This window comes from Carassius auratus, chromosome 1, assembly GCF_003368295.1.
Source record: "Carassius auratus strain Wakin chromosome 1, ASM336829v1, whole genome shotgun sequence".
Lineage (NCBI taxonomy): Eukaryota > Metazoa > Chordata > Actinopteri > Cypriniformes > Cyprinidae > Carassius > Carassius auratus.
This window is the reverse complement of record NC_039243.1, coordinates 15,897,442-16,041,620: the sequence shown is the minus strand read 5'-3', so window position 1 is coordinate 16,041,620 and position 144,179 is coordinate 15,897,442. Positions and strand designations below refer to the sequence as shown.

Here is a 144,179-nt window from a genome sequence, read left to right as displayed (position 1 = left end):
CTGGAAAGGCACCATCAATGCTGAAAGGTTAATCCAAGTTCTAGAACAACATATGCTTCCATCCAGACGTCGTCTTTTTCAGGAAAGACCTTGCATTTTCCAACATGACAATGCCAGACTACATAATGCATCAGTTACAACGTCATGGCTGTGTAGAATAAGGATCCGGGTACTGAAATGGCCAGACTGCAGTCCAGATCTTTCACTCATAGAAAACATTTGGCGCATCATAAAGACCTAAGACAGCTGAGCAACTAGAAGCCTGTATTAGACAAGCATGGGACAACATTCATATTCCTAAACTTGAGCAACTTGTCTCTTCAGTCCCCAGACATTTGCAGACTGTTATAAATAGTAGAGGGGATGCCACACGGTGGTAAACATGGCCTTGTCCCAACTTTTTTGAGATGTGTTGATGCCATGAAATTTAATATCAACTTACTTTCTCCATAAAATTACACATTTTCTCAGTTGAAACATTTGATGTCATAAATGTTGTATTCTGAATAAAATATAGAAATTTGAAACTTCCACATCATTGCGTTCTCTTTTTTTTCCCAATTTGTACAGTGTCCCAACTTTTTTTGGAATCAGGTTTGTATATTAGTTAACGTTTTTACCCTATTCACCTGTAGCGTCTTTCCTTATGTTTTATAATTTGTACTTTTTAAATTGGGACAAATAGACTGACTCAAGAGTCAAAGCAGCTTCAGTCACAGTGAGTTTTGCAATCAGATTCCAGAATGAGGGTCACTGAATTGTGAGCTGACATCATCACTCGTCACTCAGACGCACTGTATATGCTGTAGGTTACAGGAAGTGTTTATCTGCACAAAAATAATAATGACGACTTACCAATATACTTGGGATAGAAATAATCCTGGAAGATTTAAAAAAGAAATTGTCATGGTGAGATTATTCACACACATCATAAAGCAGTTCAACGATGCATTTGCAGTTCACAAACCTCACTATCAACACAAACGATCTCATGACTGAACGCACGCACACGGCTGACGGGTCAATGTCAATGTCAACAGTATGACGGATCACAACACAAACATCGGAGCATTGATTGCCTGCAGAACTCACTGTTTCTAGATTGTTCTCAAATATCTCTCGTGCCTCCTCTTTATCACACAGCTCCTCGATGCATTCACGCTCCAGGTTTCCTTTCTTGCTCTCCTCAAAGAGGGTGTTTGCACGTCTGTGTCGCAGGAGGAACTGAGACGCTTTATTCTGTGAGAGAACTGGACATGAGAGCACATCTGATCAGTGTGTTTGACTGCCTTCACTTACCAAAGCATACCAACTGTGCAATTAAATTAAGGGGCAATGAGTGCATTCAAAAGGTTTGGATGTTATATACAATATTTATTCAAAAACACTGAAAACATTTAGTTATTCCTTAACAAAAAGTCTTTTAAACGGACTCATATAAGAGCTAAAGATTATCAGCCAATATTTCTGATTGATCAGGGTGACCTATATACACTACTGTTCAAAAGTTTGGGATTAGTAAGAATTTTTTAAAGAAGTTTCTTATACTTATCATGACTGCAATTATTTTATTTTATTTGATCAGAAAAAAAACCAGTAGAACTGTGAAATATTATTGCAATTTAAAATAACATTATATTTAACAATAATAACAATAACATTTTATTTGAATATACTTTAAAATATAATAAAAAATCGTACTGATCGCAAACTTTGGAACGGCAGTGTTTATCAATCTATCACAATTTTGAAACACCTCTGAGTGCCACGTACTGTAAATATAAATGTTTATATAAATGTGCATGACACGTCCATAGTTTATTAATGAGGCTCAGTATGAAAGATTCAAATATTAGACTGGAACATAAAGCTCAGTGAAGACCAAACAGATCTTCAGAAAATGAGTCCATCATGGATGTCAGCTTTAACTCGATCAGTTGAGTTACGCAGGGATCTATTCCCCCACGAGTCTCTTTCGAGAGAATATTTCTGGAATTCATCTTCAACACTGACAGAGTTTAAGATGAACCACAACATGGTGTATTTTAAGACTATTGATTTGAATTGTTTTCAGTCTGTAATGTAGGGCAGTTTCACTCACTCACTCACTCACTCACACACACGAATGAAACAGCCATACTACATATCTTCAGTCACATCACTAAAGGCACATCTTGTGAAGTGCTCTGCCTTTTTGGAAAATTGTTACAGTTCCTTTTGTAAAGACTTCTACATTACTACTTTGAAAATACCGTTTTTTTAGAAACATTATTACTTTGTGAATTTTGTAAACAGCAATTCTTTTTTTAAATACTGTTACTTTTTGTTAACACTTACTTTGTACATGTATTTTACCATTTTTTAAACATTGTTACTTTAGAAATACTGCTATTGTTTGAAGAATTTTTACTGTTTCATTTGGAAACACTGCTACAATGTTACTAAATACTGTTATTATTTGGAAAAACTAAGTTAATTTTCTAAACACCTTTACATTGAAACACTGTGTAATCATTTGAACTAAAAAAATTAATACTATAATATTCATGTCATATGCTACAGAAATGTACTGTGGTAAACACGTTACAGTTTCCTCCAAACTACCATATTAGTTACTGCTGATATAAAAACCCAAAGACCCTATTTGTCATTTTGATTAATTTCATTTTTGATAACAGCGACTAATACCAAGTTAGCAGTTTTACGGTAAACGAAAGTAAAATAACTATTATATTTTGGTGTAAACTGTGGTTAATGTAAAGGTAAACACTGCTCAACAAACGGCTGATTAAAGTAGAGATTTTTGCGCTGTGCTCTGGACGCTTTCAATCGCTCTGTGACAGTAAACGGTTAGTAAAGTGAATGTTTTTTATTGGTTGGTTTGTGCTCGAGGATCTGTTTTACTCACATCGCTGTGCCCCGCAGAGTTCCGCGCGCAGCAGCAGCAGCACGAGGCCGAGCAGAGAGCAGCTCCGCGCCGCCGTCAGTCTCATCATGCTCCCGCTGTTCGATGCAGTCAGTCACCACTAAAAACTTCCGGTTCGGGTCCAGAATCAAACACTGGATTCTTCTCGCTGAGGTCCTCTAGTTCGGCCAGAAACGCAGCGCGTTTGAACTCATGACTGGCCAGTATGGGCAAACCTTGGGTAAACTAGCTGGTGAATGCGCTCTGGCAGGCTTAAGTTAAAAGGAAATTATGTAACAGGAATTACAGCCGATTTTGTTCTTGATAAATAGTTTAACCTCTTAATTTATCCAGTTAAAAATGTTTGCGAGTTGGAAATAAATAAACAAACAGCTTTCAACACGGCTACATTGTTACTTTGTTAATGCTATTTTCAGAAAACATTGCTTCTTTGTTGCTCAGATCTCAATACAAATTCATTTCTAATTAAATGATCTGCATTGATTTTATAGCTCTAGTCATTGGCTGAACCAGTGACTCGTGGTCTGTTTTATTTCTCCAAACAGGTTTTAGAAGAGAAACTTCTGAGCTCATGAGCAACATCTGAACAATAAAACATTCCTCTGGATGGAACAAAAAAAAACATTAATTGATCAGTAAAATCCATTAACATTGAAAAAAAAAAAAACAACTTGTATTTGTGTTTTTGCTGTAGATTTTTTTCATCCTTTATGTTTAGTGCTTTGAGTAGCTGTTTTGAAAGCAAACAGTATTTGAGAATAAAGACTCGAGACTCTGATTTCTTTGTTATTGCCTTCATTTGGACAAAAGAAACACGCGTGTCTCATTCGGTTGGTTGGTCTGTACACACATCACACAAACACCACTCTCCCTTCTTAGGGATCTGAGATCAAAATTCCTTCAACAGATCAAATACAGGTGAATTACTTATAGGTGACATTATTGCATACTTCACACTGTGTGTGTGGATTGAGTTCCAAAAGCATTATTCTGTGATATAAAAATAAACAGCATGTCATTTGGGAAGGAAAATGGGGCCGTTTTAAAATATCTAAGCACTGAAACATGCATCACTGAGGGATGTACAGAAACAGAAGAACCGTGTTTTAACAAAATACAACACCAAACTAACAAAAGTGAAGTGACATGTGGCCAAGTATGGGGACCCATACTCAGAATGAAGTGCAGAAGAATCTGTCAATCTCCAGCTCATATTTCACGCTGAAATCCTACCAAAATGAGAATCAAGTTTCTCCAAAAAGAAAATAACGCATCAGTATTTTTCACTTTACTATGGTAGCTTGTTTCTCTCAAGGGATAAAGAAGAAAAAAAGTAATTGCAACTACTAAAAGAAAAAAAGTCAGAATTGAGCGATAAAAACTCGCCAATAAAAAAAGATGTAAAGGAAACAAAGATTATTGGAGTATGTTTTTCAAGATGTTTTTCTACATTAGAATTTCACTTTCAATTCAGTGTTACTTGGTATTTGTGAAATTTACTAGCAAAATTGTACAAAACATTTTTCAGTGCAATTACCTTACAATTTTTTCTATTTCCTTTCTATTGCCTTAATATATTTTTTTTACATTACTGTAAAATAATTTGCAATGCAAAAACTCTTAATGCTTGTAAAATGTATTTCAGTTTCTTTAAGCTTAAATGTATGTGTGTGTGTGTATGTATATATAGATAGATAGATAGATAGATAGATAGATAGATAGATAGATAGATAGATAGATAGATAGATAGATAGATAGATAGATTTGATTTTAGGGTGAAATATAAGCAAAGCATGATCTTGACAGATTTCATGAAATGCATCAAAATAATTACATTCATATGAAATGTCTCTATAAAGTGTGATGTGATAAAATGGAAGTTATTAATCATAATAACTGAAACACACTCATGCAAGCTTGCTTCAGATTTAAACAGACACACACACACACACACACACACACACACACACAAACAAAGCAAGCTGTGAGACACAACAGAAAGTATAAAAAGCGAAATGTGATGCTGAACACAACTGGACCCACTAACCATCAGAAAGTGGTTTAGTGTCACGCCACATGCTGGAAACGGCTGGCATAAGGACGTCTGCATGCTTTAACACACACGACATGACACATTTCCCACAATGCAGCACTGCTTCAGCTGGCGTGACGACAACACAAGGGTGAGTAAAGGGAAGTGCAGGCAGAAACAGAGCAGGATATTTCTATACGAGTTAAAAACATGGTTACAGTTCATCAGGTTCAGCCGCAGGTCTCATCCACTGACATCTCAAAACCCTTTCAAAGCAAAGGATTGTGGGATCTGTCCTTTGGCCCAATACTCTGTTTATAAAAACATGATCCACAGCTAGAGGACATCTGGTCGAATCCTAGCTTAAAAACATCATAAAATGTTATAACGTGCCGTGAGGCGGAGCTACATGGTCCACAGGTGCGTGTGACGTATAAAGTGCACGGCAGCCCACGCCATTCAAGGGAAGATGTTGATTGATTAAAATCATATAAAAGCACCAGAGGTTTAGCTTTCATCTGTGGCCACCTTCCGGTCAATCACAACTCAAGAGTTTCCTGTTTGAGATGCGACTGTTGCAGTGTCTGCAGTGGGCGTGGTCAGATGGAGTAGGTGGAGCTTTCTGATTGCTGGCGAATGTAACACTGGAAGCTCTGATCACCGATTGGATGTTCCCTGTAAACACAAAAACATGATGCATCAGAACAGAACTTTCTTCCTCTGGACACAAATAACTTTGACTTATAGTAAATCAATGAGTCAAAGTACTGTTTTTATTTTGGCATTTAGTTTTATACTATTATAGTATATATATTCATATTTTTAATTAGATTTTATGTTTATAGTTTCAGATTTTTTTTTTTTTTTTTAATTTTTGTATATTTATATTAACTTTAATTGACGCTAGTAATTTTATTTGCTTTATCATTTTATTTGTTTTGTATATTTCTGTTTATTTTTTATTAGTATTTTAGTTTTAGTAGTTTTGTTGTGCTTTTATCTTTTTATACATTTCTATTTATCTGTAAATTATTTGTATTTTAGTTTTAGTCATTTTGTTAGTTGTTATACATTTTTTATATTTCTATTTACCTTTATTTCAGTTTTAGTTTTAGTAATTTAACTTAAACTAAGGACAGCTCTATATTTAAAGTCAGATATAAAAAAACAACTTAATCAACATACATGCAATACAAATGTAAAAAGCAATATATAGTATATATCAATGGCCTGATTTTCTATTTTGTTGACAAATGCAAAGTATATTACTGTTCAGTTCTAATCTCCTAAATGCAACTATAAGACATGAAGATATTAAGATTAAACATGAACATCATGGTTTTCTGCTTTGAAACAATGTGTACTAACTGATCTGGTTACAGATGAGTGGTCCAGTGATACTTACTGGCTGCCGTACTTGGTTTTCCTGAACTTGTCTCGTTTGTATTGCATGTGCTGCTGCTCCAGTGTCTGTACGGCTGAGATGACGAGTCGCAGGGTTTTATATGTCTCCTGCGGGTCGTCGATCACAAACGTGGAGTATTCCTCCTGCTCTGGGCCATCGTACACCGACTTACTGCCACAGGCCTCTGGATTGAGAGATGAGACATGTTGACTGTCATAGAAATACCACACTATTCTTCACAAATAAAGATGATAAATGAGTCAAAGTACTATTCAAATATTTTAAACCAATGTTATTTTGGTATTTTTTATATAGTATTAAAGTATTTATTCAGATTTTTCAATTAGCTTTTTTTAATTTGAGTTTATTTTAGATTTAGTCATTTTGTTATATGCTTTTGGGGGGGGGGGGTACTGGCAGCTTGTTCCCTCGGCTCTCACTCACCCTGCATCTTCACTAGTTTGGACATGTACGTGCTGTAGAGCGAGTAGATCCTCTCCGTCTCTCTGTCTCCATCCACGTCCAGCTGGATGTTGGCAGGAAGTCCCCTGAACGACACAAACAGACACAGACTGTCTGAACAATCACAAACACAGAACCGTTTTAAACCGCAGGTGGACATGGTCATATGTTAACTAATAGATGTCACCATACTTCATTAATTGATAAATCACAGAACATTAAGATAATTTCTTAAAGGGGGGGTGAAATGCTATTTCATGCATACTGAGTTTTTTACACTGTTAAAGAGTTGGATTCCCATGCTAAACATGGACAAAGTTTCAAAAATTAAGTTGTACGTTTGAAGGAGTATTTTTGTTCCAAAAAAACCTCTTCCGGTTTGTCACAAGTTTCGGAAAGTTTTTTTGGAGTATGTGTCTGTGTGACGTTAGATGGAGCGGAATTTCCTTATATGGGTCCTGAGGACACTTCTCCCGGAAGAGCGCGCGCTCCCGTATAGCAGAGCACTGAGAGGCTGAGCACAGCCTGATCAGAGCGAGAGCGTTGCGAAAAGTCACAAAAGAAGTGTGTTTTTGGTTGCCAGGGCAAGACTACCCTGCACAGATTACCAAAAGAGAAACAGCATTAAGGGACCAGTGGATGGAGTTTATTTTTACAGAGCATCAACGGAGTTGTGCAAGTGTTTTTGTTTGTTCCCTGCATTTCGGATTGCACATCGTTTATTTCTTAAGGATAATGCAGTCCCAACTAAAAAGGGTCACGATCGTGTGTTGGAACCGCATGCGGTGAGTAAAACTGCTTCAAATATCTCTGTGTTGTTAACTTAGCTATCAGCGTGTAAGCACATCAAGTAAACAACATGCCATGTTGTCATCAAACTGCACTTTCCACATGTACAGCTTAAAAAAGCTGTGGCGCTCGTGATTCTTTAGCTCCGCCCACACGTCACGCCTCTAGGCGCTCGTGTTTTTCCAGGAAAAATCGGTACAGACTATCTTTCTCTTATAAATATAATAAAAATAAAGACTTTTTGGAGTTATGAAGGATGCAGTACTACTCTATAGGTACTCAAGATTAACAGGATATTGAGTGAAAACGAGCATTTCACCCCCCCTTTAAATGTTATGTTAAAATATGCAAATGAATTATTCTCTTATTGAATATGCAGTAATTCGCATACATTTCCAGCACATACATTTGAACATTGAATAAAGCCACTTTCAAAAATCTTGTTTATTTTTGTCGACATATTAACGTTTTTTTGCAGAGGGAGATTTGGATTTCTCTTTTTATCACTCCATGAATCAGAAATGTTGTATAAATAATAAAATAAAACAGAATGAAACTGTAAAGTTTGGTGTATGTAAAGTCTGATTTATACTTATACGCCGTAGCCTACGCAGAGACGGACATCCTAAACCATAAGTTCATAGTCTGTACACCTCTCCAAAAATCTAACAGCGTGTCAGTTCTGCGCAGACCGCAAGCGCTGTGATTGGTCTGCTAGAATCCCTTCCTCCATATGTACTTGAGTTTGATATGTGCACTTTAATATATTTTAATGTTACACATTCTTATATAAAATAAAACAAAGTAAAGAACAAGTGTCTTGTCTTATCATTTATTATACTACATAGCATTATACAGCAGTTTCAGTTTACATTATATACTTCAAACGAAGTTCATTTTCGTGCTTTGTTTTGGGGCAAAAAGAAGTTCGAAAAGACTGGGCGACGGTAACATTTCGACACCAGCATGATGTAGGAAAAAATATTGGAATCAGTTTGTTGCTTTATTTTTATTAGTGTTCATTTATTTTATTAAACTGGATAAATTGTTTTGAAAAAAACAAAGGTTTATTATTGTATGTTCATTTGGCATTTCATTTACCGTTTACCCCTTTAAATTTGCTTGTTGTAAGAACAACAGCAGCAGTAGCAGTGTGGTGTAATGTTTATTTGAAACATGTATTTGGTACTTGCTACCTTATATCTTTACTCTTTCCTTTCATTCTTTTCATGGCTTTGGAAAACTTGTCTCGAATGTTCCTCTGCTTCGCTTTTTACATAACTCATTTGGTGTCATCGACACCAAGCTTCGTTGCTATTTCTTTCTAGAAATGAAATACTGTCTCTACATCTTTAAAGTCTGTCAGCGAGCAATCTTACAGGTGCGGATTTCAAAACACACCCACCGATTGTGTAACCATCACAGACCAATGGAATCTGAAAGGTGTTTAGGAGCCAAACAAACTCAGAAAGTTCGCTTTGGTGAGCCGCTTCGAACTGGCGAATCAAACTCAAAACAAACTTTGTTTTGGCCTGATTTTGTTCGAAATTAGTACATTAAATTAGTAGAGAAAGTTCGTTCTTCGACTTCGTTTGAAGTATATCGGGGCCTGTACAAATCCTTGTGGGAATGTAAAGAATGCCATCTTCTCCTGTTCCGTTGTTGTCTCCTTTTTGTAATTTTAAATGATTTGATATTTATTTGCCGTTGTCAAGGCTACTGTATAATGCTTCTCTGACAAGCCGCTTCTTCAGCTTTTGCCATGGTCTGTGGGTTATACAAGCAATGCCCGTGGACACTGCAGTCTAGCGGTATGCATGTGTAGTGCATGTCAATGTGGACAACGACGCAGAAGTATAAAAAATACTGATGCATAGCCTACGGTGTAAAGGAAGGCGGAGTGTAGGCCCGACGCCGAAGTATAAATCAGCCTTAAAAGAAAAAACTCTTTAAAATATATGGATTTCAATTGAAATCTACAAACACAAATAGATTAAGTGCAATAAAAGAAACATTTAAATGTTTATTTTGGATGTTTTCCATCCACAAAACTGACCAGAGCATTAAAAACACAGGTTAAATGGAAAAATAACACTAGGTCTAGAAACAAATTGTTTTAGAGGTGATGCCTCTTTTAAATTCAAGAAAGCATCATCACGTGCAAAGACATGAGGCCTCAGTGCAACATTCAAGCACGTCCGACTAGCACATTTACACTAGAGTTGTTCCGATTCCGATACTAGTATCGGAAATATCACCGATACCACAACAAATTCTGGCATCAGCATCGGCGAGTACATGAACCCATATACCGATCCGATATAATTTTCAAGACCTAGTTATGACCGCTAGCTTTGCCTAACCGCTGCACAGTTCTTCTTCGCTGCTCAGAATGCAAAGACAGGAAGTTGTGCTGTGTTGCCACAAGCAACCCCTGTTAAGAGCAGCAAAGAAGAAATGAAAATGCGTTAGCAGCACTGATCTATATATGACTGGATCCCTCATCGTGTTCTAAACTGCCAAAAGACAGTGAAGCCGCTTTTATATTATAGATCAGTGGTTAGCAGTATGTCTGCTGTTTAGCAGTATTTCAGACTGGACCAACCAGACAGTAAAATGGCGACTACGGATGCCACAAGTACTGGCACTTCACTACCAAGACAGTGCTGAAAATTTAAAAATGTGATGATACCAGCTTCTCTGTAGTACCGGTAGTAAGTTCGAGTATATTCTGTCCCAGCAGCTGCGTTCATTCGCTTTCATGTTAGTTTAAGCGCAGGGCTCCATACTGTAGCCAAATAAATACTAGTGTCTGTGAATATTAAACTGCAAAATACTATTTAAATATTACTCCTGCAAATTCTACATCTCTGTGGAAGACGGCCGCAGATGCGCGGGAGCTCGCTGTTTTGTAGTCTCTGCCGTGTGTCACTATATGAGGACACGAACGCATCAACCGTCACTTCATGAGAATTTACCATTTCATTTGAGAAAACTATCATATCATAAACACAGACACTCAAAGATCTTCATGGCGAGTAAATTGACAATATATTAAGCTACTGTTGTAAATGCACTGTCTAAATCTATTATGTAGTTATAATACATCTCCATTAATAATAATAATTATGCCTAGACGGTTGCTTGTTTTTTTTACTTTTTTGTTGTAAAGAGATTATCTGATTAATATAAAAAAATTTATATTCCTAGACTTATTTGTTGCAATTTTTTATACAGTTATATTGTAAAACTAAAATACCTTTTTTAGTTTGCGGTGTTAGATTTTTGGCTGCATTTGAAGTCGCTTAAGAAAAGAAATAATATTACTGTCAAATTCATGTCAGATAATAAAAATACTGTAATAAATACAGTAGTACGTATTTGTTCATGTTTTATCAAGGGATAAGTCTGAAGCACACCATAAAATAATTCTAGCAATTTACCCAGGGCTAGTAGTATATACAGCTGTATATACAGATACACACCCAGGTATCGGATCAGTACTCGGTATCGGCCGATACCCTGAGCCCAGGTATCGGAATCGGTATCGGGAAGAGAAAAAGGGTATCGGAACATCTCTTATTTACAATGCAATGGAATACAAAAACTGATTCTGTGTGAATGGCCTCTGAGTCAAACAAAACATTTTTCCTAAAAACCTAAAAACAGAAACAGTGTGGTCCCGATGCGTGCAGACTCACCCTGTGCAGGGTGTGCAGCCGGGCGCAGTGTCTGCAGACAGCTTGCAGCAGAGCCAGTGTCCGTTGAGGAAGGCAGACGGGTGGTATGTGCTCAGACGCTTGCGGTTACACTGACTGACCTTGGTTAGGATGTCGATCCAGTCGCGGGCCTCCACGCAATTATTGGCCTGGATGTAGAGCGCCCTCTCTGGCTGGATGACCTGGAACATCTGCAGGAAGAACAACAGAACTGATGCAGATGTTCAAGCAATGATGCTGCTCATGCACTGCTGTAGTGACTGTGATAACATTATTGATGTCTATGAAATGCATCAAACTTGAATCTGAAGCAGTTTCCCTTACGTTTTTCATTTTGAAGGACTCTTCCTCTAGTCTCTCTACAGCCAGGATGTTCTCAATAGGGATGCTGCACAGAGCACCCTCTCCTGGACACAACGAGGGACACACATCAGTACTGATGACCACACCAGCCCACACAAACACATCAATGACCAACACAAAACAGACTGATCACTTAAAGTTAGATGTATAAATGGCTGTACTGGCAGGAAAATGTTTGATTTGTAAGTGTTTGTTCAGCGTTCTCCTCAACAGCAGAAACACCTTGACCTTTCTAATTTTATATATGACTATCCTCATATGTCTCTGTCTTTTGTAATAAAAAATACACACGCTGTTCAAAAGTTTGGAATAATTATGATTTGTTATGTTTTTGAAAGACGTCTTCTCTGCTCACCAAGGCTACATTTATTTGATCGGAAAAAAAAAACAACTACAATAAAAAGAGTAATATTGTGAAATATAATTTCAATTTAAAGTAAGTGTTTTCTGTTTGTATATATATTAACTTCCATCTATTCCTGTGATCAGGTCTCGGCTGCTCAGCCCAAATCTGAATCAAACCTGTATGTCTGGGGGAGTGGCTTGACATGCAAATTTCACTTCTCAATGTTCACTGGCCTTTCTTGTACGACTTAGAGGTGACTGAGGCTCTGAAGTGAGACCCTATATGTCAGTATTGACGTTAACAGCTGGGTTACACATGTAACCAAGATGTTTTTTACACTTCTTTACACTCTTTTTATGACTGCTATTCTGATATTCAGCAGTGTTGATGTTCTTCTCCTTCACAAACACACAATGGGATGTGCTTCAATACTCCACAGAGGAACAGCAGATGCCTCACACACCTGTAGTGAGAGTATGGGACAAACCTTTTGCGTTACTACCTTTGGTTTTATGGTAGGTGAACTCATGGTTGGTCAAGCGGAACCATCTCTTCTTGAAGTTCTTCAGACCGAAGCGGTTTCGCCCTTGAGCTCGTTTGATCATGAATCTGGAAGGTCAGAGGAGAACAAGACTTTAGTGAAGGTCTAAACTCAGACTCCCTCCAGCCTCAATCACAAACTAACTACAATCTGATTGAAATTAATAATCAACTCACAGTATTCATTAATCATATTAATGATTATTTTCACAATAAACATCCTATTTCTCTCTAAACTGGATTATTCTGACATCCTGTTGAACAACCGCTGACGTTTATTTCCAGTACTGTCTTCTCAATGAATAATGGACATTTGTACTTTAAAATCCTGTAAAATATTGTGTACATACAGTATAATTTCTGCATTACAGCTTATTATAGTTAATTAAAATGAACACGATCAGAAACATTTTCATTACTTGAAATAAAGTAAACCTTATATTTACATTTAGTCATTTAGCAGACGCTTTTATCCAAAGCGACTTACAAATGAGCACAATGGAAGCAAGTCTTAGTTAGCTTAAAGCAGTATATGTAGCAAGGTTTTTTTCTTGTCGTTTTAATTTTTCTATAATGAATAAAAAGAAAACATAATAGAAAATAGAACAGATAATATAAAAAAATAGAGCTAGTAAGTGCTGTTGTTTTTATTTTGAGAGAAAACAAGCAGTTGGTAAATGAATGAAATGCAACTCTAAAAGGGGCAAGTTTTTTTTTAAAGAATATAATAGAGAGTGATAGAGTTAGAGGGTCAAATAAAGAAGGAAGAGGTGTATTTTTAGCCGATCCTTGAAGACGGCTAAGGACTCAGCTGCTTGGATTTGTATTGATTACTTTATAAAAAAAAAAAAAAAAACTTTTAAAAATCTCTCTCTCTCTCTCTCTCTCTCTATATATATATATATATAATAAAAATATTATTATAATATAAAAAATTATCTCAGCTAGTTTGCAAGGCAACATTTCACATTTGTTTAATTTAAATTGTAGTACTAAAATAACAAAAACTAAATCAACTAAAATTAATAAAATAAAAATGAATAAAACTAGATAGACAGTTTTAAAAGGAAACTAATACAAATGTTTATAGTTTAACTTGAAGTTCTGAAATAACTAAAGTTAAATAAACTGAAATTTATAAAAAATTATACACACATATTTAAACAATAATAATGACACAATTTTATGCAACTAAAATTAAAATGAAAGAAAATATACATATACAAATATTTTAAATGCTAACAAAACTATAATAGTAAATCTATGAAACTAAAATAACTCTGATGAGATTTCTAACATCTCAACTGACGGGCAAATTCAAACTAAATGGAGAGCAAAATTCTGCGTCTCAGATGCATCTCCTGAGAAAAACCCCGGTAATCTCCTCTAGAGAGAACAGAGTCTCAAATTGTGCTCAAAAGACAAAGATCTCAATATGAGCTCAAACATCTCCTCAAATGATCTGCGCTGCTCCGGGTTTGTTTTATAGTAGTGATGGGAAGTCCGGTTCTTTTCCGCGAACCGGTTCTTCGATTCAATAGACCAGTTGAAAAAAAACAGTTCACCGGTTCTTTTCCGCGAACCGGTTCTTCGATTCAATAGACCAGTTGAAAAAAAACAGTTCACCGGTTCTTTTACGCTCGACGTAATGGCGTCAAGTCTATCAAACATTCAAATATATAAAGTCAATCATAACTTTAATCAGTTAAAAACCTCATAATCATGAAAAGTTTACAATTAAGTTTTGCAACAACGCACCCAAATACAGTAACAGCAATAATGTGCATACAAGGATTTAAGTCTTGAAGATATAAAGTAAATAAATTAGGTGTCATCAGCGCAGAAACCATGATCCACTTACTATACATAATCCATTGCGATATATTTGTTATTAAATGAATTTACGTTTCGCCAGATTGCCCTTGATGTAAGCCTTCGGTTTACCCGCGCTCATAACATTAGCACAGAATCAGTTCAGAATCAATCACCAAAAGAATCAGTTCGGTTCAGACGCGCTCAGTGTCAGTCTGCTTCACGCTGAATCACACATGCGCATAATCTACAATTTAATAAAATACACAGATTAGATACATTCATCTTTGAAAAAAAATAAAGTTAAGCTAAATAAAAGTAAAAAAAAAAAAGTTATTTTATCACACTTTCTGATGTTTAACAAAATACTTTGATATGCATTTTGAAAAATTACACGCCTGCGCAGTATCATCAGCTCCTCGTTTCTCGAATCGGACTCGTCCGACAGAAACGGTTCTTGGTTCAGTGTACTGGTGATCCGAAAACTGATGGAACCGGTTCTTGACTCGAGAACGAGAATCAGCTCATCGGTTCTCAATTCGGACGCGTCCGAAAGAAACTGTTCTTGACTCGAGAACGAGTCAGTCTGTTGTTCATTATCTGGCTCTTCAGTTCTCTCTTCACAGCAGTTCAGTCAATGTAGTGTTTGAGTACATTAATTAATCCGGGATATTGTTTTGTTTGAACTCCGAGGGAGTGTCAGACACATTAAAAAAGTCAAAAGCTTAAGTCATTTGTGGATTAATGCGTATTAGAGATGCGAACCGTTTAAAACGATTCAGTTCGATTTGGTGAAACAACAGAATGATTCATTCGCAAACCGGACATCACTATTTTATAGCAACTAGTGACTTCGCAGATGGTCTCATGTTCTCTGAAGGGTTTGCACACTAGAAAGGGTCTGTGTGTCTGTGCTCACTAACAGGGAAGGGAGAGTCCAGCAGGAACATCAGGAGAACAGCAAACACATGGATAGTGTTTCTCATCCTGTCTCAGATACTGAGGAGGCTATGATGGGGGTCACGGGGTCATGTATTAAGGGTCAAAGGTCACAACGGCATCTTACCTGCCAGAACCTTTGGCATCAAACCTTTTAATAACGAGTTTAACACTCCTGCGTCCAGCAGAGAAACACAAACACACATACACACACATGCTGATTTGTCCGCATGTCTCACACTGATACAGTGACACATGACGGCCGTTTGAGCGTCTCTCACCCTTCCTTCAGCATGATGGGCGTCTCAATGATCTTCTGATCCCAGTGGGCCGAGGACGAGATCAGATCCAGGAACTGCGACACAGACACACCCGTGTTGCTCACATCAGAACACATACTGAAGCAGAGATCTCTGAGATATATGATAGACACGAGCCACTCACGTTCTTTACTGCATCGGCGTACTTCTGCTCGTTGAAGTAGTCGTAGAAGGCAGCCATGTAGGACTCTTTGAAATTGGCCTGTCAGAGAGACAGGAGCGTTCATTATCACAGAGAGGAGGATTTCTGTTCCCAGGAGTTTTTCATCAGATATCAGTCTGCATGTCATCATCAATACATTTTAAAGAGCTATGGAGGTCAAAAAACATTGAATCTACATATTATTATGCTAAAATGTGTCTTTGTTCTGCACTTTCTGTTCAGCCTCGTTATGAGCTGACATTACCCACTTTTAAAAATAATGCTTTGTTTTTGGTAATGTAAATCAAGAAATAAAATATAAATATAAAAAAAAAAAAAAAGTGAAGAAAAAATACATAAAAATAATAAAAGAACATAATGAACTTACCAAAACTAAAACTCAGGTCATTGCAACACTGTCAGAGTCAAGTGATGAAAATATGGCACCATGTGCTTTTCATTTTCATAGGTTTAACGCTATATTATCAATAAAAATACGTTAATTTGACTAGAAACACCAGAGACTGGAAATGTAAAGCATTGTTCCAGTTGGGCGAGACTTTTATGCTCAGGAAAAAGGTGGATAAAGAAATTCATAAAAATGAATAAAATAAGAAAAGTACATAAAATGACTGAAACCTAAAACTGAATGAAAAATTAATTAAAGCTATGTAGAATATGTATAAAAACTAAAATGACAAAAACATGTTATACATGCAAATTAAAAAACGGAAATTATAAAAATAAAAGCTAATTCAAATATTAATAAATATTATGATAGTATATAAACAATACTAAAATAAGTGACTTCTTACAGTGTGTATTAACTATAGTTACAATGTTTTAATATTATATATAATAGTTGTAACAGTAAATAACTATTGATAATGTTCACTTACAGATTTGGACTTGGCCAGGCTTCCCAGTGTTTGGATGGTTTTGGAAATGAGGGTCAGTGTCCGAGACGTGCACGGATCCTTTACAGTGACAAAGTAGATCAAAATAAAACATTGGATCATGATAAAGAAGCAGAGCTGGACAGAGAGGAGGCTGTACACACCGGGTGATGTGGACGCAGATGGAAGAGGTTCGGTGACAAGATAGCAGGGGCGAAGAAACGGAGGAAGATGAAACTGCTGACAGCCGTGTAGCGCACATCCGGGTCGTCTGTGAAAACACATAATCATCATCATCACCACAGATCTCTGACTGAGACTTAACTAAAACAACAGTCCTGCTCTCTGCAGTGCTCATCTGTGATCTGAAGCATGGTGGCAGTATAACACTGACGGCTCAACACAGCAGCAAAAACAAACAGGAAGCTGGCTTGAACACAACAAGTATACAGAGAAACAAATGCTTGGTTACGGGACACTTATTACTGCTAACCTCATTCCGAGAAAATCAAGATAAAACTATAAAACTAAAATCATTTAAACAATCAGTTTTGCTTAATTGAAATCAAGCTATATATATGTGTGTGTGTGTGTGTTCGTGTGTGTGTGTGTGTATATTAGATAAAAAAAACTAAATGACAAATTATAAACGCAAACTGAAAAACAAGCTGAAGTACAAAATTATTAAAACAAAAACTGAAAGAAAGATTCATTAATCCTATTTAGAAATATTTAAAGATTTGCAGCAAACAAATAACAAAATGACTAAAACTTAAATAAAAAGTAATATTACAACTGAAAAGATAAAAATAAATGTTAATTAAAAATAATTGCTTGATCTTTAAGAATTGTTATTGTTAACAAAAACTATTAAAAATAATTTTTGGTAATTGAAATCAAGCTGAAATACAATAGATATTAGATGAAAAACATAGAAATTACAATATTTAGAAATTACAAAACTAAAATTAGAAACAAACTGAAATACAGTGAATTGAAATACTAAAATGACTAAAAGACTAAACGTGTTTTACTTTAGTTTAATCCGAAGTACTGAAATATATTCAGCTAAATGTAAAATGAAAATAGTAGGGCCGGGACTCGATTAAAAAAATTAATCTAATTAATTAGAGGCTTTGTAATTAATTAATCGAAATTAATCGCATTTTAATCGCATATAAATATTTGACCTGAGAACAGTGAGAAGTATTTTTTTTCACATGGATTTATAGTATACCATTGAATAAAGACTGAATACATGAGCTTAAGCAACAAAATATTGTTTATTTTGTTCAACCAAGTCTAGCAGACCAGTGCATTTTTGCCATGAAGTGTAGCAATAGCATATTTAGAAACAATTTAGAAATATTACATTTCAGAAATTCAGGAAGCTTATAGGTGCTGGAACCTTCTGTAAAGTGTTTTTTTAAGTAGAACACAATACTGTCAATTACATTCAGAACATTGGAAACACTGACTATTAGAAAACATCTCTCTGTTGCTTCAGAGGCCATAACATACTAAGTCCAACTCTCAATAACCTTGGCCAAAACAATAAAGAGTTCAACATAAACTGTTGCACCAACAACATAATACATAGTTCAACATAAAGTGTAAAGTCCACGCTAGCTGCTATATGTTTTGCGTTGAGGTGATACCTGAGGCTCAATGTGCTGCTGCGGTGATATGCGAACGCTAGTTGGTGCTCCAGTATAATCGGTCCGCCGAAACTCATTCAGTGAGAAACGTTCCGCGGTGCAAAAATAAGTTATTAAAAACGCGGGAATTTTTTTTTCTGTAATTAATTAATCTTAGTTAACGCGTTATTTTTTGTGTAATTAATTAATCTCAATTAACGCGTTAAAGTCCCGGCCCTAGAAAATAGACATATAAAAAATGAATAAAAACCATACAGACAAGACATAAAAAAACCTAGACACAAATGACTAAATTCCAAATTCTTAATTAATTAATTGAAATATTAGACAGAAAACTGAAATTAGAAATGCTTTCTTGGCAATAAACTGAAATATAATAAAACTAAAATTAATAAAACTGAAAGAACATTTTAATTAAAATAACAGAAAAATTACCAAAACTTAAACTAAAATATAATGACAAAATGAACCAAAAAGAGACCTGAATCCACTTGAATGCAAACGAGAAGTGAGTTTTTTTAAATGGCAGAGTACAGAGCTGTCAGATCTAACGGTGTGTGAGCATTTACCCTGAAAGCGTGAGGCGGCAGACTCCCGCAGTGAAAAGAAGATGTCACACATGACGGTGGGACAGCTCACACCCGAGCTGGTGATGACGTTAAAGATCCGGTCCACGTACTGCCGCAGGTTTTCCTGAGGACACAGACACACGTCAGCTGATATCAGACTGATGGCTTTAGTTATCAGGTTTGTGCCCAGATCCAAACAGACTCACCCTGTTTGTGTCTAAGTTCTCAGACTCCTTCAGCTTGACGGGGTCGATCTCACAAGGTTTGTGGTCCGTGCAGATCTACACGCAAACAACAGTGAACGCAGTGCTCACGATCAGACTCAGTTATAATAGAGAGGACACTGAGACCAGACTCACTTCATCAATGATGGGTTTGAGTGTGACCCGCAGGTAATGCATCCCCGCCAGCTTCATGGTCTCATCAATGCATTTGGAAGTCAGTGAGTTTCCCCGGAATATGGTGTTGGGATCCCTGGAGGGACGGGAGGAACATCGTGAGGAACGTGAGGTAGAGGCGTTTGAGCGCAGGTGACGTGTGTTTGTACTCACTGTGTGCGGTTGATCTCTGCGTGGGCAATGGCACTGAGGAAAGGCACGATTTTGCCATAGTGCAGGAAGAGTCGCACCAGCGGGACAGCGGCTTCCTGCTTCTCACGGCACACCTCGCCCAAGATGTGAGCCGCAGACGCAGAGACGGGCTGCACACAAACACAGTTGATCAATAATGACAAATTAGATATACTTTGGAATCAAATGGGAATATGATCACCTCATACCTTTTGTATCGCACTGTATCTTTCTATAACTATTATAATTAAACAATTTTTTTTATGCTTTTAGGATGTAAACTAAAACAATAGTTGATTGAACTATCCTTATATTACTTAAAAAAAAGAACTGAATCAAACTCATTCAGTGAAATCTACATCTTAGTGACTATAACTGCTTTTTTTAGCTGCATGAGAGACCGTGAAACTGACAATGAAAGTACAGCTATAAAACTAAAAATAATTTAATCAGGTGAGTGAAATCAAGCTGAAACAAAAAATATAGATACATATTAGTGTTGTCTTGACTGAAATGCAATAAGTTGAAGAATTAAAATGACTAGTTACAAATTAACTATATATTATTTTATGTTTGACTCATTTGAAGCCTGAATGAAAAATTACTGTTGTTTTTTTTTAACTAAAACTGAAACTATGAAAAATAACTGAAATTGAAGTAATTCAAATCAAATTGAAATAAAAAATAAAAAAATGTATTAAATTTGAAATGTTGCCTTGGCAATGAACTGAAATACAATACGTGTAAATACTAAACCTACTAAAACTGATTATTGAATTAATTAATGATATATATAAATAAAAATTATAATAAAAATGCCAGAAGCAGATGATAAAATTACTAAAATTAAAAAAACTAAATAAAGATTATAAATTTTTTATACATTTTATTTATTAAATTAGTTATTATAATATTTGTTTATATTATAATGTAGTACCTCAGAATTGGTAAGAGTAAATAGATACTCAACACACTTCAACAGAACTAACTCGATGAAGAGCAGCAGACACGCGTGAGCTCACTGACCTCGACATGTGTGGACTGCAGCAGCAGCAGGTCTCGGAGCGGGTTATAATGCTCTGTGGGGAACACATGGTCCTCCGTGTAAATGATGTTGAGTCGTAACGAGCCCAGCTCATCCGCCTTCACTGATTTATTGCCGTTATCTCTTGGCTGCAGGAAGTACCTGAAAGAGACGGTGGAGCGAATGATGAGCTTCAGAACACAAAACACGAGCTGCTTCAGGCAGAACATGCATGAAGAGAGCCGTACCATGCATCATGAACACCAGACTGTCCTAGGACCTTCAACGGCACCCGTACCTCTCCGAGAAACTCGTCTCCGAACTTCAGATTGCTGGCGGTCCACAGATCCACCCTGAGAACAGAGTTTACACTTATTCACTAGCATCCATGATGTAAATGTGAATTAAAATTATTATTTATATATTAGTGCTGGCCAACTATATATTTTTTTAAATCATGATAAATCGCATTGCTAGGCACAAAATTAAATAATGAATTCAAAAAGTAGTGTATTGTGCACTTTTTCATTTAAAAATACTGCTATATGAAAAAAAGTGCAATAAAATTTGTTTTGCAAACACTTTAAACAAATACGGTGCTTTTTTTTTTACAGCAGTATTCATTTTGCATAGCAGCAGTAAGATATTTTTTGTAAATCTCAACTTATAACATCAATGTAATCAAATTAAATATAAAACCAAACCTATACACACACACACACACACACACATATACACATACATACACACACAATTACAATGAAACCTGAAAATCAAAAAATAAAAGCTAATTCAAAATAAAAAATAGAATATAAATACGAAAATAACAATATTTCTGTCTTTCTTTTTGGTTTAGTTTTAATTTTGTGGATATTTAATGATCAGGATGTTATTAGCCCTATTCAAACAGTAATTGTTTCTCATGTGGACATCTGTAAAAATACATTTTCATGGCACCTGAGAGATGAAACTTATGGATTCAGATGGCGATCCATTCACAGTGGAGAAGTCAGTTCTGTGATCCTATGAACCCGGGAACGTGCTTATCACGTGACATATCATATATTCATATCATTTTCCTATTTAATAATATCCCATTTATTACTTGATTATTTAAATCTCCTATTATAATATGGAAAACAGATGCAGTATAGTTGAAATGGTTTTCTATCTTGCATTTTATCTCTCAAAATGATAGATGGCATTAAAAATGTGGAGATTAGCAGAAAAAAGCTAAGGCAACACATAAGGTAAACATAAAGCTGTTCGTTTACATTTTTATGTATGTAATTGTAGGCCTATATTATACATATTTTTAAATTGTATTGCATACCTTTTGTTGGTATAATAATAACCAATTACAAATGTTTATGTGCTTTTCAAGTTTTTTCTCTTATTGATTCTTAACAGTTGCCACTCTAGGTAATTCATCCAGGGATTTTTATGTGGGTGGTGGGTGAAAAACATCCACATATGGATTCAGACGCAATAAAATCAGACCGACCCCTGTAAATGTTGAAAATCGCTTATGTCCCCATGAGAAACAATTACTGTCTGAATCGGGCTATTGTTACAAAAACCTAAAACAAATACACACAAAAAGATTTTTACTTGAAAATAATAAAAAAATAAATAAAATAGATTTTTATGATGTTCTAAAATAACAGTAAAAAAAAAAATACAGTATGTAGACAAAAAAGAAATCAAAAACTTGACTTTAACTATAAACTATAACAGCCTCTCAATCAGACTAAAATAACACCGTTAATGAAACACATTCCCATTTCTATAAATGTACAGTGTGGGAATAACATCCTCACTGAGTAAAACAACAACAACTCAGTCATATCACAAAAGAAACTTAGATGAAGAACTAGGTCTCTGCCATTATCAGTAACGAATCGTTACATGCTGAGCATTCAGTTCCTATGATAATACTGCACAGCTGCTGCAGTCACTGCATGTTCTCATGAATCTGATGCGGTTTACAAACAGCATTCCTTATTAGACTGCTGTGAATATAAACTTCACATCAAAGCACATGATGCGCAAAGATGCTGAATTACAAATACAGACTGCATCTGAGAATCACACACCCACTCACACGTTTGTAAATGTGGTTTATGGGGACTCTCCATTTTTGATGGTTCTCATACAACTGTACAACTATATTTTGTATCCCATTTGGCCCCCACTTTATAGGGAACACCAGGTACACACACACTAACACACACACACTCACTTAAGCGCAAGTTTGTCCACGTCGTCCTCTTCCACGTCGAACTGTCGTTTGGTGTAGCTCAGCGGTTTTGTCACCTGTGAGATGAAACACTGATCACTACATAAGCAGATATTTATAACATGAGGGCGGGGGGGGGGGTTCAGATTTGAGCAATTCATTCAAATGTATATATTTTTTTAAACTGAGGAATTTGTGCTGAAAAACTAAAAAAGGCTAGGTTTTGAAAAAGCTGTTTCATGTGCAAGATGCTGCAAAAGATGTGAGACACAAGCGCAAAAAACAGTGAAGAACTACTACTGTATGTTTGATATTTCATGTTAATAATCGCCTGTTATACTGCAAGATTGAATCGCCTTGACTCTATGAGTTGACCTCTTAAACTGAATGTCTACATTTGAAACAGAACATCTGGACATATGTTTAAGACAAGTTTGTACAGTATTCACCTTCATATTTCATGCATATTTTCTTCAATGATATTTAACAAGTGAATCTGTTCTACATTTACACCGAATAGAACTTTCATTAACCAGATGTTTTGCAGGTTTTTAACAGAAAATGTTACTTGAACTATGTTGTAGTTACATCCAACTAATTGAAATGACATCGATTTTAAGTTCAATTACTAAAAACTAAATGGAAATTAAAAAACAATAAGAGAAAGTTGCTTAAATCATGTTGTAGTTGAGGTTAAGTTGATTAGTTATATGAAAAAGAAAAAAATCAGAACAGTTGTCTTGAATTGGTTAAACACATTTTTACAACAGACTGCTTGACTGACCAGGTTAGACATGGTTAAATGACAAGGAGGGTCAGTTAAACAGACACGTTTCTGTGAATACAGACGGATCCTCCAGAGACACACGTCCTGTTTGATCATGAGTGAACAATGCACGTCTGATGAGGATGTTTATCTCACACTGAGCTGATGATGATGATGATGAAGATGTGTGTCCAGTGTGGGTGGAAAGACTGTGGCTGCGAGGGCTGCATGATGAATGGAGCGGATTGTGTGTCTCACAATCAATCACACTCTTGTCTTGTTGTCCTAAGAGCTGCATTCATGTGTGTGTGTGTGTGTGTGTGTGTGTGTGTAACTTATGCAGTCCAGAAACAGAGGCCTCGTTTACACTGCAGGTCTTGATGTCCAATTCTGATGTTGCCTATATCCGATGTTTTTGGCTGTCCGCTTACACGTTCTTTCAATTGTGACCCATATCCGATTCATGTGTTTACACTTGCCATACCGCCTGAACATCGTGCATGCATTATTGTAATTTACCGCCTGCACATGTGCTTCCTCATGAAAATAATGTGACTTGTGCTGACAAAACGAGTCACAATGAGCAATTAAGAAAAAAAGAAAAAAGAAAAGAAAAAAAATTAGGGGGGAAAATGAAATTCTCCATTAAAAGACCTTCAAAATGATTTATGATTTATAATGATTTGTTGGAATCAGACAAAAAATTACTGAGTCACCCATTTGAAGTCGATAATGAAGAAATCAATTTTTTTTTATCTTTTGCTATTTGCATAAGAACAGATGCAAAAAAAAACAGTACAAGTAGCCTAGAAAGAAACAAAAAATGCATTACTTTTATAATTGTATGCATTACCTTTATCATTTTATATTAAGATATAAAATGATAAACGTAATGCATTTTTTGTTTCTTTCTAGGCTACGCGTCCTGTGTGAAAGCACAATGAGTCCGTGTTGTGGAGTATTTGTGAAACAAGCGTTGCAGCCAAAAAGAGGAGCAGGGTCTGTTGTTTGGAGGTTTTTTGGTTTCCAAAAATCCGACGTCGAAAAAACATCCATTTTATGATTGTGCTGTCGGGCTAAAATTGTCGCTAGAGGTGGCAACACAAGCAATTTGCTCCCTCATCTTAGCCGCAAGCACGTGTTGGAATATCAACCAGCAGAAAATGCATTGTAAACCTGATTATGCATGAAAAAAAAAAAAAAAAAAAAACGAAAAAAAAAAAAAAAACCTGTCATAAACCGGAAAACCGGTAAAACAAAAACCTTTTGGTCAAACCGCCCAGCACTACCCAACAATGTATACATCAGATTTTTTCCCCCAATAGCATTCACTGAAGAAAGAGCAGATTATGTTTGTGTGAATTCTGAAATACTGTAATTCTGTATACATGTATGTGTGTATTTATCGGGAAATAGAAGTGCCGTTATATGCATGCACTTCGGATGAAAGTCAGTGTGAGAACTATGGATTATAATACATTTAATTTTTTTTTTTTGTCTGTAGCTCAAAACAGCCCATGCCAATTTACACTAATTTAGCCAGCACCGGTCACATATAACATAAACCGCAGAGAATGCATGTGGTTTTTCCCTGTTTACAATGTCATAGAACAGATCTGTGTCACATAAGAGCAAAAAAATTGGAATTGGATCACATTTAGCAGGCAGTGTAAACGAGGCCAGAGAAACCGGCTGTCATGTCTAACAACACGAACACTAAACCCTCAGGAAACACACAGATCACTGTGCAGGGTGTGGACACTTTCACGCGGTAAACCACAGCAGTGTTTCCCACTGACTTACACTCTATGTGTGGGAGCACTTCCCCTGGGGGAAATATATATATATATAATAAGTATATTATAATAATATAATAATATATATGAGTTCACATTTACAACTCTGCTCTGGGTTTTTGCTGTGTAAAAAGTGGTAGAGCATTGCATTAGCAGCGCAAAAGGTCATGGGTTCAGTTCCCAGGGAACACACATACTGGTAAAAAAGTGTATAGCCTGAATGCACTGTAAGTGGCTTTGGATAAAAGTGTCTAAAAAACATAAACGTCAATATAAAAACACCCACAACACATTTAGATTTTGAAATGTGCAGTGCTCATGTTTATTCAACAAAGTCAAAATCTTGTGTAAAATCTGTTTGTGGTGGTCAATTTTGATATTGTGGCAGGCTACCACAAATAAATCAAGGTATGGGAAACACTGCACAGACTAATGCTGGCACCCCAAAACCTCAAAGCAGCAAAATATTAGAGAAGATCATCACTACTAGTACTGCTGCATTATTTAAAGCAGAGATCTGCATGGCTGCCTGTGAATGTTGTGTGTTGTAGGGTGTGGAAAGTGTTATAGTGAGAAACCACAAGTGTTTGTTTTAACTGTAAACACCTGAAAGCTCAGATATGATCTATTTTCATATTAAAGGCTTCCAACTGAACCAGCAGAACATAAACATCATGAACAGCCAATGATTCTTATGACGTCTCTCCTCGTGAACACCTCATCACTCTCAATACCTTATTTTGAGTTTACTGAAATTAAAATATCATGCTTTCAATGTGAAGCTTCTTCTCAAAGGCTTTGTGTGTTCATGTTTGATCTTACTGATGTCATATTTATTTGAAATACGTATCGGAGTCGTTTTAGTATCATTGAGATACTGTTATAGTTTTATTCATATTTTGAATCAGTTTTTATTTTTATATTTGTAAAAGTTAATTTTGTTTTGTGTTTTTTTTCTCATTATATATATATATATATATATATATATATATATATATATATATATATATATATATATATATATACATACACATACACACACACACACACACACACATTGCCCTCCACTACTATTGGCACCCTTGGTAAATATGAGCAAAGGCATCTGTGAAAATAAATCTGCATTATTTATCTTGTTGATCTTTCTTTAAAACAATTCACAAAATTAAAACATTTAATTGAAGTAAAACAATTGAAAGTGGGGGGAAACTCACATTGTGAAATAAATGTTTTTCTCTAATGCATGTTGGCCACAATTATTAGCACCCCTAGAAATTCTTATGCGGAAAACATCTCTGAAGTAAATTCCCATTCATGTTTACAGTTTTTAGCACACCAGGGTGACTAAGAGCATGAAATTATCCAGCCACAACTTCCTGTTCCACAGGATTATAAAAATGAGGTACACAAAGACCAAATTTCCTTCATCATCCATAATGTAGTAAACTAACTAACTGGTTCAGTTTGTACACACAGCTTCAATGGAGGGACTGAGATCTCTCGGACCAATCTAAAATATCTTAAACTGTGTTCCAAAGGTAAACGGAGGTCTTACTGGTTTGGAACGACATGAGGGTGAGTTATTAATGACATAATTTTCATTTTTGGGTGAACTATCCCTTTAACATACTGTGTCAGGCACTTTTATAAACCGAATAATTGTGTACTGGAGACGTGACCTGTTTCAAATGATTCAGGACGATTTGGTGAACTGATTCGACTGTTTCACTAAGAAGATCCAGTTAAATAGAACGATTCGTCCGTGATCCGGACATCTCTCGACAAAACCAATAAACGAGGAATTTGTTGCATCCAGTGGGGACATAATTACCGATTATAAAGACTTATACTGTCTTTTTACATGTTGTGTATCACGCTGCGTAAACATAAAACCATGTCTGCATTTGTGATTGGAGAAACAACACACAACAAGCGCTACTCTACACTACCTAAAACCCGCATTTGAATCATCTTTTACAAATTACAAACCCGATTCCAAAAAAGTTGGATTGTCCTTGTCCTCTTTAGTCCAGATGACATGGCGTCCCATTTTTCCAAAAAAAAAAACCTTCAAATTTTGATTCATCTGACCACAGTTTTCCATTTAGCCACAGTCCACTTTAAATGAGCCTTGGCCCAGAGAAAATGCCTGCGCTTCTGGATCATGTTTAGATATGGCTTCTTTTTAGACCTATAGAGTTTTAGCCAGCAACAGCAAATGGCACGGTGGATTGTGTTCACAGACAATGTTTTCTGGAAGTAAACTGTTTGAGTAAATGAATTACTCCGAGATATTGGTTTATTTTAACTCAGAGGGAGTGCCAGCCACATTAAAAAATTTAACAGCTTAAGTCATTTGTGAATTAATGCTTATTGGAGATGCGAACCGTTTAAAATGATTCAGTTCGATTTGGTGAACTGGTTCAAGAAGATCCGGTTAAATCGAATTATTCGTTCGTGAACCGGACAACCAGACGTGCTCACAACAGACACAGAAGAGAAGACAATAATAAAAGTCATAATTTTTGTTATTTTTTGACCAACATATATTTTTGATGCTTCAACAAATTCTAACGGATCCTCTGATGTCTCATGGACTACTTTGATGATGTTTTTATAACCTTTATGGAGGTAATGTTCGCCATTGATAAAGATATTAAAGTAGTTTTTCATTTTTTTTGTTGTTGTTAAAATTCAAAATAGTTTTTAAATATTATTGGATGTCACGGTTTCCACCAGTCGTTGCACAAGTTAAGGTTACGCACAATGACGAAAGCATGTTAGGGCGAGCCCTACCGGAACTCATTGAGATTGCATTGCAGTGCCTGCAGTTCGAAAAAAAAATTTTTTTAAATGGAAGTCTATGAGAGCACTCGGGGCGATTCTCAGTTTGACAGAAATCGCCCAAAAAGGGGCGCTACTACACAAAACACGACTCGACGCTGATTGGTCTATTTAAAGGCAGAACAAACAGTCTAGAATAGTGAAAGCTAGCGTAACACTGTGGTTGAATGTGAAAGAAAAAAAATCCTTCCCTTTCCTTTGGTGGTGCGTAATGGAGAAACCACCAATGGTTCTGAATATGGTTAAATGTAAAAGTTTGCTGTTAAGTAAGTGGAACTAAAATACATATTTATAGTCTCTGAGATGTTTCGTTTTATTTACAAGTATTTTACATTATTTCTGAATGAAATCTGATAATAAAATCTGACTGATAACGATGCAACTTTTTTTTTTTTAATGCAATTTAGATTTTTTCTTCTTCTGGAAAATACAGTAATACTGAAGTTTAAGAATAATATACATGTAAAAAACAAAAAAACAAACAAAACAATAATAATAAACACATTTGTTTAGCACTAATGTGAACATTGGATGGGATGCCCATTGATTACAAACAAAACTATAATATAAAAAAAAAAAAAAAATCAGGAGCAGACTTCATGCAAACTCTATTTAGCAGGAGTCACAGTGCCACTTCACTGAATCATAATGTGGTTTAATATGTCACATACTGTTAAAACACTGAGTTGTCACGTCCTTGGACAAGGAGTTCCTACCTCAAAAAAGAACACCTCATCAAACTGAGGATTGTTGGTTTTCCGTTTGACCTTCGTCTTCTTGGCTTCTGACCTGTGAGCGGTGAGAAAATGCATGTTACGCTACGATATGTTACACTGACAGTGATTTGCATGAATTTCAGCTGACGTGAGCAACAGCTTATTTGAATTTACAATACTATTCAAAAGTTAGGAGTCAATACGTATTTTTTTTATTTTTTATAAATTAGTATTTTTATTCAACAAGGATGCATTAAAGTGATCAAAAGTGACTGTAAATTAATGCAGCCTTGTTAAGCAGAGGAGATCTCTCTAAAATCAAATCTAAAGCAATGGATATAGTAATGAGGTATATTTATTTTTTTAAGGACACACACTAAGCCTTGAACTGCTGTCCTGATGGTGGTGGGAACTGTGCCATTGAACAGACTTAATCAGCACATTTAAACTGGATGAGCTTTCAGGTTTGATCTTACCTGGAGGGGCCAAGTAAAGACACAGCGGCGTACGGATCACACTGGCCATTCACTATGGGCAGATCCTGACACTCTAAAACCCTGCACAAGGAAAATCATTATGTGCTTCAAACACAAAAGCATGTTTTTTTTGTTTTTTTGTGATAATCAGTGATTATATATTCTTTAAAATAATTTTAGCATTCATGAAAAATATAAAAACATTTTCTGACATTAGTTATTTTTTAAAATTCTAATTTGATAAATGGCCTCAAAACAATCCACTGTTATTTTTTTGTACCATCTTCCAACATGATGTCACATCCGGCCAATCAGAACCAAGCCCTGTTATGTTTAAACACAAATGACATCATCTGCTAAATGACATCAGCAGGGAATTACACAGACAAACGCTTGTCTGATCACCTGGTGAATCAGCACACAGCAGTCAGACTCAAAGTAGATTCACATCACATCATAAACATACAGCGGTAGTTTATATTTAGATATGTATATGAAACAGTGCCTGGCTGAGAATGTGAATGTGGATCTAATGCTGATGAGTGAACGGGATTTACAGCATCTCTAATACCATCTGATCCTTCCAGGGCACTTCCTGTGTGTTAAGCCTGTTTATATAATGCTGCGTCTGGCCTGGTCATTCAGCCACCCATTAATAAACCAGCCATGACGTCCAGCACTGGGCTAAAACTGAACTGAGACCTACTGCATTTGTTCAATGTGATGCTTTCAGACACTCAAATCAACAAAGTCATGACGCAGTTAGTGCAAGATGCACTGAGCTGTGATGCTCATTTATCCTCAGGATTGAGCTCGGACTGCATCAGTTTCACAACTCACCATCATATACTGTCCTTATTTGGTTATCAGTATCAATAATAGTGGGAAAAAACGTTTTTCTGACCCCAAGACACAACTATTTTCTGCAGTTCTCCAGCTGTGATCCATGGAGAGTCTTTGGCCACTTAAACTATCCTCCTCGAGTTGCATTAAAAACATACAGATACATTCTCATTAAGGCAGATTTGTAACATTTCCTGTTGATTGGAAATTCTAGATTATTGTGCTGATGATGGAATTGAGAAGATACATTTTCTTACAGCCACTTTCTATTTTGTGAAGCTCAACAGTTCTTTGTTTTTTCTCATTGTGATGGAAGATTGAGGGAATTTGGTCTTTGTGTGCGCTCATATTTATATTAAAGTGAAACAGGAAATCATGCATGGACAATTATATCTTCCTAGTCACCCTGATGTGCTAAAAATTATAAATATGAATGGGAATGTACTTTTACTCATAATCATTTCTAGGGGTGCCAATAATTGTGGCCAGTGTCTATTAGAGAAACTCAACTCAAATGAATCCAATATTAATAATTTAAAACAAGCTTATAGTGAACATCATATATAAAGCCACCAGTACATTTTGCAATCAAAATAAAAACATGTGAAATTATGTAATGCATTCTATATTTCCTGCTTTTTCTAAATGCACTGTACTGTGCATGTACTGAATTAATGTGTGTGTGTGTGTGTGTGTGTGTGTAAACATCATCCTCGCTGTGTCTTAAAATTGAAGCTGCATAAATATCCTGTGAATGAGAGAACTGCTCATTGTGACACTAACTCATTACCCAGAGTGCTCCATTGTGGGAAACTGTCCAGACATGGACCTACTAATGCTGTGAAAGTATATGACACCTACATGAGCATACACACATACACACACACATACTGCATGTTCTCATACATGAAGAAAATGTTCATTTAGGTAACTGACTGTACAGCACAGACGCATTTATGCAGTTACAGATATGTAAAGTCCACACACACAACGCGGAGAAAGATAAATGAACAGATCAGGAGGATACATAAAGGATTCTATTTTCAAAAGGGTTGTTAATAAGGTGATATTGTCAGAATGAAGGTGCAGCAGTCAACCACAGAGCAGTGCAGCACCCGGACAGTTTAGACTAGCGCACAGGCTCATAGCCGAGGAACCAATTGTCTAACCCTGCGTTCTATTCAGAAGTGCTCATCCCTACATCATAATCCCTTCAAATGGTTTATCCGTCTGAGTGAGAGATTCAAAGGCATGAAGAAAAACTCTTATTTTTTAACACACTTCTGAAAACGCCCTTAACGGACACTAATTCTTGAATATTTGAGGCTTAGTGTATCCCATCATGCATCATGACCTGGAAATAAATTGTGAGACATTTTGCAGAGATCTCGCGAGAGGTCACGGAAACCTTTCCATTGTATGTTAAATATTAATAATAATTCGATATTACATATAATTTGGTAGTAAAACAAAGAGTTGCATGTTTTTAGATGACAAAAACCTCAAAGAATCTTTAAGGCATCACTGCTAAAAAAATACTGAAGCTGCACGTTTCATCTCTATTCAATCAAACACAAATGCAAGAATAATAACAGTTTCTAAATGGTCAGAAAATCCGGCCCCAGAACGTTTGAGTCAGAAGCATCTCCTGCATTCTAAACATTAAATGGACTATAATTAGTAGTTTGTTGAACAATGAATGATACATGTACAAGAAACACCCTCGCTGAAACATGGAACACACTCACTGAAGACACACTTTGATCTTTCAGGACGTGAATCTAATAAAACATGAAGGCTGAGCTCTGACTGGCTGATGGGCAGATATGTGGAACTTGTGATTGGCTGTCTCACCGTGTTGCCAGCTTGTGGCAGATGACTCCGCTGTCTGTGATGACCTCACTGAGACGCAGCTCCAGGTGAACCTTTCCCTGCGGAGGACAGAGAACCACGTTACCATGGTTACACCCGCCACCCAATGAGAAGGAGAGCAAGAGATGGAGGAACGGAGCGTGAGAAACCAATGAAAACACAACCGCTGCAGGGTCCCATGAGGCTGTGCAGGGATCAGGCAGCCGATGAGTCATGGGCGGCACACGTGACCGAACAAGGACCATGGAAAACACTCGGGGTGGGCGGTACTATGATACATACTGACTGGTAAAGATTCAGTTCATCTGTTCAAGAACTGTTCATACTGCAGCAGAACTGATCTGATGAACTCTGTGTGTGTTTGTGTGTGTGTTTCAGATATTTAAAAGCAACTTCAAATGTCTCATCCAATCAGAATTCCGAATCTGTTTAATGTTTTTAAAAATTATTAAACTATTTCTATATTTTAAAATATTAAATATTTTTTAAAATACGAAAAATGTTTTTTCTTAAATTTTCTAGATATTTTCATTAAAATATAAACTTATGTTACAGCAGCCAGCTCTTTTGCACTTTATGAGAAAAACCATCATCAAACAAACAGAAAGTCAAAGGCCAGTCAAAATAAAGGTTTAGAAGAAACTTTGACAGAATATATTACTTAATATAATGATAGTACTACTAACACCAATCATTTTATTAAAACATTACTTTTAAGTAATATTTACCAGATAAATTATTTACCAGAATTTATTTAGCAGACTGATGTGAATACACAACACAGTATTTCTGGGGAAAAAAAAGAAATAAATAATAAATTATTCTGTATAAAATCTGTTAATTAGAGATCATTTTCATTATCAAAATGTAATGAAACCATTCAAATGGAGTCCAGAAAATGAATGAAAAACAGGTGGTCTAGGTAAAGATAAGACTGAATTTGAGAAAAATATATATTTCATAGGACCTTAAAAATTAAATTTCTGTAAAACTTGCTTAAAATTGCTGTTAAATATTTCATGATTTCAGTTAATTAGACATGCTTTTTGATCAATACAATTCAATTTAACCATTAAAACAGAGTCTTGAAAAATTATAATGGAATCCAGAAAAATTTTAATGAGGGAAAAAAAAACTGAATTTGGGAAAAAATTAATGGAATTTGGAAAAAAATAAAACTGATTTCGTAGGGCCCAGTGTTAGCCAATCAAAACAGTGGCCCGCCATGAGGGTTGAAAACAATTGCTTTTACGAATATATAAATATATATTTGTACAAAAAATATTACTTTAGTATTATACGTGAACCTCAATGAACATTTATATTTATATATATGTAAAAAACATTACATGATCCCTGTAACATCCAATAAAAAAGTAGCTGAATAAAACCAATAGCTTTACTAGCTTGGTAAAACAATGTAGAAATAAACAGAAACACATCGGAGCTCCAGATATCTGTCCTGAAACTCATCGCTTTGACATCTTTTTATCCCATACATGTTTACACATTTTCCTGTACATATACTTGTTACTACAGTAAATAGTAATCTCATGTCATACACCGATCAGTCCGTGCAGCATCGCTTCAAGTCGAATACACCTTTACACTAAATAAAATGGCCCCTATGAATCGAGCCCGTTGTCATGATACCCGATCTAGAATTTTATTCAATACTGATACAAATATCAGATTGTAGCATCCCTAAAGCTAAGCTAATGAGATGAAGCACCTTTCATTAGTGGAGGATTTTATTCCCTAAATTATGAAAAAATATAAATTAACATATGATTATTAAAATAAATCAATATATAATTAAACTTCATCTGACATCATCAATATTCAAATGAGCCTGGTGAAGAGGATGGGCCGCTCTTCCTCAAACACAGCACAACAGTAAGTGCTCTATGGACAGAGTCTCTGGGCTCTTCATTACACACACGCACCCTTCCTCACTCGGCTCTCCATGAATGCTTCAGTGTTTCTGAGGATCCGCTGCGGCTCTGGCAGCATCACTGTGAGACGATCTCATTCAGCTCTGGACTACAGAACTGCATCAGATGTGGAAATGCAGTTAACGTAATTAAGTGCAAATGATGAGACTGCTGTGATCCTACAGATGAGAGCTAATGATCTAATCAATTACTGCGTCTCCTCATAAATCATGAGCTCTAATTTGAAGCTCTAATTAGTGGTCATGTGACCCTGGAGGATGGAAAGCATTCAGGAGCTTAAGGTGAATTGCTTAACAAAAACGTACCTGAACCTCTGAGTCTGCACAGACCGGCTGCAGCGGGAACCAGTGGTCTTTACCGTGGTATTTTTGCAGGTCTTCCTTCTTCACAGCCACTTTACCTGCAGAAACAACACAAACCACAGATCAGCTCACCACACGAACTGAAGCCTTGTTCAGACTGTCAGTCCCAATCGGATTACGTGTGTATACGACTGGAATCTGATTTAAATCTATGACTGTCCACACTGTGTACTGAAGCTGTTCAGATCTGATTTGTGTGTCCCATGGCGCTTTTTCATTTCACTGAATATCTGCACTGATTCTATGGCAACGACATTGCGTTTGGTCTGCCTAGGCTAAAACAGCAATACAGTTTGCAAAACAGATGTTGTCCTACAACATGGCAACATGTTGCAATACAAATGGATTATATTTTTATATTATGTTTTATAAGGCAGCGGCAGAAATGTAGGAAGCTGGAATGCATGGAACTATTCCCTGTTGCCGTCATCACCAATCTAACAACTCAAAGTGGTGTGTTTCACAACCATGTTGTCAGGTGTACCATGGAAATTATTTAATTAAAATAAATAAATAAACATATATGCTACAAATAAGAATATACTGTCACTGTCAGGCTAAATCTTCTTACCTCTATATTTAGTCTTTTTTTATAAATCAATGCTATTGGGCATCTTTACGTCTGTTTGTGGGTTTTTACAAATAATTAACAAATAAAAAAAGCATTTAAAAGAGCTTAACAGCTCTTAACCCCACTGGATCCTCAAACTCTCATCAAAACCTCATAACTCCCACTCATAACCCCCCCTCCGCTCAGAATAAAGTTTGGTGATGGATTTCTGTCTATTTGCAATGCAAGCATAATAACGAACTGATGTTTGAATAAGTTTTCTTTACTCAAGAAACGCTATGTCTATAAAGGCTAATGTTTTTTATTGTTGTTGTTGTTGTTTTTTTGTATATGAAGAACATAGAAGAGTCTTAGTCTAGCATTTGCTTTCTATCTAGCCAATATACTGTTTTAATTAAATATCTTGTGTATAAAGCATTATCGTCTAGATCATGAAATAGGGCTGGATGATTAATCAAAAAGTAATTGAAACCCAAATTCAGAACATCTAACCAACTTATTTTTCCCATGTCGGTTATTTCGTTTTTTTAATCCTGTTAATACTTCCCCCTTAAAAGCATACTAGCGCGTGTGTAGCCAGTGACTCTGCTCTCCAGTCAGTGGCATAAAAGCAAAATACAGAGGTGAACGCCGGTTCAACACATAGTGATGGCCTTACGTCTTCACTAAACTTTGTCAGTTGTAATTGTTTTATGGTTTAGACATTCAAGCGATTAGACAGTCAGATGTGTATTATTATTTCGAGCTCCTATGTTCGCGCAGCTGCATTGTGGCACAAACACTCATATAAACCGCTGTGAAGATTGCGCGCACAGAGGAATGCAGAAAGTAGTTGTCAAGCGCTGTCCTGGGATTTATTACTAACGTAACTTAGAATCTCAAAACTGTAAGCTGATGAAAATGTAATGCGATACACTTACTGCTTCAGATGTGACCATTCTAATGATGGCAAAACACATATTGCCATTTAAGACTCTGATAACGCTGTTTAATTATTAAAAAAAAATAAAAATTCCCCCTGAAAAGTAGTGGTTTTGGATATGCAAGGTTTCTGCTGACAGTGACGGTATGTAAATTTGTTGTTTTATCATCACCAACAACATACAGCTACCTATGACCTTGTCTTAAACTTGACCCTGACTTAAGCAATGGATGTTTGTGCAATTTTGCTACAAAAATAAATAGCAATAGGTTGGGAAACACTGGTACATACAGTATGTTGTAATTTTCCGCTCTACTCGCACTTGACAACAACACAACCTTGTTTCTACAATTCATTCAGCATGTTTTCTACAAACAATGTCTGACATGTTCACGTTTTTGCTGTAAGAAAGTGACATGAAAGTGGCAAAAATGCTACTCTAAATCTAACATGACCAGTCAAACTGAAACACATACAGTAGAGAACAGCAGGCTGTGGCTAATTTGGTACAGTAGGTGTATTTAGCAGTAGCATTCATTTAACTGATCAAACACAAAAATAAAGCACTACTTGCTTTCACTTCAGACATAGCCAGTTGTGCTTATATGTAATTTCTTTGCATTTTTGACAGTATTAATGCAATTAGACACAAAAAAACCCTTATTCCACTAATCATTCACTGTTTTTACAGGCTTTATACTGGAAAGGCTTAGAAGCAGATGCAAATAACATACTTTTGTGACTGTGAATAAGTGAACTGTCCTGTCAGTGTAACTCTACCGCTGAGTTAAATTTTGATGTGAATGTATGCAGCGTTGTACAGTATATCTGGACCAAGACGCCAGAACTGCAACTAATAGAATGAAGTGAGATACTGCAATATTTCTTCAAAAGCAGACCATGGACACATTTTAATCCTAGATCAAATCAATAAAAAAACTCGCTCTACAGGATAATCATGTTGACGATATAAGAGAATATCATGAATATTGATTTGATTTTAATGCTTTTGTTTGTACTTGTGTCAGTGCTCAGTGAAGAGCATCAAAGGTTTCTATATACAATGTGCTTTTGCATCAATGAGTGTAGTTTTTAATTCAGTTATTTTTTGCGGCTGCTTATTTGTCACCAATGGAATTTATTTAGCATCAATACAGATGTGTTAGATATATTACTCCGGTGTAGTACCGAAGTACAAAATTGCGGTATCGAGCCATCCCTAAGCTGTAGTATTCATCATCAGTCATGTGTTTCCCTCTTCAATCTTCCGGGCCACATCTATTCCCTGCAGACACGCATGTAGAGTGATACATGCCTACAAGGCTTACATACCATAAACACAATGAAAATCACCTTAACAACTCACAAACCTTAACAACTTAAAACACTCAGAACCTTAACGTTAAAGCACGTCACATAACAATGTGCTGAAAACATCCAGAACAACATAGCAACAGGCTACCCACGAAAAATCCAGCTGTTGGCCTCACTGAAAGTAGAAAACATGGAACAAGACCAAACTGGCCAAATGAATCATTTAGCAATGTTTTGTTAAACTGCTGTTTAAAATGCACTGAGAGCTTGCTATTTCAGCATAAAAGTGGCATCCCAGGATCCTCTGTGTCTTAAACAGCAGCAGCTGGTGAAATGAGTAAATGCTGCTGAATAAACCATAACATCTGCTCCAGACATAGTTTCCCTCAGCTGCCCGCCCCATCAGCTGCACAGCCAATCAGCTTCCACTACACTGAACAATTACAGAGGACCAAAAGGGTGAGTGCTGGGAAAAGATACAACAGGAAGTACAGAGCACCTCACAACAGGTCAGAAATGTGACATCCTGTAACCTGTATTCAAACGCACACATTTAATGAGAGCCGCTCACCGATGCTGGAGTCCCTCCTGAACACGTCTCTGTCAAAGATGTAGAAGGACAGATGGCGGAAACTGCGTGGGATTTCACAATAAAAGTCCTCGCCATAGAATGGACTGCAGTGGACAGAGACAGAGATACATTGTGGGTATTATTATTATTATAACAATTAGAATTAGTTATTCTGTTTTTGAATGAAATTATTTGTCATTGTCAGATTGATGCAATTCCGCACAGGTGTTGTTGACCGATACACCGCATAAACACAGACATGTTATTCGAAGACATCTTCATATGTGCATGATTAGTGCATGTTTGTGTGTATCCTCACCACAAAGACTTCTCTATGGTTTTGGTTCGAAACACTTCCTCCTGGTCCAGGTTGACTGTGCAGTAACAATCCCGCATTTTATTCGGACCCGGATATGGAGGGATGTTCTTTGCTTCACCTGCAGAGAGACACACACTCGTTCAGTCATTTATGAGGCTGATGATTTATGTGTTTGCAGCTATAATGAGATACAAGCAGTCATCAGATCGCTGAGACACACATTTATTCGGACAGGAAAAACACGATTGCAGTATTTTAACATCCCATCAGTGCCTCATTTGTAAGTTGCTTTAAATAACAGCATCTGCTAAATAAATAAATGTAAATGTAACCGTAAATGCTTCTGAAAAATTTGCATTCTTCCAGCGATGCATAAAATATGACCCACCTGGTCACCTGGAGATGATGGTTCTATGTACATGAAATTATGTGATAGGATCACAGTATACAGCTGTAATTGCTGTGTAAATGCATGACACCTCTGAACAGCATCAGACATTCACTTAAAATGCAACTTCAGAAGCCTGCAGTGTACATTTGGCATAAGTAAAAAAAAATCAAGGAGAATCTGCAACTACAATGCACCAGCATCCTCTCACAATTATGCATTGTAAGTGTGGTTTTCTATATTTTCACAAACGCATCATTGCATACAGACAAGGAGATGTAAGCCACTCTCGGGCTGCTCTGGGATCAGACACAAAACAAAGAGTGCAATATTCAGCGGCCACAACGAAGCACTGGTGGGACAGGGTGGGTTCAGTGCAAAAATCTGTGTGGGATCTGCAACCCAATACACACATCAGACACGTGAGTGGAGGAATGTTTTCAGCCCGCTCGCACACACACACATAAATGGACATGCGGCTGAAGCAGTGAGAATGCAACACTTTGGGAGGAAGTTGGGTGTGTTGAGGCATGTGTTTCCACAGAGTGAACCGGTGTCCTGTTACGCCCTCATCACCCCACTGACATGTCTGAAGGTGTCAATCAATCTCTGTGCAAGCTTGTTCCTGTCAAATAAAAGGGCCTTTGGAAGCATGCAATGCGGTTTTCATTTCACTGCATGCAATGTGAATACAAATGCATGTGGAATACAGTGATCCTTCATAATGCTGATCAACTGGACTGTGATGAGTCTGCGCATCTGATACTGCAGACAGAGCCAGCGTCTGAAGGTGCTGACGTGTTAAGCCGATCCATGAATGACATTCCGGATCTAGAAGCATCTCTGTTTCCTGTCCACTCCCTCCCAGCACACATAATCTGTGTGTGTCCTGATTGGATTACAGCTAACAGGTCACTCTGGAGACCATGACACTGAGGGATTACTAAAACTAGTACTAGTACTCATACTCATCAAACCATAGGGCCCTATCATTTCCACAATGCATAAATCGCAGAATCAAAACATAAAAATGTAATTTACGGTATAATGCAGAATGTCACGTAATTTTAGACGAATAAATCAATAGGAGGACTGTACACTTAATTAAAGCATGAGATGGACCAGTATCTGAAAATACTGAACCAAAAAAAAAAAAAAAGATATTTAGAGGTGTCATATGATACGATTTCAAGGTTGTGTTACAAGCTGTTTGTGAACAGATAAGATCCCTAAAGTTTCCAGTGGCGACTCGTTGGTTTTAAAATAGAGGAGGCACACAATGTATCGGTCTGGGGATCCCTACAGATTAATATTATTTTTGCTATTATTATGAATTGCTTAACCACTTTAAAATGGCTTTTTGGTTGCTTTTAGTAAGAAAACTTTGCGAAAGTGACAGCCATACAGCAAGATGATATAATTACACTTACCTGGCCTATCACTTGAAGCAAACATCCATCCCTTTAAATGTCTGTGTTAAAAGAGAGCTGCCTGTTGTGCCATTTAACTAGCCGCGACTGCTGTAGCCTATATCCAGCTTAGGTCTGTTCTCCCTTTATTTTTAATTTGTAAATATACTATTTGAATGACAGCTTGGCAAATCTGTTGGCAATCAAATATTCAATATTGCTACTCATCATAGGTACTTGGTACATTATCAGCATAGCGGGAGACGTTCAAACTAATGTCACGTAATTTAAATCTCTATGATGATTGGCTGATATACCAGAAGGGAGGTTTCTTTTCTCAACACTCCTCAGCGCTGAAAGAGAACACATTTGATGCTGATTCTCAAATTTTTTTTTTTTTTACCAATGGAGGCACGAGAGCTCAGTTCTCCCCTGGCCTCCCCCTCCCCTTCTTTAACATTAGCGGTTGTAATTATCAGCAGATTCGGCACATTCGTGATAGAAAAGCAGAGCTTTCCAACTAATACACATTCTGAAACATGAACTGAAATGAATTGCGAATTTTATTAACATTTAATCATCCTCCTTCCATTGCCATCTCAAAATTTTGGGGAAGCTGTGCCCCCCTGCCTCCACTGATGAGCCGCCACTGAAAGCTTGAAAAACTGAAGTCTCAAACCCAAGGAGATATTCTTAATAAAAGTTTAGAGTCATCCACGCCCTCCTCAAATGGCTCATTCTAACACAAGCGTGCAAATGTTCATGCAAACAAAGAAGGCGTAATTTTTATTCTTGCTGTTGAGACTGTTTTGTTGTGAAAGTGAAAACATTGTTTGGCCTATTAAAAGAGGACACAACTAGATATCAGTGGTTAAGTTGTATTTACACTGTACCAGAAAAGTTGAACCCAAATATTCAAATGTGTGCAGCACGTTTTATGGTTTCCTGAACCTGGGAGATAAAGTGACATCCAGCCAAGTATGATGACCCATACTCAGAATTTGTGCTCTGTATTTAATTGAACCCATCCAAAGTGCACACACACAGCAGTGAACACACACACAGTGTGAACACACACGCAGAGCAGTGGGCATCATTTATGCTTCAGCACCCGGGGAGCAGTTGGCGGTTCGGTGCATTGCTCAAGGGCACCTCAGTCATAGTATTGCCAGCCCGAGACTCGAACCCACAACCTTAGAGTTAGGAGTCAAACTAAGCCATTTATGCTTAATAAGCCGAAATAATACTTGGTTATATAAATGCGGTAACCCGTTTTCTTTTATCGGAATAAGGTCATAAACAGTGTAAGCATAAAAATAATAACCCACTTTCTGTCGGCTTATTGAAGTGTGCAGGTGTGATACATGACAGGAATGCATTGAAAGTGCAGATTTAAGCTCATCTAGACCGAGCAAACGTCTTAAAGTAAAGAAAGGAGGAAATATATCACCAAAGCAGACTTATTCATGATTCAGAAAAATTATAAAAATGTGTTCTCATCTCGTGCAGCAGAAGTAGAAGTGGTACAATGCTGCTTTTATAACTGCATGAGAGGATAATATACAAGCTGTAAGTTTCCCGACATGTTGCAAATTGACATGTTGCAAGCTTTAATTTAACGTCACAAATGACAAATGTATGGAACACTCTGAGTCAGATACGCAAATGTTTGTATTTTAAGTCACTACAGAAAAATAAGCCGATTTATTAATGAAGTCATGTAAATGCCTTCAATGCAAATGTTATTTGCGTTGTCAGGTTACTGATGTGCATGTAACCGGGGTAAACTGGTTATTTTAATAAGATGATATTTGTGAGTTAACAGCATACTGGTGTGCATGTAAACATGCTCACTGATGATTCAAATGCAAGTTTTAAGCAGTGTAGAGTAGCACTTGTTGTTTGTTGTTTCTCCAATCACACATGCAGACATGGTTTTATGTTTATGAAGCGCAATGCAACGCAACGTGTAAAAATAGAGTATAAGTCATTATAATCAGTAATTATGTCCCACTGGATACACCAAATGGCTCGTTTTTAATGGGTTTTATTGTTTTTGTGTTGTTGCACCGGTGTTCTGACTGAGACACGCATCACAGTATGGTGAGGGGCGTAACATTTCCATCACACGCTTGAGGCATTCGGCCAATCACAATGCACTGGATAGCTGGCCAATCAGAGGACACCTCGCTTTTCAAACAGATGCGCTTTTCAGAAAGGCGGGGCACAGATGAGAAACAATAATATACAGAATGTGGAAAACCGCATTAAACACATTTTATTAGACCAAATAATGTTCCTTTTTAGCAACATCATAGGACCCCTTTAAATATATGTATATCCTGGATGTTTCTGTGTGAATGAGTGGGTCAGTTTAAGAAAAGTAATTGTTACATTTTCATTTGATTACATTGATTTAAGAAGATTAATTAAATTTAATAATTTATGCCTTCATTTTACCACCTTAATTCTTTTTATAAATTGTTATTAAATCATAAATAAACTTTATCTTTCCATAATCATGCACTTTAATAAATTGTTCTTTTAGTTTATTAGACATGTTTTTTTTTTTCTTAAATGTAATTTAACCATTAAAACATAATTTAGAAAAAAAGGAGAAAAAATACATTTAATTTTTTTAACTGCATTTGGGAAAAACAGAAAGGAAGATTTGGAACATTTTCTAACAGTAACTCAGCAACACCCTAGCAACCATCCAGATGAACCTAGCCTCTAGTTTTCATTGTCACTGACACACACACACACACACACACACATAAACATTGCATTGAAAACACAACTAATTCCTGATGCAACAAGCCTTCACACCACAGGAAAACAGGAAGTGCTGCCCTCTGTTCCCAGCATCTGTTTCCTCTCTCGACATAAAGACAAGAAAGAGAGATAGAGACAGACAGAGACAGCGTCTTACATAATAATGTCTGTGATGTTTCTCTCTCTGTGTGTGTGTGTGTGTGTTATTGTCCATGAAAAAAATAGATGGGTTGGGCAATTTATTACATACCAGCCAACAGAGGACATTTTGAGAGCCAAACATGAGCATAAGTTAGGAAATATAGTTTGGTCATAGTGAGTCTCCTTATTACTAGTCTTCATCAGCAGTGCACTGAATCTGAATCTGTACAGAGTAAATCTTACAGTCATCAATCAAATTACATCTAATTGTAAATCTAATAGGAATCAGCTGTGAGCACTTTGCGATGTCCGAACTGACTGCACTATATTTTATGTAGAATCGTTTTCTATTCTTAACCGTTTTAAATTCATTCTAAACCTTTTAAATGCATTTTAAATAATTTTCAACGTTTTTAAATTCCTTGTTTTATTGTTGTGTTTTGTTTTCTTCTTCTCTTTTATGTAAAGCACTTTGAAACAAGTGTGTATGAAATGTGCTCTATAAATAAACCTGCCTTGCCTTGCCTCATTTGCATATATGGATGGAGAATAATTTACCTTTTAACAATTTATTAAATGTTTTAATTATTATTTTTTTTTAATATATTATGATTTTGTCCATATGATCAGTTTCCACTATGATTCTTTACTTGATGCCCCTGACCTGGAAGATCTGAGCATGTTTCCCACTGGATAATTCTGAGACTGTAAACATGAAACATCAGTAAACACAATAACTCAGATGTGTGTGTGGGAAAGCATGCTTGCTGCCATGTAGACAGACTCACTGCAGGAACTGTTTCCTGATTCGGGGATCAGCAGACAGTGTAAATGAGTGTGAAATTGAATGTGTTTCAGAGAGATGAAAATATTCTCCTTTAGAGCGTCATCATATGGGTGACTCTGTCTACAGCTGCAGCTTTAGGAAAGAGAAATCACACGAGATCTCAGGAACATCTCAGCTGTTCCACCTAGACAGCGATGAGATCAAACAGATTTCTGTTTCTCCTGACAAAAAGACCCAAGTAATCTCACGTCTCTAACTGCGCTCGAAATCATTTGTGTTTATGATGATCTTCTTGTTGCTGATCTTTCCCTAGCCAATCTTTTTTTTCCTTTGTTCTAAAAGAAAATCTGTAAACAGGGCGTCATCTCAAGAAATATCTGCATACACAAAAAACGATGTAGTACATACTCCAGACCAGTATATGGCACTGTAATTCTGCCATAGAGATGAATTTAAAACGGAGAAGAAGACCTCGAGCATGTGCGCTTGCACGCTGTATACAAACATTTCTGCTTTAGTTATTTTTGATTTTTCTACAGTAAAGCTAACAGTATAATGAGTATGTGGTGAAATATAAATCCCGATAAATGAGGTCAGGACACCAGAGAGAGAGAGAGAGACGAAATAATAAACAGAGGAGAGAAAAAGTGAGATGATTATACTGACAGAGGGAGAAAAACAGATAAATGGGTCAAATAAATCACACAGACCTCCTGCAGAGAGATAAATGGTGGTGAGATGTGCTAGAAAACATACAGAAATGAAAATAATCAATAGTCCACTGATCAATTAGAGAGGTTGATGTATTTTTCCCTTTGGCAGTGGCAGTGATTTGAAGGGGATGAAATAAGACAGGGTTTCCAAAACTAGGGCTCATGAGTTGATGAAATTGTATGTATTATTATGCATTAAATTAAATGCTGTTTAATTAAATAATTAAATGTGAAATAATAATAATAATAATAATTTGGAAACAAAACAACAACCAAAATAAAACACCAAAAAAGTCAATATGCTATGTGTTTAGCTGTATATTATGTGACTATTTAATCTACATCAGAGAACTGTTAAGCAGGGTTTTATAAAACTTTTTTTTACCTGAAATATATGGTGGATTATCGTTTGAGTTTGATCAATTCTTATTCTGATTGCGATTCGCAGTTTTGATTCCAATTTGATTACATAATAAATTATATCAAATATTTATCCTGTCTTTTTTTTTCACACAGCAGCAGAATACGGTTATTAGTCCTGAATTTGAATCGTTAATACAGTTATGTTCACACACAGATCAGTTATTTATGGGTGTGAAACTGCATTCTGTAACTGAACTCACACCTGTACATTTTCAGGACTCAAAACTGCTGTGTTTTAGACGCGGGTCTACCATGTGTTATGTGTTTTCATGTGTTTGTTCGGTAAATTACAGTGATGGAGAAATATGATATATGATAAATATGAAATATGATAAAAGCTGCATGTCATCTTAAAAGTTTTAGATCCCGTCAGTTTTCCACCAGAGCTGCTCTCGTCAGTTTTATGTTCTGTACACTATTCATATGCAACGCTCTCCACTCAAACATAAAAGCTTCTGTCAATTAATGAAGATTTGACGAAAGAACTCATGTCAGAAGTGATAAAACTTTATTTTATTATGGATGTCTCCATCTTTAATTTTACTTTGGTCAGTGCTGCTGTGGTAGCTGATAAGGAACACGGGCTTGACTACCGTTGCACATTCGTACACACAGTATTCTAAACGCAACTGTAAGCTGCTGTGTGAACGCTACATTTTGAGAAAAATATATATATAGATATTTTTTCATTTGTTTTTAATTTTCAACAGGCAAAGTCTTCTGTATTTAAATGCAAAAACGTTCATAATTGTTTGAATAAAACAGACTACTAGGGGGAAAAACTGAATATTTATCTTGTGATCATCTTTTGATTATTTTAACAAAAGCAACAATAATATAATAATTGTAATAATAATAATTTATGTATATATTAATTGCTCATCAGGCTCATATCGGCCGATAATATCAGCAAAACATATATATCATATACATATATAGGTCAGTGGCCCTTGGCTTAGTATTGTTGGCAGAATTCGGCCCTCAGCTAAAACTAATTGAGGAACCCTGTCATACACCCTCTCAAGCTGGTCTTTTACCTGTTGTGCCACCTTCTTTAAGATCTATGGCTGATATAGCTTTCTCTTCTAAAACTACAGAACTCTCTGCCCTCTGAAAATATACAAGCAAAATCTCTTAGAGTATTTAATTCTTCCCCTAAAACTCACTTATTTACCATAGCTTTTATAATTGTTTTGATATAATTTTTTTATTCGTATTGCATATACGAATGCATTTATTTTGTTTTCTTTTTTCTTTAAAAGCACTTTGAGATGCAACCTTTAAAGGTGCTATAGAAAATAAAATGTATTATTATTATATTATTTTATTTCAGATAGTTGTCAAAGCTAGATTTCTCATTCTCATTTAGTTTAACTTGATGTACTAAAATAAGTAACAATAAACTAAAATTAATGGAAAAAAAACTCTAGATGCATTTAAAAAACAAAAACTAGTACAAATGATAAAAACACAACAAAATTACTAAAACTTTAATGTGAAAAAGGAAAATATAAAAATTAAATCTAATTTAAAATATTAACAAAAACTATAATAGTATATCAGTGATAATAAAACACTATCAGGTACATGTGCTGATCAATTATTGAAATATTAAAGGGGGGGTGAAATGCTCGTTTTCACTCAATATCCTGTTAATCTTGAGTACCTATAGAGTAGTACTGCATCCTTCATAACTCCAAAAAGTCTTTAGTTTTATTATATTCATAAGAGAAAGATAGTCTGTACACATTTATTCCAGAAAAACACGAGTGGCTGGAGGCGTGACATGTGGGCGGAGCTAAAGAATCACGAGCGTAGGCTTTTGCGTTGAGAGTGTTTGGAAGCTGTGACATTACGTGAGGACAAAACCAACCAAAATAAACCATTGCTAACAGTCAGATTCAGCGTATATTTATGATCCAGAGGCTGAAATTTAACAAGAGCAACAGCAACAACAGCGGCTCTGTGTTATGTACTGAAACTGTATATATATTTGCTTAGCGGTTTTGGAAAATGATTAAGTTCCGTTTTTTTTTTTTTTTTTAAGCTGTACATGTGGAAAGTGCAGTTTGATGACAACATCGCATGTTGTTTACTTGATGTGCTTACGCGCCGATAGCTAAGTTAACAACACAGAGATATTTGAAGCAGTTTTACTCTCCACATGCGGTTCCAACACATGATCGTGACCCTTTTTCGTTGGGACTGCATTATCCTTAAGAAATAAACGATGTGCAAATCCAGCGTCAACCTGGGCCTTGTTTGTAAAACAAGCATCTTCGAAATGCAGGGAACAAACAAAAACACTTGCACAACTCCGTTGATGCTCTGTAAAAATAAACTCCATCCACTGGTCCCTTAATGCTGTTTCTCTTTTGGTAATCTGTGCAGGGTTGTCTTGCCCTGGCAACCAAAAACACACTCCTTTTGTGACATTTCGCGACGCTCTCGCTCTGATCAGTGAATGTCTGTTGTGCTCTCAGTGCTGTGCTATACGGGAAAAGCGCGCTCTTCCGGGAGAAATGCCCTCAGGACCCATATAAGGAAATTCCGCTCCATCTAACGTCACACAGAGCCATACTCGAAAATTTTTGGAACAGAAATACTCCTTCAAACGTACAACTTAATTTTTTAAACTTTGTCCATGTTTAGCATGGGAATCCAACTCTTTAACAGTGTAAAAAACTCAGTATGCATGAAATAGCATTTCACCCCACCTTTAACTTACAATTTCATAGGGACTCCAATAAAATATCTTAGCTCAAAGAAGTATGGCTGATGATAAAGTCTGTGAATCCCTAAACAGGTATATCTTGAGGTGTCATGTAAATCAGGCAATAGTTTGTGCAGATTCTGTGGTTGCATTGAGATACATGTGCACACTCACACACACGCACACACAGAGATCATGTGCTTCACTTTGACCATTTACAGTTAAAGGCCAAACGCCTCCAAAAACAGACACAGTCCCAGAAACACTACAGACACAGATAAAGACAGACAGAGCTGGTGTGATCAGCGTGTGAGAGCACGACCCGCACTACTCAGAACTACAACAGGAAATGAGATTGAAGGAAAGGAATTTTGACTGCATCCAAGATGTAGTTTAATGTCTCTAAACATGAGCGTTAGTGGGACACGAGGACCTACAAAACAACAACCACGTTCCACAGATTCAACAAGCTCTGATCCCTTTAATAGCGTCCCAGAAATAACAAACAGATGCTATTTTCAACATCTGTTGAAAATGTGCTCACCCTCAGACTCTCCAGAATATTTGTTTTGTTTCTTCATCAGATTTGTAAAAATGTAGCATTTCATCACTTGCTCACCAATAGATCCACTGCAGTGAATGGGTGCCGTCAGAATGAGAGTCCAAACTGCTGATAAAAACATCAAGTTAATCCACAAGCAATCCACACGACTCCAGTCCATCAACTAATGTCTTGTGAAGCCGAAGGCTGTGTGTTTTTAAGAATCAAATCCATCATTGAGATGTTAACTGCAAACTGTCGCTTCAGGATACAACACTAGTAGTATAAATACTAGCCTAGTAATACTAATAGTCCATTATCCATTATAACACTTTCTCCAGTCCACCTCCTGTAGTCCTCTAACATCTAAATCCACCCACATATTAGTTTAGAATGGTTTTGGCTTGTAAACGTTTGATCTGTGTGTATTTCTCTTGATTTAGACCAGACCAGACTTTTTCCATCATTCTGACGGCACCCATTCACTGCAGAGAATCTACTGGTGAGCAAGTGATGCAATGCTATATTTCTCCAAATCTCATGAAGAAAGACACTCATCTACATCCTGGATGGCCTGACGGTGAGGATATTTTCAGCAAATGTTCTTTTTTCGGGTGAACTATTCCTTTAATGCTGTCACAACAAGCAATAGGGACAGTTCACCAATTAATCTTCTGTGATTATTTACAAAGACGAAGCAAATATTTATCATGATGTCCATGCTGCTATTTATCATACAATGACAACAGACAGTGATCAGGTGCTGTCAAGCTAAAAGCATCACAAAATAATCAAACCACGATATTTCCACATTCAAAATTTGCACAACATGTTCAGTTACGAGACACATGACAAACTGACATCAAACAATAATAGAATGTACATCTTTGTGTGAATTATTATTATAAAACAGACTGACACATCTACACCTGTCATTTTGAAAGTGAAAGTGAAAGTGAAGTGACGTGGTCACGTTAGTAACACATACTCGGAATCTGTGCTCTGCATTTAACTCATCCAAGTGCACACGCACCGTGAGAACACACATCCGGAGCAGTGGGCAGCCATATTGCTGCGGCTCCTGGGGAGCAGATGGGGGTTTGCTCAAGGATTTTTCAATACTTTAAGCATTTTTTTTCATTTTACAGAGGCACTATATGATTTCTATTCCACAATTAAGCTCAAACGGACCTACAGAAGTACTGATTGTGTTCAAACAGGTTTCACAAACACTGTGATTTTAACAAACAAAAGTCTTGCTGGAGAGAGATTGCATGCTACACCCAATAACTGTCAACAAGCCGGTGCATCAAAACAGGAAGTGGGTGCAGAGTTTAAATGGTATTTCCTTTAAAGGCTTGAGAGTGAAACCAAAACATCCTGAAGATGATGATGATGATGGTGGTGCTGTCTGGAATGATTTACACTTTACACTCACATTTATGTATTTAGGATGCATTCAAGGTTGACATGTTATCAGTAAATTAGTTTTCTGCGGATCAGACCATCAGAGTCATTCTGTAAATGAAAAATACACTCACACATGATTCTCAAACGATTCACTAGCCACTATCCTTAGCCGAGACATCACAGACAGCACACAACATTATATATAAGACTATTTAACATCAGTCACTGCATATATATATATATATATATATATATATATATATATATATATATATATATATAAACAGTGTTTCCCAGAGGATTTTGTCAGACTGTTGTGGGTGGTCCTTGATTCCAAGAATACTTAGCCAAACAACGGCATGAAACACCTAATGTTAAAGACCTTTTATGTTATAAAACGAAGTCTAAATATATCTTTGGTTTATTGTGAAACTGTGGCGGGCCACAGTCTAGTTAATGAATGGGAAACACTGGGTAAAAATTGCTACATTTTAATAACACCGTGAACGGCTGCAAGTGACCCCCCTACATCAACTTTACTACATAAATGACTGTGCAGCATAGAGACAGACAGTCATTACACACATTTAAATTAATTCTGCAACATCCTAAATGAGAAAATACAGTTATATTGGTGAGACAGCATCAAATTATACAGCGAAGATGATATTTCTGAAGTTAAAAGATTAACTACCATTTAAACACAGATTTAACCTCTACCTTTCCAGCATGACAGAAATAAAAACCAGCTGAAATGTGAAATATTTAATAAAAAAACATTTGATCATCATATATAATATAATTATTATGCAAGTAGTGTTATGCAAATGTGTTACCCAGTGACGTAACAGGCAAAAGATTAAAAAATATGATGACTCTCTCTTTTGAGAGACATTATCTTTGTTTATTATGCACTTTTTTGATTAACATCTTAGCAGATTGTTTTCATTTAAGGATAGCTTCGTTATAAACTGCAAAAGATATATTTTTCAAAAAACCTGCTCTTTAAAGGTGCTGTAGGGAACTTTTGTAAAAAAAATATTTTTTACATATTTATTAAACCTGTCATTATGTCCTGACAGTAGAATATGAGACAGATAATCTGTGAAAAAATCAAGCTCCTCTGGCTCCTCCCAGTGTCCTATTGCCATTTGCAGAAACTCTATCGCTCCCATTAAGAAACAACCAATCAGAGCTGCGGTCCGTAACTTTGTTTGTGTTCAAAATGTAGAAAAATGAACATAATAAGCGAGAACACCATGAATCCATTTTCCAAACCATGTTTTTGGCTTGTCCTGAATCACTAGGGTACACCTATAATAAGTGTTTATATTCAGACTATTTTAGATTGCTTCGGGGTACCGCGGCGGAGTAACCCAGTACCTTTGTGATTCTTCATAGACATTAACAGAAGTAGCTCCGGCTACGATGTTCTTCTGCAAGACGCAAGCAGTTCTGTTTATTAACCGCTAGAGCGTCAAAAGTTCCCTACCGCAGCTTTAACTACTTTAGTTAACAAAATAAGAATGAACAATACTTCTGCAGCATTTATTAATCAACATTTACTAAAGCCTCATTAAAATCAAAAGTTATGCTTCTACTGTGAGCTTGCATGAACTAACAATGAAAGACTATATTTTCATTAACATTAACAAAGGATAATAAATACTGTAATTGCAAAATCAATTAACACTTTAATGTTAGCATTATCTTTTATATTCAATATTATTATTTTCATTTATTTTGTTTTTGAACTCCCTTTGCACATCCTACTGTGTTAGCAAAATAAAGTCTAGTCTTGCCATTATGACTTTGCTGGTCCATAAACCATGCAGTAACAAAGTTATATTGGATTTGCTCTGTTAACTTCTGAAGGACGTGCGTCTGTTTGCCCTCATGTACACTGAGAAGCGAATGCGAACATTTCCTCACCTGAATGAGTGCGGAAGGTGGAAACGGACAGAAAGAGTACAAAGGCAGGTGGAAACATGCAGAAATCCACCATCAACATACACTGATATTCCAAGGAGACAGGAAACATGTTTTAGGTTTACATGAAAACACTGGTAAATGTTCAGTCCACGGTTATCAGGTGAGCACAACACAAAGATAGGAAACCACCTCATTCATTCAACTCATTATGCTTTGATGGTTTTCCCAAATACTCCAAAACCACTACATTTCTCAGCTTTATTCCAGAAAATTGTCCAATCTGTGCAGCTGAATCATCTGTGTCATCTGTCCTCTAGCAGATAAATAGCATCTGTGACGTGTTCCTATGAGCCGAGTTAAACATTACTGAAGAGGAAGAGTGGTGTGTCATTAGAGGTCAGGTCACACCCCTGCTAGAGACGCAGTCGGCGTGCTGCCAGACGGGCTTGTGGAAGTGAAGAACACCTCATAAATACACCCCTGACCAGATGATGGAAAACACAGAGTATTTCATTACATTCTTCGTCAAGTGCGCTCATTCCTGTAGGTGTTGTCAATCTGGCAAACTGCGTGTGCATCAAGTTTGAGGAGTCGGGGCCGGGTGAAAAAAACCCTCACCGATATTTAGAATTTGGACTGCAATCCCTAGTTCACCCACTCTGTGTTAATCCTACATACAGCACCTTTAACCAGCATTAAACAGCTGCGTGAAGAGTTCAGAAAGGTGCATCTACAACGGTAGCCTAAAGACAACAACTAAACAGACAGCTGACTAGTTAACATTAACTAATAGCATTCATGGCCTGATGTCAACTAAAAAAAGAAAAAAAGAGCTAGTTTGCTGTACTTGTTTGTAGAGCTGCACAGTTTGGACCAAAAAAAAATTATTTTGATAATATATCAATATTTAAGTAATAACAATAATATTAAGTTACAACACCAATATTTATGTCTGCCTTAAGTTGCTTTCACACTTGGTTCAGTTGCCTGGTCCGAACCAGAGTTCAATTGCTCCCCCCTCCCCCTGCCCCCGCTGGACTGTGTTTATATTATTATTATATTTTGGTCCGAACAGTGATTTGTTTGCGTCATTAAGCCAGTAGCTGTTTACCCCTTTGCTTAAACTGCAGCGCAGGAGAAGGCGGCATGCATTACATTGCTCTCTGCACTTTTTTTATATTTAAGTTTTGGAACCGTTTTGTTTACAAAGCTTGGGCACATAACGGGACTCACGTCTGGTTTACAGATGAACTGCAACTGATCTAAAGAATGCTGAAGTGGAACAGAAATGAGATATACAGCTCTCTGTTTGGAACACGTCAGTCACCATGGTCAGGAAAGTTAGTGAAACACACACACAAACACATTTTTAGCAAATAATACGTCATTAATAGCAGTTCACTTCCACAATTTGGTACAGTTGCATTTACATCAGCAGCGTACTGTCCTGGAGTTCAAATGAACCATACCCCAGACCTCACTTTTTAAGAGGACTCGGGTACGTTTCGTGGATGTGCACCCGAGTTTGAAAGACAGCATTCACATCATCCAAACGAACCGAACTCTGGCTTCAATAGAGCTTGTGTGAAAGCACCCTTAGTTTCAATTTCACTAAGGACTTCTAATTTCAACTTATTTCTAATTTCAACTTGTGCATGTTGCATTTCCATGCATGATTATATTAATCATGCAGGTCTAAATCCTTTTACAATAAGATCATAAACATGAATTGAGAGAGTAAATCCATCTGAAATGTGACTGAAAGAAGGAAACAGTTATCCAAATTCAGAAATAGTAACACATATTCTTGATTCTTCATGTGACATTTAAAGTGAACGTCCATCTGGTTTGCATTATCCCACTGCTTCCCAGGAATATGGAAAAACAAGCAGAGCTGCAGCTCATTCAGCCAAATCAGGAAGTGATCTGGAGCAGTTTCCTGTATCCTTGTTGCTCCCTCTTCCAGAAGCTCCTGACCCCTAAAGGCCCGACAGCATTTCCTCTAGACACGAGCTGGATCAGGAAACTCCATATATGTATGCAAACATGCGGCGAGCCTCTGCTTCCTTCCATCAACACATCAGCCTGATATCAGTCTGCTAACTGTGACACCATTATTCACAAAAGCATTCCACCAAGACCAATAATGCATTGTGTGAAGAGAGACATCAGAATGTAAGGATGCCAGTTCAACAAAGAGCATTTAAACATGACCTGACTTGCAGAAAATTCACTTTACTGTCTATGTGTGCACACATACTGTATGTGCATGTGGTAAATAACTTTACTTGGTTAGTGTTGTGTCAGTTTCACTGTAAGTCAGTCATCAGTTTAATTCCTAAAGCGTGAATGACAAATGACAGATGGGTGTGAAAACATGCTTGCAAACAGTTGTTATACAGCACAACAGATGTACAAATCACATTCTTTTTCATCTTAGGGAACTGATTTTTAACAATAACTCATAACCCGTTAAAGACAGATCTGCCGTGAACGACAAGGTTGTTAACTGATGGTTTTGGCTTCAATTGAAGCCATTCATTTTTTAACCTTTTCAGTGGTGAGTTGAAAATATTCTAGCGGTCCCCCCAGAGTGAGTTTTTTTTAAGGCGACTGTTATTTTAGAATGTTTCCCCTCACTGTTGCCATGGCGGTGTGTCAGGCTTGTCACGTGACACACTGCGGCCACATTAACACTGTATGACAGATGGATAACTTTTAACTTTCAGACCATGTCATGAACAATCTGATATTCCAATTCACAAACGTATAAATGAGTGTGTTTTGTTTCTTCTAAATCTTTCTAAATGATCTTGATCTGTAATGTAAGATGGGTGCTGCCATATTTGTTCGCGCTACAGTTCAGAGAGTCCTGTCAGTCGGATTTACAGCACATGAATACATCAATCTCTCCCAAAATACAAGTAATGAGTGGAGGATGAACTGGGTGATGAATAGAGTGAACTTTATAGTTACTTACACTATGTGTATCTGATATGAATAAAACACATCAGCAAATTAAATTTGAATGGATTGTTAGACCCAATCCCAATTCTACCCCTTAGCCCTTCCCATTTCTCAATTCTCTTTTGGTTGGAGGGGTAGGGGAAGGGGAAGGGCCAGAGAGCCCTTCAAATGAAGATTTTTCAGAAACACACTTCAAAATGAAGGGGCATGAATTATCTCGGAAACATGGCTTACATAAAAGTAATCATTTGTTTTATGTTACATTATATTGCCAATTTGAGAAAAAGAAAGAGAGAGAGAGAGAGAGAGAGAGAGATGGATGTTGTGTGTAAGCACGTCTGTGCCTTTCTCTTTTTAGAGTGAGTTTACTTTAAAAAAGCAAATTTTATCCTCTCATTGCTGGAAAATATAATGTAGCGATTCATTATTTAAACTGTATTTAATAAAATACAGAGTACCGAATACCGAATACCGGTCAACCTGGTTCTTGACGCATACAGCGCTATGATTTCCATGAAGCAAAACCAGTCATGAAAATGAAACGTAAATTTTAAATATGGACAGTCATGGAATTTGTCAAAGTTCGCAAAAATTTATCAAATCAAATCTCCATCTGGACCAGTATCTGTAAATGTTAAGCTGCAAAAGTTGGTTGAAATATGAATCCTGCATGTTCTGTGTGTCTCTGTGTGAATGAATGAATGGCAGAGAGGTGTGCGTTTGTTTACTACATAGACTGAAGCGCGTGGCGCTTGCAGTAATTTCAGCATCAGCCGTCTCAATGAGGACATTAATACATAAACAACATCACCAGAACTTTTCTGAGTCACTAAAAAAGCATTTTAACGTTTCATTTGAGTAAAACCAGTGTCAATTTAAAGGTATTCACGGCAACCCGTCAAAATAAGTTCATTGTTACATAAAGGCATTGTGCTAAAAATATTACTATTATTTAGTAGAATGTATTTGGTACTGGTACTACTGTTGAAAAAATTAATACAACTTTTAAAAGAAATAAATCACACAATATTTCTTCCATGTTTTAATTTTAATAGCAAATTAATTTTTAAAATTAAAATACAATTAATTAAATTTCATTAATTAAAAGACAAATTCAATTTGGGTGAAACTTGTTTACTGTTTTTCATAATTATATTACTTTCTTATAAAACTTTAAACATAATTTTAGTATAAAGAATGGCATTAGTTTTATTTTTAGTGATAAAAAGTGTGTGTGTTTTTTTTTTATTAGCATATTTTTGTGTTTTGCTTTGGTACCGAAATTGGTACAGAGAACCGTGGATTTTCTGGTATCAGTACCGAATACTGAAATTCGACAGTCTTCTGTGACTACACTAGTAGCAATCATAAACCATGTGTTTTCATAAATGAGCTCAAAGGGCCTCCCTCAGAAAACCTCATAATCTAACAATGTTTTATCATAGGTAGATACATCCTATGTCCGCACAGCTTTCAAAAGTATACTCAACTACAACTGAGTGCGGTTAGATCAGCTCGACACATGCGCAGTACGATGGGGTGCATGGCTGTCCGCGAGCCCTCTTGATGATGAAAATAACATAATGCTGACAGTGTGCAGTCGGCCCGAAATATACTTTGGCCTTTACACGATCGGCAACCTGACATTTTTTTCCCTTATTGCAACTCTCTGTTCTGGATTTGCACAAACTGTGTTGCAATGCAATCATTTTCCAAAATGTAATTTATGTGAAAATATGAAATCTGTTAACGTCCGTTAACACAGGCCAGAGACGCTGGAGAAAAATACTGTAGCAGGCAGATCACTCACTGTTCACAATGCACAGACTGTTGGAAGAAAATCCTCAGTATTGATTTGGGGGTTTATATGAATGTGTTTCTGAGGGGAACTGACTGTCTTCTGAAAAGTTTACGTGGAATAATTTCACAAAGCTTGTCAGAACATTCTGTTTTTGCTTCAAATTGGGTTATTATTAAATAAAATGATGTGTATGATTATTATTATTATATAACTAAGTTATATATATATATATATATATATATATATATATATATATATATATATATATATATAAAGTTACAGATTTAGGTTAAATAAAGATGACACATGACACACATATATATATATATATATATATATATATATATATATATATATATATATATATATATATATATATATATATATATATATATATATATATAAAGTTACAGATTTAGGTTAAATAAAGATGACACATGATGTAGCCCAGGGGTTCCCAATTCCAGTCCTCACATACATCATTTGCATGTCTCACTTAGTTAACACACCCGATTCAGACGACCAACACGTTAGAAGTGAGCTACGTGAATGATCTGTGTTCCGATTGATATGATCCCTACACAGTGTTCATTGCTCCCTACGAGTGTTGGGCGATATGGTCATTTTTCATATTGTCATATCGTCAGCCGGTGAGATCGACAATACACAATAGCGCGCGAGAGAGCCTATGGAATCACCAATAATCGAAAAAATATACTTTCAAACATACTGATAAACTAACGGTAAATATAAAAATACTGTATTTAAAACAATTAGTTCATATATAGTCGGACGCAACTGTCATATCGCGTGTCCTGTGACAAATTTGCCGCATCTGCGCACGGAAGTTATCAGTCTTAATGTTCTCTAAAATCAGTTAAAGGTAAAAAACAATAGTAGAGTTAATTTGAAGTCCAACAGTTTAACACTAATATTGGACATAAAGGAACATGGTAAATATAAAGTATTCAAAACAGGTAAGTTCATATATTTGGAGTACAGTTGAATTGAACTGATGCATCAGTCATACAGCGCTCCGGACCGTGCGCCCCATGACGAGACCGACGCACCGCCACAGAAACAAGAACGAGACTCATTCTAACATAACTGTAACATGAAACTCCGTTAGTGAGGGCTCATTTAAAATATTGCACATATAATGATCATTCAGATTACTTGTTAAAGAGCAAAGAAATACCTTATATCTGCAGACGATGTATGTCTGTTTGCGGATGGAGACTTCTTCACTGGCTACAGGCTCTATTCCTCATTTGCACGTGCGTATGTGCGTGTGTGTGTGTGTGTGCGTGTGTGTGTACGTGAAATGCGGTGCTGAAGTGAAATAGCTGGGCAGTTTGATAGCCAAATTATAATTATAATTATTATTATTATTTTTAATACATTAATAGGAGAATGAGCCTAATATCGTCTTGACTATAGACAGATAGATCTGCTTACATATCTCTGACTATCGTCGATACACGATACACGGCACAACCCTACCCCCTACTCCCTGAGCAGGGGTTTACTTAACTTCAGAACATGGACTGGAATTGGGAACCACTGATGTAGCCTACTGTAGTAATGTTGTCTCTGGTATTCTGGTCTGTGAACATAAATGCATTCAGGGGGCGCGCCTTTGGACGGCGATTGCAGGGAGGGTGGGATGTTCACTTTCAGTGCTATCAGGCTTATGTTAACATTTTCCAAGATCTCCTATTGCACCTTTAAAAAAAAAAAAAAAAAAAAAATAGTGTCACGGGAGGAGCCAACAACAGGCACAGTGGGTATTGCGTCAGGCCTCGGAGAGGCTTTTATTAACAGAAAATAAAACAAAGTGAGGGAATAAACGTGGTCAAAGGGGGAGAGTGTCCAAAATAAACTGGGGATCTGGTGTCCTCGTCGTGCTGCGGGGTTCGTGTAGGTCGGGCAGTGTTCATGGAGGAAGGGTCCAGGTAAGGGGCAGAGTCCGGCAGGCGCACGCGCTCCCTTCATCGGTCTGGGGCATGAAGAGCGGCGGCTCGTTGGCCGCGGTGCTTACAGGGGATGGACGACCTGGCATCCTCGCCCATCGGCCGTGTAAACGGGTGCGGATCGCGGGTACGGTGGCTCACGTCTCTGGTGGCGCAGGAGTCCCTCAACACACCCTTCCTGGACCCACGAGGACACCAGTGTGCATGCACGGGAAAGAGACATATTAAACAGCGGCGGTGATGAGGCTACACTTCCTTCAGGTGTGCCCAATCACACGCCGCCACCCCTGACTCATCCAGCACCCCTCCTCTCACACACCCACTCCTGTCGGGAGCCTGGTAAAGGGCAGCGATTTAGGACGGGGTGCCGATGACAATCAGGGAGGAGGCAGCTGACTCGTCACAATAGGCAGTAATAAAATAAGAACAAATAAAAAAATGCAAACAAAAGCACAAATAAATGCAAAAGAATAAAGAGAGCTATGAAACTTAGTTTTTCAGGTTAAGTAAGTTTTTTTAAGTATATATTTGAACATTTTAGCGCAGTTAGACACTCATTTTGGTTTTTGTTGCTCACAAGCTGTTTGAGACTGAGTGCGGTTTGTGCGCTCAACTAATAATAGTATATAATATATATATATATAATATACATATAATAACTAATAATAATATAGATTAGTTGTGGTGCGAACGCTTTTGTGTAAGAGTGAAACCTTCGGAAATGACTAAAATTAGACGTGTGTGAGGGAGAAGTGGTCGTGGAAAAAAGAGAGTGAGAATGCGTGGCTGACATGACATTATTGCCTGTGCTGCTGGTAACAAAACGGATCGTCTCGAAATTGGAAAGAAGTGAGACTGATCCGAGACAATGCATTACCATCACCTATCTCTCAAATGGATCAATGACACTCCCAATTGAGACTGTAGATACAGTGTCAATGGTTAATTGAGAGATAGGTGGCGGTAATGCACTTATAAGTCTGCAATCTGCCGTAAAGCAAGAAAGAAGAAAAAAGAAGACACCTCAAGTGCAGGCTGAAGAAGAAAAGGCAAACACGCTCAGGACAGTTAAGACATTGTGATGAATATCAGAGGTTAAAAAAACTATATAAATACTATTCAGTTTCTTGCACAGACCCATCATTCTGTGTCTTTACACATCAATGTATTATCACGAGCCGCATGGTTTAATTTGGTTTTGTTTGGGTATGTTTTTGGACTCTCTAAGCCGTGATTCCCATGCGCTTACATTATAGGACTGACAGACTGCAGTGGTTTCAGTTAAAAATCTCGGTTTGTGTTCTACTGAAGAAACAAAGTCACCTACATCTTGGATACCCTTAGGGTAAGCAGATAAACATAAAATTTTCATTTTTGGGTGAACTATCCCTTTAACAGTGCAACAGTTGACTAGCAGAGCGAGACATTACTGTACATATGGCCAACCAACTGGACATGAGACTTTCTGTAAAGCAGGGTGTGACGGCCGATAACATCTACCACAGACGAGATTTCACTCAGAGAATACACTGGTTTCCTCTGTTGTTTGAAGGTGTGTGTTGTGGAGCATTGAACCAAGACGGGACTGTGTCTACTTCTCCAAAACATGCGCAATGCTGTCAAATGCTGGTGTAGCAATCGGGTTAAAAATAACAAACTGCCACACAGGGACATGAAGATGTTAGCAAACAACACTTGCAATCATAAATCAAGCATAAATTGATTTATTCTACTCATATCTATCAAAGTACAATGTAATACCATTAGGGTTACTCCACCCCAAAATGAACATTTTGTCATTAATCACTAAAAAGTATTCTCATCCCATACGGTTGAACCACTGATGGCAGATGGACTATTCTGTCAATGTCTTTCATATTTTTCTGGAACTTGACAATCCATTGTACTTGGAAGTCTATGGGACAGTCACAAGCCTCGTACTTCCAAAATTTCTTAAATTGTCCTGGAGAAGTTTTGTCATGCCCTGACATTTGTGCCTTCTTCAGTTGCTTATAAACATCTAAATGGCTAAAGTCTAATCTCACTGTAATCAGCCCAAGCTGGGCTATAATACTATGTGAGCAGCATGTACTGTATGTACATGATTGTGTTTTTGAGAAAACAATATTTATGCATGGTTAGTGAAAAACTAAAAATGTTAAATCACTTGAAAAAGCCCATAAAACACATACAGAACATTGGTTCCCGGGATTTTTGAGAAGTGGAGCTTGTAGCCTAGAATTTTTCTTTCTAAATTATCTTGTTTACTCACTCACAGAAAACTATTTATTGATTTATATTTTCTAAGACACATTTTGTTTGTAAAAGTAATGCGAGTAGGAATCAACTATAATGAATATCATTGTGATTTACACCTGAGAAGACAAAGCCCTGCATAATGAGCTCCATAATGAGCCATTCAGTCAGGTTTGTCACTGAGAGGGAGGAGTTACAAAAAAGAATGTAGGGACAAAATAAATGTATATTAATATTTAATTATCCCACAAAATAATGTAATATCCACTTGCGAGTGCAGTTAAACAGTTTATTAGGAACAATCAAAGCTGACTTTCAAAGCTGAATTTTTTGCATTAATACTCCAGTCACACAATCCTTCAGAAATCCTTTTAACAATCAGATTTTCGACAAAAAAACAAATCAAAAATATTGTTATTATTATCATTATTACTATTATTAATGTTGAAAAGAGCTAGATTATTTTTTTTTCAGGTTTTTTTGGATAAATTGAAAGAACAGCATTGTTTGTTACATTTCTTACATTGACATTTATTTGTTACATTTATATTATTCACATCAAGCTTTTGAATGGTATAGTATTGTATATTGTTATTGAAACTTCATAATGTTTCACTTGATTATACATTTAGTCAGGAAAAATAGTTTGAAAAAGTCTAACTAATAAAATGTTTACACGTTATGTGGAAACTAGTACAAGTATACATAAAAAAAAGACTTACTCCCGTTAATGATCTCTGCTGAATAAAGTGCTTCACTCTTTTTTTTCTGAGGAAATCCAAAACGCAAATCCTGAGGTAATCCACATCACATCTTTTTGGGGTGAATTATGTCTTATTCCACTAATCGCAAAGCAAACAGTCAAAAACAAAAAAAACTTGAAGAACAGTCTCACTGCATTGTCTCCTGTTGCGCATTTCATGTATTTTCGTTGAGTATTCACTGAGTTACAGTTCATTTTAATGACGCGTTTCTAAATGAAGATCACCGCAGATAAAGGCTGCAGACAGCACACCTTGTTTGTTATCTTTATTTTATAAATGCACAAAGTTTGGTTGTTATTATGTCTGCATAACAAAAAAGATTCGATTAATGTATTGCTCTTATCTGTACGATCAAAACTGAAAGTGTAATTTAAGTTCTTTTCAGGGTTATCTGGAGAAAATGCCTCATAACGCGTATACGTGTTAATCAACTCCAAAGGGTTAATGACAAAATTTTTTGGCTTGCAGTATTCCTTTAAATTGTATTTTAAGTAAAACATTTTTAATGCTTTTAGTTTTAGTTAACTACAATAACCCTGGTAGGATCAGTGATTCTAACACATTATGTTCAAGAACTGATGTTTGTCTTACAGTTTTAAAATAACATACTATTTCAGCTTTTCTATTTCAAAATTTCACATTTGGTTCATGGTGTTACTGATATACTAATTTACAAGCCATTTCTGAGTGAAAATGAGGTCACACTTTACTTGAAGCCTTTTTATTTTAATAAAGCATTATGTTGTAATGCATTATATCTTTTTACAAAAAAGTGTAACCAGAGTGAGAATGCATCATAATATTTACAGATTCCTTGTTACATCGGAAATTTGTTGTTTGTCATGTGTTTTAATGCATAATACTTTATAAAGGCGTAACTATGAATAGATAAGGTTTGGTTACAGTTATTCATGTGCTCATTATGAGGCGTGTTACAAGGCATAATTAATGCACTAAAAACTTTTATGATGCATTATACATTAAAGCTTAAAGTTTTAGATTAGATTACATTTAACTTTATTGTCAATGTGCAAAGTACCAGTCCTAGTACAACCCAAAGTGAGTGATATTTAAATGCAGTTACTTGACCTCATATAAACCTTTCCAGCTGTACTGTGGTACATATGAAAATGAAGAGCCTGACGCTCACAGCCAAACACGTGCCCAGGCGACGCAAGCTCCTGCAGCCGGAGTGCGTTTACTGTGCCGTACAGAGATTAGATTAGACCTGTGGGACTGTCTGTCTGTGTGTTCTGCTTTAATCTGAGTCAAATAACAACTCAATGACAGCAGCAAACACGCATTCACCTTTTGCATGAGAAACAGAACAACAACATCACATACATGCACACACACACACACACACACACCGAGAGAGAGAGAGAGGCTTCACAACACAAATGTTCAATTTTAAATGTCATGCACAGTCAAAAAGAAATTGAAAGAGACAAATGGTACAGAGAGCATCTTCCCAGTGTTTATCAAACCACATGCCAGCAGTCAAACTGAGAAAACAGAACACATGTCTGTCTGTCTGTCTCTCTGACCAGTTAGACAATCACATGCATTTCTGTGTGAGTCGGAAAGAATGATTTCATCAGCATGTTCTACTTGTTGCAATGCCTGTATAAATGATTTCATATGCAGAACAAACTGAGAGAAAAAAGAAAGAAAGAAAAAAAAACAACAACCGCCGTAATGTTTTTAAGTCCTGGGCTAAAAATGCTCTGCTGCTTCTAAACATCCAAAGCTGCAGTGAGACCACCACATCTGTGCACTAATCTGTGTCTTATGTGAGTTAAAATATGTGTAAAACACGAATATAACGATCTGAACGCACAGATATCAGTGTTTTCACGCATCTGGATTTGCAGCTATTCGAGGCTCACTGTATTCAAACTAAACCGAAGCGTCATTCAAACACATATGAGACTAGTAACCATGTGACATGATTAATAAAAAAATGCTTTATACATATCTGCACTGACATCTAAATGACAATATTACGCATTAATTTGTGACTTTTATCTATTATAAATGTTCACAGATTCTCACAATGGACAGTGAGCGCGCAGAGCGCGACGGTGCGATTTCAGTCATAATATGGAAAGCGGTCTCGCGCAGAAACGCTCGCGCACCAGAACTTACCGATTTTTATTTTGACACTCTGGAAAACCCGAAGACCTTCCTCTTCGACCGCCATTCTCGCAGCTCCAGTTCTTTCCCGTTTGCTATTCCCCACTCTCTCCTTCCCTTCTCTCTGTATTCCAGCGTGGACAGTGACTCACCGGACTGTGCAGGGCGCCGCGAACGTACAGCTCAAACGCGACAGTTTCTCGAGGGGGAAGGGCCTGGAAAAAGCTTCTCTCGTTCTGATTGGATGACAGCGCTGGCACATCATTGAGTAGGCGTAGACTATCAGATTACATTCTGAATACAGCGAAAGCGTCCCGTCAAAATCTTTCTAGTTTCGTCGCGTCGCGTTGATTGCTGTGTGACATGTTACCCAAATTAGTCATCCTAACAGAATTAATAATCTTCGAATGAGATAAGTGTCTGTCAGTTCACCAATTTATACCTTTTTTCTAAAAATAAATAAATAAATAAAACCTGAACCACATTCCTTAGTTATATATTTTATAATTTGCACCGAACTTGCATTCTTTTTTTCAAATGCCATATTGCTCACTTATGTACGCTGTAATTGAACACTATACATTTATAATTAAGTTCAATGTAAACATTTCTTTCTTGTTTGGTTCTGCACAATTCTGAGACTTTTGCTCTTCTGAGTTCTGCCCTAGTTTGTTACTATAAATAACACAAGCATGGTTTCGGACAAGAGTCATCCTTGCTCAAGGCGTAACCAAATATTCAGAATAGAGGGAAAGGCCAAATGTGTTATGAATGAAACCTCATATTAATTGTTTAAAAACGATGGCATGAAAAAAAAACATAGTTATTGTTACTGTAAAATCGTAATGAATGTGAAATCTGCACAGTGGCAGAATCATTCTCTTGAATAACACCACACCAATTTTCCATTTAATACAAATTACTCTGACATTTTAGTGCATACTAGTTACTCTGGTAAATTTTTTGGTAATGTATGTGCTAGATCTAAACCTTATCAGATTTCATGGTACATATTTCACAGGCTCACTGAAAATATGCTTAAACACTAAATAAAACAACATGGGAGCAATGATAATATGATGTGCAATCCACTTAAAGTTCATCTACATTGTTACCAGTCAGTGAAATCTCATCTGGCTGGTGAAGAGAGAACAAGAGTGAATTTAAAACCATGAAACAGATCTCACGTCATACTGTATGTCCATTTAAGTGCAGATTTGTCCGTGAGCCTCTTACTGAAGGATCATGAAGTCCAGAGTGATGTTTTAATGACCCCGAAGCTGCTCTTATCTGGACTAGAACTGTTGGGCCTCTATCATGTGGGCTTTGCTATGCTAATTGTTGGACTAAAGCTTATTGAACTGTTTCCCTAATTCGCACCGGATGCATCATCTTCAGGCGGCAGTCTTGTCAGCAGTGAAGAGGAAGATGCTGAGAATGGACTATTGTTGCCACACTGCTTTCATTAGCTGTGGCTGTAGGTATTAGTGTCTGACCCTTTTAAAATAGCACCAGGGCTAATTGAATTTCTCCAATCCTGCGCATCAGCATGCAAAAGGCAATGCGTGGTGCTTTGAGAAAAGGACTGATGTCTGCATGGATAAACTTCTGAACTTCTGAACATGAGCATGCTTTGACGCATATACAAAGCATGATTAGACAAACAATGCTTTGTCACATAAGCATCAGCCACATGCAAATGTCCTAGTGAAGGGAGTTTACAGACACACGCAGGGCACTGTGTAATGGGGGCAATGTAACCGTCTATTTGATGTTTTTACTTTAGTCAAAACGGCACTGACTACGCCCTGTGGTAAACCACCAGGGGTGTGTGTGCATGTTTGTGTGTGTTGCTCTGAGAAGACAGAGTTAATGCTAAAAATGCAGTGACAAATCTGCTGAAGAAATTGGTCATGTAACTAGATACGTATTCTACTGTTGTATGGAATTATAAAGGAACATTTGTATTTATTATTTCCACTCACTACCTCAAATCTACACTCCCTCCTGAAGTCTAAGATTCTAAGATGTATTTTCAAGCAAAAACTGAAAATTAATCTCTTTTGATGCTACTTGACTTAACTCTAAATTTAGAAAAAAAAAACTTGTCTTTCTCTAGGTATTCCTTCTCTTTCTAGCTTGTACTTATTTGAACAATGCCTAAAACTTTGTATTACAAGCAATTCCTGTGTCTGTTTGCCTCTTTAAGAATAATCCCTTTATGTATTTCCCAATTGTCGCTTTGGATAAAATTACTAAATGTAATTTAGCAGGCACTTTTATCCTAAACAACTACTTTGTGTCTGATAGGCCACATTTACACTGTCAAATGAATATTTCACTCATGGATTTTGATGATGACCAATAATCATGTATATAGAGTGATGACCAATATTTATATCATTGTATGTATTGTAAGTAGTCTGCTTTACTGTTATAAATTCTAAATGATTTACATTACAAGCATTATAATTTCCTCATATAAATATAAGCTTCTGCACCATAATTTTGCTCCATATTCTCACTATATGAGCCATAGCCTTATGATTGTTAGAATAGGACAATATTTGGCCAAGATACAACTATTTGAAAATCTGGAATCTGAGGGTACAAAAAAATCAAAATATTCAGAAAATTACCTTTAAAGTTGTCCAAATTAAGTTCTTAGTAAGACATATTACTGACCAAAAATTTGGTTTTGATACATTTACGGTAGGAAATGTACAACATTTCTTCAAGGAACATGATCTTTACTTAATATCTTTACTTAAATCTTTAACTAATGATTTTTGGCATAAAAGAAAAATCTATAATTTTGACCCATACAGTGTTATTTTGGCTATTGTTCAAAATATATACCCAATGACTTAAGACTGGTTTTGTGGTCAGGGGTCACATATGATAATCAATATAAAACACATATACATCATTTTTCCTTTTAGACTTTTTTTTACATATCATTCATATATATTCAATAAACTAGATTTTTATAAGTTATTTGATATATCAGACTTTAGAATCAGAATCAGAAAGAGCTTTATTGCCAAGTATGCTTGCACATGCAAGGAATTTGTTTTAGTGACATAAGCTTCCAGTGAACAGAGACAACAACACACAGAAAAAAATAAAATAAATGCAAAATGCAAATAAATAAACTTTATAAACAGTTGTGCTATAGATTATATTAGAATATAATTGAGTAAGATACTAGGATGGAGGGATAACAAATAAATATAAGGATATTGCACATTTTTATTACATAAGTGGGGAACATTTAACTGTTAATGAGGTAGATTGCCTGGGGGAAGAAACTGTTCTTGTGCTGACTGTCCTGGTATTTGTGGCTCTGAAGTGCTGGCCAGATGGCAAAAGTTCAAAGATGGGGTAACTTGGATGTGTGCAGTTTCCACTGCAGACACAGTGCTGGTCATGATGGTGAGTGGGGGGAGTGCAGGGGGGTTTCATCTGAAGTCCACTATCATCTTCACTGTTTTGAGCGTGTTCAGCTCCAGGTTGTTAAGACTGCACCAGACAGCCAGCTTGTCAATCTCATGTCTGTAAGCAGACTCGTCACCATCCTGAATGAGACTGATGACTTTAGTGTTGTCTGCAAACTTCAGGAGCTTGACAGAGAGGTCCATAGATGTGCAGTTGTTGGTGTAGAAGGGAGAAGAGCAGAGGGGAGAGAACACATCCCTGAGGGGCACCAGTGTTGGTGGAGCAGCTGTTTGACATGAATTTCCCCAGTCTCACAAGCTGTTGCCTATCTATCAGAAAGCTGGTGATCCACTGACAGATAGAGCTAGGAACAGAGAGCTGGGTCAGTTTGGTCTGGAGGGCTGTTGGGATGATGGTGTTGAAAGCTGAACTAAAGTCCACAAACAGGATCCTCACATAAGTCCCTGTTTTGTCCAGATGTTGCAGGATGAAGTGCAGTCCCATGTTGACTGCATCATCCACAGACCTGTCTGCTCTGTAAACAAACTGCAGGGGGTCCAGTAAGGGTCCAGCGATGTCCTTCAGATAACCAAGAACCAGTTTTTTAAACTACTTTAGATGTCAGAGCCACAGGTCTGTAATCATTAAGTCATGTTATCTTGGGTTTCTTGGAACGGGGATGATGGTGGAGTGTTTGAAGCAGGAAGGAACTTCACACAACCGAATCCCTTTACAGGGTTAAAATGCATTGCAAATCTGCTCAGCACACATGAAAAATGTTACTTTAATGGATAAGTCAGGATACATATACATATCTATATATCTATCTATCTATATATGAAGAGTTCAGATGCAAAAGCCTCTAAGTGCCATCTGAAATTTTCATCTAAAATTAGGATTTTTATCAAGGTCCTATGCTTAGGTTGAGTCATTTTACTTTAATTGTGATGTGCAGGTCCTTTTCCAGGCTATTAAAGTGAAATAACTGAATATAAATATAGGAGCCTGATAAAAATCCTAATTTTAGATGAAAATTTCAGATGGCACTTAGAGGCTTTTGCATCTGAACTCTTCATATATATATATATATATATATATATATATATATATATATATATATATATATATATATATATATATATATATTTTTTTTTTTTTTTTTTTTTTTTTTTTTTTTTGTGTGTGTTTAGGTGTCACGGTTTGTAAACCGTGATCTCTGGGTGTTTGCACTTTGTGGTGAAGTCTGTGTGTTTCGCGTCTGCACTGATTAGTTTGTGGGCGTCTCCGTTAATTGTCATCAGCAGCAGCTGTCACTCATTACTCATTCCCTATATATTGTCTTGTCTCACGTCTTGTGTTTGTGAGATCGTTGTTTAAGTTCACTTCTCCTGTTTGTTGGCTTCAGTGTTGTCTGTGTTGGATGTTTGTGTTTTCCCGGAACCTCATCCACTCTCTGCACTTTCACTCTGCCACAAAGACTTACCTTCGGCTCTATTCCCCGCAGTTCCTTTGCCATCCTCTCCTGCTGCCTTCTCACCATCATCATCCGGATTCCTCACCACCTCACCACCATCTTGGATTGTCGTCTTCCCAGCATCATTGTCTCATTTCTTTTTGTTTATTTATTTTCATTAAATTGTATAACTCGCTATTGTTTCCAGTCCTTCATTCACCCCACCGTCATAGAACGATCTCACCGATATGGAAGTAGCGAGCACCAACACCCTCACGGACTTTATGCACCACAGTGTGAAACGAATGGATCAGCAGCAGGAGAGCATCTCGAACACCGGACGCGCTATCCATGCGCTGGTGGCACAGGTGTCCAAGCTCACCCAGCAGATCCATCAGCTCACCTTTTCCACTGCACCCATCGCACCGCCTGCGCCGCCCATCCCCCGGGAGACGCCCCAGGATCACTTCCGGCCAGAGCCACGACTTCCGGCGCCTGAAAGCTACTCCGGTGAGCCAGCCTTTTGCAGAACTTTCGTGAATAAATGTTCTATGCATTATGCTTTGCAGCCCCGCACCTTCGCCACCGAGGAATCCAAAGTGGCGTTTACGCTCACGTTACTGTCGGGCAAGGCCACCCTATGGGGGACGGCAGTGTGGGAAATTCAACATCTGTATTGTGCCTCCACGCCCTCTCGGAGGAGATGAGGAGGGTATTCGATCGAGCCGCGGCTGGCAGGGAGGCCGCTCACCAGCTCTCAGACCTTTGCCAAGGCACGTCATCTGTCACGGATTACTCAATCGAATTCAGTACCCTGGCGGCCGCATGCCAGTGGAATGAGGCCGCGCAGTGGGATCAATTCCTGCATGGGTTATCTGACCGTGTTCAAAAGGAGATCTACCTCCTCGAGCTGCCCCCCACACTTAACGGATTAATCGACTTGGCCTTACGAGTTGATGCACGGACTAACCGCCTGGGTCGCCAGCCTAGTCCAACGCGCCATACCATCTCATCAGCTAGGGGGCGCTCGAGTCGATAGAACGCGGTCTTCGACGACCATGAGCCCATGCAGGTGGGTAGAGCTCGGCTGTCCCGGAGGGAGACGGAACGGCGGAGATCCCAAGGACTATGTTTAATCAATCAATCAATCACCTTTATTTATATAGTGCTTTAAACAAAATACATTGCGCCAAAGCACTGAACAACATTCATTTGGAAAACAGTGTCTCAATAATGCAAAATGATAGTTAAAGGCAGTTCATCATTGAATTCATTGATGTCATCTCTGTTCAGTTGAAATAGTGTCTGTTTTAATTTGCAATCAAGTCAACGATATCGCTGTAGATGAAGTGACCCCAACTAAGCAAGCCAGAGGCGACAGCGGCAAGGAACCGAAACTCCATCGGTGACAGAATGGAGAAAAAAACCTTGGGAGAAACCAGGCTCAGTTGGGGGGCCAGTTCTCCTCTGACCAGACGAAACCAGTAGTTCAATTCCAGGCTGCAGCAAAGTCAGATTGTGCAGAAGAATCATCTGTTTCCTGTGGTCTTGTCCTGGTGCTCCTCTGAGACAAGGTCTTTACGGGGATCTGTATCTGGGGCTCTAGTTGTCCTGGTCTCCGCTGTCTTTCAGGGCAGTAGAGGTCCTTTCTAGGTGCTGATCCACCATCTGGTCTGGATACGTACTGGATCCGGGTGACTGCAGTGACCCTCTGATCTGGACACAGACTGGATCTGGTGGCCATGGTGACCTCGGAACAAGAGAGAAACAGACAAATATTAGCGTAGATGCCATTCTTCTAATGATGTAGAAAGTACGGTGTTATGTGAAGTGTTCCGGTTCCAGTTTACCTAATTAATGCAGCCTAAAAATCCTTTAACGGATTTGGATATTAAAAGCATATTAGTATGTTATGTGTATGCCAGGTTAAAGAGATGGGTCTTTAATCTAGATTTAAACTGCAAGAGTGTGTCTGCCTCCCGAACAATGTTAGGTAGGTTATTCCAGAGTTTAGGCGCCAAATAGGAAAAGGATCTGCCGCCCGCAGTTGATTTTGATATTCTAGGTATTATCAAATTGCCTGAGTTTTGAGAACGTAGCGGACGTAGAGGAGTATAATGTAAAAGGAAATCATTCAAATACTGAGGTGCTAAACCATTCAGGGCTTTATAAGTAATAAGCAATATTTTAAAATCTATACGATGTTTGATAGGGAGCCAGTGCAGTGTGGACAGGACCGGGCTAATATGGTCATACTTCCTGGTTCTAGTAAGAACTCTTGCTGCTGCATTTTGGACTAGCTGTAGTTTGTTTACCAAGCGTGCAGAACAACCACCCAATAAAGCATTACAGTAGTCTAACCTTGAAGTCATAAATGCATGGATTAACATTTCTGCATTTGACATTGAGAGCATAGGCCGTAATTTAGATATATTTTTGAGATGGAAAAATGCAGTTTTACAAATGCTAGAAACGTGGCTTTCTAAGGAAAGATTGCGATCAAGTAGCACACCTAGGTTCCTAACTGATGACGAAGAATTGACAGAGCAACCATCAAGTCTTAGACAGTGTTCTAGGTTATTACAAGTAGAGTTTTTAGGCCCTATGATTAACACCTCTGTTTTTTCTGAATTTAGCAGTAAGAAATTACTCGTCATCCAATTTTTTATATCGACTTTGCATTCCATTAGTTTTTCAAATTGGTGTGTTTCACCGGGCTGCGAGGAAATATAGAGCTGCGTATCATCAGCATAACAGTGAAAGCTAACACCATGTTTCCTTATTGATATCTCCCAAGGGTAACATATAAAGCGTGAAGAGTAGCGGCCCTAGAACTGAGCCTTGAGGTACTCCATACTGCACTTGTGATCGATATGATACATCTTCATTCACTGCTACGAACTGATGGCGGTCATATAAGTACGATTTAAACCATGCTAATGCACTTCCACTGATGCCAACAAAGTGTTCAAGTCTATGCAAAAGAATGTTGTGGTCAATTGTGTCAAACGCAGCACTAAGATCCAATAAAACTAATAGAGAGATACACCCACGATCAGATGATAAGAGCAGATCATTTGTAACTCTAAGGAGAGCAGTTTCAGTACTATGATACGGTCTAAATCCTGACTGGAAATCCTCACATATACCATTTTTCTCTAAGAAGGAATATAATTGTGAGGATACCACCTTTTCTAGTATCTTGGACAGAAAAGGGAGATTCGAGATTGGTCTATAATTAACTAGCTCTCTGGGGTCAAGTTGTGGCTTTTTTATGAGAGGCTTAATAACAGCCAGTTTGAAGGTTTTGGGGACATGTCCTAATAACAATGAGGAATTAATAATAGTCAGAAGAGGACCTATGACTTCTGGAAGCACCTCTTTTAAGAGCTTAGATGGTATAGGGTCTAACATACATGTTGTAAGTTTAGATGATTTAACAAGTTTATACAATTCTTCCTCTCCTATAGTAGAGAATGAGTGGAACTGGTCCTCAGGGGGTCTATAGTGCACTGTCTGATGCGAAACTGTAGCTGACGGCTGAATGGTTGCAATTTTATCTCTAATAGTATCGATTTTAGAAGTAAAGTAGTTCATAAAGTCATTACTGCTGTGGTGTTGGGAAATGTCAACACTTGTTGAGGCTTTATTTTTCGTTAATTTAGCCACTGTATTGAATAAATACCTGGGGTTATGTTTGTTTTCTTCTAAAAGAGAAGAAAAGTAATCAGATCTAGCAGTTTTTAATGCTTTTCGGTAGGATATGCTACTTTCCCGCCAAGCAATACGAAATACCTCTAGTTTTGTTTTCCTCCAGCTGCGCTCCATTTTTCGGGCTGCTCTCTTTAGGGTGCGAGTATGCTCATTATACCATGGTGTCAAACAGTTTTCCTTAACCTTTCTTAAGCGTAAAGGAGCAACTGTATTTAAAGTGCTAGAAAAGAGAGAGTCCATAGTTTCTGTTACATCATCAAGTTGTTCTGAGGTTTTGGATATGCTAAGGAAATCGGATACATCAGGAAGATAACTTAAAAAGCAGTCTTTTGTGGTAGAAGTGATGGTTCTTCGATACTTGTAACAAGAAGTAGAATTTACAATTTTGGGTATATGAAGTTTACACAGAACTAAATAATGATCTGAGATATCATCACTTGGCTGAATAATTTCAACACTATCAACATCAATTCCATGTGACAGTATTAAATCTAGAGTATGATTTCGACAATGAGTAGGTCCTGAAACGTGTTGTCTAACACCAATAGAGTTCAGAATGTCTATAAATGCTGATCCCAATACATCTTTTTCATTATCGACATGGATATTAAAATCACCAACTATTAAGACTTTATCTGCAGCCAGAACTAACTCGGATGTAAAATCACCAAACTCTTTAATAAAGTCTGTATGGTGCCCTGGTGGCCTGTATACAGTAGCCAGTACAAACATAACAGGGGATTTATCATTAACATTGGTTTCTCTGGATAATGTTATATGAAGCACCATTACTTCAAACGAGTTATACTTGAAGCCTGCCCTTTGAGAAATCCTGAAAACGTTATTATAAATTGAAGCAACACCTCCCCCTTTGCCTTTTAGACGCGGCTCGTGTTTATAACAATAATCTTGGGGGGTGGACTCATTTAAAATAATGTAATCATCAGGTTTTAGCCAGGTTTCTGTCAAGCAGAGCACATCTATATTATGATCAGTTATCATATTATTTACAAAAAGTGTTTTCGTAGAAATGGATCTGATATTCAATAAGCCAATCTTTATCATTTGTTTATCCATATTGCATTTGTTTTTTATTTGTTGAACCTCAATTAAATTGTTAACCTTAACTTGGTTTGGACGTTTTTTGTATTTTCTAGTTCGTGGAACAGACACAGTCTCTATAGTGTGATATCTAGGTGAAAGAGTCTGTTTACACTGTGGAGGCTCAGAACACAACATCTACTTATGCCCGGTAAAAGAGCCAGCCCGGTAGTAAACTTGAGGCTACTATCGGGTGGGATCTCTGCTGGGAAGTCCTCAACAACATCATCGACCCTACTTCCGGTGAAACTGCGGTGGAAGAATCACTTTCACGAATGTCACGCCCTTCTGGACTCTGGAGCCAAAGGTAATTTCATTGATTCTTCCCTTGCACATCACCTGAACATTCCTGTCCTACCTGTGTCTCTCCCCATCCATGTCACCGCACTCAACGGCCAGGAACTGCCTCACGTCACACACCACAAAGAAACCCATCACACTACTCACTTCTGGAAATCATCGCAAAACCATATCCTTTTTTCTCATGGACTCCCCTGTTGCTTCCATTGTGTTAGGTCACCCCTGGTTAACTAAACATAATCCACGAGCGAAACTGGGTTCCAACACAGTCACATTGTGGAGTGAAAGTTGTCATGAGTCTTGTCTGATTTCTGCTTGTCCTGTTGTCCCTGTGTCTGTCTTTCAGAAGGAGAACATGGTTTTGCCAAACGTGCCCGTACAGTATCTAGACCTGAAGGAAGTGTTCAGTAAGTCCCGTGCTGCTTCTCTTCCTCCGCATTGTCCCTACGACCCTGCCATAGATTTAGTGTAAGGGCAAGTTATACTCTCTTTCTATTCCTGAGAGGGAGGCCATGGAGAAATACATTTCTGATTCCTTAGCATCTGGGTTCTTCCGTCCTTCCTCTTCTCCAGCGGGGGCGGGATTCTTTTTTGTGGGCAAGAAGGATGGTTCTCTGCGACCTTGCATTGATTACTGAGAGCTGAACAACATCACGATAAAGAACACCTATCCTTTACCACTCATGTCTTCAGCTTTCGAGATTGCAGGGAGCATCTGTATTCACAAAATTGGATTTACGTAATGCTTATCATTTGGTCCGCATCAGGAAGGGGGATGAATGGAAAACCGCCTTTAATACCCCTAGAGGGCACTTTGAATACTTGGTGATGCCGTTCGGGCTCTCCAACTCGCCCGGAGTTTTCCAAGCACACGTTAATGACATGTTGAGAGATATGGTAGATCAGTTTATATATGTTTACCTGGATGACATACTGATTTTTTCTTCATCTCTCCAGGAACACGTTCAACACGTCAGATGAGTGCTCCAGAGGTTACTTGAGAATGGGCTTTTTGTCAAGGCGGAGAAATACGTATTCCATGCACAGTCTGTTCCCTTCCTAGGATATATTGTCTCGTCCGAGGGAATACGTATGGACCCTGACAAGGTTAAGGCTGTGATAGATTGGCCATCTCCAGATTCCCGTAAGGCCCTACAGCGGTTTCTGGGGTTCGCCAATTTCTATCGGCATTTCATTCGCAATTTCAGCCAACTAGCCTCACCTCTGACAGCCTTGATCTCTACCAGTACTCTGTTCAGGTGCGTTCGCTAACCTCAAAAGCCACTTCGTTTCGGCTCCCATCCTTGTGGCCCCTGATCCCACACGGCATATAAGGTACGATAAGGTACATCCTTGCGTGTTTTTCTCTCATCGATTATCTCCTGCTGAACGTAATTATGATATTGGCAATAGAGAGTTGTTGGCCGTCAAATTAGCGTTAGAGGAGTGGCGTCACTGGCTGGAAGGTTCAGGGGTACCTTTTATTGTTTGGACTGATCATAAGAATTTAGAGTACATTAGAACTGCCAAAAAACTCAATTCCAGGCAGGCTTGGTGGGCACTTTTTTCGGTCACTTTGAGTTTACTTTATCGTACCGCCCGGGATCCAAGAATGTCAAGCCCGATTCTTTATCACGACTTTTTGATCCCTCCGCCCGCCCGGTGACTCCCGAGTGTATTTTACTTGAGAGTTTAGTGGTCTCAGCACTCGTATGGGAGGTCGAGTCGAAGGTCAAGACAAGGGGTAATGCCTCCGTCCGGTTGTCCACCGAACCGTTTATTTGTGCCGGAGGAGTTAAGGTCCGAGGTTGTCCAGTAGGGTCATTGTTCTAATGTAGCTTGTCACCCAGGGATAAGTAGAACTAATTGGTTGGTTAAACAACGATTCTGGTGGCCACGTATGGCTCGTGACGTCCACAAATTTGTTTTGGCTTGTTCAGTTTGCGCAAGTGGTAAGTCATCTAACCAGCCTCCTGATGGGCTTCTTCAACCGCTGTCTGTCCCTTTGAGACCCTGGTCCCACATCGCACTAGTTTTTGTTAAATGGCATCTCTAATGGCATGACGGTCGTTTTGACCGTAGTGGACCAATTCTCGAAGGCTGCACATTTATTTCCCTTGCCCAAATTACCTACAGCCAAGGAGACAGAGGTCACTGTCCTAGATCACATCTTTTGGCTTCATGGCCTCCCAGTAGACGTGGTTTCTGACAGGGGATCTCAATTCATATCCAAATTTTGGAAAGAGTTTTGTAAATTGCTAGGAGCGTCAGTTAGCTTGTCTTTGGGCTTACATCCCCAAAGTAACGGACAATCTGAGCGAGCCAACCAAGATTTAGAGAGGACGGTGCGATGTTTGGTCTCCAAGAATCCTTCTTCCTGGAGTCAACAACTCTCTATGGTGGAGTACTCCCACAATTCGTTGCCAGTGTCAGCTACGGGCCTTTCTCCGTTTCAGTGCAGTTTAGGTTACCAGCCACAAGTTTTTCCCAGTTTGGAATCTGAAGTTGCAGTCCCCTCCGCTCACGCGTTTGTCCAGAGGTGCCACTGCACCTGGACCAGAGCCCGCGAGACTCTGCTCTGCATGAGGGAGCGCACTAAGGCCAAGGCCGATCGCCACCGGTCAAAGCCTCCCGTTTACGTCGTGGGTCAAAAGGTGTGGCTTTCTACCAGTAACATTCCTCTGCGTTCCGTATCTAATAAATTAGCTCCCAAATTTATTGGCCCATTTACTATCACCAAGATCTTTAGTCCGGTGACAGTCCGCCTCAAACTACCTCTAGCGTATAGGAGGATACACCCCACCTTTCATGTGTCCAAAATTAAACCCGTGTTTTATGCACGTATTAATCCGCCTACTCCGGTTCCCCCGCCGCCACGTCTCGTAGATGGGGAACCGACTTATTCGGTTAATCGTATTCTGGACTCGAGACGGAGGGGACGAGGATTCCAGTAGCTGGTGGACTGGGAAGGTTACGGTCCTCCGGAGGAGAGGAGTTGGGTACCTGCTAGGGACATATTGGATCACTCCCTTATTGATGAATACAATCAGCAGGTAGGCCCTTCTGGGAACTCTGGGGGGTACTGTAACGGTTGGTAAACCGTGATCTCTGGGTGTTTGCACTTTGTGGTGAAGTCTGTGTGTTTCGCGTCTGCACTGATTAGTTTTTGGGCGTCTCCGTTAATTGTCATCAGCAGCAGCTGTCACTCATTACTCATTCCCTATATATTGGCTTGTCTCACGTCTTGTGTTTGTGAGATCGTGAGATCGCACTTTCACTCTGCCACAAAGACTTACCTTCGGCTCTATTCCCCGCAGTTCCTGTGCCATCCTCTCCTGCTGCCTTCTCACCATCATCATCCGGATTCCTCACCACCTCACCACCATCTTGGATTGTCGTCTTCCCAGCATCATTGTCTCATTTCTGTTTGTTTATTTATTTTCATTAAATTGTATAACTCGCTATTGTTTCCAGTCCTTCATTCACACCACCGTCATATTAGGAAACACTTTCATTTCTAAATTTAGTTCATGAGCATGCACTCATCTGATGTTTAATAGGACACATTTACACAGTCAACCTTTTTATTCCACTGCAAATCTTGTTGCATGCATATAAACAGCACATTTTCACATTAAATTTGTGTCACTTTCGAATATAATTATCTGATGTCCAATCATCTGACCTAAATCGCTCATATTTGATTCCCTCCTACTTTTATATCTATGACAAAAAACATTAGCAAATATGCAAATGCCAGGTCTGTGTACAATGCCTTGGCCTTGCAATGTCCTTTGTCTCTGAATGTGTGAGGATGTGGGAGACAGATGTTCTTTTTATAAACTGATCATCAGCACATCAGTGCTTTAATTTCATTCACAAGTCAAAGAAACAATAGAGATGAGCTGGAAATAGCAGTTCAGATCAGCATGCATGCACACACACAAACACACACACACACACACACACACACACACAAAACTACATAGCTGGCTTGTCTTGTTGCAGGGGTGGAAATGCCTCTCTGCGCGCACTGGATTCAGAATGAGAAAACACAGAGATAATATGTCCATGTGGAGATTAATATGAGAAATAAAGTGTCTTTTTCTAGAATGAGGAACGTTTTGAGTGCCAAATACAACACATCCAAATGAAATGCACAATGCAAAATGAAAACACAGCAGTAAAATCCATATTCATAAAGCGTCCGTTGTGCTGCTTTAATATGTTTCTATAATCGCTTCTGTCCCAGATTCTACTTCTATACAGCAAACACTAGAAGTCATTACACACTGTTTCGTTAACTGCACACTATTGTGCTGATTTGATACTTTGATACTCTCCTGTAAGAAAAGAGAAATCAGAAATGAGATCCTTTTCATTTAACTCTATTGTTCTGCTTCATAGCAATTCGATTAAATCGAGAAATGGAGACAGAATTATCCTGTTTCTCGGAATTTTCTTTTGCAAACAAAGACTATCATGTCACAGTAATCTCACATCTCCTTTAGATATCGTAGAAGAGGTCTCAGCAATGTCTCAAACTGTCTGCAGTCAAATGTCATATTCTGAAGATGATGACTTTCTCATCAAAAGTTTCAACTTCAAAACACAAAAGTGCACAATCTGGCACCGAGAAAGTGAAACACCCTCTTTACTTTTGAAAACATGATGATGGAGGTTTTTGTTGTGTATTTGATTATTAGAAACTAATTGAAAATATAATTTCTTCTAATTCATGGAAGTGAATTCACTAGCCGCCAAAAGTCTGGACACATTGTTGAATCTATACGTATCAATACAAAAGATGAAACATTTTAAAATCTTTATTTTATGTACAGTTTTTTTATGTATATGTTTGAATATATAGTATATTGCTCACCATAAATGTAAACTCCTTTAGTGTTTAAAATCATCCTGGGAGTCCCAACCCCTGCTAGTGTACGTACATGTTAATACACAAACATGTTCTCTGATTCATTCATAATGATGTTCCTCTGTAAAGAGAATCAGTCCATGAATAGTGGAGTTACAGCACACATTCAAACTAGTTATTCAATAATCACCAGTCTTTTAGAGAAGAGAAGTGTGCTTCTGAAGGATTTAACTGACCTTGAGAGTAGTAACACAAAGTGAAAGCTGCTTGTATTTAACACACATATGCAATCAAAGCAGAACAAGCACTTTACCAAATCTCAGGATGGGTTTTTAATATTTCTCACCACCAGGTTAGCAGTATGTTGGAAGTCACTCCTCATACTTTGGGCTATGTATAATAATCATAGTGGAACAATAAAGCCATCTAGTGGTTGAACACATTTAGCCACATAACTCAGGGAATGCTTTATATGATTTCACTGACAGGGTTTAGATTAAAACAGGATTACATTTAAATTGAGACATTTAAGCTTTTATTATTATTATTATTATTATTAATATTTTAATGTCCCTTATTGAAAAAAAAAGATATATCAAAAATGTCAGTGCTTTCAGTTAAAACAGCTCAAACACATTTTAGTCTCGGACTAGGATTGAGCGTCTGTGAAACTGGGCACAAACAAACATTCATGAACATTACCCACAAAATTAAAATTCTTGTTTACTCACCCTCATGTCAGTCCAGATTCATAAACTGTTAAAACATTATCAAGTATCCTGACAGTAATCCATATGACTTGTGCACTATATTTTCTGTATTCTGAAGTCATAGAATAATTTTGAATGAAGTACATATGTTAATTAAACTACATGGTGAGTAAATGTTTCTGTTTTGTTTTGTTTTTTACTATTAGTTTCAAATGTACTGTACAATAAATGCATTCATACCCAGGTAACAGGGAAAGTCCTCAGAACTTTGAGTAATGTTCCTGCAAGGTTCTCTCAAAGTGGAACAAACATTCTACCAGTGACATTCATAGAATTTTCATTTGGTCAGTTATTTGGTCTTTATAAATGTTCTCAAAATGTTAGCCCAAAAATATTATTTATGCATCATTCATGAAGCGTTTTATTCCTGAAACATTTAAGTCGTTTCAGTAACTTTTTTGAAATGTTACTGCTTGTTTCAGAATGTTCAGGGTACATTCAAAAGTAACATTACAATGTTTGCAACATGATAAAATGTTTCCTTAATGTTTGAAAAAAAATAAATAAAATAAAAACGTTTTTAAAACATTAAAAAAATTAAAATAAATATAGAAGTTTTGAACATTCAGAGAACGTTCAGAAATAATGTTTTCATAACTTTATGGGAATGTAAGCAAAATGTTCTTAGAACATGTTTTTGTTTGCTTGGCAGACTTATTTATTTATATATTAAAAATCGAATTTACTTTTTTTTTTTTTTTTTACAAATGAGCATAACACAAGCTTGAATGAGCGTAAAGGTAAAATCAGAATCAGAATCAGAAAGAGCTTTATTGCCAAGTATGCTTGCACATACAAGGAATTTGTTTTAGTGACATAAGCTTCCAGTGCACAGAGACAACAACACACAGAAAAAAAATGAAAAAATTAGGCAAATAAATAAGAGTATAAACAATTGTGCTTTAAATGATAATGGAATAAGATTGATTAAGATGCAGAGATGTACTAGGATTGAGGGGTAAAAAATAAATATAAGGATATTGCAAATTTTTACTGCATAAGCATAAGTGGGGATTGGGGAACATTTAAATAATTCCAGTAATAGGAGCAGAATATATGTACCGTTATTATTATGTAAGGTTAAACGTTATTAAATAAGTTATTAAGGATATGAATATTATGTGTGCACGAACTATTAACTAAACCAAATGAAATGTGAGATGGAGCTGTGTGTTTTACACAGACTGTGGTGTGTTACCGGTGACTGTGTGTGATAGTGTTACTGCACCTTTAAGAGAGTCGCTCGGCTCTCTCGCACATTGTGTCTTTACCGGTTCGACGCTGTCGTGTTGTTTTCTGTCTCAATCTGTACCGTCATGTCTGCTCATTCCGCTGAAGATCCGTTCCCTTTTCACGGGCTGCTTCCGAAAAAAGAGACTGGCGCTGCCTCGTTCCTCACTAAATTCCCTGAGTACGATGGCCGAGGGGTGCTTATCGCGATTCTCGACACCGGGGTGGACCCAGGGGCCCCGGGCATGCAGGTAAATTGAGCCCGCGGCTGCGGTTCATCACTAGGCCGCAGTGGGTTTTTTCTCCAGTTTAGGGGACCACACATACCGGACATTACCAGAACTAGGGTTTCATATTTAAACAACGAAGCTCTAACATATACGAAGTAAATAAAGGTGAATAAAGCTGTAAAATACACTAACGACATATTTGAAAAGACAAGCTGTGTCATCCTCATGAATGGCTATTTACTTCAATGGCTATTTACAAAGGACTAACGTTACCATATCAATATAATCCTTTATTTGAGCTACCATGGTATTTTAAGGAAAATATTATATTATATATTCCATGATAAATTAATATGTTAGTAATTTATACTGTTAGATATCAAAGAACCTTTATATATGACAAAGGATGTGTTTCAAAAACTAGTGAGTTTGCCTACATAGACAGCTCTATCTCATTTGATAACATGTTATTGATTTTAAGGCACAACTAGTTAGTGCTGTTTTGTGTGTTCTAATTAGTGTTCACAAAAATGCATGATTTGTTTTTGTGTTGTTGTGTTTAACTTGAGCTGTAAGCTGCAGCTGTTTTGAGCTTTCACTCAACTGTCAGCAGTTTTTCCACACTGCTGAGGGATTGTCTCATTTCTGTCTGTCCATCATCATTTTTGAAAGAAGAATGATCCTATAACACTCAAATGGTAACATGTGAGCTGATCTGTGCAAATTATACTCAAACACAGATTATTTATCATAAATATACAGTCATGCGTGCGTCTCGTTTTAACATCTAAGTTTTCAAATGCAACCCGCTGTGAATCTGATACGATTTGTCTGACTCCAGACTGATGCTGAAATATGTCATCCTCTTTCATGTAGACCACAACAGATGGGAAACCCAAGATTGTGGACATCATCGACACGACGGGGAGCGGTGATGTGAACATGTGCACTGTGGTGGAGGTGAAGGACGAGGTCGTGACCGGACTGACGGGACGCACACTCAAAGTAAGAGCGCTCGTATTCTGCACCTTTATATTAGGAGCCGCTGTCATTCATTACAGTTTACACAAGCTTTCAGATGCTCAGGTTACTAAAACTATATCTGTGTGACTATCACAACACATTTCCATCTCATATTTCACCATAAAATCAAAGGAAAGAAAATAAGAGATTATATTTTGGATTTAGAAAATGCAAACTGCTACAGAACCATTAGGATTTTCTACATTGTGACATTTTAATTTTAATCCTTAATGCAAAAGTACTCCGCAAACACTTTCAAAAATGTTTTAACAGTCAACCCTACATCCATTTTTGAGTTTTCATTCAAAGCAAACTTATTTAGGATTTTAAATTGATCTTTTATAGTATTCTAACTTATTTTTCACGAAAATAGCCAAGGAAGCTGGCATGGCATTAAAACACCAACAATTGCAAAACATATAAATCTCTCATTACTGTGTGTTAGGCATTGTTTAACTTTTTAAGATATTCATGTTTTACTAAGTGGTATTTCTAATTTCTTAGTACGATATTTTTACTGTGGAGTTGTCAAACAAATTATTTTATTTCAGTATTACAACAAATATTACTATAGTATACAAATCATGTGCAAAATCATGTAGTTTGCCATTTTTGCCATTTGAGTGCATGTCATGAAAATATCAAATGTAGCATTTATTCCCTCATGCAATATTTATGTATTTATTGAAGTGTCAAAGAATCCAACGGAACAATATAATTATCTTCCCACCTCAAAATATAGTTTAAAAAATATATATAAATATTTTTTAAATAATAACTTGATAAAAAAAAAAAATTGTGTGCTGGGGTAAAATGATAGTCAGACAGGTTCTCGACATGATTCACTCCTCAATATTTTAATAACCAGACTATTGCGTTTCAGTAACAAACTAAAGGTTTCCTGTTTCTTTTCAGATTCCTGCTGCTTGGGTGAATTCATCTGGAAAGTATCACATTGGAATAAAGAACGGTTATGATTTTTTCCCTAAAGCTCTCAAAGAGAGAATACAGGTAACGCATGATGATTTGGCTGTGCTGATGTTGTGCACATGTATGCTTCATACAAGTGCATGTTTTGGCTTGTTTATACATGATTCCATGTCTGGTGATTCAGAAAGAGCGTAAGGAGAAGCTGTGGGATCCAGCACATAGAGCAGCTCTTGCTGAGGCCAGTCGCAGGATCGAAGAGTTCGACCAGACTCACCCAAACCCATCACAGGTCAGATTGCTGCAAAGATTCGCATGCTTGAATAAGTGATGACATTTTTTATTTACCATATTTTTCGGACACTAAGTCGCACCTGATTATAAGTCGCACCAAAAATATGTCATGATGAAGAAAAAAACATATATAAGTCGCACTGGTAAAGCATTACTGTCTACAGCCACAAGAGGGCGCTCTGTTTATTAGGGGTATGCTAAAGGAACAATAAGCAGCATAGAGCGCCCTCTCGCGGCTGTAGACGGTAATGTTTTCTCTTGGTTCATTTCTCTCGGTTCATGTCAAATTAATTTTGATAAATAATTCGCATGTGACTATAAGTCGCAGGACCAGCCAAACTATGAAAAGAAGTGCGACTTATAGTCCGGAAAATATGCTATATAAATATGTCTTAGTAGCTTTTTTTTGTTATGTAAAGGCTGCAAATAAAACATGAGAAAATAAGGTATTTTTCTATAATGCTTGCCAGTTGTTTTGCATGTTGAATATAGCTTAAAATAAATTATGTGATTGCGTTGTCAGATGGAGAAACTACAGAAGGAGGAACTACAGTGTCACGTGGAGCTGTTAGGAAGTCTGGAGAAGAAGTACAGTGATCCAGGGCCGGTTTATGACTGTATATCTTGGCACGACGGTGTCACATGGAGGTCAGAACATTCCCTACTAAACCACCAGCTTTAAAGAAATAGTTCACCCCAAAATGGAAAAATTGCTGAAAATGTCCTCACCCTCAGGCCATCTAAAAAGTAGATGAGTTTAATTTTCATCAGATTTGGGGATATGTAGTAGGGATGCTCGTTTTGGTTAATTTCCCCGACTGACAACTGCCACTCATTATCCGAACATAACTTTAACATTAACTTATAAGATTTGAATATTAAATTAGTATTAAATAAATAATAGAATGGATGAGTGTCTTGTGCCCATTAAAATACACCTACAGCACTTCTGAGAACAAGATAAACAGAATAAAATAATTCTAATAAAGGACTCTTTTTGTGCTTTCTAGGCTATAACCCATTCAGAATTTGACTCATAGATTCACTCTATGATAATCATTCATCCAGTATTGCCTTTTGCGATTATGTTGCCTTTACCACTTCAGTTAAGTGTAAGTGGAGCGGGTGCTTACACAGTGAAATATGTCTGTAGGCATGTATCGACAAACCCCCATGAGTTAACAAATATATATATCAGAGATTTTTCTTCCACAAGGCTGCAAACTTGAAAAAAAAACAACAACAACATTTAACACGTTTAATCAGTATTTTTTTTTTTTTTTTTACTTTTGGTTAAAGTCTTAGTTCAACCAAAAATGAAAATGATGTCATTAATCACTCACCCTCATGTTCTTCCAAAACAGTAAGAACTCTGTTCATCTGCAGAACACAGTTTTAGATATTTTAGATTTAGTCCGAGAGCTTTCTTTCCCTCCATTGAAAGCGTGTGTACGGTAAACTGTCCATGTCCAGAAAGGTAAGAAAAACATCATCAAAGTAGTCCATGTGACATCAGAGGGTCAGTTGGAATTTGTTGAAGCATAGAAAATACATTTTGGTCCAAAAATTATGACTTTAACTCAACTCCACTTTATTTATAAAGCACTTTCAACACCACAAGTGGAACCAAAGTACTGTACAGAAAGTATAAAAGAGAAACATAAAAAACAAAAAAACAGACAAATGACATACACACAAAGCATTGTCAAAAGCTAAAGAAAATAAAATAAGTTTTAAGCGCACTCTGAAAAACACCCAATAAAGGACAAGTTTCTACAGACAGAGAAAGGTCATTCCAAAGCCTAGGAGCTGCAACAGAAAATGCCAGATCACCTTTACATTTTAAACGTGTTCTTGGAACCACAAGAAGCAACTGATCATTTGAGCGCAGAGATCTGCTGGATTGACAGCGGCTGATTAAATCAGTAACATACTCAGGGGCTAGACCATGCAGAGACTTACAACGTAAGTACAACAGCGCTTTGTATTGAATTCTGTATCATATGGGTAACCAATGTAATTGAATTAAAACCGGAGTAATGTGTTCTCTTTTCTTAATACCCATTAAAAGTCTGGCAGCTAATGTCTGAACGAGCTGCAAATGGGAGAGAGAAGCCTGAATCACACCCAGATACTTAGCCTGAATCACACCCAGATACTATAGTAATAGATTACTATAATCCAAACGTGAAGACACCAAGGCGTGAACAACCTTCTCCATATCTTTTAAAGTAAGAATGTATTTCAGAAACTATTCTTAAAAACAGCATTGATTTGCTGCTCAAATTTAAGCTCAGAGTCAAAAATGACTCCAAGGTTCCTCACGCTAGACAGGTTTTTCCAAGGGAAACAACCCCAGGCAGTCATCATCCACACACCCCTTATTTCCAAATAACATGATTTCAGTTTAATCCTCATTTAATTGGAGAAAGTTATTTGCAAGCCAGCACTTAACTTCTGCCAAACATGCATGAAAAGACTGAATGGCACTTTTATGCCCATGTTCCATTGGTACATAAATTTGAGAATCATCTGCATAAAGATGATACTGAATCCCAAATTTCTCAAAAATAGAACCTAGAGGGAGCAAATAAAGGGAAAATAAAATTGGCCCCAGTATTGAGCCTTGTGGAACCCCACACACAAGGGGAACAATGGAAGAAAAATAATCCCCTAAACTGACTGAGAGAGTCCTATCCTTCAAATAGGAAGAGAACCATTTCAGGGCTAATGAATACCAACCTGATCCCTAAGATGATCAATGAGAATGTTATGATCAGCTGTATCAAATGCCACTGTAAGATCTAACAACAGCAAGACACACGGTTTACAGAATCAACACCTCGTAGGATATCATTAGACACCCTCAAAAGAGCCGATTCTGTACCATGACCAACTCTAAAACCTGACTGGAATCTATCGTATATGTTATTCCTAATGAAAAAGTCATTAAGCTGTGCGTGCACAATTCTTTTTCGAGTACCTTTGAAATCAAAGGCAATTTTGAAATTGGATAAAAACTACTCAAATAGGTCTAAGCTGTTTTTTTTTTAAAAAGGGGCTTTATTCATCATTGTGTTCTCTTCCGGGTCTGTTGTGAGTGCGTTCAGTGTAGTGGTGTCCGGTTCGTGAACTAATCATTTGATTTAACCTGTTTTTCTTACTGAACCGGTTGAACCAAATCACCAAATCGATCTGAATCGTTTGAAACGGTTCGCGTCTCCAATAAGCATTAATCCACAAACGCCTTAAGCTGTTAACTTTTTAACTGTTAACTTGTGGCTGACACTCCCTCTGAGTTCAAATAAACCAATATCCCGGAGTAATTCATTTACTCAAACAGTACACTGACTGAACTGCTGTGAAGAGAGAACTGAAGATAAACACAGAGCCGAGCCAGATAACAAATGAACGATTGACTCGTTCTCGAGTCAAGAACCGGTTGCATCAGTTTTCGGATCACCAGTACACTGAACCGAGAACTGTTTCTGTCGGATGCGTCCGGTTTGAGAACCTAGGAGCTGATGATACTGTGCATGTGTGATTCAGTGTGAAGCAGGCTGACACACAGTGTGTCTGAACCGAACTGGTTCGTTTGGTGATTGATTCTGAACTGATTCTGTGCTAATGTTATGAGCGCGGGTAAACCAAAGGCTTGGATGAAGGGCAATCAATCAATGACGTCATTACGTCGAGCACAAAAGAACTGGTATACTGGTTTTTTTAACTGGTTTATTGAATCAAACTGTCCGAAAGAACCGGTTCGTGGAAAAGAACCGAACTTCCTATCACTACTGCAGTGACTTACATCAGCAGCGTCACTGCGAAGTCGTGAACGCGGATTGACAACAGACCCTGAATAGAATACAATGCTGATTAAAGTCGTAGTTTTTGTTATTTTTGGACCAAAATTTATTTTTGATGCTTCAACAAATTCTAACTGACCCTCTGATGACACGGAATACTTTGTTGATGTTTTTATTACCTTTCTAATAGGCCTAATAATCTAATGTGATTTTCATGCACATCTCCTCAGTAAAGGTCCTCCTGTGATAAGTAGTATATCTCCAGCACATGAGTTCAGATCAGGGTTGCCAAGCTTTCAAAACAAAACCTACCCAATTGCTTCTCAAAACTAGTCCAATCGCGTTTCTTTCCGGGCGATTAAAAATACATGTTTTTGGCAGGGTTCCCCTGGTAATATGTGCATTTTAGGGGATAAACATCACGTTATTGGTACTGGGGTCACTTTGACAGCCGGTCATGAAAAACAACCTCAGACTTGGCAACACTAGTTGGCATTTACTACACAGAGCCTTATTTCACTGAAAATCTACACAAAATCGATTTTAAAATTCGCAGGCGATTCTTTGTTGATTTTGAAAGCACTTTTGTGTAGCTTGTCAGTGGACTACGACTCTGTGTGGTAAAAACTGTTCCACCTGAACCAGTGTTGCCAAGTCTGCGGTTGTTTTTCATGTCCGCGGGTTGAAGGGGCTCCCCAATAACATGATATTTAACCCCTAAAATGCTAATTTTACTAAGGCAACCCTGCCAAAGCACGTATATTGTAAACCCGGAATGCAATTTTTACAAAAACACACAGCTTTTGGCTCCACAAGACGTTAATTGATGGACTGGAGTCATGTGGATTATTATGATGTTATTATCAGCTGTTTGGACTCTCATTCTGATGACACTCATTCACTGCAGAGGAAACATTGATGAGTAAATGATACAATGCTACCAACTCATCTATATATTAGATTGCCTGGGTGAGCACATTGTCAGTGTATTAGTAAGATATTTATCTTGTCCTCAATCTCGTGTGTACATGTCAGGGCTGTGGTGGACACTTCTGAGACTGGAGACCTGTCGTCCTGCTCTGTCCTGAGCCCATATCGAGAGAGACAGGAATATGCCACTCTGGGATACGCAGAGATGCTCAATTACTCCATAAACATCTATGACGAGGGAAACACTCTGTGTATTGTCACCAGTGGAGGTGAGAAGGAGGGTAATGAAACGTATAGAAATTGATCATTGACATGCTTTACACTGATCAGTATGTGTGTGCAGGAGCTCATGGGACACACGTCGCCAGCATTGCAGCGGGTCACTTCCCTGATGAGCCGGAGCGAAATGGTGTCGCTCCAGGGGCTCAGATCCTGGCTGTGAAGATCGGAGACACCCGCCTCAGCACCATGGAGACGGGCACCGGCCTCATACGAGCTGTAAGTCCCCATGACATCACTGTGGATAACATGAGTCCAGTTGACAGGTTTCGATACATCATCGAGAACCATTAAAACTCTTCAGTCAGGGCTAGTTTAGAATTATCTTTGAACTTTTATAATGGTTAAAAAATATATATATATATATATATTTCAGGTTTCATTTTAATTTTAGTTTGAGTAATTTTGTTATGCACTTTATCTTTTTGTTAACATTTTAAAAAACATTTCTAAAATAAAAATGAAAATATTTTTTTATTTTATTTATGATTTGGTGATTTTTATTATTTTATTTCAGTTAGTTGCCAAACCAGCATTTCTAATTTTCATTCAAGTTTTTCATGTAATATTTTTATTTTATTTCTGCTTTTAGTTCGCAAAAACAATTGTTAATAGTTTGTTTACAATAATAACACTTTAATCACATAATAAATGTCACAGTGGTATTCATAAGATTCAAAAGAAAATCAAACCCTGTAATTTTTTTTGTGGTTATTTGTTTTATATTATATTGTACTTTATGAATATTTGTAAGGTGTCTATTACAAAATGCATTATTATTATTTTTAAAAGTGATAAACAAACACACTTTGTGGTCAGTGGGTGATGGTGATGGTTAATCAGGATGTTATTGACCAAAAATGATATCTCAGTATTTTTTGTGAATTTTGGTGATACCTGATGCATATATATATATGGGTTTTATTTTTTCAAAGTTGGATAAATGTTTAGTTTTACAAAGCTCCATTACAATAGTGCTTTTGCTAATACTGCTCTCATAAAACTACAATTATTTGTGTTAAATGAAGAATTTAACTTGCAGCAACTAGTGATTGAACAAAATTAATATTTTAGGCAGAATTAATGTGATTCGAATCTATTGTGCGCCGCTTAATTGACATGCAACCTCATTAATATGTAACTTGATTTTAGAGAAGCACTCGGTGTCCTCCTTATTTCAGTTTAATGATATATATTATAAAGTTTGTATACCGCCCAGCCTTAGTAGTTAGTGAGATGAACGACACCAAACTTTTTACATCTACTAAAAATAAGCATCTGACTCAAACATGCTGAGATTAAGAAAAGTGAAATTAGTAGAAAGATCCTGTCAATACAGACACTTGATCTGATGAATAACTCCTTCATCATGGTTGCTTTATTGATGTTATTTGTGATCTTCGTTTGCAGATGATTGAAGTCATAAACTATAAGTGTGATCTTGTGAACTACAGTTACGGGGAGGCGACACACTGGCCGAACTCAGGGTGAGGCACTCGCACTGCGCTTCTGATGACAACTGACAGCTGAAAAAATATACATTCAAAGTCAAGTCACATGTGTTTCTATATCGCTTTATACAATACAGATTGTTTCAATGCAGCTTCATAGAAATAAACCAGGAAATTTCAATTATAAAGCAAATTTATTTCAGCAGTAAAGCAGATGAGAAAGCTCTGATCTTGTGATGATAAACAGCTGGATGGAGCATGACATTATTAACTTGAGCGCGATCCATGTCTGTTTCTTCAGGAGAATCTGTGAGATCATCACAGAAGCTGTACAGAAGTATAATGTGTTGTTTGTCTCGAGCGCTGGGAATAACGGCCCGTGTCTGTCCACCGTGGGCTGCCCCGGAGGAACCACCAGCAGTGTGATCGGTACTGACCTTACAATTGTGTTTACATAGAAAATTGAATTATACACAAATCCAGCAATGACAAGAAATATAACAATATCAAACAATGATACATTGTCTTTATTCAAATAAGGAGATGACATGACATGCAGATAAAAATATAATTCGGGGGAAGTCGTGTGTTCCATTGTTTTAGTTTCAGTCTTAGAGGGCCAGAGTCCTGCAGAGTTTAGCTCCAACCCTAATCAAAATGTTGCATAATGCGATCAGAAAACGTTTGATGGTTCCTGGTGTGCAGGTGTGGGGGCTTACGTCACTCCTGATATGATGGTGGCCGAATACTCACTGAGAGAGAAGCTTCCTCCGAACCAGTACACATGGTCATCCCGCGGACCCAGTACGGACGGTGCTCTGGGCGTCAGCATCAGCGCACCTGGAGGAGCCATCGCCTCCGTACCCAACTGGACGCTACGTGGCACACAGCTGATGAACGGCACCTCCATGTCCTCTCCGAATGCCTGCGGAGGGATTGCTCTTGTGCTCTCAGGTACAGATGCAGTTCAGCCCGTTTGAGTTCAGGCCGTCAAGTTCATACTAAGGGTGTGAGATTTTGAGCAAAAAAAAAATAAAAATCTCTATTTAGTGGGATTTTGTATTTACTGTATTTTCCGGACTATAAGTCACACTTTTTTTCATAGTTTGGCTGGTCCTGCTACTTACAGTCAGGTGCGACTTATTTATCAAAATTAATTTGACATGAACCAAGAGAAATGATCCAAAGAGAAAACATTACCGTCTACAGCCGCCAGAGACCGCTCTATGCTGCTCAGTGCTCCTGTAGTCTACCACTGAAGATATAGAGCGCCCTCTCGCGGCTGTAAACTTTAATGTTTTCTCTTGGTTCTTGGGTCTAAATAAATGTGACTTATAGTCTAGTGCGACTTATATATGTTATTTTCCTCATCTTGACGTATTTTTGGACGATGCGACTTATACTCAGATGCGACTTATAGTCCGAAAAATACGGTAATGATAATTGGTTGATATTTGACTGTTTTTCTGCTGGTTTAGACCTGTCGTGGACAGATGATGCTTTTTATATTCTTCATGCTCTGCACAGTGGTCAGTTCATGGCAGTGACAGAAATGACCTTTTCCACTATTATTTGATATTTATCAATGTAAATTGATTTCCAGGGCATTTTTACAATGGCAATATTTTCAAAACTTATAATATGTATGCATAATATTCTTACATTTATTATTCTTGCCGATAGGTCGATTATGAAATGATTTTAGAAAAATGGAATTACATTTAAATTTTATAACTAAAAATAAAAAGTAGGTGGTGGCATGCTACTGTGATTGAATGTGAGTGAGTCATTGAATCATTTCATCAACCGATTCATTTAAATGGCTTGTTCATTCAGCCACTGAATCATTTATTTAACTGACTTATTTAAAACATGGATTCATTTTGTAATGAATCACCTCGGTGTGTTTTTCAGAGACTCAAAGCAGTTTCTGCTGTTGTTTCATAAGGATTTTTTTATTTTTTTTTATTAAAATGTTTAATATTTTGGTAAAACCAGGCAATACTGACAAAAACAATTGTCTAAAATGTAGTGCAAAATGTTAACTTTTTGTTTACTGAACGATTTTAAAACCAATATGACCATCAATCGTTTTGATATTCTGCTTAACATTTTGATACAAGACAAAACTCATGGCAAAAATATGGCCCTTTTTTATCTTGTAGTTTCGGATGTTCTAATTGCATTAAAATGGGTGCATCACACCGTAAAATCATGAGCTATCAGGACGTTTTGCATAATGATGTGTTTTTAGACTATGCATAGCACTCTCATAGCTCAGACATTTGTACACTAAACACTGAGTTTTGTGTGTGTTTGTCAGGTCTGAAGCAGAACGGCGTGCGGCCCACAGTGCCAGCGGTCCGCAGGGCTCTGGAGAACACGGCTCTGAAAGTGGACGATATAGAGGTGTTTGCGCAGGGCCACGGCATCATTCAGGTACTGAGAAGCAGAGCAGTGATGCTTATGATGCATATGTCCATGCGTTCATGATTGTGTTTATGTGATGCGCAGGTGGAGCGGGCGTTCGACTACCTCATGCAGCATGCATCGCTGCCTACCAGTAGCCTCGGCTTCACAGTGACCGTAGGAACACAGCGAGGCATCTACCTCAGGCAGCCGACCCAGGTCACTGCACCATCTGATCATGGGGTCGGCATCGAGCCTGTGTTTCCTGAGAACACAGGTACACGCTACAGTTCATACTGAAGCTTTTTCAGAGAGAAAGCTTAATCAGGTTGATGCCAAAACAAGCATGAAGTTAATCACAGTTTATTATTTGACCTGTTTAACCCGGTCAGTACTAAATACGAGCTCTGATAGATCCTCATGTCACGTATACCAGGGTTATCATTGAGAGAAAAAAAAAACATTTTCAGAAAATCAAATACATTACCTAAGAGACAATAAAACATACCAAACTTTATTTTAGCTAGTTGCCAAGGTGTTTAATTAAGTTTAAATACTTGTGAAACTAAATAAACTAAACGTAGGACTTAATACAATTATATATTTCATTATAAAATAAAATAAAAACAGTACTAAATTACTAAAACATTAAGTAAAATATAATTCAATTAACATGTCTTATAATAGTATATTAGTAATACTAACATAACACATGCATACGAGAGACTTGATTCAATTTATTATGAGAGAGATTGATGTAAACACCTTGCAAAACTAATGATGCAATACTCTGATATTCATAGAATTTTACAGCATAAATCAGTATTGAGTACAGTCATACTTTTTTGAACTCCTTTTTGTTTTAATAAAATAAATATTTGGTCAAATGTAATTTATTCCTGTGATCAAAGCTGAATTTTCGGCATTATAACTCCAGTCTTCAGTGTCACAGGATCAGAAATAATTCTAATATGCTCATTTGCTGCTCAAGAAACATTTCTGATTATTATCATTATTTTTGTGGAAACTGATACATTTGATTTTTCAGGATTCTTTGAATTGAAAGTTCAAAAGAGCATCAAAAGCATTTAGTTGAAATCGAAATCTTTTCTAAGTTTATAAATGTCTTTATTTTTCTTTCGTCTTTTGATCCGTTTAGGAATAAATAAATAGTGTTTGTTTATAATTTTATTTACTCAGAGTATGAATACTTTACATTTTTTGATGAATAAATAGTGGCCCCAAACATTCGAACGGTAGTGTTATTTATAACCATAATTTCTCTCTCTTCTCCAACATTTCTTTCGTTTTTGAAACCTACATCATTAGGATGTATATGTGAGTTTTTACCCATGTGTAATGATTGTGTGAATTTTTTTTTTTTTTTTTTTTTTCTCTCTGCAGAGAACTCGGCCCGTATCTTGCTGCAGCTGCATCTGGCTCTCGTCTGCAACGCTGCCTGGGTTCACTGTCCATCACACCTGGAGCTCATGAATCAGTGCCGCCACGTCAACATCCGCATTGACCCGCAGGGCCTGCGAGAGGGTCTGCACTACACTGAGGCACGTTTGCAGATCTCATCCATGTGCATACACTATTTGACTGTCCTGATCTGTAACGATCCATGTGTGTGTGTGCTTTCCAGGTGTGTGGATACGACACGTCCGCTCTCAGCGCCGGGCCTCTCTTCAGAGTTCCTATAACAGTCATAATCCCTGCGAAGTACGTCCAACCGCTCTTTTCCGCTAGCATCTGTTTTTTTTTTTGCATTCTGGTGTGTGACTTGTGTTTGTGTATTATAGAGTAGCAGACAGTCGCAATCAAGAGATCACGTTCACAGACGTCCACTTCAGACCAGGACAGATCCGCCGCCATTTCATTACCGTCCCTCAAGGAGCATCGTGGGCAGGTAGTGTTTGAGTGAATGAATGGTGCATCACTGCAGTTTTGTGCACCCAAACATCACTCCGATATAGATCTGTGATCTAATTATTCAGTGCATCCGTGTCTCTTTCAGAAATCTCATTAACGTCTCACTCTGGAGATGTGTCGTCGAAGTTTGTCCTGCACGCAGTTCATCTGGTGAAGCAGCGAGCGTATCGAGCCAATGAGTTTTATAAGTTCTCATCTCTGCTCGAGAAAGGCTCACTCACAGAGGCTTTTCCTGTGCTGGTACAAAATACGCATACTTATTTATTTCTGTGGTTATTTTACAAATGTGATTCAATCATAGGTTTTCCTGTGTCTGTCAGGTCACATGTTCATCTGTGTGTCTTTTTCAGCCAGGACGTACTTTGGAACTCTGCATTGCTCGCTGGTGGGCGAGTCTTGGTGACGTCACCATTGACTATGTTATTTCCTTCCACGGGCTGGTGACATCACCCTCTCCTCTTCATATTGTGAGTATCTTCTGTTCGGAGTCTGTAAGAAGTTAATACTTTTGTTCAGTAAAGATGCATTAAACTGATGAAAAGCAAGAGTAAAGACATTTGTAACCTTGCAAAAGATTTCTATTTCAATTAAATGCTGTTCTTTTGAACTCTCTATTCATCAAAAAGTCCATGACATTCAAATGCATCATGGTTTACACAAAAATATGAAGCGGCACAACAGTTTTCAACTTTGATAATAATCAGAAATGTTTCTTGAGCAGCAAATGAGCATATTAGAATGATTTCTGAAGGATCGTGTGACACTGGAGACTGGAGTAATGATACTGAAAATTCAGCTTAGATCACAGAAACAACATATATATATATATATATACAATATATTCACATAGAACACAGCTCTTTGAAATTGTAATAATATTTTAGAATATTATTGTTTTAATGGTATTTTTGATCAAATAAATGCAGCCTTGATGAGCAGAATAGACTTCTTTCAAAAACATTAAAAAGTCTTACTGACCCCTAACTTTGCAGACTTCTTTAGGCATCTTAGTTTCATGGTTTTACTTTCAGCCGCATCTGTCAGATTCATTAATGCTCTTGTTTTTGTGTGTCTGTATGTAGCATGCCTCTGAAGGGATTTCTAGTTTTGAGGTTTGTTCTCCGTTGAGATATGAAGATGTTTCTCCAACAATCACACTAAAGAACTGGGTCCAGCCTCTCAGGTAAACCCATACATTAATGCCCAGAAACATCTCAGTTTCACCCATCTGATGTCTGATAATTTAATTTGTTAGAAAAAAATGTCCAAAGTCTTCCCAAGCTTCCTAAAGCCTTTGCGACTATCATACCATCCTGTTCAAATACATTCAAGTTTACTGTATGAACGATCTTCAGTGAGGCCCAGAAATAAAGGTTAAGTAGGGACTGGGTTGTTGGTTATGAAATGCTTTATGTCTCTTTAATTATAAAGCACCTTCCTAAGATGAAGAGCTCCAAGAAGAATACTTTAGAGACAAATGTTTAAATACTTTCAGCATGATTAATCTCTCTACTGTGGGTGTTTCTCCTCCACAGGCCTGTAAGTGCTAAAATAAAACCCCTTGGTGCTAGAGATGTGTTACCAAACAACAGACAGCTCTATGAGATCGTTCTCACGTATAATTTCCATCAGGTGAGTGTGATGGTACCTGTATGTCTATGCATATTTGATAGTGAATGATATTTTTGTTTACACTGTTTCTGTGTTTGCGTGGTTGATTTATTGATTGTCGTTGCATGACTGCTCTTGTGCTTTCAGCCTAAGAGTGGCGAGGTGACCCCCAGCTGTCCGCTGCTGTGTGAGTTATTATACGAGTCTGAGTTTGACAGTCAACTCTGGCTCCTGTTTGACCAGAACAAGAGACTCATGGGCTCTGGAGACGCCTACCCACATCAGGTGACCTGCTGCACAACCTTTACCTGATCACTTGACGCAGGGTTGTATGATGTGATTTCACATTGTGATAGAAATATGTAAGCAGCATTCAAACTAAAGAAAAGTTTGAATAAAAAATGTATAAAATTGAAACCATTCCATGATGGAGCCTTTTCCACTGTCAAAAACTACTTTTCTTTAAGATTTACAGCATTTAACACAATTTCTGCTAAATTGGGCTGCACAATTTCACTGTGAAGTCTTAATATTATTATTGTAGTTGTTATTGTTATTAATGGATATTAATTGAAACTTATATGAATTAAGACCACAATATTACCATTGTACTTTTAGGTAAAACATGATATTTTTTTAAATAAGTAAATTAACTGTCAGAACCGAACACTTTCTCATTTTGTAAAAGTCAGTTTTAATTATCGTATTTTTCGGACTATAAGTCGCATTTATTTAGAACCAAGAGAAAACATTACCGTCTACAGCCGTGAGAGGGCTCTCTATGCTTATCAGTGTAGACTACAGGAGCACTGAGCAGCATAGAGCGTCATCTCACGGCTGAAGACGCTAATGTGAACTCTTGGTTCATTTCTCCCGGTTCATGTCAAATTAATTTTGATAAATAAGTCGCACCTGACTATAAGTCGCAGGACCAGCCAAACTATGACAAAAAGTGTGACTTATAGTCCAGAAAATATGGTATGTGCGTTAACTTGCAGATGTTGTGTGATTTAAGATGTGAACACCTACTCTACCCTGTAGTAATTATTTGAGATGTTGTTCCTCTGTGGCAGTACTCTCTGAAGCTGGAGAAGGGTGACTACACGGTGCGTCTGCAGGTGCGTCACGAGCAGCAGAGTGAGCTGGAACGCTTGAAGGACCTGCCGTTCATCGTGTCTCACCGTCTGTCCAACACGCTCTCGCTGGACATCTATGAGACGCACCGCGCTGCCATGCTGTCCAAGAAGAAGGCCAACTCCATCACGTTGAGTCCCAGTGCGACACAGCCCTTCTACATCACTGCCCTGCCCGACGACAAGTGAGTGGCCATCCAGCCGCTGCTGTTGAGATCTGAGCCATCAGAGGATGCAGATGTTTGTCTTTGTGTTTCAGGATACCTAAAGGTGCTGGTCCAGGCGGGTACATCACTGGCTCTCTGGTTCTGCCCAAGAGTGAGTTCGGCAAAAAAGCAGTGAGTCACCAGTCTCCTCAAACTCGATGTTCATTCAGCTCGTCTGTAGATCTGCAAGCTTCCTCACTGCGGCCGCTGCTGCCGCTGCTTTTCTTGTGTTTTTATCACTCAGTCTCTCTTATGTGTGAGGGTTTGCGATATTGGCAAGAATGACAACTTTATATTGTATTCCATTTTGTCTATAATGTTATACGATATTTAGCTATGTGTGGTTTTGGTCCGTCATGTCAGCTGACTCCCAAAGCTTTTCTTATTTATCATATTCTCTGCAGTGCTTGGTTCACTGCAGTGACAGAAACATTTTAATTGAGGGGTGTCATTTGCTACCTTAAATTAATTTCTAGGGCATATTTACCTTTTAATTAGATGTATGCATCATCCTTTGTTAAATTCTTACATTTAATGAATATATTCATTTTAAATAAGACAGTATAGACTGTTAAAATCAAATGAAAAGGCTGGTTGCATAAACTTAGCCACCATGTTAAGACTGTGTTTTAAGAACTAGTTTGACCACCTAGCAGTTGCAAAGGGGTAATCAGTGTTACTTTTCAAATACAAGTAAAACCAATCTACCTTTTCATAACTGAATTAAAAAAAGTTATGACCAGTCTTGAAGAAAAAAAATAAGATCTCTAATTTTTAAGACTATTCTAAACAGTTTATGCAACCGGCCCCAGTTTCAACAAAATCCATCTTTGCACCACAAAAGCAGCACATAATCTGCATCGGAGTATGCACACTACAATTACAATTGCATAAATAATGTTCTAAAAATAAGTTTTGAATATTGAAATATGAAATGATTTTACTTTTAAGTGAAATTCACTCAATTGATTTGTACTAACAGCCAATTCATTCATGAACAAAGCAAGTCACTGTCTTAATGAGCGAGTCGTTGAATCATTGACATGAACTGGTTTATTTATTAACGAAGCAAGTGATGTTTTTATGAAGTTAAGTCTTTATGAATCATATATTGAGAAAAACCGCTCGTCTTGCTTTTGTGATATTAATTAACTGTATCATAAATAAACAAACATTTTTATATATTGAATTTTTACTTATTCATTTTTTTTTTTGCTGCGTGATTAACAGACTCGGGAATGTCAGCATCCACATTGTTGAAACAACTATTTTGATATTGTCATAGACTGTGCATATCGCACACCTCTACTCACATGTGTTCAGTATTGATTTGGTTCTGTTCTCTGTCTGATCAGCTGGTGTCGTCATGCTTCACTCATTCAGAGACTCTGATCATTGTGTTCTGTGCTTCACAATGACTCCAGATGATTTGAGATGCTGTCTAAAGCATGTTACATGTCTGGCAACAAGAAACCGCACTATGAAACAAAAGCATGTCTATTAGCTTTATTCCTTTCCACTGTCATGGTGCTGGTGAACAATCAGACTAGTGTGACCTAGGGCTGTCACTTTAGAAAAAATTTGAACGGATATCGAATATCATGCAATGTATTTGAATATATTCGAATATCTAAGAAACACCAGTCTATCAACTTGATCTGGATTAAGTGCGGCTCTTTTTATTTACAATGTTCCCTGCGGTGGAGAACACTTGTTCGTAGCGCACAGACGTCTCTGGCTACTAGCTATTATTCGCGTGATTTGGTCATGGGCCTACGCTACAATACGTCTAGGGTGCCCTCAACTGGATAAGATGGCAAAGAATAAAATAAAAAAAACAAACTGTCTAATCATAGACTGTAAAAAATGGGCACAGGGCATTTTAAAAACTGGATATTTTATTTATAGTTCAATTACGGATATTTCACGTCATGTTCGAATGCATATTCGAATATTGAATAAAAAGTTACAGCCCTAGTGTGGTGGGCTGTCTGTGTTCTCCAGAGCAAGTTAAATTGCATCTCAGTTACCTCTGTCTTCTAAGATTGTCCACAGAGCGTCCAGCACCGTTTCAGTGTCTGTCTGTCTTTCTCTGAGTTTACGGGCTCATTCACTGGGGGTTTTACTGTCACTGTCCTGTATATAATCATCCTGTCATTGTCAACTGTACTGCTGCACCTTACAGTGAATCATGATTATGTGAAGGAGTAGAGAGCAGAGTATAGTGAGGACAGAGAGTGTGTGTCTGTATGTGTGAGATTCTCTCTCTGATGTGTGTTATTCTGACCAGCAGGGACAAGCATCAGCCAAACGACAAGGAAAATTTAAAAAGGTACTGGACGGGTAGAGAAAGACCAGAACTTCTGCCATGTATTATATTTATATTGCAGGGGCCCAATTAAATGATTCATTAATGACAATATTACATGAATAATAGAAACAAACCCTAAATTCACACTCGCACATTAGTTCTGGGCAGCATGACCAATATATTGTTTTTGCTGCAAAATGATGTATTCACTTAACACTTGTTACTGTTTATTTGTGATAAGTCAGCCAATCAAGTAATTAATTTTTTTGTTTTTGTTCTGTTTTTATTGGACTTTAATCAAATCACGCTCAATGATGTAAATTAGTGTTTCTCCACCAGTAAATTTCCGAAGGGGCCACAGAATGACATAAAAGTATTTAAGTTCATAAAGGAATATATTAAATTCACTCTGAATTAAAATATTAAAAAGAAACAAAAGTTTCTTTTCCATCTGAATAACTATTGTTTACAGTGTTTCTGGAATCATGAAATTCCAAAATTGGAATATTATTATTATTATTATTCCAAAATCAATGAACTCTGTAAAATTAAGAATATATTAAATATTAAGTCATATTTGTAATATTAAAAGTTTGAGAGCCACTGATATGAATAGTGTAAGTCAGCAGGCTAGCCAATATATGTAAATCATCATACCGCCCAGCCCTCACAAATGCACACAGTCACACACAGCCTTTATTTCTCATGTCAGTCATTTATTTGTTGCCATCTGTTTAACAAATTCAAAAACGATGATGGGATAATAGTCTGGCTGTTTGAGATTAGTCTGATGATGTTAGAGTCAGCTGCATTCATCTACATGAACAGACAGTGCAGATGGATTTGAGGGATTGTGGATGAAGTGATTCAGCAGTCACATCTCTGGTGTCGCTCTCATGCAGGATATGGTGCCAGTCTTTTACCACCTGGTTCCTGCTCCTAACAAAAACAAGAATGGGAAAGAGAAGGAGAAGGATGCAGAGAAGGAGAAAGACGTGAAGGATGAGTTCACTGAAGCGCTGCGAGACCTGAAGATCCAGTGGATGACCAAGTCAGTCCCACTCATTGGTTCACACTCATTAACTGTGTTTTGATCTGTGAATCACTCTCTGCTCACTGCTGTCCTCAGGTTGGATAACAGCTTGTTGTATGAGGAGCTGAAGGAGGTGTTCTCCACACACCTGCCGTTGCACGTTCAGAGACTCCATCAACTGGACTCGGAGAAGGTACGGCTCACACATACGGCTCATTCTGCCATTGCTCACACAGACCTGTATGACGGACACTCTCCTATCTCCCCAGGAGCGTTTGAAGCGCCTGCCAGAGATCGCTGCTGCAGCGGATACAGTGCTGTCACACATCGACCAGACGGCACTGGCGGTCTATCTCACCATGAAGACGGACCCGCGGCCAGATGCTGCATCCATTAAGAGGTATACAGAGACCGTTCATCTGTGATGGAGCCTTTTACAGTTTGAAAAATAACTTTTTAAGATTTTCAACATTCAACAAAGTAAATGCTCATTCAAGCTACACTATTCTCCAAAAAATCTACCGTATTTTTCGGACTATAAGTCGCACCTGAGTATAAGTCACATCAGTCCAAAAATACGTCATGACGAGGAAAAAAACATATATAAGTTGCACTGGACTATAAGTCGCATTTATTTAGAACCAAGAACCAAGAGAAAACATTACCGTCTACAGGCACGAGAGGGCGCTCTGTTTTCAGTGTAGACTACAGGAGACTGTAATGTTTTATCTTGGTTCATTTCTCTCGGTTCATGTCAAATTAATTTTGATAAATAAGTCACACCTGACTATAAGACGCAGGACCAGCCAAACTATGAAAAAAGTGCGACTTATATTCTGGAAAATACGGTAATTGCAATTATTTTTATATACTGCGGTTTGCAATTCAAACTAAATTATTATTATTATTGCTATGCAAACAATGACCAATGTACTGTTGTATAAAAAAAGTTAAAATATTATTAATACTCCCACTTTTTTTGAGAATGGGCTCATTTTCCAGCTCCACTAGAGTTAAACAGTTGAGTTTTACTGTTTTCGAATCCATTTAGCAGATCTCCGGGTCTGGCGGTAGCACTTTTATCTTAGCTTAGCATAGATCATTGAATCCGATTAGACTGTTAGCATCAAGCTCAAAAATGACCAAAGAGTTTTTATATTTTTCCAATTTAAAACTTGACTCTTCTGTAGTTTCATCGTGTACTAAGACCAACGTAAAATTTTAGGCCGATATGGATAGGAACTTTACTCTCATGCCGGCGTAATAATCAAGCAACTTTACTGCCATACCATGGTTGCAGCAGGCACAATGACATTACGCAGCGTCTGAAAATAGTCCCCAGCAACTCTGTTATTTCTACAACTACACAAACTAGCTGGGTACGGCATGGTATGGCAACAGCGTTATTTGGTTTATTGCGCCAGAATAAGAGTATACTTCCTAGCCATATCAGCCTAGAAAATTGCAACTTTTCATTTTACATCGGTCTTAGGACACAATGTAACTACCGAAGAGTCAAGTTTTAAATAGGAAAAATATAGAAACTCTTTGGTCATATTTGAGCTTGATGCTAACGATCTAATAGGATTCAACGATCTATGCTAAGCTAAGATAAAAGTGCTACCGCCAGACCCGGAGATCTGCTAAATGGATAAGAAAATGTTAAACTCAACTGTTTAACTCTAGTGGAGTGTTCCTTTTATTATTATTATTATTATTATTATTATTATTATTATTATTATTTTATTAAACAATGTTTTATAAATGAAGATTATATTGTTATTTTACTGTAAAAGTATTAAAAAAAATAAAAATAATAATTATTATTATTTATTATAATTAATTATATAAAACAATGTTTTTAACATTAAAATTCTAAAAATTAAGACTGTAATATATTATCATTGTACTGTTAAATAAAAAATATTTAAGTTACTATAATTACTTAATGTTTAGAAATGAAGACAGCAATATACTACCAAAGTAGTGTTAAGTAAAACATATTTGATTTATTATAATTTAAGTTTTGATTTACAGGACGATAGTAAAATTTCAGTACTAATATTTGTCTTCAATGTTGTTCTTTTCAATTTGTTAAAAGAAAACTTTTATTTTGACAAAACAGCTGGGAAACATTAAAGCTTCTGTTTAGTTAACAGGTTTATAAATGAGTCTCATTTCAAATCTGTAGAAATGCTGTAAACATCTCTCCACACACTGAATTATTAATTTACATTTAAGGTGAGGAGAGACCAAGATCCTCATGATGATGATTATGGAAACATGAAACATTAATTTCAGGATTGTTGTTGTTGTGTAAAGCTGGTATCATTTATAGTTGAAGTCATAGTGTACACACGTGATTATGTGGCACATGACAGAATGCAGAATGAGCGTGTTTCTTGTTCTTGCAGTGACATGGAGAAGCAGAAGGTGTCTCTGCTAGATGCTCTCTGCAGGAAGGGCTGTGCTCTAGCGGATCAGCTGATGCAGCCAGCAGCACAAGAGGGCGCCAGCGCAGGTGAGGTGGGCAGCTCTGATGACGAGCCGCAGAGCGTGGCCAAAGCATTGACCGACACCTTCTGGGAGGTGCAGAAGTGGGCTGAGCTCACTGACTCTAAGGTACGGAGGTCAAACATTTACAGGTATACTAGTAATTTGATTACTGTTGTTTTATTTGACATGATGATTTTCTCTGCAGGTTTTAACATTTTCCTACAAGCATGCGTTAGTAAACAAGATGTACGCAAGAGCCTTGAAGTACGCTACTAAGATTGTTGAGGAGAAATCCAGCAAAGACAACTGGAAGAACTGCATACAGGTAAGAATATCCCATGTTCCTTGCATCTGCAGGGATGAAAACTTGCGCTGAACAGTTTTTTTTTTTGCGTGAGTAGGCTCAGTAAGTTATGCTACAAGGGGAAGCACCCATTGCTTAGTTTCCCTACATAATCCACTCACAATTTGAAGAAAAGTTTTGTTTGTCTAAGAAAACCAAAGTATACAGTTTCAGGAATGACAGACGTGAGTGAATTACGTGAATGAATTTGCTAAATTGTTCCGCAAGTCATTGCTTTGATTAACAGTGATAACTGTAGCAAAGAACGGAACGAATGACAAGCTGTTGTCAAAAACAGAGCTGTGCATTTAAGTGATTCAGTCTAAATTCAGATCAACAACAGGAACAGGTCTGTTGGCTGAATATATTTAGCAGCTTCTATAGGTAAAGATACAATTAAAACACTCTTTTTGATGTCTTTAAGGCAATGTTTTAAAAAATATATAGTTTTAAAATTAAATATTAAAAAATATAAATATATAATGCAGTATTTAATTAATGAATTATTTTATTATTTAACAGTATAACTTCATACTTACTACTATAGTAAAAAAAAAAGTACAAAAAGTACCTCTTTGTCACTTTTTTCATTTATGATGAGTTTTCATTCCTGCATCTGCAAGTCTGCATTTATTTGATTTGACTGAAACATGATTACAATTTAAAATAACTATTTTCTATGTGAATCCAGTGTAGAAAGTAATTTATTCCTGTGATCAAGACAGAAATTTCAGCATCGTTACTCCAGTCTTTAGTGTCACATGATCCTTCAGAAATCATTCTCATATGCTGATTTATTTTTTAAGAGACATTTCTGATTATTATCAATATTAAAAGCCGTTGTTCTGCTTTCTGTTAAATATTGAAGATTAAAAAAAATCTAAATACAATACTAATTATAAATATGTGTCAACCAAATTTAATGATATACAAAGATGAAATTATGATATAAAAAAATCAATTATGACAAGCAGTGTTCCCTCTATTTTATTTCTTGCTGAGCAAAACTTTTCTCTATTGGGTAGACATTGTGGCCACCTGAGCAAAAACATTCTTTATACCAGAACTGTAGAGCACAAACATGGGCTATTTATGTGTGGTTTGATCCTTGATGTAACTAAATGATTCACAGTGCTGTGTTTTTTTGCAGTGCTGTTACCAAGAAATTGTACTTTTAAAAAATCATTAAAAAAGTCTCACACAGAACAGTTAAACTCTTATATAATAATAATTATATATATATATATATATATATATATATATATATATATATATATATATATATATATATATATATATATATATATATATATATATATATATATATATATATATATATATATATATTATATTTACATTTAGTACTTTATCAGACGCGTTTATCCAAAGCAATTTACAAATGAGGACAATAGAAGCAATCAAAACTAACAAAAGAACAGTATGTAAGTGCAAATGACAAGTCTCGGTTAGCCTAACACAGTACACTTAGCAAGGTATTTTATATATATACTCACTAGCCACTTTATTAGGTACACCTTGTTAGTATCCATGATGTGAATCTCCCGTTTCACCACATCCCAAAGATGCTCTATTGGATTGAGATCTGATGACTGTGGAGGCCATTTAAGTCAGTACACTGAACCGAGAACTGTTTCTGTCGGATGCGTCCGATTCGAGATACGAGGAGCTGATGATACTTCGCATAAGTGATTCAGGGTGAAGCAGATTGACACAGAGCACGTCTGAAACTAACTGCTTCTTTTGGTGGTTGATTCTGAACTGATTCTGTGCTAATGTTATGATCTCTGTCGACTGGAACGCTATCACTTTTAATTTAAAATGGGTTATTTAAAACAATTACTTATCGAACAGATGGAATTAGAAATAAAGGCCTGCCTCTAATAAAAGCCTGCTTCAAATAAAAGCCTGTTACCTTCTGCAGTTCAGGTATATAAAGGCCCCAAAGCACTTTAATTTAATAGATCTTTAAGATCGCGAGCACGATTCAAACACCATGATTGTTTCTAAATTACAACGTTTCATCTGTTTCATTCCTCAACCTTGCGATTGAGATGTGTGCGATTACAATGTTGTAATCACTTGTTGGTTCATCTGTGCGGTGTACAATCAAATCATTGTGATTTGAAAATTTTAATTTGCGTTCACGTTAGCATTGACCTAAACTGCTTCATAGTCTTTTCAGCCACAAACATTGTAATCACAAACATTCTAATCTAATCACAGAAGTACTGGGATAAAAGTTTATAGTTCAGGTAAAAACTATACTGAACAAAATTTATAAACACACTTTTTCATGAGCTGAACTCCAGGATCTAAGACTTTTTCTATAAATATTGTTCACAAATCTGTCTAAATCAATGTTAGTGAGCACTTCTCCTTTGCCGAGATAATCCATCCACCTCACAGGTGTGACATATCAAGATGAAGATTAGACGGCATGATTATTGCACATCTAAGGGAGCTCATCTGCATGCTCTTTGTCCTCATCGGGGTCTAAACCTGACTGCAGTTCAGTGAGTGGGAATATGCCCACATTCGATGGCGTCTGGAACTTTGGAAAGGCGTTCTCTTCATGGATAAATCCTGATTTGCTGATATTAATGTTGTGGATCGAGTGGCCCATGGTGGCAGTGGGTTATGGTATGGGCAGGTGTATGTTATGGACAATGAACAAAGGTGCATTTCATTGATGGCATTTTGAATGAGATACTGTGATGAGATCCTTAGGCCCACTGTTGTGCCATTCATCCACAATCATCACCTCATGTTGCAGCATGATAATTCACAGCCCCAAGTTGCAAGGATCTGTACACAGTTCCTGGAAGCTGAAAAGATCCCCGTTCATGCATGGCCAACATACTCACTGGACATGTCACATATTGAGCATGTTTGGGATACTCTGCATCGCCTTATACGAGAGCGTGTTCCAGTTCCTGCCAATATCCAGCAACTTCGCACAGCCATTGAAGAGGAGTGGACCAACATTCCACAGGGCACAATCACCAACCTGATCAACTCTATGCGAAGGAGATGTGTACACATATCCCAATGTACATTTCACAGAACACATTTCCTAAAAACAGTAAAAAAAGAAAAAAAAACTCTTATACATCGCATAACCACACTGAATCAGACTTATTCAAAAACCGATATGATACTTCTAAATACAAACTTTTAAATTATAACATTAATTCAATTATTAAATTACTAAGAGTAAAATGGGTAATGATATTCACTTAAATTTACATTTGAAACACATCTTTCTTGCTACCAGCATCTCCACCAGTTCTGGGAACCATGGCTGTTTGGGCCATTTCGGTGCTACTAACAGAACAGATTAACTTTCCTCTCTGATTTTGCAAAGCACACAAAGCAGAAGTTTCATTGGAGGAAAAGCATACTTGTGTACTTTCAACCAGCTGTGAGCTATTCCATCCACTCCCAGGGAAGAGTGTGTCAGTGAATAAAACAGCGGGCAGTGAGTATTCTCCACCGATGTGAGGAGATCCAACTCCGCCCTGCCGAATACACTCCAAATCATATTGACTTTAAAAGGGTGTAATTTCCACTCCCCTTGGATTACCCTGACCCTCAACAGTAAAGGCCAATTTATACTTCTGCGTTGGGTGCGCGTAGTAGGTACGGCGTAGCATACGCATTGACGTGTACCATACGTTGTGCCCTTACGCGCACCTCCTCAAAAATGTAACTATGCGTCGCGATGACGCGGACTGCAAGATCTGTGATTGGTCGGCTTGGTAGTATCACGTTTCCTCCTACGCATTTCCGGAATGATCTTCTGCACTCTGGACCGCCCACCATTTTTAAATTCCGAAATTCAGTGAAGAGCCAACATGGAAATGGACCAAGTGACCGAGTGATAAATTGAAGAAGTGAGGAAATACAGCCATCTGTATGACTTCTCTTTGGGAGATTACAAAGACTGCCTCGATAAGCTCCAGCTCCAACATGATCCGCTCTCTTTCAGACGCTATTATTCGTAGAAGCCCGCGAGGATCGAGGAATGTAAACACAGTGGAACCCGCTCGCGTCAACTAGCGTTTCGCCGGTGTAACTGCAGAGCAAAACAGACATACGTAGAAGTATATATGCTCACGATGGCATCGCCTACGTGCTTAGCCTATGACGTACACTACGGCGTACACTCGACACAGAAGTATAAATTGGCCTTAAATCCGCACCATAATTCAGGCGTCCGGGGAGAATCTGCCCACAGAAGAAGGTCTCTTGCCAGCCGTAGCGATGGCTGCGAGCTCATGCCCCCTTGGTGATTTATAGACACTCCCAATGTCGTGCTGTCCATCCTGATGAGAACGTGATGGTGGAGAATGTCCAGGAGAAAGCATTCGAGCACTAGGAGTACAGCACAAAGCTTCAGACAGTTTACATGCCACAACTTCTCAGTTTCTGACAACGTCCCAAAGGCATTTCATCGGTGGAGAGTGCCCTAACTTTAAGACTGTGAGAGAGATGATCACTTTTTGTGAGCACTCCTCGGATAGACACGCTCACATATTGATTGAATTCAGCTCTACTCAAATAGGAGACATTCTGGCATTCCAGCATGCTCTTTTGCATAATCACAGTCAGCCCTAAGCTCTGAAGATGAGCGAGGAGTCTGAGCTTGTCGCTTAGCAGTGCGTTCTCTGATTTGGCTAAGACTAGCTAACTGTTGAAAGAGTTCAGTATGTGCATTCCGCTCTGCTTCAGAGGAGAGAGCAGCATCCATGTATTTCGTAAACGTATGAGGGGCCAGCGATAAACCAAAGGGTAGGACGGTGAGTTGGTACGCTATCCCCTCGAATGCAAATCTCAGGAAACGGCTGTGGCGAGGTGTTAACTGAATGTGAAAATAAGCATCCTTTAAATCCACAGAGATAAACCAGTCTCTCGGTCTGATGTGTTGAGAGGTTTTGTCTCAGCATAATAATTATGAAAAAAAGCTTTGAAGTCACGCGATTCAGCAGTCTCCTGTTCAAGATTGGGCGGAGTCTGCCATCTCTCTTTGGTACCAGAAAATAGTCTTCTAGGAGCATTATATTTGTTTTCTGTTTTGTGAGGAGGTTGTGTATTTCCTCTCGCAGAACTGAGGCATTCTGAACTGAAGTGTGTAGCCATTTTTTCATTGAATTCATAACCCACTTTGATACCTCTGGCAATCCCTGACATGCTTCTGTGAACTGTGACAGTGGGCAGGGCAGACTGCATGGGGATAACTCGCTGTTGGGGGGTGGGGAGGTTAATACCACACAAGTGTGAGAGTGAGCGATTGGGGAGAGGGGAGTGAAAGTAGGATAATTGCTCTGATATTGAGGTGAGTTTTGTGTGTTTTTCAACTTTATTGCACTGCATAGTTGAACAGTCAAAACACAAACATGACAAGTGCTCTCGCTGCCCTCAACATGCAGCGGGTTTGGTGAACAACAACAGTGGAGCGAGCAGACTTTTTCAGTGGCTCATCTTTGGCTCTGGGTGCAGATATCCTCCACCAAGAGACAGCATCAGGAACGCAGCTCTGATACCAGTGCCGGTGGCCTGCCATCTCTGTCAGGACAGGGTCTCTGCTCCTTCAAGCCCTGACGGGGCTTCTGCCAAGGCTGTCTTAACATACCCCACTTGGTCAGTGCCGTCCACAGAAGACAAAAGGGAGAATCCCATGTTGTGCTCTCGACTGGTGAGCACTCTCATCATGCTTCTCGGGGAAAAAGGGTCTGGGCCTCCACGGAGTGTCGTTTTGACTGGAGGTATTACTCGTCCAGATGGCTTCTGACCTGCTCGGCGGGAGGCGCCCACACAAAAACGAGCTCATCAACTGCCTCAACTGGAAGGGGCTGCAGAAGAAAAGTGTGGCAGGGCTATTTTGGCGAGTTCATTACCTTGAACTATATGGTCACATGGAGCTTGAGAGTCCGGAGGCTCATATCTCTGCAGTGGGGGCAGTCCGACCCAGGCAGAAGACGCACTACTTGTGGCCCTCAGAGAGTTCAAATAGCTCTGCAAAGGAGAGGCAATTGCGAGTCATCTTTGTTTCTGAAGCTCACCGAAACACATCAGGGGAAGAGAAGGGTGTGTCCACTGCATCGTGTAGATCACTGTAGTCTTGTTGATAGGCTTCTTGCTTCAAGAAGGGAGCCCTTCATATTTTGCGTGCTTAAACGCCAGTGGCCAGTTTCACTGGTGTGATTTAAAAGGACTTCATGAGTATTTAGAGGAAAGGGCAATTCCCATAGTACTGTAGAGGCCCGAATTGAAAGGAAACTACAAATATATAGTTGAACTAGGTTACTTTAGTAGAATTCTAGTTCATCTTCATAAGGGACTGCCAGTGACAAGCTGTTGCATGCATAAAATGCAACCTTTTTATTCTGACCGTGTATGATTTATATCAACATTACAGAATAGAGCATGATCAATATGAACTTATTTTTAACATTCAATTTAACTAAATGTAATTGCACAAACTATAGGATACCATTTCAGTTAGTTTATTGTGAAATATCTCCAACATAGTTTTTTTTTTCTCTGATAAGCATTGTTCTGGGCTACCGTTCTCAAAAGCATTAATGCTCCCTTACAATACTTTTGGGAAGTGCATAATTCTATCCTGCAAAATTATTCGCTAACATTTTATTCATCCAGTTCAATGCAAATTATACTCATAATTTGTTTTGTTAAATAAAATCATTGGTAACAACAAAAAACACACCTTAGTATCGATATATCGATACTAAAGGATCAATACTCCCATTCCTAGGGAGCACTTCATGCCCAAACTGTAGCTGACAGGTAAGACTGATCTACACATCTACGACAACTAAACTTATAAATATATTTTAAAAAATTATTCTCGACAATACAATAAAGTACTGTGAAACACACTGTCTTTTGTTGTTATTGCCTCTAATGTACTATCATTACAAGTCAACAGAAACAAAGCAACACGTACAATACCCAGAGGCACTGAGCGACGTTCACAAAGTTCTTGATATTCACAGACAACATATAAGACAACACTTATAAAACATTGCTTCCTCCCCCCCCCACAGCCACAAAACAGACAGATATTAAACTGGCAATTTGGTGGTGTCATAATCTCGATTATCTCACACACACACATAAAATATAAGATTAAAGGATAAATTAGAATAAAAAAAAAATTTAATAATAAGAGAATAATATAATTTATTATAGCTAATATGAAAAAATTAAGCAGTTATTGTTCGTGAATTCTCTTTTTGAGGTCAATATAATATAAAAAATCGAGGGAACACTGATGGCAAGTTGAAATTGAGATACTATCATAATAGCTAAAAAAAGAAGTAACAAATTATATAAAAAAGTTGGAGTTAATATTTAACCAACATTATGAGAAAGTCATGATTATGAAAAGTCGAAACCGTGATGTACCATGTCATTATAATAAGAAATTTTCTGCAGAATTACATGGCTTTTCTGGCTAAATTGATTCCGTAAATGTGGATAAAATGCACAGATTTACATCATAATGTTTTCAGAAGAATAAGATTATTAGAGTTATTGTGGTAATTCTGTGATTGTCTGATATGCTGTGATTGTGTTGTCTGTCTCCTGCAGCTGATGCGTTCTCTGGGCTGGATGCACTGCGTCTCCTACACCGAGAACTGGCTGCCCATCATGTACCCGTCTGACTACACACCCTTCTAATGTCCTGTCGTGTGACACACACACACACACACACATACACACACACACAGACAGTTGTTTTAATGCCTTCTGGAAACCATCAAGAACCAAGCACCTCACATCACATGGTCCTTCATGGACCCCATAATGCCTTCCTGTGTGGATCACAGCACTGAACCAACAGTTCTCATCCTACAGCTTGAATCTTTATCGGTGTATTTCACTTGGATTTTTCATCATACTCAAATGACACTTCATTGTTCGTCTTCGCTTTGGGGAACTTGTATAAAACCTGCGTTATGTTGTTTGGAATTTGATTACTGGGCATTTGCTTGGTGGACATTTTCCCCTCAACAACAATAACAGTTTCTTTCGGTTAAACTTCAGATGAGCTGCTGAATACAGATAACGTCAAGGCAATATGATGGACATCCAGTGGAGTTCTGTGGGTGAACCGTCCAGCTCTGTTTCACCATAGAATCAAAGGAAAACTATTTTTAATTTTAGTTTTGTGATTGACCCTTATATATGTCAAATGTATGCATGTTTTATAAAGACACAAGGGTCATGTTCATGGCTTTCAATATTGTGCCGTTCTGAAGAAAGTCATAGCTCGTGTGATTGAAAGTCATTCAAGTTTTCTTTTAATTCTGAGCCTGGACTCAAATGTATTTCTGAATTTGTTGTTTTGGTGTACAAGTGAAAAAGAGATTGTAACTTTCTTTAGAGTTTAAATGTGTGCACTTCTCTTGTGTTCATTAAGGGTTTAGACATTGAAAGCGTATCATCTCCATTTTCCTTTGTGAAGGGGGATGTTTGAAAGTAAGAAACAAAACCAGCAATTCATGCCACATTTTCACTAGTACACGGTGTAAAGGGAACCATTACATCCAGAAGATACGTCATTTCACACTAACTCAGAGGGCTTTTGCTTTGGTTTGGAAATGCATTGGTGGCATGATCTTCCCCCAGTTTCTTCAGTTTTCTATCATGTGTGTTTGTGTTGTTTGTTGATGTTCAGGGCTCAGGTGTCTTGAACGGCAGGTTCTTAAAAAATGGCCTTAAATATTCACAATCTTCAAACCCCATCCACCTCTGCGTTTCTTCAGGAAATATCACATTATTCTGGATCAAAAACCCTTGAATATCTTCATATATATATTTATGGATGTCTTGTATTTATAAAAGTATAAATGAATACTAGGTAATGCCAATATTTTAAAGTCATTTTATTTCACACATAGAGTAGATAGGTGTTATTTTATATCCATTACTCCTCGTGAGATATTTCAGAAGTAATAGCCGGTTATTTTGTTAACAGTTAATGTGCTGAACAATGTATTTGATGAAGATTCTGAATAAAATTATCTGGAACTGACCATATTTTGCTCATTTTCATGACAAACAGGTTATTCAGTTAAACAGTTATTCACGCTGAATGTGTTATTGATAGAATCACATTTTATTGCAGCTGTTAAAAATTTAAGTATTAAACGTTTAATTTTTAGATTTACAATAGATACTTTTACTGATTTGTAAGATCATTGTCATGTATGATCTTCCCTAACTCATCATTCTTTTCCCAGATACAACTCTTTTTTTTTTTTTTAATGGTCCAATAATTATGCCTGTTTTAAAGCTACATTCACAAACCATGATCAAATTCCAATCTGAACAATCTGAATTGGAATTAAAGCATTTCCATCTATTTTAGCTTCAGCATGGCTTCAAGTTACTGCATGCCATCTCCATTCTGAGGAAACTCAACTGTGCAGCTGACATGCTTTCACGGCAGCTAACTTTTCCTGGAGAATGGCAACACCATCCCGAGGTGGTTCAGCTTGAGTCGATTCAGGGAAGCTCAGGTAGACCTGTTTGCTTCACACTAAAACTCCCACTGCCAGTTGTATTTTCTGACCTAAACCCCAACTCAGGATGGATGTACTCGCACACAGCTGGCCCTGGGGCCTATGCTAGTATGTATTTTCCCCCATTGAGCCTCCTCACACAAGACTGGTTGTGGCCCACCCGGACCTGCATGGTTTTTTGGAACTCATGGGGCAGGGCACCATATGATACTCGTGTCCAGACCTGTGGAACCTCCACATGTGGTTCCTGGACGGGAAGTGACAAACTTAAGTAGTCTGCCACCAATTGTGGTTGATACTACCACTCAAACCAGAGCTCCGTTTACCAGACAAGCTTATGCCTTGATGTCCAGACAGGAATTCAGAGGGTTCCCTTTGAGCCTCTGGAGTCAATTGAGCTTAAGATCGTGTCTCTAAAGAGAGCGCTCCGGGCCACGTTCACTTACATCAAGAAGGTTGGGGATCTACAAGCATTTTAGTGCCAGCACACACTCATGTTGTCCTGAAATCCCGACCTGGATATGTGCCCAAGGTTCCCACCTCTACCTTCTGTGACTAGGTGGTGAGCCTGCTAGCGCTGCCCCCAGAGGAGGCAGATCCAGCCTTGGTGGAGTCCCATAAGAGCCTTTGCGCATGGTTGACTGCACCTGGATGTCAATCTCATTTTGTGACCATTTTTTTGCCTAGTCGCACTGGCACAACTTAGAAGCGCTCTCATTTCTGTTGCATTTGAGAAACATCAAACGGCAAAGGAAAGCGAAATTAAACCACACTGTGCAGCACAGACCGTTTATCAGCTCGGACCATGACGCAAACTTGTCCAAGCTCAGAACGGCTTTGCTCGGGAGCCAAAGTTGATTTAGCGACACTGTTACTGCACAGATTCAACAGTGTTGCAAGATCCAGTGAGAAGCGTTTAAATTGTTCACACAATGATAAGGTTGCTGCAAGATTTACTGAGAAGCATTCAAGTTCTGCACAGAAATCTCTGTTATAAATAGCATTGACATACATCAGGAAACCAGAAGCAGAAACGCTAACTGTAGTCTTGTCTAGCCAATTCATGGCAGCTTTCATTAGCCAAGGCCTGCCCATGAGGCCATTTGACAAACATGTCCAAACCGGTGTGTAAAACTCTTGGACGTATGCTGCGAACTAGAGCTGCATGATTAATCATTAAAAGATTACTCCCTCTCAATCTTATTTCTAAAAGACAACGATTCCCTGACTCTGTTAAACCTTTGACAAAGTCTTACCGGATCATCCAAATCGGTGTTCGCACTGCCGCTGACACAGAGAGAGCAGTTACCACGTTTGGTTAAGAAACATCTTCACAAACTGTATTTTCAATTACACAGTATTATTTCTGTATTACAGTCATTCATATTATCACAGAAATACTGGGATAAAGTTTATAGTTCAGATATAGACCTTGACGTCTATATGGCAGCGATCAAAATATAACAAATCCCCTTTGAAAGTAAGGCTACTGCGCTTCAAATAACCTTTGTGTCGATTGCATTGTGGCGACAAGTGTCTTAAAAATTTATTTTTCAATGAATTAATTTTTAATATTCAAGAGAGTCGTTCAAAAACGCTGATTCATCAGTACTGAAACAAGTGAAGTAGGTTTATGAGTGAGTTGTTGAATCAGTGATTTAAACAACTTTTTCATCCTTTTAATATAAAAAACTGGGGTTTTAAATATATTACATATACACTACCAGTCAAAAGTTTTTGAACCATAAGATGTGTAATGGTTTTTAAAGTCTCTTCTGCTCTCCCTACCTGCATTTATTTGATCCAAAGTACAGCAAAAACAGTAAAGTTTTGAAATATTTTTTACAGTTTAAAATAACTGCATTCTACTTCAATGTATTTTAAAATGTAATTTATTTCTGTGATGTGCAGCTCTATTTTCAGCATCATTACTCCAGTCTTCAGTGTCACATGATCTTCAAAATCCTTCTAATTATGATGATTTGCTGTTCAAAAAACATTTATTATTATTATTATTATTATGTTGAAAAAAGATGAGTAGATTTTTTTTCAGGTTTCTTTGATAGAAAGTTCAGAAGAAATTGTTATAAATGTCTTTGACACTTGCTCAATTTAAAGAACCTTTGCAAAATAAAAGTATTAATTTATATACTTGTGATAATGATAATAGTAGTAGTAATAATAATAATAATAATAATAAAGAATCGTGATCTCTATATGACACCAAAAAAAAAATCATGATTCTCAATTTAGCCAGAATCGTGCAGCCCTACTTGCGACCTTTAAATATTTCACATTCACATTTGAAAAACTAGCGTTTAGTTGATCCTGATTAGCGCTGGTCATCACCGTTGTAAACTGTTGAACTGTTGACAGTTGAAATCCTGTCAACCAATTTAACCAATCCGATAACGACTTTGACACGTTTCCATTTTTGTGTCCCATATGCATCAGATGTTTAGCCAACGGTCCATGAGCATGTCGTATGAGACTGAGACTACGCTAACTTTAACCATGGTGTTGTGGTAGAAATAGTTGAATGCATCCAATACATCGTTCCTTTCAGGGTTTATACAACCTTTTGAAAGAACAGTTCAAGCACCCTTCAATGCCTTTCAAGCATTTCACTCAACAATTTCCAGCACTTTAAAGCTCTAAAATGATCCAGTTTTAATTTTATTTTTAATAGGATGACCTAAATATGCTGTGTGGTAAACAAACACTTGTGTAAAATAAAAATAAAAACATCATATCACATATCACAGTAGACAGCAGCAGATGAGCACTTATCAGCCAGTGATAGACAACATCAGTCGCCAACATGTAATCATATTGGTGTGTGGATCTGAGGAAGGTCTTATCCAGCTTGTGACCCCAGTAGAGCTCTGCTATCAGGGGCTCATGTCTCCGTCGGCCTCTCATGTTCTTGTTGAGGTTGTATCACAGATTACTTTGAATCTCGGGTAAATCCGTGGCTGTTAGTTTGGCACCTATAGAGCAGTTTCAGTTATTATCTTGCAACAAAGAATACCAATTAGAATAACACCTGAATTTTATCACAACACTTACCCAATAACGTGATGACAACCGAAAGTAAGCCAGTTCCAGCCCCAAGTTCAAGAACTGATTTGTCGAGTAAATCAATGTGTTGGCGACCCTGAGGTGATTCCAAGAATCGGCAAAGTGCAACTGCCTAAATGAAGGGAGCACAAACAACATTTTAAAGGTGCACCATGTTTGTTTTGACTGTTCTTGACTGTTCTCTTGGACTTTATCCTGGCACCAATTTTCTTGAATGCTGTACCACACAGTTATTTGGTTACTGATGTATTATAGATATACTATCTTCACATTTGCATTTGACTCTCATGATTTATTAATTCTGCAGCTGAAGGTTTCTCACCGCTGGCCATATAGTAGCAACTGGAAGAATCGATGGACTCCTGAATTGTAATTTCCTGGCCCAAAAAATTGTGAACTTCTTTCCCGGGTCTGTAGTTGGTGCCCATGATCTCTTGTACTCCTGTTGTTTGACCAAGTCAGTCTCTAATTCATTAGATAAGCAACTGTGTTTCAGAATAAATCACTAACCGGATTTCTGCTCTACAAATGTTGAATCCATCTCACAGCAGCCGTCATTGTCTTCATCTTCACTATCCTCAGGTTCAGTTTCAAGGTCTGTGTTGTCCTCCTCATCTTTGATATCGATCAAATGTCCATCCTCCAACTTTAATGTTTCCTTATGGTTTTTCACATCAACATACCCTGTAGCCTGTTCTTCTCTAAATTGTTCATCTTTCTTTTCATATTCTTGAACCTGTTGTATGAACTTTTGTTCTGTCTGTTTGATCTTTCCTTTGTTCATCTTTTTCTTTGTCTTTTCATTGACAGTTTCATACTCATCCACTCCTTTCCTCGCAACCCCTTTAGTCTCTTCTGACATCACTAGTCTACTTTTTTCTCTTGTGGTGACAGAGTAAATCTTGACCTCTCCGCTGTCTGCCAGCAGGGTGGTGTTGAATGTAAGTTCTCCTAAAACACCAGATCAGAATCAAAGCGTGTCTTGTAGGCCCATATAAGGGTTCTGCCCTTCTGGCAGAAGAGGCGCATAGTGACCAGTAATTCTGCTAGGTAGTTATGATAATAGACCACATTAGCTGCTAATATGTAGTCGTGTCTGTAGACTGAATGAGGGAAGGTCTTATTGAGCTCATAACCCCAAGAGAGCTCTGCCACCTGCAGCGTGTGTCTGCAGCAGCCCCGTGTGTTTCTGGACAGGTTGCCTCTCAAGTTTCCGAGTACTTCAGGCAGGTCACTTGCTGTCAGCCAAGCCCCTGGCGATGATTATACAGTTATGAAAACACATAACACAACCTTATGCTAATAATGTGTTTATGAATAATCCAAAACCTTAGTAGTTACTCAATAGACTGGCCACGATGGACACGACCTGTGCCAGCTCCAATTTTTACCACCACATTGTCAACAAGATCAACTGTTGCTTGATTGGACTCAAGGTATTGACACAGAGCCAGAGCCTTAATAATAATACAGGAAATGTATCACGATTCTGAATATCAGTGAGAAAACCACTGTAAAAATGGTTAAAGGTGAACTGTGTCATTCTTTGTTCCTTTGAAGGCATCAAATACGGTTTTAAAAATAATGAACTGTTTCAGACTAGTTACTCAAACACTCCTACTATGTGCCCATCTACGTTTGCCATTGGTCAGTCAGATAGCTCTGCCTCAAACTCAAATCTTCAAGCAACTCATACAAACAGATCATTGTTGTGAAAGTGTTACAGAGTCACAGGGTATCACTGTTCAGGAAGTCAAATGACTGACTTACAGCTTCTCTTAACAAGAAACTGACAATCCAGAAAGAATTTCAACATCTAAACTAATGACACACTTTAGCTTATATATTTTGAATATGTAATGAATAACTGTCTCACTGCTGGCCAGATGACAGAACCAAATGAATCGAGAGACTCCCATATGCTGATTTCATGCCCGGCAAAATAATGGATCTCCTTTCAAATTGTGGAAAGCACTCTGGGATCCCAGGATACCTTACATAAACAGACTTCAGCTTCTGCTGAAAATAACAAATGGAAAAACTGATGCATTACTCAATAAACTCTTCACAGATGCAGTTTTTACAGTCCGATTAAAGGAATAGTTGACCTAAAAATTTTAATTTGCTGAAAATGTACTCAGGCCATCGAAGATGTACAGCAGATGAGTTTGTTTCTTCATCAGATTTAAAGAAACTTGCTCACCAATGCTTTAGCTTAATATGAGTCCAATGGGTGCCATCAGAAAGAGAGTCCAAACAGCTGATAAAAACATTACAATAATCCACAAATAATCCACATGACTACAGTCTATCAGTTATTGCCCTGTGAAGACAAAAGTTCAGAATTTTTGAAGAAACAAATCCATCATTAATGTTTTTAACTTCAAACTGTTGCTTAAGGCTAAAATATGAGTCCATAATCCATAATAATGCTTCCTGTGGATTATTGTGATATTTCTATCAGTTGTTTGGACTGTTATTCTGACAGCACCTATTTACTGCATGTAATGTAATGCTAGATTGGTCCAAATCTGCTCCCATGAAGAATAAACTCATCTACAGTACATCTAAGATGGCCTTAGGGTGAGGGGATTTCAGCACATTTAAATTTTTGGGTGAACTGTTACTTCTAAAGAAGGTGATTTTGAGATTATTTTAAGATATTTACCATCATGTTTTTCTTTGCCATCTTTCCCAGGGTTTACAGACTATCTCCAGTCTCCAGTGTGGCATCTCCATTTACAGAGTGAATGCAATCCATGATGATAATGATCTCTCTCTCTCTCTCTCTCTATATATATATATGTGTGTGTGTGTGTGTCTGTGTGTGTGTGTATGTTGACCTGTTAAAACATACAGATTTTGCCAGTATATCAAACATTGTTTTCTCAGTTTAGCTGTGTTATTAAAACAATAAACAATTTAAACGGACTAGCAAAACATTATAAAGTAAATCTTGTGACGTTATATGACATTTTTTAAATGGAACTTTTAATTTGAAGAGATGTCAATAACAAGGTATTTGTAAAAGCTTGCAATTAAGCAAGTTAAAAAGAAATGTATAGGTCCAATAAGATTTTTTTTTTTTACAGTAGTCTCAGTTCAGAAATGTCCAAATTCACCATAGGCTAAGTCTCACTTTTACAGTTTAATTCAGTAACTGCAGTTCACTGCACCTTCAGCTGGTTAAATCTCCAGAGGAGATCATGTGTCTGCAACGATGAGCTTTACCTTGTTGTTTCTGCAACTGCATCCTCAGCCGTTATAGATGGCCATCATGCAACACTCCAGTGTCACACTGATATTGACTATATTTAGCTGGAGAGTCATGAAGCAGTGGCACATCCACACAAACACTGAGAAATAGAGCATGATGTAGGAGATGGGGAACGAGCTTCTGCTGGCACAAAATGAAGGTAAACACTGAAGCCTTTGAGCTGTACAGAATGCCAGCACCTGTTATCTGGTTTAGTAAGCTGATATAGTATCTGTGGCCAAATTTACAAAACCACTTAAGGCTAAAAGTAGCTAATAACTCGCTTATTTAAGAGAAAATCTTGAAAATATAGGGGATGTCGGTCCAAAGTTTTGGACTCCTTGTGTTTCACAAAGCATTTTAGCACTAGATCCTAAATCAGTGAATGGTTAGGAGTAGTGAAGAGGACTCCTAAGTCACTAAGATCAAGATATTTTTTAAAAAACTCTCTTCTTCAGGAGTAGATGTATGTGGATTGTATGTGGTGTTCATGTAATAATGACACTGGTGGACTCAAGCACATGCTGCCAGTATCAAATATCTCTGTTACATAGTCCAAATGGGCTGCTGTAGTCAGAAGGTCCTAAACATGTTAGCAATCCATAACTGCTATGTGCTGCTAGTCATGAACACATCTGGTTAAGAGAAAATATTCAAATAATAATAATAATAAAATGGGTCTAGAAGTGCCCAATAATAAAGATCTCCAAAGATCGTAAGCAATGTTTCAGAATCAGTTGTTTAGAGAAGGAAACCTAACACGGTATTTTCATCTGAATCTTACATTTCCCAGCAATGAATATACTCGTGTTTAAATTGTAAAAGTACATTTTGGGGGATCTCTGCTGTCCTTTTTACATTTATGCATTTAGCAGACGCTTTTATCCAAAGTGATTACAGTGCATTTAGGCTGTACTTTTTTTCTTTCTTTTTTTTTTATCAGTATGTATGTGCACTTTTGGACCAAAGGTCAGGTTCACCATCCGGAGCATCTCCATGGATCACTATGGTAATACTTCTTTTATCAGAAATGAGTAGGTGAGTTTGTTTCTTTCAAGCCTATCAAGGCGTGTTTAAATTCAAAACACTACTTTGGGCTAAAACACAAGTCCATAATACTTAATAACTCTTCCTCCAGTGAAAATCTGGTCTGAATCAGGAGAGAAATCTGCACAGATCAAGCACCGTTTGCAAGCCAAAACCGTCTAGAAAAGTTCTAAACAAATATGTGGGTGGATTTTGATGTGAGATGGACTTATTTACTCCTATAACTTAACTTATTTTGGATTATTCTAATGTTTTTATGTTTGGACTCATTCTGACGGCACCCATTCACTGCAGATGATATATTGACAAGCTAGGGATGTAATGCTTCATCTCTCCAAATCTGATAAAGAAAAAACTTATCTGCATCTCAGATTGTCTGAAGATGAGGATTCTTAGGTAATCTTTTTTTTAAGACAGTAACCAGCATTAAATGAATGTATGTAATATTGGTGTGATATTAGTTATCATTGTCCAACAATCATATCCTTTTTAATTTCATTGCAAGGTATTCGATTTTAAATGATTACAAAGACAAACACTTGATTTCCATTTTATTTATTTCAAATTTTAGAATGAAGTTACTGATGAATCATTCACAATAGGAGCAGGAACATAAATTAAGACAGTAAATAGAATTTAAAATATCAGAAATACAGTCTATGCCAATGGCCACAGGATTATTTTAAACTATATATAATATAATAATTATTATAATTATATACAATTTATATTACATTTAATTTAAAAGTATGTGTTTTTAATAATGATAAATATATCTAATTATTCACATTAATTATATAAAAATAATTTATATATTATTTATATATAATTAATATTAATTGTAATGATCTAACTTTAAAACAAACAAAAAAATAAATAATAATAAAGATCAAGATGTAAACTGAAATCGGATTTATTTTTCCCTTCTGTAACTATTGTAGCAGATCCTGAAACTTCTGGAATCACAAAAGTAATTTTGGTTAATTAATTTAGCTAAATTGCTCTTCCAAATTTCTGTTAATAATATATTATAAAATAATAGTTCTGTTAATATATCAGAGGCTCTTCAAAATAATTGAGAGGCGCTGGTCCGTTTGCGCGCGCGGTACAGCTTTATGCGCAGGCTGGGCAAGTCATAAAGTTCCTCCAGATGAAAGTGTTTATCAAATGTGTCCACGAAGCTGTTCTCCGGGTCCAGACGGAACCGCATGGCCCACAGGATGACGGTGTCGTCTGAGCTCAAGTGCATGAAGGTCTCCATGAGCTCGTGCAGGTAGGGATGCGCGTACACCACATCTGCGGCGATGATGTAATCGTAGTGACAGGTTGCGCGCGGGAATCTTTCCTCCAGCTGTTTCCCCCAGCTGAGCTCGGTTATGTGCGGCGCGTGCCTGCAGCGCCCTCGGGTGTTGCGGTTCACATTGTGTCTCAGGTTACTCAGGACATCCGGCAAGTCTGTTGACGTCACCTTTGCACCTGCAGGTGGAGAACAACACCGTTGTATGGTTTTATTACTTTCCCCTCAAGTAAAACTACAGAATATTATGATAGTCATTTAATTTTAGCTAAATGTAAATTACAAAAAATAAATAAATAATGTAATTAAAAATATTTCAAATAATTTGTGTCTCACCCAGGAGGCTGGTTACTATGGTAACAAGACCCGTCCCAGCACCCAGCTCAATGATGTTCTTGTCCATCAGGTTATATTCGTCACGGTGAGTGTCGAGGAAATGACACAACACCATGGCCTACAAACAGACACCAGTTAGTTCTGCTTTTGTTTCTCAGTTTAAATGATCGGAGTGAGTGATACGTACTGAGGGCCACAGAACAGCCCCGTAACAGTCTGTCGACTCTGTGATTTTGATCTCCATGTCTGCAAACTCATATCCTTCCCATGCTTCAGTTTTGATCAGCGACGGACGAAAGTGTCGCCTCATAATCGCTGCTGCCAGCTCAGCATCTGGAGCGACTTCTGCAAACACAGACAGATCTCTCACATTTACAGCAATGCATTCAGAGCACACTTAAATCTCAACCTCCTTCTTCTGTATTTTGACTAAAGTTATGACAAAGCTGCTTGTTTTTAAATGTTCAAACTGAGGGCCAGTATATTAATTAACCATACGTTTCCATGATTCTATACATTTTAAGAACTGTGTGTAAAAAAATAAAATTATAATCTTAATGATTTTGTTGTTTAATACTTTAAGTTAGATTCATTTCATATATAATTAACAGTGACCAAATGGTTGAGCACATTTTGAGTCACTATATTTTATTGAGAGGAGTAAGTAACTTAACTCGAGCTGATTAAGCCATCTCTACCATCTGGTTGAGATATGTTATGCCAAAAAAAAAAACCCCACTAGATGTCAGAGTGTCAATCAACAGCTCTTGTCACTACTTCTAACATAGATGTCAGAAACAAAAAAATCACTCCTGCCAGGTCCATGTGAACTGTTCTTGGTGAAATTGTCCAAGGTTAGCAACCAACGGTTCATATGTCACTCTATGGTAAACGCAGAAAAGCTAAGCTAATGCTTTCAGATCATCCATTTCTGCAGTCAAAATTGATTACAGTATTTGCTTATAAATATAAACTTCTGATCATTCATAGCTATGAATATGACAGCTATTGTTGTTTCAAAATGTATATACTGAGCTAATTTCTTAAGTATGTATTTTTATTTTTATTTTGCCACTTTTGGATATTTTTTTAAGTAAATATAATGAATTCATAAAATAAATGTGTGGAAATCATAATTATCAGTGGCAATCTCTTCTTAAATGACAAATGCTGGTGTACAAGCATTACTAAAATTATAAGAGATTATTTATTTGTAAAGATGGATGTCAACAGTTTCAATGGTACAAGAATGCGCACTCTTCAGGCCCTTGAACCAGAAAACCCCCAAGACTCTTATGCTGACCTCAGTGATGCTGATGAACCAATACAGCAGTGGTTCTCAAACCTGTCCTGGAGTAGCCCCATTCCTGCACATTTTGTTTGTCTATCACATCTATCACACCTGATTCAATTCATTAGCGAAGACTGGAAGACCTGAAGAGGATGTGTCAGATATAGGGAGACATACAAAATGTGCAGTAATGGGGTACTTCATGAAGAGGTTTAAGAACAAATGTGACAGAGGATCCGGATTATCACCCCGTCCGAGAGGAGGTAGCTTGTCACAGTTCTTTTGAGTTTCTGGACGCAGATTAATGCTCCCTCTACAAGCACATCCTCTACAAAGCTTCCATGTTAGAAAACGAGAATAGGAAAACACACTCAGTTTCCTTGAAGGAGTCTTTTCAACCCCCCCATTTGCAACTGGTTTTTATCACTTAATAAGAACCACCAGAAATTAAAGTGTGTCCTATCGGCTAATGAAATGTTGTACACACAATTGGGCCAAATACGGGACATAAGTAGTCAAGTGATCAAGTGCAAATACCGCAAGTTTGGGTATTTGGACAAGGGGTTGGTTTTGGGTTTTGTTGGTTCCTGTCATGTGTTTCCTTTGACCCTGTAATGTGAGTTTACCATGTGGGGCAAGTACAAGCTCAAACCAGTGTGAACTGCTCTGCTACGGTATTCGGTTTGAATGACATGTTTTCTGGATTGAGACGAGATTCGTTTTCTTTTGTTTTGGTGGGTGTGTCAAGCATGTCAGTAGCAGAACAGGTATGTATATAAACCACACGGTATTAAAGAGACAGCTCGCACAATGCAATTAACATCAAAATCAACAATCAAAATAAATTCACAAGAGCAAGTATATTGTTTGCACATGTTTATTTATATTAAAGGCAAAATAACTAAAATAATAAGAGCACAAGTATAGATCTGTCTAAATAATTGCAATGTCTTCTGGTCCATATCCTTTCCTTAGGAAGGTGTGCTAAATACTGATTAATGTAACATAAACATACTATACATATTTATATATTGTTGCTGTTTGTATTATGGAGTGACACTTGAACTTGTCTATAGCCCTCTGATTATATATTGGTAAATATTATATATCATAGCACAACAACAGTGATTAGCAATAATGATAAGCCTAATACTCACAATAAAAATAATAAAGGTCATATAGATCATAACACATACTCGGAGGTAAGAATTGGATTATCCTTCACCTGAAATGTTTTTCTTTTCATCCTGAAATGCGAGGCAAATGTTGGATCACAATAATTAGGAACCACAGTTTCCACAAATCCCTTCATTTCATTGGGATTTTCTCTTTTATTCTGGAGGGCAAGGGAAATGACTGTAACATCAATGATATTTTGCAGTATTAAACATATTTATAATGATTTCATCAGGTTCAGAAATTCTTCAAAAAGAACACAAAGAATGGCCTTCTCAGCTGCCATAGTTGCAACTCTTGCGTCATCAGAACATGGTGTTCAACGCACCACCGTTTCGGTTTAAAAAACGTTTTGCACCATTTTTATCAGGGCTGAACACAGCCGTGCTCTTTTTGTTCATGTGTCCTGTTCCCATTGGTTCAATTGCTGTATTCACGACACGTGTTCATTGGTTGGTTTGTCATGTGACCCCTTTATAGTTTGATTTAAGTAGCCCTCATTGTCTCTCATTGAGGATTGTTCGTGTAACCCTCTGTTGCTGAATCTGTGTCAAGGCATTTGGATTTCACTTGTTCAATAAACAGAAGAGTTGGGAAATTTTTAGAAATGCCATGAAAATCAAGAATATGTGATTTGTTTATTCTCTTTAACCTTATTTAATTGACTAAAGTAAAAAAAAAAAAAAAATCCAATATTTTCACCGGCCAACTTAATTTTATTTTGTAAATATAAACATGTTGATTTTCGATTGCTGCAGCACACTCCAAAAAAGTTGGGACAAAGGCATGTTTAACACTGTGTCACATCAACTTTCTTTTTAATTACAATGTCACTAACTTATTACCAATTCACCTGCTTATACTGTGAACCATTTCAAAACAGTTTCACTTGGATATTCTATAAACTTTTCACTTTTAAAATTGTTTATATTTACAAAATACAAATAAGCTGGTCAGTGAAAACTTTGGAATCTTTTCTTTTATACATTTGCCAGTTAAACAAAAGTTTAACCAATCACAGATTCTTGATTTTATTGCATTATACAAAACGCCCCAATAAAACACTGAATTAAACATGAAATTTTGAAGTAGAAAACTAGTATTTTGTTTTGTAGAGCACTACAATAATCTTGTTTTATTTAGAACTTTGAAAATCTTTTTTTGTTTTTACAGTGTACCGTTTATGGGAGGCCTTTGAATACTTTGTTGGATAATGGAAGGCCTTGAGAAGCACTGCTTCATTATTTGTTTTAATCATTAAAAATAAATAGAACACATATAACATTTAGTTTGACTTCTGAAGTTAATAATCAACATTTTGTAAGATGCTACCTTTATACAAGAACACAGAACTGATCTGGTTGCTCTCTAAGTGGTTGTTGTTAATCTGTTAAGACATTCCAGTAGCAAGGTACAGTTCACTTCTGCTCAGAGTGTATTTTCTATGTTAGTGCTGTACGAAACCACATATAAAGCAATATATTTACACCTACCCTCATTCTTTTCATCCTGGTCCATTTGTGTGTCTGAAAGCTTAAGATCCTTATAAGTACAAATTCACGCGAGCACTTGAGCTTTCCTGCATTGGTCTCTGTGTCTCTTTGAGATGATTGACAGCAGCAGCTGTGCTGTCAATGCAGGTCAGCCAACGAAAGGGAGGGAGTCAGATCCTGCAAGGTTAAAAAGATATTTTCTCTCTCAAACACAAGAGATGATCTGGACACGGTAGTGGAAGCAGGAATGTAAATGTTGTTGGGCTGAGACCACAATAACTCTTGAGCAGCTGAACTTCTCTGACCTAAAAGGCAAGCACTAAGTTGAGGCTCTTCGCCAAGAGTTGTACTGAAGTGTTATATAACAGGAGTAATAAACCATCCAACTGATGTCTGTGGCTCTTTGTTGTTCTCCCTTCAGGTCAGCTTTATGACATTCTCACATATTATATTTTAAGTGTATCTGATATTTTTTACAAAGCTGCTCATTTTGAAACTTTATTTGCAATATTTTCAACACCTCCCCCTCGACCGTCAGACTGGTCCACCACGGAGGTGTTGCAACAATATAGTGATATTCTCAATGTTACCCAAAAAAACAAGATACAGATTTAACTAATTCGAAATCCTAAATTCCTAAAATAATTTTCAGATTTCCTCTCAGATCTTTTGTTTACCATTGATAAAGTGCTAATCACTGTAGATTTTTATATTCACGTTGATAATACAAATGATGCATTAGGACTTGCATTTACTGACTAATAAACTCGTTTGGAACCAAGCAAAATGTCACCGGGCCCACTCACTAGATTTAATTATATCGCATGGAATTGATCTTACTGCTATAGATCACAGTAATCGTGTATTGTATCGTGTATTCTGTGTATTAATGATATTAACTATATGGCTTAGCGTTACCGTCTGGGCAGAACTATAGTTCCAGTCACCAAAGAAAGATTCGCAAATAACCTGCCTGATCTATCTCAACTGCTATTTGTACCTAAAAATACACATGAACCAGACGAAGTGAGAGAGGATAAAGTATACCATGTGTCAAAAATTTGATTGATGAGGGTCATAAAAAGCCATCTGTTCTGGACACCTGTTTGTACACCCCCACCCCTCCCCTCCCCTCCCCTCCCTGTACACCCCGGTGACCTAGATATGAACTTACGACCCTAAGAAGGAATTTCGGTGAGGGAGGGTGAAAATGTGTTGGGATCTATGTGCTTTTTTTTTTTTAAACTGTGGAAAGGGTTGAAATCATTAAAATGGTATAAGGGAAGTTTTTATTAAGGTTTTAAGTACACAGTGCATTTCAAGAAAAAAGGTTATAACACAAACAAAATGGGAACGATGTAATGATTGTTTTCGTAGTTGGAAAAGTGTAAAACGTTGTTAAAGTTGTAACAAATAAAAAAGAAAACTACTGGTTATTTATCTAAAACAACTAAACAAGTCAAAACTATCAGATGTGTTTTAGTTAAGCAACATGTGAAAAAGATGTGAGAGCTTGTAAAAATTTAAAAAGGTGTTTTGTTACCAGCTAGAAAAGAAAGCATTTATCACTTATACCTTACCTCAAACTAAAAAAGAAATGAATATAAAGCGGCGATACAAACCAGAAAACTTGGTGTTTGTCACGATGTTATAAAAAGTTAAAAACAAAAGAAAAAATATGGTAGGCATTACGCGGATCAAAAATAAAATCCATCAGACAAGATACTTCAAATCAAATCTATGTTGTACTTTACCACTAACTACAACTTTAAAAATCTAGACTATTACTGACAGAGAGTTAGACGAAAGAAAAAAAGATATCACAGCAAAGTGTCAAGGCATCTCCGTTGAGCGATCCTGACAGCATCGCTGACACACTTAGAATGAGGCTCGGGGGATGCTCCGGAAAAAAACCACGCCTCCAGCGCTAGAGACTGCCCCGCTGTAGGCGTGATAGCAGCGTCAAATAGATTTAAATGTTAAAATAATTAAACTAAGTAGTTTTTAATAAATAGACATCAGTCCTTAATTAGTGAAAACTTTAAATCCGTTTAAACATAAGATCAATTTGTACTTTTTAAATGATGTACCTTTATGCGATTTTTATTTACTTTTAGTCTTAAAAAAATAAAAAATAAAAAATAATAATAAAAAACAGCATTGAAAAAACATTATTTGTTTTTAATGTATTAAGTTAATTACTCTAATCTACGACTAGTCTAAATTTAGACTATTGCCGCCGATATATCTTTTATTTTTGTCAAGCTTAATTTCTCAAGCTATGACAATTAACACACACACACACTCAGCCACCCATCCACGCTTTCCTTCTGTCCAGTTTGTAAGTTTGTGTCGCGTTATCTAGTAAATAAAACAGACATATGTAGTTAAAAGTAGTCGTTTAACAATATGACAGGGAAGAAATATCTCGTCTCAGGTCGTGCAGCGAAACGTGACCGCGCCGGGCATCTGGAGGCTGTGTGATTACTGTGCCTGCATATCAGTTAGACATCAGCGGGTGTAAAAACATCTAAAGGTTTTTGGGGGTTTGCAACTCAACTGTAATCTAATTAGTTTTCCGGGGGGTTCTGGTGTTGTAGCTAAATGGTCTGCTGCAGGTCAGCTAAAGTTTAAAAAAAAAAATTGTGTGTAATCAAATGTGATCGTGAGGTTATCTGACAGTTCATTTAGTGGGTCAAATGGGCGTGAAATCTTTCAACAAGTCAGACCATATAGGAATATGTAGTTTAATTCGAGTTAATTTAGTTTATTTTAGTTACATTTATAATTTTTATTAACCCCTAGATCTTTCAACCTCAACATAAATGTACCGAGAATGCAAACAAGTACACAAACACAACCACACAATCATAAACACACACACACTTCTGCCGAGTTTGTGTCGTGTTATCTAGTAATTAAACCATACATATGTAGTTAAAAGTATCACCCATTTAACAATATGACAGGTAAGAAATATCTCGTCTCAGATTGAAACGTGACAAACTTAGTAGTGATTCTTTAAATCCTGTTTATCAACTCTTTGAGATACTTAATCATTGAAACATTTCTATAGTCACATCTTTATTTAACATTTTCTAAAATGAGATCTGGTTTATTTCTATATTAAGTGTAAGTAAGTTGTATTCTTTCGTTGTCATATCTTTTACATTTTATTAAAATAGGTTCAACTGATTGAGGAAGATCACATTTAACACAAAGTCCAGACACATGTTTTTCCTCTTATAAATAATGACTGATTAAGTGCAATGTGTCCAATTTTATGGCGAGAGCTTCCTTTCTACCCCCAAAATTCTCCTTTCATTAAATTTGATGTCTGGCATTTTAATGTTTTTATCTGATCCACTACCTTCTATTCCTATATGTGCAGGTATCTATACAAAATAAATATTTGTTTTTGGTTGTATTCTGAACAAACTCTGTAAAATGAATGACAAATTGTCTTGTTGAAGATTCGCCACACTTTAAACTTGGTAGTACTGCAAATGAGTCTGAACATATGACTACTTTAGGTATACTAATGTGTTCAACCCACTGAAGAGCCAAAAATATGACAATCATTTCTGTAGTATAAACAGACGGATGATTAGATGTTCTTTCAGGTATTCTATATCTGCCCACTTGGAACATATGTGTCCTGTTTCAGGATCTTTAGATACATCTATGTATATGAGTTACTTTAAAACTATATGCTCTTTATTTTTCATCTAAACAAAAGTCCTTGATGTTTTATTTTATTTTAATAAGCCACTCACACTTACTTTAGTAGCCTAAATCATTGAATATGTCTTTTATTTTCTTAATATCAACTTCTGGCACGAAATTCTACATTCATAAATGTATGTTTTTCAAAATCCTCACGTTTAGTGTCATTTAAAGAGGAATTTGTGATGTATTTGGAGACGTTAAAAGAAATGAAAAGTCTCAAAGCAAGATTTTTGTATTCTTCATTAAAGGACTTTGGTTTTTCTTAATGTGAAAATCTGTTACTCCCCTACTTTTTCATTCTTTATCTTTTTCTTCAGTGTTGTTTTATTTATTTTACATTTATTTTGTTTTATGATGTACAGAGTGTGAACGAAAATTGAGTGTAATCTCAGACCATATTTGTAAATCTACCAGTAATGTACGCCTTTATGTTTTTAATGTTTAAAGCATCGAATAAAAAAGACACCTCCCTAATAAAGTTGGTCACAAAGGTTTAAATGTATGTTAAAAGAGTTAAACAAAGTAATGTTTTTAATAAAAACACATCAGTTCTTATTTGATGAAAACATTCTACCTGGTTTTAATATTAGACCGATGTTTTTACTTTAAAATTAGGTTAACCTATACCATTTTATTTTCATCTCAACAAAAATTATTTGTTGGAAAAAATTGTTGTTTTATTTCATTTTAATAAGTCACTCACCCATACTTTAGTAGTCTAAATCCTTGAATACGTCTTTTATTTTGTCAGTATTAACTTCTATCATTGCTATAGCGTAGCTATATCAATTAAAACATGCGTTTAGGCATACACAAATCTAACTGGAATGAAATGTTTTGGAATGTCTTTGATTTTTTTGCCAAAGAAACTTTAACAACATTACAGGAGAGGCTAAATATTTCATCTCAAGTAGTGCGTAGAAACGCGTCTGGTATCTGGAATCTGATGTCTTTGTGTTTACTGTTACGACCATGTCAGCGAAGATTGTAAAACATCTAAAGGTTTTTGGGGTTTCCAACTCAACTGTTATCTAATTAGTTTTCCGGGGGTTCTGGTGTTGTAAATGGTGTGCTGCAGGTAACCATAAAATGGTTTATGGTTTAGGTCTGTGATCGTGAGGTTAGCTAAAAGTTCATTTACTGGTCAAATGGACGTGAAATCTTTTAACAAGTCAGACCATATAGGAATATGTAGTTTAATTTGAGTTAATTTAGTTTATTTTAGTTACATTTATAATTTTTATTAACCCCTAGATCTTTCAAACTCAACATAAATGTACCGAGAATGCAAACAAGTACACAAACACAACCATACAATCAAACACACACACACACACACAAATGTAAACATTACAGAAAACATGAACATGCAAACTAAATAAATACTAATATACACTCAAACAAGTAAAAAAATACACAAACAAACAAAATAGGTCACAAACACGAACATATCTATATAAGATTTAAAATGAGTTCTAAGTCCTAAGTTTTCTTTGAAACCAAAAGTGTTTGTTGGTACAAATGTCTGACAGAAATGTGTACAATAGATTAGACATCCTTTCTCACTTTCCAAATGGTGTTGTTAACCATGATGTTTAAAATAGTTTTAAAAAAGTATTATTTTTTAGCTTTCATGCAGGATTCATGTCAGCACTCAAGTGTTTTAACAAGAGTCCAGAGACAGATGAAAATAGATGTGTGAAGAAAAAAAAAATGTAAGAGGTTTTTAAGGATAGACTAAATGGTTTAGATTGTTTAAAACAATTGAGTTTACGCATTTCTCTTGAATGTGTGTATGGTAACCGCTGCATACATGAAGCAGAACAAATACATAACTCATAAACGCATTGTGGTTAATAAAAAAGACTTATGTATCTAGGATAACTTACCTTCTTTTCATAACAATAAACATTCTTACGACTTTAACAACTGCAAACAAACGGTTTGGTTGGAAAAAAAAAATAAAAAAAATAAAAACATTGTGTTTTCTTAGTTAGAATGCTTATAGTTTGTAGTAAAATCACATATATAAGCTAAAAAAAAATTCTTCCAAACCATGCTGCTTTCACACACACACACACACACACACACACGGACACACACACACACACCTCACAAAACTGTCAACAAGGACCTTAAGTTTTTGTTATAACGTTTAGCTGTAGCTGAGACCTTGGTGGAATTATTTTACGTACAGTTTTGGGGAAGTTACTATGAACGTTGTAATAGGTTATAGATCACAAATTAACCCATTTAAAATCTAAAAGTTTAAAAAGTAATGTAACTGATAAGATTTGATTACATGTTTTAAGACTTGTAATGTTTTCAACCGTTAATCTTTTGAAACGTGTAAACAGGACAGGGGTTAACATTAGAGTACTCAACAACTAATGACCGTCAGACTTTTCAAATCCTTCATCACTTAAATTAGGATTGTGATCATTTCATTTTAAAGCACAACCACCACGAAATCAGATTTGCTTGGAGATTAAATACATATTTAAAAACACAACAAGAAAGTTTAACAGCTATGATACTGTTTTTAAATCAGGTTTTTGCACACCTATGAAGGGAAATGCCATGGCATCTAACAACGGTTGGTAAATCGGTTCAATTTAACAAATAAATATACATCGGCCAAATAGGAAATAAGCATACGTCTTTAACTCATTCATATTCAGATGTAACATTTTCATAATTAACCGCAATTTAATTATTTTTCTCACTGACTGTAACTGATTACATTTATTTTTAATCAAATGATATAATTTAGCTATATGTAACTAGTTGACCCCCTAACACTGATTATGCGTTCTAACAAGAATAGTTGGTGAAAGAGTTCATTACCCTCTTTAACTTTAAAAATGCGTACAATGTCCACAAACAAGGGTTTGCTCTTAAAACAAGCCCCAGACACCGACTTGGAAACATCGTAACAAGTATAGCCATTGCAGAAATTTGTTATAGAGATTCAGTAAGTTAAACTCTGGATGCACGATTGACCGACTTACGTTTGCCATATTATTACTTTTTCTAAAGGTAAAGACAATTATTTGGTTTCAGGACACACGAATCCTAACGCCCAATGGTTCATAAGATAACATGACAATGGTTGCTCCATTACAGCATAGTCAACCCATTTTAGCCTGTTTTAGCACATGTATATCGTATTATTGTTGAATATAGTCGTTTGGTCTAAATATGTGTTAACAGTTATTTTATTGTTGTTATATGTATTATATGTTTTTGTTTTACAAATGTAATATGTTTACCTAATACCTCATTCAAGCTATGTAGATCTTCAGGTCAGGGAACTACAATACCCATCACACACCTTAGGCTTCAAACATGCCTGTCGTGAATACATACTCATATTGTATGTGGCAACGCTCTAAATCATTGGACATCTGATTAAACGCATACGCAGATAACCTAAATAAAAAGACTCATATTCTTTTCTGTGATCTGTTTTAGTGATGCAAAGTTCGATTCACTTCTGAAAAATTATTTATTTGGACAGTTTGGTTCAATGAACCGATTCATAGGGTCCTTAAGTCATTTTCGCAGTTACGTAGTACACTTTTTTTTCTTCTAACAACTGAAGAGTCATTTTTATTTCTGTGAATCATCTAAATAAATGTAATTGTGTGAACACACATTAGCGGTTATTGTCTTTTGTTCATTTAAGTTAATTCTGAATCATCTAAATAAAGTTAACTGTGTGAACACATATTGGTGGTTATTATCTTTTGTTCATTTAAGTTAGTGATGTTTGTGTTTGCAGTTTTATGCACAGTCTCTCTGTCGTTGTTTAGCTTAAACATCAGTTTTTAGTCAGTTACAAAAGTGTCAGGCATTAAGTTTTTGTATTTTTAATTCACCTAATTATGACAGAGTTACAGGTTTCGGGTGTTTTTGAAAGTGTAAGCGGTGAAAACTTAAATGTGACCGTCGAGTAACGTTAGCTACTCAAACGAAGACAAATTGTGTAAGTGTTCATTAAGATGCAGAAATGAAAATAAGCGTACAAATATTCATAATGACAAGTACAATATAACCTAAAAACACTATAGAACCCTGCTAAGTATACCTAAATTTTTCTAGAGCGGTGAGATATTTACATTTACTGTACATTTATTCATTTAGCAGACGCTTTTATCCAAAGTGACTTACAGATGCGGACGGTGGAAGCAATCAAAAACAACAAAAAGAGCAATGATATATAAATGTTTTAACAAGTCTCAGTTAGGTTAACACAGTACACGTACCATGGGATTTTAAATAATATCATAAATAAAAAGAAAACAGATTGAATAAAAAAAGAATAGAGCAAGCTAGTGTTAGAGGTCTTTACACATACACACACATGCACACACACACACGCATAAATAGATATAAACCGCAATGTTTTTCATAGCGTTACACTTTGAACGATATGTTTCCATGACATTGTTAGCTCTTTCTGTTTGAATCTATTTACAGCAGTTTTCACCATCCTAATTGTAATGGTTTGGTCTTATGCTTAGGGCCTTATACGTTGTATTTTCTAGTTTTTGCTCTCGTGTTAGTGGGTCTCTTTGTTCATACAAATCAATATTTCTGTGGATTTGGGTATTAAAATATTGCTTTAAACATCGTCTTCATTCGAGACGTTTACTTAACATCATTATATCATCCTAGTTTATATCAGATATAAGATATGTTGATTATTAATTATTATTGTTAATTGTTAACAAACAAAAAAGTTGCTGAACTCAGAGAACAGAATAGCGAGTGAAGTGGATCAATCTTTTATTTCAACACTATATTGTTGAATATATATCGATGTAGTGAAGAAAATTATCAAATTGTCATTAAAAACAAATAGTACTCATGACATTACAGGCAATCTAACCAGAATAGAAAATCTCTGCAGATTAACATGTTTTGGTCCAATATAAAATCAACCAACGATGCAACAATTTCACAAGTCATAGAATCATAATTTTTGGCAGCCAACAGCACACATTGATCTGTTATAGATGTACACAGATAGAGAACGTCATTAACGTCCATCTCATCTTCACATTCAGACATCACTTCCAGAATTTTACGTGCAGAAACATGCACCGGGTCCCTCCCGGTTAAAAATATGCTCGTCAAATCAGGCCATGTATATTTCAGTCTTCTTACAAGTTTCATTTGGTTACTGAGATTTGTTTCCCGCTTGCTATCGCCCGTACAATCGTGATTTGGGTCGCATTCCTTCTTGATGATCTTTTGCATCAGTCCGATCATCTGTCCTCTGTAGTGTAGTTTAAAATCAGGGTCGATAATGTCTTTGACAAAACTGGTGTCTGCCGCAGCGCACTCCAGTTTTTCGACCTCATCAGCGCCGCTCCATTTACCCTCCATGGGTCAGTTGTGCAGCGTCAGACGACTTTTTCAGAATTCGATTCTTTCCAAGGCGTAAACTTTGCCCCTAATCGATATAGAACTGTCGCCGAATGCGGTAGTACTGTTTTAATTCACGATAAATTTCTGGTTTATTGATTTATTGTATTGTTTGTTGTTCACAGCAGGCAACTGTAGCATTTATCAGCCGGTCTTTGTTTTAGTGAGCCACCCTCAATCCTTGTATGATGTACACGATGGGGGTTTGTCATCAGCAAGTCATAAACATTGGTCACGCCCAAGATGGCTCCGCCCAAGATGATCACTCAAGTCAGTCGTGATATTTTGATGATTAAAAGGTTGGATAATAATTAATAATCAACATATCTTATATCTGATATAAACTAGGATGATATAATGATGTTAAGTAAACGTCTCGAATGAAGACGATGTTTAAAGCAATATTTTAATACCCAAATCCACAGAAATATTGATTTGTATGAACAAAGAGACCCACTAACACGAGAGCAAAAACTAGAAAATACAACGTATAAGGCCCTAAGCATAAGACCAAACCATTACAATTAGGATGGTGAAAACTGCTGTAAATAGATTCAAACAGAAAGAGCTAACAATGTCATGGAAACATATCGTTCAAAGTGTAACGCTATGAAAAACATTGCGGTTTATATCTATTTATGCGTGTGTGTGTGTGCATGTGTGTGTATGTGTAAAGACCTCTAACACTAGCTTGCTCTATTCTTTTTTTATTCAATCTGTTTTCTTTTTATTTATGATATTATTTAAAATCCCATGGTACGTGTACTGTGTTAACCTAACTGAGACTTGTTAAAACATTTATATATCATTGCTCTTTTTGTTGTTTTTGATTGCTTCCACCGTCCGCATCTGTAAGTCACTTTGGATAAAAGCGTCTGCTAAATGAATAAATGTACAGTAAATGTAAATATCTCACCGCTCTAGAAAATTTTAGGTATACTTAGCAGGGTTCTATAGTGTTTTTAGGTTATATTGTACTTGTCATTATGAATATTTGTACGCTTATTTTCATTTCTGCATCTTAATGAACACTTACACAATTTGTCTTCGTTTGAGTAGCTAACGTTACTCGACGGTCACATTTAAGTTTTCACCGCTTACACTTTCAAAAACACCCGAAACCTGTAACTCTGTCATAATTAGGTGAATTAAAAATACAAAAACTTAATGCCTGACACTTTTGTAACTGACTAAAAACTGATGTTTAAGCTAAACAACGACAGAGAGACTGTGCATAAAACTGCAAACACAAACATCACTAACTTAAATGAACAAAAGATAATAACCACCAATATGTGTTCACACAGTTAACTTTATTTAGATGATTCAGAATTAACTTAAATGAACAAAAGACAATAACCGCTAATGTGTGTTCACACAATTACATTTATTTAGATGATTCACAGAAATAAAAATGACTCTTCAGTTGTTAGAAGAAAAAAAAGTGTACTACGTAACTGCGAAAATGACTTAAGGACCCTATGAATCGGTTCATTGAACCAAACTGTCCAAATAAATAATTTTTCAGAAGTGAATCGAACTTTGCATCACTAAAACAGATCACAGAAAAGAATATGAGTCTTTTTATTTAGGTTATCTGCGTATGCGTTTAATCAGATGTCCAATGATTTAGAGCGTTGCCACATACAATATGAGTATGTATTCACGACAGGCATGTTTGAAGCCTAAGGTGTGTGATGGGTATTGTAGTTCCCTGACCTGAAGATCTACATAGCTTGAATGAGGTATTAGGTAAACATATTACATTTGTAAAACAAAAACATATAATACATATAACAACAATAAAATAACTGTTAACACATATTTAGACCAAACGACTATATTCAACAATAATACGATATACATGTGCTAAAACAGGCTAAAATGGGTTGACTATGCTGTAATGGAGCAACCGTTGTCATGTTATCTTATGAACCATTGGGCGTTAGGATTCGTGTGTCCTGAAACCAAATAATTGTCTTTACCTTTAGAAAAAGTAATAATATGGCAAACGTAAGTCGGTCAATCGTGCATCCAGAGTTTAACTTACTGAATCTCTATAACAAATTTCTGCAATGGCTATACTTGTTACGATGTTTCCAAGTCGGTGTCTGGGGCTTGTTTTAAGAGCAAACCCTTGTTTGTGGACATTGTACGCATTTTTAAAGTTAAAGAGGGTAATGAACTCTTTCACCAACTATTCTTGTTAGAACGCATAATCAGTGTTAGGGGGTCAACTAGTTACATATAGCTAAATTATATCATTTGATTAAAAATAAATGTAATCAGTTACAGTCAGTGAGAAAAATAATTAAATTGCGGTTAATTATGAAAATGTTACATCTGAATATGAATGAGTTAAAGACGTATGCTTATTTCCTATTTGGCCGATGTATATTTATTTGTTAAATTGAACCGATTTACCAACCGTTGTTAGATGCCATGGCATTTCCCTTCATAGGTGTGCAAAAACCTGATTTAAAAACAGTATCATAGCTGTTAAACTTTCTTGTTGTGTTTTTAAATATGTATTTAATCTCCAAGCAAATCTGATTTCGTGGTGGTTGTGCTTTAAAATGAAATGATCACAATCCTAATTTAAGTGATGAAGGATTTGAAAAGTCTGACGGTCATTAGTTGTTGAGTACTCTAATGTTAACCCCTGTCCTGTTTACACGTTTCAAAAGATTAACGGTTGAAAACATTACAAGTCTTAAAACATGTAATCAAATCTTATCAGTTACATTACTTTTTAAACTTTTAGATTTTAAATGGGTTAATTTGTGATCTATAACCTATTACAACGTTCATAGTAACTTCCCCAAAACTGTACGTAAAATAATTCCACCAAGGTCTCAGCTACAGCTAAACGTTATAACAAAAACTTAAGGTCCTTGTTGACAGTTTTGTGAGGTGTGTGTGTGTGTGTGTGTGTGTGTGTGTGTGTCTGTGTGTGTGTGTGTGTGTGTGTGTGTGTGTGTGTGTGTGTGTGTGTGTGTGTGTGTGTGTGAAAGCAGCATGGTTTGGAAGAATTTTTTTTTAGCTTATATATGTGATTTTACTACAAACTATAAGCATTCTAACTAAGAAAACACAATGTTTTTATTTTTTTTATTTTTTTTTTCCAACCAAACCGTTTGTTTGCAGTTGTTAAAGTCGTAAGAATGTTTATTGTTATGAAAAGAAGGTAAGTTATCCTAGATACATAAGTCTTTTTTATTAACCACAATGCGTTTATGAGTTATGTATTTGTTCTGCTTCATGTATGCAGCGGTTACCATACACACATTCAAGAGAAATGCGTAAACTCAATTGTTTTAAACAATCTAAACCATTTAGTCTATCCTTAAAAACCTCTTACATTTTTTTTTTCTTCACACATCTATTTTCATCTGTCTCTGGACTCTTGTTAAAACACTTGAGTGCTGACATGAATCCTGCATGAAAGCTAAAAAATAATACTTTTTTAAAACTATTTTAAACATCATGGTTAACAACACCATTTGGAAAGTGAGAAAGGATGTCTAATCTATTGTACACATTTCTGTCAGACATTTGTACCAACAAACACTTTTGGTTTCAAAGAAAACTTAGGACTTAGAACTCATTTTAAATCTTATATAGATATGTTCGTGTTTGTGACCTATTTTGTTTGTTTGTGTATTTTTTTACTTGTTTGAGTGTATATTAGTATTTATTTAGTTTGCATGTTCATGTTTTCTGTAATGTTTACATTTGTGTGTGTGTGTGTGTGTTTGATTGTATGGTTGTGTTTGTGTACTTGTTTGCATTCTCGGTACATTTATGTTGAGTTTGAAAGATCTAGGGGTTAATAAAAATTATAAATGTAACTAAAATAAACTAAATTAACTCAAATTAAACTACATATTCCTATATGGTCTGACTTGTTAAAAGATTTCACGTCCATTTGACCAGTAAATGAACTTTTAGCTAACCTCACGATCACAGACCTAAACCATAAACCATTTTATGGTTACCTGCAGCACACCATTTACAACACCAGAACCCCCGGAAAACTAATTAGATAACAGTTGAGTTGGAAACCCCAAAAACCTTTAGATGTTTTACAATCTTCGCTGACATGGTCGTAACAGTAAACACAAAGACATCAGATTCCAGATACCAGACGCGTTTCTACGCACTACTTGAGATGAAATATTTAGCCTCTCCTGTAATGTTGTTAAAGTTTCTTTGGCAAAAAAATCAAAGACATTCCAAAACATTTCATTCCAGTTAGATTTGTGTATGCCTAAACGCATGTTTTAATTGATATAGCTACGCTATAGCAATGATAGAAGTTAATACTGACAAAATAAAAGACGTATTCAAGGATTTAGACTACTAAAGTATGGGTGAGTGACTTATTAAAATGAAATAAAACAACAATTTTTTCCAACAAATAATTTTTGTTGAGATGAAAATAAAATGGTATAGGTTAACCTAATTTTAAAGTAAAAACATCGGTCTAATATTAAAACCAGGTAGAATGTTTTCATCAAATAAGAACTGATGTGTTTTTATTAAAAACGTTACTTTGTTTAACTCTTTTAACATACATTTAAACCTTTGTGACCAACTTTATTAGGGAGGTGTCTTTTTTATTCGATGCTTTAAACATTAAAAACATAAAGGCGTACATTACTGGTAGATTTACAAATATGGTCTGAGATTACACTCAATTTTCGTTCACACTCTGTACATCATAAAACAAAATAAATGTAAAATAAATAAAACAACACTGAAGAAAAAGATAAAGAATGAAAAAGTAGGGGAGTAACAGATTTTCACATTAAGAAAAACCAAAGTCCTTTAATGAAGAATACAAAAATCTTGCTTTGAGACTTTTCATTTCTTTTAACGTCTCCAAATACATCACAAATTCCTCTTTAAATGACACTAAACGTGAGGATTTTGAAAAACATACATTTATGAATGTAGAATTTCGTGCCAGAAGTTGATATTAAGAAAATAAAAGACATATTCAATGATTTAGGCTACTAAAGTAAGTGTGAGTGGCTTATTAAAATAAAATAAAACATCAAGGACTTTTGTTTAGATGAAAAATAAAGAGCATATAGTTTTAAAGTAACTCATATACATAGATGTATCTAAAGATCCTGAAACAGGACACATATGTTCCAAGTGGGCAGATATAGAATACCTGAAAGAACATCTAATCATCCGTCTGTTTATACTACAGAAATGATTGTCATATTTTTGGCTCTTCAGTGGGTTGAACACATTAGTATACCTAAAGTAGTCATATGTTCAGACTCATTTGCAGTACTACCAAGTTTAAAGTGTGGCGAATCTTCAACAAGACAATTTGTCATTCATTTTACAGAGTTTGTTCAGAATACAACCAAAAACAAATATTTATTTTGTATAGATACCTGCACATATAGGAATAGAAGGTAGTGGATCAGATAAAAACATTAAAATGCCAGACATCAAATTTAATGAAAGGAGAATTTTGGGGGTAGAAAGGAAGCTCTCGCCATAAAATTGGACACATTGCACTTAATCAGTCATTATTTATAAGAGGAAAAACATGTGTCTGGACTTTGTGTTAAATGTGATCTTCCTCAATCAGTTGAACCTATTTTAATAAAATGTAAAAGATATGACAACGAAAGAATACAACTTACTTACACTTAATATAGAAATAAACCAGATCTCATTTTAGAAAATGTTAAATAAAGATGTGACTATAGAAATGTTTCAATGATTAAGTATCTCAAAGAGTTGATAAACAGGATTTAAAGAATCACTACTAAGTTTGTCACGTTTCAATCTGAGACGAGATATTTCTTACCTGTCATATTGTTAAATGGGTGATACTTTTAACTACATATGTATGGTTTAATTACTAGATAACACGACACAAACTCGGCAGAAGTGTGTGTGTGTTTATGATTGTGTGGTTGTGTTTGTGTACTTGTTTGCATTCTCGGTACATTTATGTTGAGGTTGAAAGATCTAGGGGTTAATAAAAATTATAAATGTAACTAAAATAAACTAAATTAACTCGAATTAAACTACATATTCCTATATGGTCTGACTTGTTGAAAGATTTCACGCCCATTTGACCCACTAAATGAACTGTCAGATAACCTCACGATCACATTTGATTACACACAATTTTTTTTTTTAAACTTTAGCTGACCTGCAGCAGACCATTTAGCTACAACACCAGAACCCCCCGGAAAACTAATTAGATTACAGTTGAGTTGCAAACCCCCAAAAACCTTTAGATGTTTTTACACCCGCTGATGTCTAACTGATATGCAGGCACAGTAATCACACAGCCTCCAGATGCCCGGCGCGGTCACGTTTCGCTGCACGACCTGAGACGAGATATTTCTTCCCTGTCATATTGTTAAACGACTACTTTTAACTACATATGTCTGTTTTATTTACTAGATAACGCGACACAAACTTACAAACTGGACAGAAGGAAAGCGTGGATGGGTGGCTGAGTGTGTGTGTGTGTTAATTGTCATAGCTTGAGAAATTAAGCTTGACAAAAATAAAAGATATATCGGCGGCAATAGTCTAAATTTAGACTAGTCGTAGATTAGAGTAATTAACTTAATACATTAAAAACAAATAATGTTTTTTCAATGCTGTTTTTTATTATTATTTTTTATTTTTTATTTTTTTAAGACTAAAAGTAAATAAAAATCGCATAAAGGTACATCATTTAAAAAGTACAAATTGATCTTATGTTTAAACGGATTTAAAGTTTTCACTAATTAAGGACTGATGTCTATTTATTAAAAACTACTTAGTTTAATTATTTTAACATTTAAATCTATTTGACGCTGCTATCACGCCTACAGCGGGGCAGTCTCTAGCGCTGGAGGCGTGGTTTTTTTCCGGAGCATCCCCCGAGCCTCATTCTAAGTGTGTCAGCGATGCTGTCAGGATCGCTCAACGGAGATGCCTTGACACTTTGCTGTGATATCTTTTTTTCTTTCGTCTAACTCTCTGTCAGTAATAGTCTAGATTTTTAAAGTTGTAGTTAGTGGTAAAGTACAACATAGATTTGATTTGAAGTATCTTGTCTGATGGATTTTATTTTTGATCCGCGTAATGCCTACCATATTTTTTCTTTTGTTTTTAACTTTTTATAACATCGTGACAAACACCAAGTTTTCTGGTTTGTATCGCCGCTTTATATTCATTTCTTTTTTAGTTTGAGGTAAGGTATAAGTGATAAATGCTTTCTTTTCTAGCTGGTAACAAAACACCTTTTTAAATTTTTACAAGCTCTCACATCTTTTTCACATGTTGCTTAACTAAAACACATCTGATAGTTTTGACTTGTTTAGTTGTTTTAGATAAATAACCAGTAGTTTTCTTTTTTATTTGTTACAACTTTAACAACGTTTTACACTTTTCCAACTACGAAAACAATCATTACATCGTTCCCATTTTGTTTGTGTTATAACCTTTTTTCTTGAAATGCACTGTGTACTTAAAACCTTAATAAAAACTTCCCTTATACCATTTTAATGATTTCAACCCTTTCCACAGTTTAAAAAAAAAAAAGCACATAGATCCCAACACATTTTCACCCTCCCTCACCGAAATTTCTTCTTAGGGTCGTAAGTTCATATCTAGGTCACCGGGGTGTACAGGGAGGGGAGGGGAGGGGAGGGGTGGGGGTGTACAAACAGGTGTCCAGAACAGATGGCTTTTTATGACCCTCATCAATCAAATTTTTGACACATGGTATACTTTATCCTCTCTGAAGTGACTGACAACATGGGCACTATTTTCTCTAATACATTAGAAACTGTTGCCCCCATTAAATTGAAAAAGGTTAGAGAAAAACATACCGTGCCAAGATATAACAGTAATACTCACTCTCTCAAGAAAGTAACTGGTAGTCTTGAACGCAAATGGAGAAAAACTAACTTGGAAGTTTTTAGAATTCCATGAAAAAACAGTATGTCCAGCTATAGACAAGCTCTAAAAACTGCTAGGGCAGAGCATATACACAAACTCATTGAAAATAACCAAAACAATCCAAAGTTTTTATTTAGCACAGTGGCTAAGTTAACAAATTACCAGATGCCACCTGATTCAAATATTCCACCAACGTTAAATAGTAATGACTTTATGAATTTCTTCACTGATAAAATAGATAACATTAGAAATACAATAGCGAATGTAGATTCTACAGCATCTAACACTTCAGTTTCATCCATCGCACCCAAAGATAAACTGCAGTGCTTTACAACCATAGGACAGGAAGAGCTAAATAAACTTATCACTGTATCTAAACCAACAACATGTTTATTAGATCCTGTACCCACTAAATTACTGAAAGAGTTGTTACCTGTAGCCGAAGAACCGCTTCTCAATATCATAAACTCGTCGTTATCTTTAGGTCACGTCCCAAAACCATTCAAGCTGGCGGTTATCAAGCCTCTTATTAAGAAACCAAAACTAGATCCTAGTGTACTGGCAAATTATAGGCCTATTTCCAATCTTCCATTTATGTCTAAAATTTTACAAAAAGTTGTGTCTGCCCAATTGAGCACCTTCCTGCAAAAAAATGATCTGTATGAAGAATTTCAGTCAGGTTTCAGGCCTCACCATAGCACAGAAACTGCACTTGTTAAAATTACAAATGACTTGCTTCTTGCGTCAGATCAAGGCAGGATCTCATTTCTATTTTTACTTTTATTTTCTTTACATCCAGCCAAGTATGGTGATCCATACTCAGAATTTGTGCTCTGCATTTAACCCATCCAAAGTGCACACACAGACACACACACACAATGTGAACAAACACCCAAAGCAGTGGGCAGCCATTTATCCTGCTGTGGTGGGGAGCAGTTGGCAGTTCAGTGCCTTGCTCAAGGGCACCTCAGTCATGGAATTGCCGGCCCGAGACTCAAACCCACAACCTTAGAGTTAGGAGTCAAACTCTCAAACCACTAGGCCACGACTTCCCCATAACTTACAGTAGTTTCCACTGCTATGCTGATGATACTCAGCTATATATCGCAACGAGACAAGATGAAACTTCTAAATTATCTAAGCTAACAAGAATGTTAAAAATGTAAAAGATTGGTTGACCAATAATTTTCTCCTATTAAATTCTTAAGATAAGACAGAGATATTACTTATTGGACGAAAAAACAGTACACAGAATCTATTAAACTACAGATTGCAACTAGACAGATGTACTGTTACTTCAGTCAAAAATCTGGGTTTTATATTAGACAGCAACTTGTCTTTTGAAAATCATATTTCCCATGTTACAAAAACAGCATTCTTCCATCTTAGAAACATTGGCAAGCTACGAAACATGTTATCTGTTTCTGATGCAGAAAAGCTAGTTAATGCATTCATGACCTCTAGACTGGACTATTGTAATGCTCTTCTAGGTGGTTGTCCTGCTTCGTCAATAAACAAGCTACAGGTAGTCCAAAATGCAGCAGCTAGAGTCCTTACCAGGTCAAGAAAATATGATCATATTACCCCAATTCTACATTCACGAGTTCACCCTTACATCTAATCTGAAGGCCAATAGTAGGCATATTTTGGCGTGCTGTTCTGGGGGAGGGATCCAGGCCTGGAGCATAGCCCGAACCCAAATAACTCCCCCTATCCCTAATTTGGGATAAATAGATTAGAAGTGAGGAGTTGGGGTGGAGGAGGGATGCCGAAAAAACTGTCGTGGGACATGAGGTAGGAAGACTGGATATATATACACGCTTGTGTGCTAGTTAAGATGATTAGCTAAACGAGATGCACCTGTGCCAAATTGGATGATTATCTGATCATGCTCCTCCCGAACTTTGTTAATAAAACCACATGTCTCTGCACTTGCTACCTGAGTTCTGTATCAGTTACAAATTATTATTACTTACTTATAAGGCCCTTAATGGTTTAGCTCCTGTGTACCTACTAGTCTTCTACCACGCT

At 37.0% G+C, this 144,179-nt stretch overlaps 4 protein-coding genes and 1 pseudogene across 8 annotated transcripts in view; 1 reads left to right on the top strand and 4 right to left on the bottom strand.

The window, feature by feature from the left end:
- Positions 1 to 3,205, bottom strand: part of pros1 (protein S) — a 29,883-nt gene extending 26,678 nt beyond the window's left edge. The window contains exons 1-3 of one of the 2 annotated variants that reach the window (XM_026254758.1): positions 2,909 to 3,205; positions 1,093 to 1,250; positions 856 to 880 (exon numbers count right to left, since the gene is read on the bottom strand). In XM_026254758.1, coding sequence (XP_026110543.1) covers positions 856 to 880; positions 1,093 to 1,250; positions 2,909 to 2,996 — 271 coding nt within the window. In that variant the 5' untranslated portion in view covers positions 2,997 to 3,205. The remainder of the gene's footprint in view (positions 1 to 855; positions 881 to 1,092; positions 1,251 to 2,908) is intronic. The other variant, XM_026254771.1, reaches the window with a different exon arrangement.
- Positions 3,206 to 3,705: 500 nt separating this feature from the next.
- Positions 3,706 to 63,381, bottom strand: rasa3 (RAS p21 protein activator 3). Of its 2 annotated transcripts, none has more exons than XM_026254708.1 (24): positions 63,219 to 63,381; positions 38,078 to 38,195; positions 37,759 to 37,862; positions 34,324 to 34,418; positions 32,046 to 32,122; positions 29,349 to 29,429; positions 28,873 to 28,945; positions 22,754 to 22,827; positions 20,760 to 20,864; positions 20,514 to 20,673; positions 19,470 to 19,618; positions 19,278 to 19,392; positions 19,125 to 19,199; positions 18,919 to 19,042; positions 16,856 to 16,962; positions 16,695 to 16,772; positions 15,778 to 15,855; positions 15,615 to 15,688; positions 12,530 to 12,651; positions 11,658 to 11,740; positions 11,316 to 11,524; positions 6,808 to 6,911; positions 6,364 to 6,547; positions 3,706 to 5,633 (listed from the first exon to the last, which is right to left on the bottom strand). In XM_026254708.1, the coding sequence occupies exons 1-24, from the start codon at positions 63,271 to 63,273 to the stop codon at positions 5,558 to 5,560; spliced, it is 2,520 nt and encodes an 839-aa protein (XP_026110493.1). In that variant the 5' UTR covers positions 63,274 to 63,381; the 3' UTR covers positions 3,706 to 5,557. The 2 variants fall into 2 exon arrangements, with proteins under 2 accessions (XP_026110493.1, XP_026110502.1); XM_026254717.1 differs by having other exon boundaries at positions 12,545 to 12,651; positions 63,219 to 63,380.
- A 16,703-nt stretch (positions 63,382 to 80,084) lies between these two features.
- Positions 80,085 to 111,585, top strand: tpp2 (tripeptidyl peptidase 2). Of its 3 annotated transcripts, none has more exons than XM_026254634.1 (29): positions 80,085 to 80,339; positions 81,195 to 81,323; positions 82,257 to 82,352; positions 82,456 to 82,560; positions 83,086 to 83,210; positions 87,404 to 87,567; positions 87,642 to 87,796; positions 88,988 to 89,064; positions 89,330 to 89,457; positions 89,734 to 89,982; positions 91,352 to 91,467; positions 91,543 to 91,714; positions 92,842 to 92,999; positions 93,083 to 93,159; positions 93,240 to 93,346; positions 93,455 to 93,609; positions 93,720 to 93,836; positions 94,452 to 94,552; positions 94,905 to 95,001; positions 95,128 to 95,265; positions 96,054 to 96,298; positions 96,373 to 96,451; positions 98,613 to 98,651; positions 99,533 to 99,681; positions 99,760 to 99,856; positions 99,933 to 100,063; positions 102,078 to 102,285; positions 102,365 to 102,484; positions 110,138 to 111,585. In XM_026254634.1, exons 1-29 carry the CDS (start codon positions 80,175 to 80,177, stop codon positions 110,225 to 110,227), a joined length of 3,789 nt encoding a protein of 1,262 aa, XP_026110419.1. In that variant the 5' UTR covers positions 80,085 to 80,174; the 3' UTR covers positions 110,228 to 111,585. The 3 variants fall into 3 exon arrangements, with proteins under 3 accessions (XP_026110419.1, XP_026110353.1, XP_026110459.1); XM_026254568.1 differs by having other exon boundaries at positions 98,610 to 98,651; XM_026254674.1 differs by lacking the exon at positions 98,613 to 98,651.
- A 4,075-nt stretch (positions 111,586 to 115,660) lies between these two features.
- LOC113109174 (protein-lysine methyltransferase METTL21E-like) lies at positions 115,661 to 117,916 on the bottom strand (annotated as a pseudogene).
- A 2,302-nt stretch (positions 117,917 to 120,218) lies between these two features.
- mettl21e (methyltransferase like 21e) lies at positions 120,219 to 125,372 on the bottom strand. Its single transcript, XM_026254507.1, has 4 exons — positions 125,052 to 125,372; positions 121,279 to 121,436; positions 121,092 to 121,209; positions 120,219 to 120,934 (listed from the first exon to the last, which is right to left on the bottom strand). Exons 1-4 carry the CDS (start codon positions 125,074 to 125,076, stop codon positions 120,525 to 120,527), a joined length of 711 nt encoding a protein of 236 aa, XP_026110292.1. The 5' UTR covers positions 125,077 to 125,372; the 3' UTR covers positions 120,219 to 120,524.
- Between the last annotated feature and the right edge of the window lie 18,807 nt (positions 125,373 to 144,179).

Bases quoted from the DNA above. Each gene is read 5' to 3' on its own strand.
- rasa3 (XM_026254708.1), bottom strand. From the start codon at position 63,273: ATGGCGGTCGAAGAGGAAGGTCTTCGGGTTTTCCAGAGTGTCAAAATA. The intron at 19,393-19,469 runs GTGAGTACAAAC...CCGTCCCTCCAG, and splicing joins GCAGAGATCAACCGCACACA to GGATCCCAACACCATATTCC. The intron at 15,689-15,777 runs GTGAGTGGCTCG...TCTGTGTCGCAG, and splicing joins ACGCCGATGCAGTAAAGAAC to TTCCTGGATCTGATCTCGTC.
- tpp2 (XM_026254568.1), top strand. From the start codon at position 80,175: ATGTCTGCTCATTCCGCTGAAGATCCGTTCCCTTTTCACGGGCTGCTT. The intron at 83,211-87,403 runs GTCAGAACATTC...TGTACATGTCAG, and splicing joins CACGACGGTGTCACATGGAG to GGCTGTGGTGGACACTTCTG. The intron at 93,160-93,239 runs GTACGTCCAACC...TGTGTATTATAG, and splicing joins ACAGTCATAATCCCTGCGAA to AGTAGCAGACAGTCGCAATC.
- mettl21e (XM_026254507.1), bottom strand. From the start codon at position 125,076: ATGGACCAGGATGAAAAGAATGAGG. The intron at 121,210-121,278 runs GTACGTATCACT...GTCTGTTTGTAG, and splicing joins GGGCTGTTCTGTGGCCCTCA to GCCATGGTGTTGTGTCATTT. The intron at 120,935-121,091 runs GTGAGACACAAA...CTCCACCTGCAG, and splicing joins CATAGTAACCAGCCTCCTGG to GTGCAAAGGTGACGTCAACA.